Source organism: Coregonus clupeaformis, chromosome 6, assembly GCF_020615455.1.
Source record: "Coregonus clupeaformis isolate EN_2021a chromosome 6, ASM2061545v1, whole genome shotgun sequence".
In the NCBI taxonomy this organism is placed as follows: Eukaryota; Metazoa; Chordata; class Actinopteri; order Salmoniformes; family Salmonidae; genus Coregonus; species Coregonus clupeaformis.
Genome location: NC_059197.1, coordinates 4,010,587 through 4,132,482, shown reverse-complemented (window position 1 = coordinate 4,132,482; position 121,896 = coordinate 4,010,587). Strand labels below are relative to the sequence as shown.

Below are 121,896 nucleotides of genomic sequence, written 5' to 3'. Positions count from 1 at the left end.
TAGATCCATGGTATGACTGTGGCAATGAGTAGGTCCGGAGACATGTTGGACAAAACCCACTGAGTCGATGGTGGCTCCGAAAGCCTTTTGGAGTGGGTCTGTGGACTTTTCCATGTGAATATTAAAGTCACCAAAAATTAGAATATTATCTGCCATGACTACAAGGTCCAATAGGAATTCAGGGAACTCAGTGAGGAACACTGTATATGGCCCAGGAGGCTTGTAAACAGTAGCTATAAAAAGTGACTGAGTAGGCTGCATAGATTTCATGACTAGATTTGCTGTCATAAATGTTAGCAACACCTCCGCCATTTGCGGGATGCGCATGGGATATGGTCACTAGTGTAACCAGGAGGAGAGGCCTCATTTAACATAGTAAATTCCTCAGGCTTGAGCCATGTTTCAGTCAGGCCAATCACATCAAGATTATATGATCAGTGATTATTTCACTGACTATTACTGCCTTGGAAGTGAGGGATCTAACATTAAGTAACCCTATTTTGAGATGTGAGATATCACAATCTCTTTCAATAATGACAGGAATGGAGGAGGTCTTTATTCCAGTGAGATTGCTAAGGCGAAAACCGCCATGTTTTGTTTTGCTTAACCTAGATCGAGGCACAGACACGGTCTCAATGGGGATAGCTGAGCTGACTACACTGACTGTGCTAATGGCAGACCCCAGTAAGCTGTCAGGCTGGCTAAGAGCCTGCTGCCTGGCCTGCACCCTGTCTCATTGTGGAGCTAGAGGAGTTAGAGCCCTGTCTATGTTCATTGATAAGATGAGAGCACCCCTCCAGCTAGGATGGAGTCCGTCACTCCTCAAAAGGCCAGGCTTGGTCCTGTTTGTGGGTGAGTCACAGAAAGAGGGCCAATTATCTACAAATTCTATCTTTTGGGAGGGCCAGAAAACAGTTTTCAACCAGTGATTGAGTTGTGAGACTCTGCTGTAGAGCTCATGACTCCCCCTAACTGGGAGGGGGCCAGAGACAATTACTCGATGCCGACGCATCTAACTAGCTGATTTACACGCTGAAGCTATGTTGCGCTTTGTGACCTCTGAGTTTATGGGCTCAGACCCCATAACGGGTGGAGGAGAGACCTGAGAAGGCTCAGCCTCACACCAAAAAAAAACTCAGTCGGGGTCTCAACTTACTGTTGAGAGTTAGAATAGCAGAATGCACAAGGTGCAATTTCGAAATTTGGTTGCACATCAGCAGTCACTCAATTAGCTCATGTCAGCAAAAAATTTTTAGATTGGTAAATTAGTCTAGTGGCCAGCTATCTAAACTTGTAGTAAGCATGGTCGAATTACTGACCGAGTGGGGCCCATATAAAAAACTGCAAACATTTGCCTCCACCCTATGGCAAAATGTGTAGAATTGCAGGGAAATTATCTGTAAAACTGCAAATGTTTCTTTCTGCCCCATGGCAAAATAAGTAGAATTGCATGAAATGAGTTAGAAAATTACAAAATCTTCTCTCTGCCCCATGGCAGAATGTATAGAATTGCAGCTAACTGCTGCTCATGATGAGTTGCGTTTTTCTGTGTCCCCCACCCCCATCAAAGTTGCCCATCCCTCTTCTAAATCAATCTAGCCTACTTCAATGCAATAGAACGTTAAGATGATGAATAACAAATCAGTGACCAGTCCTCTGAGTTTTGAATGCCTCTTCTGGAGCCTGAATGCCGAAAGTGCGCATGCGCTGAGATGCTTCAAACGAGAATTCTCCTCCAGCTCAGTTGCTGCAGTACTGTAGCCGTGTGGAGAGGGTAACTTGAAGAGACTAGGCTACATTGGCTCGGAAATCACACTCCATTCTTTTTTTTTATATAAAACAGAGGCAATCCATCGTTTATAGACCGTTTGTGCGTTATAACATAATAACCATATACGGTCATCATTTTGAACAACCCAAAGCCAACCATGTCGACCAAGGAGGAGACACCCGCCACCGACGGAGACAAACCGCAGACGTCCTCCTGGAAAGATTCTATCTACAACCCACGAACAGGAGAGTTGTTTGGCCGAACCGCTAAAAGTTGGGGTAAGAAACCGGTTTGGGACACGATCTGATCAGGTTTGCATATTTTTAAAAATGATATTTCCCATTGATGTGACAATTCAGAGCCATACAAAGTCTCATTGATCGGCTTTAATCAGTGATCAATGTGAATGCAGCCTAGGATATTAATTTGCATATATATTTTAATTATTCAATAGCCTATGTTTTTTAGACTGGGCCTACATAACGGAGACGTTTGTTCATCATGATTTGCGCCCCAATAATGGCAACAGCCAATCAAAGCTGATCTAACGGTATCGGGATGTTTTTCCCCCCTCTGTAGGCACCTTCTTCCCCCATTATAACCTTATATTCCTTATGCTACAGTCTATTCCTTACGGTCAATGATCTACTGAATTTATTTTACTCAACTGCGATGGCTATAGCCTAGAATAGATGGTTGCCGTATGTCCCCGCAATTAAAATAGGCTATTGGAATTAAAATTGTACCATAATTTTCTCTCTCTCAATATTTCCACAAATGCCTCGAAATAAGCTTTTTTTTACCCAGGGGATTGCGAGTTATTAGCTATTAGGTCACTAGTGTAGCGAATGTAGTGTAGGGTAATTAAGCTTTTAAACCGATTTGTCATTAAGAAAACCATGACAGAGCCTAACAGGCCGAATCGAGGTTGCCTTAACCAGATCGGTAGGCTAATATGTATCGGAATCAATTGTAATGGGACTAACATACACTGGGATGACTGTATACTATATTTATGCAAAAATAATAATCATCCTGTAGCCTTACCAACACTTTCCCCTAATCAGTGCTAAAACTGTTCTTAGAATAACCTATAAAGCACGTTGTATCGTCTCGAGAAGCAGTCTTGCACGAGGCTGGCGAGGGGTATGGGGCATGCAAACAGTGTTTCCCCCTGTCATATCACCCTTCTTATTTAATTAATGTAATTTTTTAATCCATATTCATTCAAGCACACGAGCGGTTCATTTGAAACTGTGTTGCGAAAATGTCGATAGATTACCGTTACAGTGATACTTTGTTTCTGCAAAACAGTGATAGAGCGACGCTATTTCTCGGACACTACTCGCGTGCTGTCAGTCACTCTATAAGACATGACATTTAAATGTAACACTATCATCTTTCATGGAGCTCTATGTCCTATCCTCCTCAAATTCCAGTGATTTAGAACGGAATTGGGATGTTTGTTGGTCAAATTTGCATAGGGCCTACAATAAATGCATACAATAGGTTTATACTAGGGTACAAAATGTATTGACTTTAATATGCATGTTGAAAAAAACAATTTCTAACCCAATTTTCTATAGGCCTAGAACTCCTCCCATAGTTGTCAAGCTACTGTCTGTTGGATTAGTGTAGGCCTACCAGTACCTATTTGTGTTTATGTTCTGTTATGGCAATACAGGCTCATTAATTGACAGTCTTAGCCCAGATCACAAATTCTGCAGTCATGCTGTCATGTACTAACAGTGTTTGCATGATGTTACTATCAAGCTCTGTCGCTGTCTCTTGCTCTCTCTTGCTCTCTCTCAAGGTCAAATCAATTATCTTTCATATTGCACGGCAGGCACACAATTTGTCAATGAGAAATAATGTGATTTTTTTCTCTCTCCGCCGGTCTTGAGTTGCAGGGAGCATAAATCGGTTTTAGATTTGAGAGAATTGTTGGGCCCTTAAATGCAGGCCTGCTGTAGTTCGGTTTTAGAGCAGAAGATTGTGTGTGCGCATGTGTTGGTGGGCATCTGTGCGCGATTGTAATTGTGCAAGTTAACTGTGGCAGCATTGTGCTCAGTTGATTCCTTCTCAACACATGCCCTTGAGTATGGTTTAGACTCCAGTAGGCTACAGACATGGGAAAATGGTAGGCTTACTGATGTTGTGGGGGAGGTAGAGATAGGCAACTCCCATGGTCTTCTAACAGGTGTCTGGCATTGAGGAACAGGTGCAATGACACTAGGCTTCAGTCAACACCTGCCATCCAGGACCTCTATACCATGCGGTGTCAGAGGAAGGCCCCAAAAATTGTCAATACTCCAGCCACCCCCACACGGCAAGCGGTATCAGTGCATCAAGTCTGGAACCAACAGGACCCTGAACAGCTTCTACCCCCAAGCCATAAGACTGCTACACAAGACTGCTATATAGCTAATCAAATGGCTACCCGGACTGCCTGTATTATCTCTTTTTGCACTAACTCTCTATGCACACACACTGGAGTCTACCCACACACTCACACATACTTACACTGACGCCCCAACACACACACATACACACACACACACTACATACGCCCACACACACATAACATGCACACACATGCACACTGACGCCACACACACACACACACACACACCACATACGCTGTTGCTACAGTCTTATCTATCCTGTTGCCTAGTCACTTTACCTCTACCTATATGTACATACAGTTGAAGTCGGAAGTTTACATACATCTTAGCCAAATACATTTAAACTCAGTTTTTCACAATTCCTGACATTTAATCCTAGTAAAAATTCCCTGTCTTAGGTCAGTTAGGATCACCACTTTATTTTAAGAATGTGAAATGTCAGAATAATAGTTGAGAGAATGATTTATTTCAGCTTTTATTTCTTTCATCACATTCCCAGTGGGTCAGAAGTTTACATATACTCAATTAGTATTTGGTAACATTGCCTTTAAATTGTTTAACTTGGGTCAAACGTTTCAGGTAGCCTTCCACAAGCTTCCCACAATAAGTTGGGTGAATTTTGGGCCATTCCTCCTGACAGAGCTGGTGTAACTGAGTCAGGTTTGTAGGCCTTGCTCGCAAATGATTTTTTCAGTTTTTCCCACAAATGTTCTATAGGATTGAGGTCAGGGCTTTGTGAAGGCCACTCCAATACCTTGACTTTGTTGTCCTTAAGCCATTTTGCCACAACTTTGGAAGTATGCTTGGGGTCATTGTCCATTTGGAAGACCATTTGCGACCAAGCTTTAACTTCCTGACTGATGTCTTGAGATGTTGCTTCAATACAGTGGGGAAAAAATGTATTTAGTCAGCCACCAATTGTGCAAGTTCTCCCACTTAAAAAGATGAGAGAGGCCTGTAATTTTCATCATAGGTACACGTCAACTATGACAGACAAATTGAGAATGTTCTTTCCAGAAGATCACATTGTAGGATTTTTAATGAATTTATTTGCAAATTATGGTGGAAAATAAGTATTTGGTCACCTACAAACAAGCAAGATTTCTGGCTCTCACAGACCTGTAACTTCTTCTTTAAGAGGCTCCTCTGTCCTCCACTCGTTACCTGTATTAATGGCACCTGTTTGAACTTGTTATCAGTATAAAAGACACCTGTCCACAACCTCAAACAGTCACACTCCAAACTCCACTATGGCCAAGACCAAAGAGCTGTCAAAGGACACCAGAAACAAAATTGTAGACCTGCACCAGGCTGGGAAGACTGAATCTGCAATAGGTAAGCAGCTTGGTTTGAAGAAATCAACTGTGGGAGCAATTATTAGGAAATGGAAGACATACAAGACCACTGATAATCTCCCTCGATCTGGGGCTCCACGCAAGTTCTATATCGTGGAGCTCCGCCCCATAGGGGAGCTCTGCTCCTATTGGTTTACCCTCTGCCCTAAGGCAGCATCAGCCTGAGACAAAATTATGCACACACCTGCAGCCAATAGAAGTATAGGTGTCCCTATAAGAGGGGATGCCTCCCCTCAATCTGCCTCCCTTTATCTTCAGCGACTGGACGACTAGACTGAAGAGCCAAGAAGAGACGAAGCACGAAGACTCAGGACGAAAACGCCGTTGATATCCAGTCATCAACGTCGTCTAAATGAGCACACCGGGAGATTTCCCACCCCCAAAAGCTCTTTTCAGAGCTCAGTGCAGATGCACTTCCATGGTGGCCGGTGACCACCACGACCTATGTTTCGTGTGTTTGGGATCCCAGCATGCCAAGGAAGGCGTCTGCAGTCCCCCGAATTGCGCCTCCTGCGCCCTCCTTTCTTTAAAGGAGAGGAAGCAGCGTTGGGCGTTTTTCAGGGAGGACATCCCCCTTGAGGACGTGCTGTCTATACTAGCCTCTGCTTCAGAGGCGTCGTCTGACGGCGCAGACTCGGGGGAAGATAGGGACTTTGAGGAGGAGTCTGGCGTTCCGATGGAACAGTTAGACCCCATCCCTCATACTTTCAAGCCCCCCTTTCCTTTGGAAAGCGAGAGGGCTTGCAGTCCCTATAGCGAAGGGGACACGAGCTCTGAGAGATCAGAAGCTCTGTCTTTCGTTGCAGCCTCTCTGAGAGCGGATTTTCCGGGTCTCATTGAGAGAGCTGCTAGACATCTGGATATAAAGCTGCCCCCTCTTCCCTCCGCACCGGAGGTTGATATGATGGAGGGCGGTCCTTATTCCAGGCCAAGGAGGGCGGCAGAGCCAGTGGCTCCTGCCATGCCTTCTTTGGCTAGATACGTTGAGGGCTCGTGGGAGGCACCTTTAGCGGCGCGTTCGCCAGTAAAAGCGTACCTCCCATTCACGAGAGTGGAAGGAAGGTTCCAGGGTCAGGGAATCCCCAGGTTAGAGAGCGCCATATCTCGTACCGGGTTCGAGTCCTTGGCCCTCTTCCAAGAAGGCCACGTTGCCATCCCAGAAGGACCGTCTCACAGCATCGCTGTTGGAGAAGTCCTTCGGGTTGGGAGCCCAAGCTGTAGCAGCAGCTAATAACATTGCCCTCTTGGCAGCCGCTCTGTCCCGTTTAACCACGGGTAAGACAGAGCTGGCACCGGAGGAGGTGGAGGAGGCATCCAGAATTTCTGGCGCCATACTTCACCTAACACAGGCGTCTGCAGTCTGCGCGGGGAGGTCAATGGCCACTTCGGTGGTCGGGGAACGACACCTCTGGTTGTCTTTGACTTCCATGAAGGAGGCAGACAGGACGTCTCTACTGAACGCCCCCTCTCTGACAACGGCCTCTTTGGGGTCGCAGTCAAAGAGGCGACGGAGCGTTTCTCAAAGCTGGAGGAGGACAAGAAATAGCTGGCCAAGCACCTGCCATTGGCAGGACGACTGGGCCCGGCTCCGTCACAGAGGCCATCTACCTCCGCCCCTCAAAGTAGACCGGGGTCTACAGCGAGGCGGCGTAATCGGCGTCATCCGGCGGCCGCGGGCAGCAAGGGAACGGGCCCCGCCCTTCCAGCAGCCACAGTAGCCCCACTACAGCCGGCGAGGGAGGTGACGAGGACGCTGACCTGGCCCTCCAAGGGAGGCAAGAGGAGGCGTACATGACGGGACGCGGGGGAGAGAATGGAGGATCCTTCGTTTTCGAACGTATCCACTGTTCCCCCCCACCCTTCGGTTGAAGGGATGGGTGATATGATTGCTTTTGTTGATGTATGCAATAAAGAGTTGGCTCCACCTGACCTTGTCAAAAAAGAGCCCTTTTCCATAATACGTCCGAGAGCGTTCAAATCTCACCCTCTCTTCCTTACCACTCTAAGAGCCGTTCAGCCCACCGAGGGTGCGTTGCTGAACAGGCACTCAGAGTAGGTACCCATAACACTTCACGTATAAGAAGTGCTTTACATAGCAGGCAGCAGTCTCTGTCAGATTCTGACATGATGACGCAACCGCTATTTGGGGATGGCGCACTAGCACAGACTAAGGTCTCTGCTAGTACGAGCCAGACCCATGCTGCGTTCACGGAAGGTCCGATTACCACGGTCACGAAGGTGTCCAGAGTATCGGCGCCCCCAGACATTGTGACACAGCAGCTATCTGGGGATGGCGCACTATCGCAGACCAAGGTCTCGGTTAGTGCGATTCAGACCCATGCTACATTCACGGAGGGCCGGATTACTAGGGTTATGGGAATAACCAATGTATCGGCTCCTCTGACAGAACGAGCTAGTACTCACCACACTGAGTGTGAATCAACCCACCAGGGGTGCAGAGTTGAACACACACAGAAGGTGAAGGTTAGGAGGGTATCAAGGCGCCGCCTTGTTTTACCCCATAGAGACCTCATACTACAGACTTCTAGGAGTGCTGTAGTGAAGGGCTCTAATAGCGAATTGCAGTCACCTAAGATGACGCAATCGCTTGCCGGGGATGGTGCCCTATCGCAGGCTGTGGCCTCGGTCAGTGCAATTCAGACCCGCGATGCGTTCAAGGAGGGCAGGAATACGACGGTTACGAGTTTAACCGACGTCTCTGCTCCTCTTTCTCTCTCAGAACGCATTGATGGTTCCTCTCCCTTTCACGGGAGGCCCACCTTGGGCTGTTCCACCACTTCAGTGTTGGGGAACAGTGGCGGTAAGGGCCATAGAGGAATACAGGTCCTTCCTACTGGATGCACCACAGCTTCGTGCTCAGCCGCTTTCTCTGCATTGCTGGCAGTGGCGAAGAAGCTGTACCCTCTCACGCTGGCTAGAACAGACATTGCAGAAGGGTTATGCTCTCCAATTCCACCGGACCCCACCCCCATTCAGGGGAGTGGTGGAGACGGTGATGAAAACGCCAGACAAAGTGGCCGCTCTGATGTCAGAGATTACGGAACTTTTGGCGAAGGAGGCGGTCACAGTAGTTCCCCGGGAGCAAAGGAACAAGGGGCTATATTCGCCTTATTTCCTAGTGCCCAAAAAGACGGGGGGAGTGAGGCCGATTTTGGATTTACGCATTCTCAACGAGAGCATAACCAAACGGCCCTTCCGAATGCTAACGACAAAACGTCTGCTGGAATGTGTCCAGAGAGGGGACTTTTGTACGAGCATAGACCTAAAGGACGCGTACTTTCATGTGCCGGTTCAGCCGCGTCACAGGAAGTTTCTGCGGTTCGCCTTTCAAGGGGTGGCGTACGAATACACGAGGATGCCATTTGGGTACGCCCTGGCACCTCGCACATTTTCCAAGTGTGTGGAGGCGGCATTGGAACCGTTGCATCGTCAGGGAATACGGCTACTAGCCTACCTGGACGACCTACTGGTTCTCGCCCCGTCAGCAGAGCTGGCGATCACTCACACAACACAGACAGTGATGCATCTCACAAGTCTGGGGTTTGCTGTGAATTGGAAAAAGAGCGCGCCCTGGCCCACTCATCAGATTGTCTACCTGGGGATACAGCTAGACACTGTGAGGATGAGCGCTCGAATTTCGGACCCCCGAAGGGTAGCCTTGTTGCTAGCCCTGAGGAAGTGTCGTCCGAATCACACGGTGACGGCGCTGTCGATCATGTCACTCTTGGGTCTCATGTCGTCAGCCCACTCTGTGGTTCCGCTGGGACTCCTGCATATGCGCAGGATGCAGCGATGGTTCGCCCAACTAAGACTAGACCCATTGCGTCAACGTCATCGGTTGGTGGTGGTTCCACTCTCGCTCAGTGCAGATCTGAACTATTGGAGAAACCCGCGCGTTCTTACGCACGGAGTCCCGATAGGCAAGGTGTCCTCCTACATCCCAGTGTTCACGGATGCGTCTCTGACGAGATGGGGAGGGACATGTCAGTCTCAAGCGATAGGAGGTGTGTGGCCTCTCTCGAGTCGTCACATCAACCTCTTGGAGTTGGAAACGGTTCGACTGGTTCTGACCCACTTCGCGTCTACCCTTCAGGGTCGCGATGTGCTGGTCTGGTCAGACAACCGGACCACAGTAGCTCACATAAATCGCCAGGGAGGAGTCAGGTCTCCTGCTCTCCATCGGGCGGCAGAGGAATTGTGGCTGTGGGCTCACGAGCACCTTCGCTCATTGAGAGCAGCACACATTCCGGGCTACTTGAACGTAGGAGCAGACCTCATGTCAAGAGGGGGTCCTCGAGACGACGAGTGGTGTCTGCATCCGGACATTGTTCTCCAAATTTGGGAACAATTCGGGAGAGCCGAGGTGGACCTATTCGCGTCACGCGTGAACGCGCAATGTCCTCTATGGTTCTCTCTGAGGGAACAGGACAAACCGCCACTGGGAAGAGACGCATTCGCGCACCAACCGTGGCCGAGAGTTCTCCTGTATGCATTCCCTCCGCTGTCCTGCATTCTCCCACTGTTAGCCAGGGTGAGGTCAGGAGGGCTGTCAGTGATACTGATAGCCCCCGATCGCCCGGGGGCTCCTTGGTTTGCGGAGATGAGTCAGATGTTGATTGCGCCACCTTGGCCAATTCCACATCGACGGGACGCGTTGTCTCAGGCGGGGGGCACGATAGGGCGATTGCCCATAATTGGCCAACCACTGAAGGCCTGGCTGCTGAGAGGGACAGGCTAGAGCGCCGTGGGTTATCTGATGCAGTGATCAGGACCATACAGGGTTCACGTGCCAGTTCCACTTCTAAGATGTATGCCAGTAGATGGAACGTGTTTTCACGATGGTGTGTCACACAAGGTGTAGACCCCATGAGCTGTCAGGTGGAGCGTATTCTCTCCTTTCTACAGCTCATGTTTGATAAGCAACGATCGCCTGCCACTATTAGGGTGTTTGCAGCAGCGATTTCAGCTTGTCATGAGGGGTTTGGCAGAGACAATGTCTTTAGCCACCCTCTAGTGAAACGCTTCCTATTAGGAACGCGGCGACTTAGGCCAACACCTAGAGTCACGCTTCCTCAGTGGGATTTGGCTTTGGTACTCGAAGCGCTATGTAAGTCGCCGTTCGAGCCATTGAATCAAATACCCCTCAAGATGCTGTCTATGAAGACAGCACTGTTGCTCGCTTTGACTACAGCTAAGCGGGTCAGTGATTTGTGTGCTCTTTCGACGAGACCTGACTGCCTGGCCATCAATGGTGACCTGAGCAGAGCAGTGTTACGTCCCTAACCCGGCATTTGTGCCGAAGGTTATTAAGAGTTCATATAGGTCACAGACCGTGGAGCTGTGGGCATTTTCTCCTCCTCCTCATAGAGAGAGGAGTGAGGAAAAGCTCCATCGCCTGTGCCCAGTACGCGCTTTGGCGTGTTACGTTGAGCGCACAGCAGCGATTAGGTCATCGCCTCAGTTGTTTGTGTGTCACGGTGCGGCTGCACTAGGTAGACCACTTTCAAAACAGCGATTGTCTCACTGGCTTTGTGAGGGCATTGAGACAGCTTACGAGGCAGCGGGGCGACAATTGCCTCAGGGTATCAGAGCTCACTCCACTCGTGGAGTAGCAGCTTCTACTGCCCTTTTCAGAGGAACAGGGGTAGAGGATATATGTAGAGCAGCATCATGGTCGACGCCGTCTCCATTTATCCGTTTCTATCTCTTAGATATGTCTTCTAACTCTCTGGCTCGATCTGTACTCAGCGTGGCTGAAGGGAGATCTTGAGCAAGAAATAGAGGAGAAGCAGGACTGTGGACACAGGTTTCCATCAGGTCCGCTTTGGTTAGGAAGACGTGTTTTTGATGGATATGTTTTCTGACTCTTTGGCTCGGTCTGTACTCAGCATAGCTGAAGGGAGATCTTGAGCTAGGAAGAGAGGAAAAAGCAGGACTATGGACTAGGTTTCCATCAGGTCCGCTTTGGATAGGAAAGCATATTTTGTGGCATGACTCCTGACTGACAGGTTCAGTACAGTAGAGGCATGTGTTGATTTGACAGAATGTGAGGTCATCTATCTGCTTGTTCAGTTTTAGTATGACCCATGTTTTGTTCATGCCCACTAATCTCTGGGATTCCATTGAGTGAGTGAGGCGGTCTACCGTGTACACAATGTAGAGTGACACTTGGTGTCATTCCATTAGTGGTCGGTAGTGTTTTCACAGGATCTGTCTGCTAGTACAGATTAGTATGGCTTATATCCTGGTGATCTGCCCACTAGTCATTGGCATTGCCATTGGACTAGGTCGGGCGGGTCTTTAACCGATGACGCGGTATATTGTGACGCCCGTATGGGTTCTTAGTTGCAGTACTGCGGGACTTGGTTGCAGCCATTGCTAGGCCTGACCTTTTCGTTTCGATGGGAAGTGTTGGGCTCGGCAGGGAGTACATTTTGGAGCGCTACGCTCCAACCTTAAACCAATAGGAGCAGAGCTCCCCTATGGGGCGGAGCTCCACGATATAGAACGATTAGTTACCGGAGTGTAACTCCAGTTCTATGAGTGGAGCGGAGCCCCATAGGACTTAAGGCCCTGCCGACCCTCTCTAGTCTCGCTGAAGATAAATATCTCGGGAGGCAGATTGAGGGGAGGCATCCCCTCTTATAGGGACACCTATACTTCTATTGGCTGCAGGTGTGTGCATAATTTTGTCTCAGGCTGATGCTGCCTTAGGGCAGAGGGTAAACCAATAGGAGCAGAGCTCCCCTATGGGGCTCCGCTCCACTCATAGAACTGGAGTTACACTCCGGTAACTAATCGATCTCACCCTGTGGGGTCAAAATGATCACAAGAACGATGAGCAAAAATCCCAGAACCACACGGGGGGACCTAGTGAATGACCTGCAGAGAGCTGGGACCAAAGTAACAAAGCCTACCATCAGTAACACACTACGCTGCCAGGGACTCAAATCCTGCAGTGCCAGACGTGTCCCCCTGCTTAAGCCAGTACATGTCCAGGCCCGTCTGAAGTTTGCTAGAGTGCATTTGGATGATCCAGAAGAGGATTGGGAGAATGTCATATGGTCAGATGAAACCAAAATAGAACTTTTTGGTAAAACTCAACTCGTCGTGTTTGGAGGACAAAGAATGCTGAGTTGCATCCAAAGAACACCATACCTACTGTGAAGCATGGGGGTGGAAACATCATGCTTTGGGGCTGTTTTTCTGCAAAGGGACCAGGACGACTGATCCGTGTAAAGGAAAGAATGAATGGGGCCATGTATCGTGAGATTTTGAGTGAAAACCTCCTTCCATCAGCAAGGGCATTGAAGATGAAACGTGGCTGGGTCTTTCAGCATGACAATGATCCCAAACACACCGCCCGGGCAACGAAGGAGTGGCTTCGTAATAAACATTTCAAGGTCCTGGAGTGGCCTAGCCAGTCTCCAGATCTCAACCCCATAGAAAATCTTTGGAGGGAGTTGAAAGTCCGTGTTGCCCAGCGACAGCCCCAAAACATCACTGCTCTAGAGGAGATCTGCATGGAGGAATGGGCCAAAATACCAGCAACAGTGTGTGAAAACCTTGTGAAGACTTACAGAAAACGTTTGACCTGTGTCATTGCCAACAAAGGGTATAAAACAAAGTATTGAGAAACTTTTGTTATTGACCAAATACTTATTTTCCACCATAATTTGCTAATCAATTCATTAAAAATCCTACAATGTGATTTTCGGAAGAAAAAAAATCTAATTTTGTCTGTCATAGTTGACGTGTACCTATGATGAAAATTACAGGCCTCTCTCATCTTTTTAAGTGGGAGAACTTGCACAATTGGTGGCTGACTAAATACTTTTTTTCCCCACTGTATAGCCACATAATTTTCCTTCCTCATGATGCCATCTATTTTCTGAAGTGCACCAGTCCCTCCTGCAGCAAAGCACCCCCACAGCATGATGCTGCCACCCCCGTGCTTCACGGTTGGGATGGTGTTCTTTCGCTTGCAAGCCTTCCCCTTTTTCCTCCAAACATAACGATGGTCATTATGGCCAAACAGTTATATTTTTGTTTCATCAGACCAGAGAACATTTCTCTAAAAAGTACGATCTTTGTCCCCATGTGCAGTTGCAAACCGTAGTCTGGCTTTTTTATGGCGGTTTTGGAGCAGTGGCTTCTTCCTTGCTGAGCGGCCTTTCAGGTTATGTCAATATAGGACTCGTTTTGCTGTGGATATAGATACTTTTGTACCTGTTTCCTCCAGCATCTTCACAAGGTCCTTTGCTATTGTTCTGGGATTGATATGCACTTTTCGCACCAAAGTACGTTCATTTCTAGGAGACAGAACGAGTGACCTTCCTGAGCGGTATGACGGCCGCCAATTGACTCAAATGATGTCAATTAGCCTATCAGAAGCTTCTAAAGCCATGACATCATTTTCTGGAATTTTCCAAGCTGTTTAAAGGCACAGTCAACTTAGTGTATGTAAACTTCTGATCCACTGGAATTGTGATACAGTGAATTATAAGTGAAATAATCTGTCTGTAAACAATTGTTGGAAAAATGACTTGTGTCATGCACAAAGTAGATGTCCTAACCGACTTGCCAAAACTATAGTTTGTTAACAAGAAATTTGTGGAGTGGTTGAAAAAACGAGTTTCAATGACTCCAACCTAAGTGTATGTAAACTTCTGACTTCAACTGTAGCTACCTCAATTACCTCGTACCCCTTGCACATCGACTCGACACTGTTACTCCCTGTATATAGCCATCCCACTGGCACAGACGTCAATTCAACGTCTATTCCACATTGGTTCAACGTAATTGCATTGAATTGATGTGGAAACATCGTTGATTCAACCAGTGGAATGTTACTCATTAATGTTATTTGTTATTCACTGTGTATTTATTTTTTGTGTCACTATTTCAAAAACATTTTTTACTCTGCATTGTTGGAAAAGGACTTGTAAGCAAGCATATCACTGTTAGTCTACACCTGTTGTTTACAAAGCATGTGACAAATACACATGTATTTTATTTGAACATGACAAATGGATGGAGAAGAACCACAGACAAGGCTTTGCAACTTTATTCCTGAAGACCTTGATAGTCAATGCTCATTAATCAGGCTTAAAATAGCTCAACAGTTGAATGTGCAATGACACCAACACTCTCTCTCACACACAAACAAACACACACACACATACACACATCACAGCTGAGGCTGAGGCCGGCAGTAATAGAGTTAAAGGCCCAACCAAAGCAAAAGGCCAATGATGTAGACACTCTCTAATGTTACAACATGTGCCTAGTGAATGTGTGCATCATGGTTGGTAAAAACATTGACACTTCTACAGTGGGGTGGGGGGGGTGGGGTATCTAAAAAGACATGTAGTCCTGCTTTGTGGCATTTCGCGAAGGCTCTATGTTATACCGATCACACTATAAATTTTTGTGGGGGTAGATATGGTTGTCCTTGTTCAATAGAGACATTGAAATTATTTCAGCAATGTTCCTATCAGCGGATTCATTGCTAAATATACAAGCAGACCATTCTTTTCCAGTCTATAACTTGTGTTGGGCGGTGCTTCGTGCTCTGGCCCCCGTCACTCCCCCAAGGCGGGCTTCATTTAAAAGGAGGCGGACACTAACAACAATCCTTTGGCGGGCGATTGGGGACTGTGTGGCGGACCAAATATTTTCAGATAGAAGACGAAGGCCAAGATGTCGACACAAGTCCAGAGGATAGAATGGATGCCGGAGGGAGCAATGAAGAGGTCATTGTGGACTGTGAGGTTGAGGATAGAATAGACGCCGGAAGGGAAAGGAAGGGGAAAAATGGAGTCCTTTGAGACGGCAAGAAATAGATATTGGTTAGGAGAAATGCAGTATTATCATGGACGTATACTTGGATACTTGGATGAACGAGGAGGAATGGAGGGAAAAAGAGAGGCAGAGGATGTCTAAGAGAGAGAGGGAGGAAGACTGTGTTTGAGTCTGTAAAAAATGGCGGGAGAAGGTTTGTTAAAGAAGAGTGGTAGGAAATGTAAGCAGTGAGCTGAAGACAGGAGTAGAAATGGAAGAGGGTGAAGTATCGGAGGTGGTAGGTGTGGTGACGTGCTCGGAGCCAGAGGCCTGCGCAGAGGGTCAGGATAAAGATGAGTCTGTGACTGTAGGAGTGAAGTTTGTGGAAAAAGTGGACCCTTGCCTTTTGGCTGATCCATTTGTGGTTTCAAGATGGGTGAAAAAAGCGTTGGGTATAGTGGAATCGGTGAGGGTAACCAGAAGTGGTCTAGTGATAATTGTTTGTGTTTCTGTTGGGCAGAGGGAGAAGGCGCTTAGAGTTAAACAAATGGGGGAAAGAATTGTGAATTGTTTCGCTCTTAAGAAAAGGGTGCCATTGAGAGGAGTGATTACTGGGGTAGCAGTAAATGTAAAAATGGATCAACTGAAGGAGAAGATTCCCGGTGTGTGTGATGCTCGTCGTTTGGTGCGACGTAAACAGGGTGGCGAGAGTGGGGAAACAGAAGAGTCATTGTCTGTTCTTTTGAGTTTTGAAGTTGAGTCTTTGCCAGATAAAGTGAAGTTAGGATATATAAGTTATCCTGTGCAAGCGTATGTGCCAAGTACGTTACGATGTTACAGGTGTCAAATTTATGGGCATGTGGCAGTATGTAGGAGGGAGATTCCAAGGTGTGAGAAGTGTTCAGAACGGCATGAGACTAAGGAGTGTGAAGCAGTGGGGAAAGTAGTGGTATGTACTAATTGTAGGGGTGGCCATGGGGCTGGGGATCAGACATGTCCAGTGCGAGAGAAGCAGGTTGATGTTTCCAGGGTAAGAGTAGAGAAGAAGCTGTCATATGCGGAGGTAGTGAAGAAAGTAGAGGAAGAGGGGTCAAGGGGGGGGAGTGGTGAGAGTAGGATATATACAGTGAGGGAAAAAAGGATTTGATCCCGTGCTGATTTTGTACGTTTGCCCACTGACAAAGACATGGTCAGTCTATAATTTTAATGGTAGGTTTATTTGAACAGTGAGAGACAGAATAACAACAAAAAAATCCAGAAAAACACGTTATAAATTGATTTGCATTTTAATGAGGGAAATAAGTATGTCAGTAGGTCAGACGTTTCTTGTAGTTGGCCACCAGGTTTGCACACATCTCAGGAGGGATTTTGTTCCACTCCTCTTTGCAGATCTTCTCCAAGTCGTTAAGGTTTCGAGGCTGACGTTTGGCAACTCAAACCTTCGGCTCCCTCCACAGATTTTCTATAGGATTAAGGTCTGGAGACTGGCTAGGCCACTCCAGGACCTTAATGTGCTTCTTCTTGAGCCACTCCTTTGTTGCCTTGGCCGTGTGTTTTGGGCATTGTCATGCTGGAATACCCATCCACAACCCATTTTCAATGCCCTGGCTGAGGGAAGGAGGTTCTCACCCAAGATTTGACGGTACAGGGCCCCGTCCATCGTCCCTTTAATGCGGTGAAGTTGTCCTGTCCCCTTAGCAGAAAAACACCCCCAAAGCATAATGTTTCCACCTCCATGTTTGATGGTGTTCTTGGGGTCATAGGTAGCATTCCTCCTCTTCCAAACACGGCGAGTTGAGTTGATGGCAAAGAGCTCGATTTTGGTCTCATCTGACCACAACACTTTCACCCAGTTCTCGTGTGAATCATTCAGATGTTCATTGGCAAACTTCAGACGGGCCTGTATATGTGCTTTCTTGAGCAGGGGGACCTTGCGGGCGCTGCAGGATTTCAGTCCTTCACGGCGTAGTGTGTTACCAATTGTTTTCTTGGTGACTATGGTCCCAGCTGCCTTGAGATCATTGACAAGATCCTCCCGTGTAGTTCTGGGCTGATTCCTCACCATTCTCATGATCATTGCAACTCCACGAGGTGAGATCTTGCATGGAGCCCCAGGCCGAGGGAGATTGACAGTTCTTTTGTGTTTCTTCCATTTGCGAATAATCGCACCAACTGTTGTCACCTTCTCACCAAGCTGCTACAGTCTTGTCCCTGACATCCTTGGAGAGCTCTTTGGTCTTGGCCATGGTGGAGAGTTTGGAATCTGATTGATTGATTGCTTCTGTGGACAGGTGTCTTTTATACAGGTAACAAGCTGAGATTAGGAGCACTCCCTTTAAGAGTGTGCTCCTAATCTCAGCTCGTTACCTGTATAAAAGACACCTGGGAGCCAGAAATCTTTCTGATTGAGAGGGAGTCAAATACTTATTTCCCTCATTAAAATGCAAATCAATGTATAACATTTTTGACATGCGTTTTTCTGGATTGTTTTGCTGTTATTCTGTCTCTCACTGTTCAAATAAACCTACCATTAAAATTATAGACTGATCATTTCTTTGTCAGTGGGCAAACGTACAAAATCAGCAGGGGATCAAATACTTTTTCCCTCACTGTATACCAGTACAGTGGGATAGGCAAGCAAGTGATATATGTTTCAGTAAGATTGTGCTTTTAGCTTTTATAGCAATGGTTATTAATTGTACTGCAGGGATGGAACGCAAATCGAAGAAAATTGAGGTTGTGGTGGCAGCTGCAGAGAGATATTTGGGTGTGCGAGACCTGACAGCAGAAGAGTTACAGGGAGTGTTAAGTGGAGATGTCCCATCATTTCAGGTTGAGGGCATGAGGTAGGAAGGAGACGAGTTCTGTTTCCTAGAGATTAACGTACTTGTGACACTTGGCAGACTCAACCACCCCAGCCTATCACCAATGAAGCCATCTTTGAGGCAATCCAGGGTTTAAACAAGAAATTTGACGAACAAGCTATTCTGATATAGATATTACTGAGTTGGACCAAGCCATTAAACAGATGCCTATAGGTAAATCTCCTGGACAGGACGGTTTGACTCCTGAATTCTATCAACATTTTTGGCCTGATATTAGAGAGTTATTGCTTTCGGTCTACAAATAGGGTATTGCTAATGCTATCTTACCTCCTTCTTTGAGACAGGGACTAATAGTTCTTATACCCAAACCAAAGAAGGACTCTCTTTACTTGGACAATTGAAGACCAATCACGTTGTTGGCAAATTACTATAAGTTACTAGCCCATGTCTATGCCAATAGGCTGAAAAAAGGCCTTGATATAATCAGTGAAACTCAATCAGCCTTCATTAAAGGAAGGATTATTCAAAACCATATACAATTGGTATTAGATATTTTAGATTACAGTGAGTTCATAGAAGATGGCTTTATATTGTTTTTAGAATTGTTTTAATGCTTTTGACACTTTAGAGCACAACCTTTTATTTAGAACTCTCTCGACTTTTGGGTTCGGGGAGAATTTCTGTAAAGTGATAAGGATGATGTAGCAGCTCAGTGGCTATGAGTAATGGAACATCCCCTCGTTTCTCTATTGCTAGAGGAATTAGACAGGGTTGTCCAATCTCCCCTCTTTTATTTATTTTAGCAACAGATTTACTAGCCGTATTTCTTAACAAATCTGAGAATTTAAAAAGGATCCGTATTTTTGGTAAAGATATAAATATCAGTCAATTTGCAGATCATACTGCCCTTTTCCTAAATGATAGGGTGGCTATTCCCTTGACTATTGACTGAATCAAGACATTTTCTATGGCCTCATATGATCTCATGCCAATTCATTGCTGTGACTCTGTCAACATTGCCTCCATACCTGTTAAAAAGGAAGTTAAATATTTAGGAATTGTTATCACTAAAAACGTTTCAGATAGAGAATCTTTAAACATTGATACTATAATTAATTCCACAAGGGTTTTGGGTCGTATTCTTCTGTCCAAGACTGATGGTTTATCTAGAATCATTTACCCAAGTCAGTCCCTTTTTCTTTCTTCTAATAACATCAAAAAGGTCAATTCTGTTATATTTAGATTTATTTGGAAGAATAAAACGCATTATATTCGGAAATCTCAATTAGTGAAAGAATATGATCATGGAGGTTTACAGGTTATTGATTTTGAGTTACAGTGCATTTTCTACATTTTGTTACGTTACAGCCTTATTCTAAAATTGATTAAATTAAATGTTTTCCTCATCAATCTACACACAATACCCCATAATAACAAAGTGAAATCAGATACCTTATTTACATAAGTATTCAGACCCTTTGCTATGAGACTCAAAATTGAGCTCAGGTGCATCCTGTTTCCATTGATCATCCTTGAGATGTTTCTACAACTTGATTGGAGTCCACCTGTGGTAAATTCAATTGATTGGACATGATTTGGAAAGGCACACACCTGTCTATATAAGGTCCCACAGTTGACAGTGCATGTCAGAGCAAAAACCAAGCCATGAGGTCGAAATAATTGTCTGTAGAGCTCAGACAGGATTGTGTCGAGGCACAGATCTGGGGAAGGGTACCAAAAAATGTCTGCAGCATTGAAGGTCCCCAAGAACACGGTGCCCTCCATCATTCTTAAATGGAAGACGTTTGGAACCACCAAGACTCTTCCTAGAGCTGGCAGCCCGGTCAAACTGATCAATCGGGGAGAAGGGCCTTAGTCAGGGAGGTGACCAAAAACCCGATGGTCACTCTGACAGAGCTCCAGAGTTCCTCTGTGGAGATGGGAGAATCCTCCAGAAGGACAACCATCTCTGCAGCACTCAACCAATCAGGCCTTTATGGTAGAGTGGCCAGACGAAAGCCACTCCTCAGTAAAAGGCAAATGACAGCCCGTTTGGAGTTTGCCAAAAGGCACCTAAGAGAAACAAGATTCTCTGGTCTGATGAAACCAATATTGAACTCTTTGGCTGGAGGAAACCTGGCACCGTTTTTTCAGCGGCAGGGACTGGGAGACTAGTCAGGATCGAGGGAAAGATGAATGGAGCAAAGTACAGAGAGATCCTTGATGAAAACCTGCTCCAGAGCGCTCAGGACCTCAGACTGGGGCGAAGGTTCACCTTCCAACAGGACAACGACCCTAAGCACACAGCTAAGACAACGCAGAAGTGGCTTCGGTAAAAGTCTCTGAATGCCCTTGAGTGGCCCAGTCAGAGCCCGGACTTGAACCCGATCGAACATCTCTGGAGACACCAGAGAATAGCTGTGCAGCGACGGTCCCCATCCAACCTGACAGAGCTTGAGAGGATCTGCAGAGAAGAATGGGAGAAACTCCCCAAATGCAGGTCTGCCAAGCTTGTAGCGTCATACCCAAGAAGACTCGAGGCTGTAATCGCTGCCAAAGGTGCTTAAACTAAGTACTTAGTAAAGGGTCTGAATACTTATGTAAATGTGATATTTCAGTTTTTCTAACATTTCCAAAAACCTGTTTTTGCTTTGTCATTACGGGGTATTGTGTGTTGATTTATGAGTGGGGGAAAAAACTATTTAATCAATTTTAGAATAAGGCTGTAACATACCAACATTTGGAAAAAGTCAAGGGGTCTGAATAAAAGAGTTATTAAAATTAATAGGAAATCAATTTTCAAAGGACTTTGTTCTGACAAGGGGATACATTTTGTGTGTGATTTGTTAGATAACACTGGGGAGTTTCTGCCGTTTGAGTTCATTGGTAAATTTCAGGTTAATATTACTCAGAGAGAATATATTATGGTTTGCAAAGCAATTCCACTTCCTTTACTTGGACTTATTAAGAACACTTTGTTATATTATGTTTACAATTTAATGACTTGAACCTTTTGGATGAAAAATTCAACAATAAGTGGATACAATTGGCAGTTAATTAAGTAATTTTTGGTGATTTATAATGAAATATATTGCTAGGGAATTGACCAACCCATGCAATGGTCAAAAGCGACAACCTTTTTTACCTTAAAAGTTAAAGAAACTCATTAAAAAATATTTTCTTCCATCTACCCTGTTAATGATTTCTTGCACAAAAGGTTCCATTTTGACAAAACGCCTTGTGTTTTTTGCTCCTCTGATTCAGAATCTATACAGCATTTTTTTTTTATGCCACCATTCTAGTAAACTATGGATTGAAATTCATGAATGGTTGTGTATAAAATCTAAAAAATTACCTATGTTTACCTTTGATGATGTTAAATGGTGTTATGCTTATCCTTGTAATTCCGATCGTAACTATTTTAATAACATTCTTATTCTCTTGGCCAAATATTATATTCACAAATGTAAATTGGGTGGGAAAATTCCTTCTTTTGTATTTTTTTTATTGAGCTGTTACACAAGTTTGAGGGATTTATAAAATTGTAACGTAAAAAGTTGGAAAGATTATTAGAAGTCATGTCTCTGAATGTATGTTAATGTCTCATTGCCTTGCCACATCTAAAGATGTTCTGAATTATTATTTTATTTTATTATATTTTTTTGTTCATTTGTTTTCACAGGAATGTCCCTGTATTGATGTGTAATATTGGGATTATTATTGCAACAAAAAAATATATATCTGGTAGGTATGAAAGATAACACATTTTCGCGCTTGTTTGTAATTAGCACAGAACACCACACGGGCATGATGACAAACATTAGTGAGAAACTAACATTTTCAAAAATATCTTGCCTAGAGAAGTTTTGAGATTACTGTGTGATGGTCATTCGAAGTAAACAACGGCATTATTTAAGTTTGTACCTTGTATCAGGATTCGATATGAATGTCGGACTTTAAGGTTCACTATGAGCAGACGAATACACCGGGAGTCGACACTTCCCGATTCTACCAGTGATATTAAAATGTGATAGTTCTAGCTTGTGGTTTGGATATTGTGATGTTTATGATCTAAACGTAATGTTGTTAATATATTAATGACTATATGCCGTGGCAGAGCCAGGGGGAAATTCCCCTTTAAAGAGACAGCTGCTGGTAAAGTACGGCTGCTAAGCAATGCCTGAGCTGTCATTCTAAGCAGACAAACAGGGAGGGATGTCATGTTGCAGATCAGGGTCTTGTTATGTTTGCACCAAATGGAAGAAAACAGACTCAAACAGGGAGGGACTAGCCGGACTTGTACAATAAGAAACGCTCAATTTTGTTTTCCGTTGCCAAACGCTTTAAAACCTTTTCTGTTGCATACCCTAATGAACACAACCCAGGTGTTCATAAAATAAACATCTGTCATCACCCTCACATCGTCTTCCCTGGTGGAAGGAAGAGCTGAAGGGGGGCGTAAGGGATTGTTATTGAAAAGATAAAAGGATTGGGATCGAGTTAAAGGGATACTTTGGGATTTTGGCAATATGGCCCTTTATCTACTTCCCCAGAGTCAGATGAACTCATGGATGGCATTTTTATGTCTCTGTGTCCAGTATGAAGGAAGTTGGAGGTAGTTTTGCAAGCCAATGCTAACTAGCATTAGCGCAATGACTTGAAGTCTATCGGTATCTGCTAGCATGCTAGTAGATACCCATGAAGGAAGTTAGAAGTAGTTTCACGAGTCAAAGCTAGCAGATACCCATAGACTTCCAGCCTTTACCGTGAATGTGGTTTCTGCAAACGTGAGAGCATTGCCTTTAAAACGTGCATAGTGGACAAAATGCAAATGGAATGAATCTGGTGCTAGCTGCTTTTCTCCAGCTAGCCATCATGCTTATCACTCTCAGACACACACACACTTTCAGCCACACACATACACAAACATGCATGCAAACACATACACTACACAACAAAAGTATTTATTTAAATTCTTATTTTCTGTGTATTTCAGTATTATAAAATAATGTGGCCAAATCAGCTACTTGTATTTGAAACTATTAAAAGCATTATTTCAAATACCCCTAGGACCCATTGAGTAAATATTAGTTTTTTTTAAATACTGTGATGTCACGAGAGGCTGTGTCCTGGAGGGACGTTACATCCCCCTGAGGTGGCTGCAAACCCAGACAGCTATGGCTCCATCTGCTGGTATGGTCGGGAACTCCAACCCTCTGTGGCCAATCTTCCCACGCAGCTGAAACCAATCAGGGGCTGATGGGCTGGAGTTGTTTGGAAGGGAAGAGACACGGTCTGGAGGGTGGGCTCTGGGAAGAAGAGAATTGTGTTATAATTTCGTTAGTTGCCGAAGACCTTTAATAAAAATCCTTGTTTTGGTTGAACCTGGACTCCTTGCACTACTTGGGCAACCCCGCTGGAAGCGGTAGCCTCTCGTGGCATCACAGATGGTGGAGAATACAGGCACGCTCAAGCGTTAATAGTGCATGTCAGAGGAGGATACCGAAGGTTTGATCACCCAGTTTTCCAAGTTGGCCGTAGGCTCCCCGCCGACTGAAATGGAGGACATATTGAAAGCCCTTGTTGCTGGCCAGCAAGCCCAGATGCAAGCAAACGTGGCTCTCTTGGAGGAGCAAAAGAAAGCCAACCTTCTGAAGGCAGAGGAATTGCAGTTGCAGAGACAGATGGTTGTCCAAAATACCCGCCCAATAAAGGCAAGTGACTTTATATCTAAGATGGGAGCTACCGATGACATTGAGGCATACCTGCATGCATTTGAGGCCACGGCCACTAGGGAAGCCTGGCCCAAGCAACAGTGGGTTGGTCTGTTAGCCCCCCTTTCTAACCGGGGAAGCGCTGAATGCTGTCCGGGACCTGGGCCCTGACCAGGTTACTGACTATGATGCCCTGAAGTCTGAGATCCTCAGCAGATATGGACTCACAAAGTTTGGTATGGCCCAGCGCTTTCACAGCTGGACCTTCCAACCAGACCAACCTCCTCGGGCGCAGATGCATGAACTTGTCCGAATCGCAAGGAAATGGCTGGATCCGCAGAGGAATACAGCAGCGGCGGTGGTGGAGGCCGTTGTGGTGGATCGTTACCTACGCGCCCTGCCTTATGAGGCAAAACGGTTCATCAGTCAACAGGCCTTGACCACGGCTGATCTGACCGTGGAAGCTGTGGAAAAGTACCAGGCCACAGCGGAGATGCTGAATGCTTCCCGAAAAAGACCCCAGGAGTGCGGCCCCACCACAAATGGGAAGGACCCGTCCAAAGGACCCCAATGGCTCGAACCCAGCCACGTCCAGGACTTATCCCGGCTCCAGGGGGGAGCCAGAAACCAGGCGGGTCCAAGAAGAGTACACCAGGAGGGGGAAACTCGACAGTGTTACCGGTGTGGGGGAGATGGGACATATCTCCTGGCAGTGTGGGAAACCAGCCGATGAACCTATGCCCACTGCGGAGTCCTCCAGCTCAGCACCCACACACCGTTTTGCCTCGCTCTTGGGAGTCGTAGATGGCGGCCCAGATCGACCCCCCCACCTGCCCGGTAACTGTGAATCACCATGATGTGGAGGCCTTACTGGATTCTGGTAGCCGGGCCACCCTGGTGCGTAAGGATTTGGTGGGCCCAACGTGTCTGACCCCGGGAAAGTCCTCCCAGTTTCCTGTGTCCATGGGGACACCAGAGAATACCCCATTACTGAACTTACAATGACCAGCTACACGGGGAACCATACACACGACGGCGGGGGTGGTTGATTCCCTCCCCGTCCCTGTCCTAATTGGACGAGACTGCCCAGCCTTTTACCCACTCTGGAGAGAGTCTCAGGAGAGGATAACCCGAGTACCTCGGAAACGGAGAGGCAAGACTCATCCTGGGAAGGCTCCGGTGCAATCCTCCGAATTACTCACTCCCGCCCGGGCTCTGATAGGGATGGCAGGTGCCCAGACCGACACAGAGACGGAGCTACAGAATCTGGACAAAGAACTGTCTGGTCTGAAGGGGACCGCTGAGAGGTATCGTTTGTTAAAGCAACAGTTAGACATGAAGACAGAAGAGTTAGATATCCTCCAGGCTAAACTCCAACAGAGCTCCTTCCATAAGCAACAGGAGGAGCTGGAGAGGCTGCGCAGGACCATCGAGGAGTGTGAGGAGACCCTGCGCAGTAGTAAGGAGGTCCAGAAGAAGGCAGAGGAGAAGTACAAGGTGTTGGAGAACAAGATGAAGAATGCGGAGGCAGAGAGAGAGAAGGAACTGAAAGCTGCTCAACAGAAGCTAAACTCTGCTAAAACCAAGGCTGATGCGTTCAGTAAGAAACTCAAGGAGAGACAACAGGAGGCTGAGTCCCTGGTCCTAGAGGTGGAGGAGTTGAAGAGAGAGCAGGCTGGCAAGCACCACGGCAATGCGGACGCCCTCTCCCGGCGTGATGCCTTCTTCGCTGCCTTTACCCCGACGAGGACGTCGGTCCCGAGGAGGGGGATGTGTGATGTCACGAGAGGCTGTGTCCTGGAGGGACGTTACATCCCCTGAGGTGGCTGCAAACCCAGACAGCTATGGCTCCATCTGCTGGTATGGTCGGGAACTCCAACCCTCTGTGGCCAATCTTCCCACGCAGCTGAAACCAATCAGGGGCTGATGGGCTGGAGTTGTTTGGAAGGGAAGAGACACGGTCTGGAGGGTGGGCTCTGGGAAGAAGAGAATTGTGTTATAATTTCGTTAGTTGCCGAAGACCTTTAATAAAAATCCTTGTTTTGGTTGAACCTGGACTCCTTGCACTACTTGGGCAACCCCGCTGGAAGCGGTAGCCTCTCGTGGCATCACAATACATTCAAACACATGCCAATACTTTTCAAGTGTATTTCCAAATACATTCCAATATTCTACTACTTGCATTTTCAAAGACAAAATATAAAAATACTTACTTCGAAATGTCTTGAAAGTAATTTCAATACCCTAAATATTATTTGAACACAGGTCTGAGACACACACACACCTGCATCGAGGCATTCAGTTACTGTTCGATTGAACGTTAGAATGGGCAAAACAAGTGACCTAAGCGGCTTTGAGTGTGGTATGATCGTTGGTGCCAGGCACGCCGGTTCCAGTATCTCAGAAACGGCCGTCCTCCTGGGCTTTTCACGCACGACAGTGTCTAGGGTCAGCTTTGTTCATCTAGTCAGCGGCAGTCCTGTGGGTGAAAACTGCTCGTTGATGAAAGAGGTTGAAGGAGAATGGCAAGAATCGTGCAAGCTAACAGGCGGGCCACAAAAAGGCAAATAACGTCACAGTACAACAGTGGTCTGCAGAATGCTATCTTGGAAGCACTCGTCGGTCCTTGTCACGGATGGGCTATTGCAGCAGACGACCACACTGAGTTCCACTCCTATCAGCTAAAAACAACAAGAAGCAGAGCCAGTGGGCACGTGATCACCAACACTGGACAATTGAGGAGTGGAAAAACATTGCCTGGTCCAACGAAACCCGGTTCCTGTTGTGTAATTCTGATGGCAGAGTCAGGATTTGGCGTAAGCAGCATGAGCCCATGGCCACATCCTGCCTGGTGTCAACGGTACAGGCTGGTAGCGGTGGTGTAATGATGTGGGGAATGTTTTCCTGGCACACGTTAGGTCCCTTGATACCAATTCAGCAACATTTGAATGCCACACCTTGTAGAATCCATTCCCTGAAGAATTCAGGCTGTTCTGGAGGCAAAGGGGGGTCGGACCCGGTACTAGATGGGTGTACCGAATAAACTTAATTTTGACCACAGCCCATTTGAGACACCACCATCAACATTCTGGAGTTGAGCTGTGTTTTATTCCCCAGAAAATGTTCCTTCTCTTCTGCCCTCATTCACTCCCTCTCATGGATCTGAGACAACTGGGAAGTGTTAGCAATAGCGCCACCAAGTTTCCACCATGTTTTTTTCCACCTTCACATATCCAGACCTCAAAATCAAATAAAATCAAATGTTATTTGTCACATGCACCGAATACAACTGGTGTAGACTTTACTGTGAAATGCTTGCTTACGAGTCCTTCCCAACAATGCAGAGTTTTAACAATAAAATAGTGAAACGAGGAATCAAATAAAATACTCAAGAATGGAGCTATATACAGGGAGTACCAGTACCAGATCAATGTGCAGCGGTACGAGGTATTTGAAGTAGATATGTACATGAAGACAGGGTAAAGTGACTGGGCATCAGGATACACAAAAATAAGAGTAAAATAAAGAACAGAGTAGCAGCAGCAAATGATGAGGGTAAAAGTGTGTTTGTGTTGTGTCGGTCTGCGTGTGTGTGTTATGTGAATGTGTGTAGGTTTTGTGGGGGAGTGTCAATGTAGTGTGTGTGAGTGAGTGAAGTGTGTGTATATGGTTTGTATATATAGTCTAGTGAGTATGCATAGGGTCATTACAAGATAGAGTCAGTGCAGATAGTTCGGGTACCATTAATTTACTATTTAGCAGTCTGGCTATTTAGCAGTCTTATGGCTTGGGGGTAGAAGCTGTCTCTGAGCCTGTTGGTCCGAGAGCCGATGTACCCGTACCGTTTGCCGGACGGTAGCAGAGTGAACAGTCTATGGCTTTGGTGGCTGTAGACTTTGGCAATTTTTCGGGCATTCCTCCTACACCGCCTGATACAAGCATTTCGATACACCCACAATAACATCTGCTAAATATGTGTATGTGACCAATATATTTGATTTGATTTAGTGGTCTTGGATGGCAGGGAGCTCTGCCCCAGTGATGTACTGGGCTGTCCGAACCACCCTCTGTAGAACTGTTTTTTGCGCAGGCTGTACACACTTAATCAGTCTTGCATTCACAATTTGACAAGCACTTGATAATGCCTTGAATTCCATGGCGGCATCCCCTTTGTGTGGCTGTAATGCACCCCAAAAATACCCATGCCTTTTGCAGCCAGTGGCGGTTGTGCCCTTGGCCCGGAGTGCTGCGTTGTGCCCTTCTCCCTGAGTGCTGCGCTCTGAAGCACCTCTCACTCACATGGCTCTCCATCACGTGATCAGGTCTTTCTCACAGGCTACAAGTGAAGACAGACACATCGGGGACGCAACTGCACGTGTCCTTATCCAATTCCGTTGCATATTGAAGATATTGAAAGAACTGTCCACATTTACTTTTCATCAGCCAACAAGATGAGTAGGCCTAACGAACAGCAAAAGCACTAGCCTATGTCAATCTACTATCCCCTATAGTACAAAAGTTGACCTATTCTATTCTGTGCGAAAAATGAATATTCCAAACATAGTCTGGGACAGTTGGGGATACGATAGATCCCATATGAATACAACCACTAGCATCAAAAAAACTTTTTTACGCAATGTGGCTGACTCAACAGATCAGAATGTTTAGCTTAAAATGTTGATAAACTATTAGGGTATTTCTTCACATTATAAGTGCAGCAATGCGCACATGGCAGTAGGCTATAAGCGCAAATGTTCCATTAGTGGGAAAACACCAGTATCAAAAGTGACCGCAAATGCGATTATGCATGTAATGCTTTTATTATTAAGATGCATTTTTATGGTGAAAATGATCTTCCCCGAACTTGAAACTCACACGCTGCTGATATATGCCAGTTAGGCTCTTCACCCCTTGTAAAGCGAATTAATGTGCTTAATTTTAAGAAGTTATTTGGCCACTTTAGTTGTGATACAAACCTTATCAAAACATATAGGCCTATGGGCTAGGCTACAGTCGGTAGTCTATGCCTATGATTCGAAAAAGTCTAGGAAAAAAAGGCATTGTTTTTTGCCTTACGCTGGGCATCATTCACAAGTGATAATATATAATTCACAAGTGATAGGCTAATATTGTGACCCATCAGACTATTCTTGATTGAATCTTGTCTTTACATATACTAAATAATATATGTGTGAAATTTGTTTTGATTTAGAATGGACCATTAACATGCACCTGTCTCGAAACGGGCAGCGGGAAAAAATACATGTAATCTATGCACTTAAATAGCGAATGGAGGACGCTTTTCTGTTCAAATATTTTTTATTGAACACACACAAGAATGGTGTATAGGTATGAAAGACACGAGTACAGTTCTTATCTAAACATAAGAGAACAGACATGAACGACAAGACCCAGAGTTCTGGGCACAAAACAAATATTACAAAACAAGACATACAGAACAGGGACAGGTAGAAAGAAAAAGGGTAGATGTAACCCCCCCCCACTTATACCCCCCTTTATCCCCCCCCCCTCTTAATCCACCCTATTCCCCTCCCGACTGCTCGGTTGGCGGGGCCAGCACACGCTGCCCAAAGGTAGATTACAATATGACAATTGAGAGTGCGTTAAAAAGTACAAATTCACAGCGCCGACTGGTCCAAGTAAGAGAGGAAAGGCTGCCAGATTTGATCACATTTTGATAATTTATTGTTCAGAATATATCTAATTCTTTCTAAGTGTACAGTGTTTGCCAATTCGCTGAGCCATAATTTGGTAGAGGGCGCTTCCCTCCTTTTCCAAAACAACAAGATTAATTTTTTTGCCGAAATGAGACTGTAAGAGATGAGTTGTTTTTGGGAGTTGGTTAATCCGTTTAGGGAATCGGACACTCCCAGGATTATCAGAAGCTCAAAGTGGACTTTAATTTGCTTCCAGATTCGGACTGTGCTATGTATAATAGGATTGTTACGGTAAAATGACATCTCCAGATTGACAGGTGACAAAATCACAGCACCAATAGAGAAGGGGTGACACTCCTCACGCTCCATACTAAGCCAGCTGGATGGCGGGGGTGCGTCATCCAGCAAAAACGTAACAGCGCGGAGGTTAGCAGCCCAATAGTAAAATATAAAATTTGGGAGAGACAATCCTCCTTCCATCTTGGATTTACATAGGTGTTTTTTACCTATCCTGTGTGTTTTATAATCCCAGATGAAAGGATTGATAATAGAGTCCAGTTGTTTATGAAAGGATTTACTGGGATGTTCTGGTATAGGTAGAGCAGTTGTGGGAGGAAGACCATTTTAATGGCATTAATTCTTCCAAGCAGAGAAATTGGGAGAGTTCTCCAAAATTGTATGTTTGCCTTGAGATTTTGCATCAGAGAGGGGAAATTCTCTTTAAATAGTAAGGAGTATTGTTTGGTAACTACAATTCCAATGTAGATACATTTTTCTGAAGATAACTTAACTGGAAGATGTTCTAGCCAGGAGGTGTTTTGCAACCGTATGGGCATTAATTCACTCTTGTTCCAATTTATTCTGTATCCCGAGAAGGTACCAAACAAATGAATCACCTCAAGAATAGCTGGAATACTAGCTTGGGGTTCTGTTACATAGAGGAGAATATCATCTGCGTATAGGGAAATCTTATTTAGAGTATCTTTAGTATTATAGTCGTGTATTGCTGAATGAGATCTGATCGCTTGAGCGAGAGATTCAATAATTAGGGCGAAGAGCATAGGCGACAGCGCACAACCCTGCCTTGTCCCTCTGTAAAGGTTAAATCGGAGCGACAGTGATTGGTTAGTGAGTATTCTCGCACAGGGGTTCCTATATAAAAGCTGGATCCAATTTATGAACCCATCTCCAATATAAAATTTCTGTAGGACCTTGAATAGATAGGGCCACTCAACTTGGTCAAAGGCCTTTTCGGCGTCAAGAGATATAACGGCAAGGTCCACGTTAGGTAACCTCTGAGAATACATAATGTTGAAGAGGTGCCTGAAATTGAAGAATGAGTTTCTGTTAGGGATAAAGCCGGTCCGGTCCGAATGGACCAATTTTCCAATTAAAGTGCTAAGCCTGTTAGCCAGAGTTTTTGCTAAAATCTTTTGGTCTGTATTAAGGAGGGATATTGGTCTGTATGACCCTACCTCTTCCGGATCTTTACCCTTCTTATGTATAACTGTAATAAACGCCTCATCCAAAGTAGATGGGAGAGCTCGATCCTCATTGGCCCAAACCAACAGTTTGTGCAGGTAGGGAGAGAGCATGTTGCTGAATGTTTTATAGAATTCACCAGGGTATCCATCTGGGCCCGGGGTCTTGCCACTCTTTAGAGATTTAATTGTTTCTCTAATTTCTTCAAGAGATATTTCCTTATTCAGGAAGTTAGAGTCTTACTGGTTCAGGGCAGGAAGATTACAGTCCTCCAAAAGGTTTTGCATAATTAAGGGATTAGGATCCGCTTTAGATGTATATAGAGTCTCATAAAACTGACGGAATCTGTCATTGATGTCTTTGGGGGAGGAGAGTAATTCCCCAGATGCAGATTTAACTTTGTGAATCATTCAGTCACTCACATTTTTTCGAAGTTGTCTGGCGAGTAATTTGTGTGGTTTGTCACCAAACTCAAAATATTTTTGCTTGGCATAGAGAAAAGATTTAGCAATTTTAGCCGAGAGGATCTGATTGTATTTACATTTTAAAGACATAATTTTTTTTATGTTTCTCCATAGATGGATGTCTAGCATTCTCCCTATCCAGTAAGTGAATTTGTCCCTCCAGTTCTACCAATTTTCTTCTGTTTTGCCTACTCCTGGCAGTCTGAAAGGAGATGATACAGCCTCTCAAATACGCCTTCAGCGTTTCCCACAATAATGCTGGGGAAGTCTCTGTGTTGTCGTTGGTATCAAAGAAAAATGTAATTTGGTCTTTAAGATGTTCACAGAATGTTGGTTCTGTGAGGAGCTGAGGATTCAACCTCCAGACCCTCTCGTTTGGTACGATGTCACCCAATCTCAGGGAGAAGGTGAGTGGACTGTGGTCAGAGATTATAATATCATGATATCTCACATTACAGGTATAGGGGAGTAGTTTGGCATCAACCAAAAAGTAGTCAATTCGAGTATATACATTGTGAACATGAGAGTAAAAGGAGTATTCCCTACCCGTAGGGTTAGAGATCCTCCATATATCAAATAAGTTCTAATTTTTTATGTAGGTATTCAAGAATTCGCTTGAATAGGAGGTAGGGGTAGAGGATCTATCCAAATATTGGTCTAGTACACAGTTAAGGTCCCCTCCAATGATCAGATTAGTATGTGAGATATCTTGAATCAGGGCAAGGACTCTTTTGAAAAAAGAGGGGTTATCAATGTTTGGCCCATAGATATTTAGTAGAGAAGTAGAGTGGATCTCTCCTATTACGATCACATAACGACCCTCTTTATCCACAATAGTGGTTTCATGTAGAAAGGGAATTCCTTTCCGTACCAGAATCGCTGTGCCTCTCGTTTTGGCAGAGAAGTTAGAGTGATACACTTGCCCCACCCACTTACATTTAAGTCTGTTATGAGAATTGTTTTTCAGATGGGTTTCTTGCAAAAATATAATATCAGACGAAAGTGCTTTCAAGTGGGCTAGGACCTTGCCTCTCTTAATTGGTTCGTTTAAACCCTTGACATTCCAGGAAGTGAATGTAAGCCCCACCCTCCTCTCATTTGTAGTTCCTATGGTGGCCTGCATAACATGTAACTCACTAAAAAGGTAAGAAAGCGCACCAAACCATCATGATCAGCATATGTAGCACCTACACCCGAGCAGTATCCAACCCACCCTCCCCCCGCAAGCACCTTTACCCTGTTCCCCTACTTTCCCCAACCTTTACCCCCCATCAACCCACATTTAACAGGCATACACAAATAGGACAAAAAAAATATGAAAATAAAAATAAACACATTGTCTGGCCGATGCCAAAAAAGCACGGCGCGACCTCGAACAAGAGGTAAAACAAAAAGAAAATCCCAACTATACGTTCACCTCTCACTATCCTAAAACTTCTACTAACATATGAACTGAGGAGGCTCCCGCGCTTAAAGTGTTCAATTAGCATCTAATAAACCTAAACAGAATAAGTTGCAACTTAAACATATTGCGCACTTAAGGTTCATCTTGGGTCAATCCCTGAGATAAGCAAGATGTATCATCACAAGATTCTATTGCTAAGCAATGCCGGTCTAAACATAAACCATCAGTAACCGACATAGACAGCAGTACAGTTACATATTGTGGGTTAGGAGATGGGAACAAGGATTTTGATAAATTGAACGTACCCCCCAATCAAAAATAAATAAAAATAAAATAAAAAATAAAGTAAAAATAAAATAAATAATAATATAATATACGCACACACACACACCTACAGTATACACACACGTGCACCCACACACATACACACATATATACATACACACACACATACACACACACACACACACATACATACACATACAAACACATGTATACATACACATACAAAAAAATATAGATATAAAATAAATATTCTTAAATATATACAGATACATACACACACATACACCCATACACACACATCTACATACACAAACATTCATACCCCAGAATAATAATCTATACTAATTTAAAATATACACATAATACTAAAATGCTAAGAGAAAATAATAATAAAGTACAAATAATTATTATTATATATACGCACACCTACACAGACACAAGCACCAGGGAGGGCTGGTGGGAATCAAATCGTGAGAGCGGGCCAGGCTATGACAAAGGCAGAACAGCACAAAGCATCAACTTGCTATCCAGGTGTCTGCGTCTGCCCCTTCCCAACCATCACCCCCAGACCCCTGCAAGCAATAAATACATGGTATGGTAATAGGAATAATGTAAGAATTGAAAAATAAATAACGAAACAAAACAAAAAATGGGGGAATGTAAGTATATCCATCCGAAAGTGTCAATGCGAGAGCCAAGGAGGAACCATACACAAAAATTTATCACGAAAAGGTCTAAATGGCAATTATTATATCCGACTTGGATGGCCTCCCAAACAGTCATTGCTCAAAACCCAGTCGGAATGAAAGTGAAATTAACGTTAAATGAGAGCTCTGACCGCCCTCCATTGGTCAGCTCGGCGTATTACATGTTCGGTAGCCCTTGCTGAGACCGTTTAATACGGTTTCACCCGTTATGGTATAGTATGGATTCGGGTCCATGAGCAGACCCTAACACACAATGACAAGGCACTCTAACCTGTACGGGGGATTGGCGTCTATTCCCGGATAAACTTCTCTGTGTCCAAAACCGAGGAGAGCCAAATCTTTTCCCCAGAAGGCGGGGTAATTCTTAGTCTTGCAGGGAAGAGCAAGGCTGGGCGAAGATGGAGTTTGTAGAGTTTGGTCATGACATCTCTGTAGCCAGCGCGGTGCTTTGCCACATCGGGCGCATAATCCTCATAGACACGAAAGGGGTGCCCTTTATGTAACAGGTTGCCCCTCATTCGAGCCTCGCGCAGGATAAGATCCTTGGTCTTGAAACTGTGACAACAGATGATCACTGGGCGAGGACGCTGGCCCGGTCCAGGCACTGGGACAAGGGCACCATGTGCACGGTCCAGTAGGGGATCCGAAGCCAAAACATCCGGTCCCATTGCTTCCTTCAGTAGCTTGGCGAAGAAGTCGGTGGGGCGAGAGCCCGCCTCCACCCCTTCTGCCAGACCCACAACGCGAAGGTTATGACGCCTGGATCTGCCCTCCAGGTCGACCACTCTCATAGAAAGCCTCTGTACACTATCCTGCAATGAGGTGCATAGCTTCTCTAACTCGTCGATCCTACCAGCGTTGAATTCAGAAGCTTTCTCAAGGTCCACAATACTCTGGCCCTGCGAAGTGACCGTTCGAACGGTGCTCTCTATTTTAGTGTCCAGTTCAGCAATAGTAGCCTTAAGATCCTCCGCTATAGCAACACGTAGTTCTCCCAAAGCCCGGGTAAGTTCTGTAAGTGTCACGTTGTTACCTGTGCCTTCCGCCATGTCTGTCTCGTTGTTTGGTGGGGAGTAGGCCTCCGATGTGGATTTATTGTCCTTTGGTCGCTTATTACTCGGCATTTTCACATAGAAGTTACAATATTGTATTAGAAAGAAACGTTTGTTGTAACTAGTGCCATAAAGTAATTTAGGTTAGATTTTTTCGCAAAAAAGTTGCAGGAGCCTCTCACACACAGCCGTTCACTCCAACATGCTAGCTCCGCCCCTCGAGATCCTGTATTCTGAGTGACAGGAGGACGCTTTTCCCATGGTTCATTTTCATGCCAGCCAGGTAGGCTATACTCCTGTTGTAAAGATAAGCAATGTGCTTAACATCGTCGAGATACATCGAGTTTCCTTGTAGGCCTATTTGGTGGGGAAACTGTGAAGCTAGCTGGAGCCTATTTACTGTTTTTGTGTGAAAGCAATGTTGTGTATTTGCTGCTTTTCATTAAATCATGTAGATGTTCTTTAGGCTACGGCCTAAAATAAATGTTTTCATATGGGCAGAATATTATATTTTGTAGCATAGGCTACCGAATGTATGAAAATAAACAGTTCATGCGTAAAAAATTTCGTCTCTGGTAAAAGGCCGACATTTGGTCGTTTCAATTTAAAAAAGACTGTCACTTGACAATAGAAATGGAAACATTGTGACATTGTTTTTTTTTCAATCAAGACCTAGACAACCAGGTGAGGGGTGTTCCTTACTAATTAGTGACCTTAATTCATCAATCAAGTACAAGGGTGGGAGCGAAAACCCGCAGACACTCGGCCCTCCGTGGAATGAGTTTGACACATGATATAGACTAGTGATTTTGCTGTTCGCTACTCGTCATGTTGGCTGAGGAAAACTACATGGGGACAGTTATTCTTCAAATGCGCATTGGAATTCAGTAAGAAGGATGCACGCCGTTGTATCCCCGATGTGCATGTTCCGTTGAGATGAATTACCATCATCTAAATGTGATTTCTGTCAATCTGAGCACCGTGGGTGGACGCCCTAATACGGTTATGCACCCAATGCATATGGGTCCTGTACATTTCTCAACTGTCCGGTAAATTAAAATGCTGCTGGTCCGACGCCATATTTTATATATATATAACGGAAACCCTGCAATAATGGTAGTTGGATCGTTTGTCCAGATTTGCAATAAATTAACTAGAAATCATACCACACATAAAATCATTCAACAATGCACCAATTTTCTATATAAATCCACAAGATGGAAGAATACAGTAGCTGAAAGGCAGTGGGGAGGCCAGCTGTGTCATTGCACATGAAAGAACAGTGAAAACACACAGCCCAAAAAGCTCCCCTATTGATCTTGTTTAGGGACAATACAATTATCCTACATACTGTAGACTAGCCTATAACACCACAATCCAATGAATAATTGCATTATTGTTTTCAAGTGAGTACAATTTAGTACAATTCTACTCTAGGCTGTAAACTGCAGTGAAAATGCCATTTGACTAATGGCTTAAAAACCCTGTTATTTGAACGTTTCATTCCATTCATTCCATTTGGATCAGTTGTGGGTCTACTCGACAGATTATAGAAAGGCACAGTAGCATGACAGTCTGGCTGTATTTTTACTTCTGATACTTATGCTCTGTCTGTTGCCCATCGCACATTCTCCCAAGTCGTCCTATGTAGTGTGGCCACATAGGCCTATGTTCCTAAATATTTGTAATTTAACTTTTAAAATGTATTACCTTTTATTGTGTGGCATAAACACAACTAGTCACAATGTTTTATTCTGACTATGCATGTTCATCCACTCCAATATAATTCCAGCATCCAAACTGCGCAACGGCCATTCGATTAATGGAAATAGACATCTGTTACAAAACACTAAAACGTTTCATGACATTAGGAGATTGTTAAACCAAGCCTTCAATGCTGAGTAGGGAGGGATGTATTTTCGGTTTGTCAAGATCGATGTACTTGATTGTTTGTGTTGAAAACGCAAACTATGATGATAAGCTCTCAAAGTTGGAAATCAGTATGCAGTTATGCGTTGCTTATTGGTTGAGTGATGTGCATTTGCACAGGAACCGGTTGGTGGAAAATTTGTTGCATATAATTTATATAATTGTAAATATAGCATAACAATTTTGAAAATCTGATTTCCTTCTAGCTGATCATTGTCTGCAGCTGGCTCTGATCATAGTGTAATGAGACAGGCAGGGAGAGTGAGCTTGTCCGTGGTGGTCGGCGAGTGTGACTGTCCTGGACTGGTATTATATTTAAGGGAAATGGCTGGTTTGAGTCACGGGCCTGGTATGAACATGGAAATAAATTACCTATGATGCATGTACCAGGCTGGTGTGTGAGAGACTTGGTGTGTGTGTAATTGCATATTTGTGTTCCTCCACGTAAGTGTGTATGTTGACATGGGTTCGTGGAAAAAGTAAGGACAGCACCAAGGCCTGTGGAGAGACCATGCACTCATGCGTGTCAGTTTACAGAAGTTAAAACACTTTCCCAAAGAGCTGTCTGATTGCCCACCACGTGTTCTTGGCATTCTTTGGGCTCTGTAATGTACACCTCCACACCCCTGGTCCCCATTACCCCAGGGATACATTCAAACAACGCACCCGTAGTCCTCACACACACACACACACACACACACACACACACACACACACCCCACCCCTAGTCTTCACTTTCCCTGGGACACCCACCACACCCCTAATACCCATCCCCTCTGACTCTCCCTTGGGTATTAATAACCCCCACGGCCCACCACTGAAGGGGGTCACAGCCACACAAAGTATGTGGCTGACAAGATTCAGTTACATGCGACCAAGTAAAGAACGTGAGCAGTGGAAAAGATGAGTGGAAGGGTCTGGACCCATTGGCCCAGACAAAGATTAATTAAACACATAAAAAATGCACTCATTTCAACTTTTGATATGAAATGTCAGACAAATTACAGATAGTCCATCTGGAGTCTCTGTGGTCCATCAATGTATGACCCCCTGATAGAAAAGCAAAAGGTTCAATCCTTTTTTGACAAAATACAAAAAGTCTGTCTGAAGTAATGTGGTTTAAGGATGGCACTAGGGTTGAATATTTTCCCTGTATTTTACAAATGTTCCATCCCGAGAATAAATCACTTTTCTCTCCGGTAACCCGGTATTTCCCTTCAAAACCTGAAGTGTCATTCAAAATCATTATAAAGAATATAAATATGTCTGGATTTGATTAGAGCTTTGATCAGCATGAAAATCAAAACCTGATGCTGCCTGAGCCTGATAAGCCATATATTGAATACATTTTATGAGCCCTACGACATTTATGAGCCCAAGCCCCAAAAAAGCCCAAATGATTGTGCCATTATCCAATACATACAGTTGAAGTCGGAAGTTTACATACACATTAGCCAAATACATTTAAACTCAGTTTTTCACAATTCCTGACATTTAATCCTAGTAAAGATTCCCTGTCTTAGGTCAGTTAGGATCACCACTCTATTTTAAGAATGTGAAATGTCAGAATAATAGTAGAGAAATAGTAGAGCTTTTATTTATTTCATCACATTCCCAGTGGGTCAGAAGTTTACATACACTCAATTAGTATTTGGTAGCTTTGCCTTTAAATTGTTTAACTTGGGTCAAACATTTTGGGTAGCCTTCCACAAACTTCCCACAATAAGTTGGGTGAATTTTGGCCAATTCCTCCTGACAGAGCTGGTGTAACTGAGTCAGGTTTGTAGGCCTCCTTGCTCACACACGCTTTTTCAGTTCTATAAGATTGAGGTCAGGGCTTTGTGATGGCCACTCCAATACCTTGACTTTGTTGTCTTTAAGCCATTTTGCCACAACTTTGGAAGTATGCTTGGGGTCATTGTCCATTTGGAAGAGCCATTTGCGACCAAGCTTTAACTTCCTGACTGATGTCTTGAGATGTTGCTTAAATATATCCACATAATTTTCCTTCCACATGATGCCATCTATTTTGTGAAGTGCACCAATCCCTCCTGCAGCAATGCACCCCCACAGCATGATGCTGCCACCCCCGTGCTTCACGGTTGGGATGGTGTTCTTCGGCTTGCAAGCAGCCCCCTTTTTCCTCCAAACATAACGATGGTCATTATGGCCAAACAGTTCTATTTTTGTTTCATCAGACCAGAGGACATTTCTTCAAAAAGTACGATCTTTGTCCCCATGTCCAGTTGCAAACCGTAGTCTGGCTTTTTTATGCCGGCTTTGGAGCAGTGGCTTCTTCCTTGCTGAGCGGCCTTTCAGGTTATGTCGATATAGGACTCGTTTTACTGTGGATATAGATACTTTTGTACCTGTTTCCTCCAGCATCTTTACAAGGTCCTTTGCTGTTGTTCTGGGATTGATATGCACTTTTTGCACCAAAGTACGTTAATCTCTAGGAGACAGAACACGTCTCCTTCCTGAGCGGTATGACGGCTGCGTGGTCCCATGGTGTTTATACTTGCGTACTATTGGTTGTACAGATGAACGTGGTACCTTTAGGCGTTTGGAAATTGCTCCCAAAGATGAACCAGACTTGTGGAGGTCTACAAGATTTTTTTCTGAGGTCTCGGCTGATTTCTTTTGATTTTCCCATGATGTCAAGCAAAGAGGCACTGAGTTTGAAGGTAGGCCTTGAAATACATCCACAGGTACACCTCCAATTGACTCAAATGATGTCAATTAGCCTACCAGAAGCTTCTAAAGCCAAGACATCATTTTCTGGAATTTTCCAAGCTGTTTAAAGGCACAGTCAACTTAGTGTATGTAAACTTCTGACCCACTGGAATTGTGATACAGTGAATTATAAGTGAAATAATCTGTCTGTAATCAATTGTTGGAAAAATTACTTGTGTCATGCACAAAGTAGATGTCCTAACCGACTTGCCAAAACTATAGTTTGTTAACAAGAAATTTGTAGAGTGGTTGAAAACATGTATGTAAACTTCCGACTTCAACTGTATATATATATATATATAGTACACTACTTTTGACCAGGATTCAGGCTCTGGTAAACAATTGTGCACTAAATAGGGAATTGGGTGCCATTTGGGATGTAGCCCAGGCTTCCTGAAAGGTCACACTTAGCTATTCCGAGGCAATAAAAGCACTTGGCATCTCAGTCCTAATGACCAATGGCTTTCCGATGGAAATGGCTTTCTAATGCTGGCTGTTTTTTGGGGGAGTGGTGTGACTGGATACATCCCGACAGTGCTCCAAGAGGATGTGTTGGAGTGTCAATCCTAATTCCAGTTATAGCATCACAAGTGGTCGAATAAATTTCCAGCGTTTTGTTAAGACTTTAAAAAAAGAGAGGTCTATCTGATTTAATCAGGGTGGATTCTACATTGATTTTACATGAGCCTGCCATCTAAAGATGCGCATGCGTGCATTTGTCAATCTTGCACTAACGCTGTGATAGATGATGGATGTGATAATGCATGCATGTGTGTGTTTGTGCATCCATATGCGTGTGTGTGTGTATATGTCTGTACATATCCATATGTGAGTGTGCATGAGTGTATCCATATGTGTGTGTGCATGAGTGTATCCATATGTGTGTGTGCATGAGTGTATCCATATGGGTGTGTGTGTGTGTGTGTAGCTCTGATCTATCTGACGCTCCCTACCCAGCTCTTCTCTTCCTCAGGCCAGTGCTGTGCCATCACTTATCTGTCCTCCCCTCACTCATTTATAGACGCACAGCTTACCTCAGAGACTACAGGAAATAAGCTGTATTTTTCTCTCACATACCATCTTTCTCCATCCATATCTTGTTTTCCCTGCATCATCCTATCTTCTCTTTATACGATGTCTCTTCATACAGTGCCTTGCAAAAGTATTCATCCCCCTTGGCGTTTTTCCTATTTCGTTGCATTACAACCTGTAATTTAAATGGATTTTTATTTGGATTTCATGTAATGGACATACACAAAATAGACCAAATTGGTGAAGTGGAATGAAAAAAATAACTTGTTTAAAAAAATTATACAAAATAAATAACGGAAAAGTGGTGCGTGCATATGTATTCACCCCCTTTGCTATGAAGCCTCTAAATAAGATCTGGTGCAACCAATTACCTTCAGAAGTCACATAATTAGTTAAATAAAATCCACCTGTGTGCAATCTAAGTGTCACATGATCTCAGTATATATACACCTGTTCTGAAAGGCCCCAGAGTCTGCAACACCACTAAGCAAGGGGCACCACCAAGCAAGCGGCACCATGAAGACCAAGGAGCTCTCCAAACAGGTCAGGGACAAAGTTGTGGAGAAGTACAGATCAGGGTTGAGTTATAAAACAATATCAGAAACTTTGAACATCCCACGGAGCACCATTAAATCCATTATTAAAAAATGGAAAGAATATGGCACCACAACAAACCTGCCAAGAGAGGGCCGCCCACCAAAACTCACGGATCAGGCAAGGAGGGCATTAATCAGAGAGGCAACAAAGAGACCAAAGATAACCCTGAAGGAGCTGCAAAGCTCCACAGCGGAGATTGGAGTATCTGTCCATAGGACCACTTTAAGCCGTACACTCCACAGAGCTGGGCTTTACGGAAGAGTAGCCAGAAAAAAGCCATTGCTTAAAGAAAAAAATAAGCAAACACATTTGGTGTTCACCAAAAGGCATGTGGGAGACGCCCCAAACATATGGAAGAAGATACTCTGGTCAGATTTCTCATGGCAATGGGCTGATGTGATTGCACAGTTCACCTAACAGATATGGGAGTTTATCAATGTTTAATTTGTTTTCAAATTCTTTGTGGGTCTGTGGGAAATATGTGTCTCTAATGTAGTCATACATTTGGCAGGACGTTAGGAAGTGTAGCTCAGTTTCCACCTCATTTTGTGGGCAGTGGGCACATAGCCTGTCTTCTCTTGAGAGCCAGGTCTCTCTGTCTCTCTGTCTCTCTGTCTCTCTGTCTCTCTCTCTGTGTGTGTGTGCTGTGCTGTTCCTGATATTTTCTTTCACATTGTCCTCTCTAGCATGGTTCCGGGAACTATGGTGGATGCGTAACCAGGCTAGCGCAGTACAGTTTGGCTCAGTAGTGTATCTATTTCAGCCTGGAGAGGGTCTGTGGATAGAGTAGTATCAGTAGGGCTTAGGGCTCTATTCAATCTGTATCACTGAAGTGTTAAAGATTGAGCCGACATATACGGTGAATGCAGTCTTTATCAATCACGCTGTAATGCTGAACTTCCGCGATACTAGAGCCCCTAGTTTGATATGGCCAAAATGGAGACATTGATGGAGTCTTTGACAGAGATTCATGGGAGAATTCATTGATTTACAATGAGATTGAAAGGGGTAAGGTGCGTTGTCACAAACAGTAAATCTTCTTTCTTTCTTTCTTTCTTTCTTTCTTTCTTTCTTTCTTTCTTTCTTTCTTTCTTTCTTTCTTTCTTTCTTTCTTTCTTTCTTTCTTTCTTTCTTTCTTTCTTTCTTTCATATATATATATATATATATATATATATATATACACACACACAGCTATGTCTTATTATACTTGTGAGGACTTTTTGGGGTCCAACAATTGATTCCCATTCAAAATCCAATTTTCCCTAACCTTAACCCCTAACCGTAGTTACAACCCTTTCCTGCAGTCAAATGATCAAATCGTCCTCTAGTGGCCTCATGGGTGGTATGTTATTAATATTTTTCATGATTTACAATTAATAAACATTTTTTTAAAACCTGTCTGGTGTTTCTATGTCAAACGCTTTTGTTATATTTCAGTCTTCTGTGATGTATATAAAGTGTAATATTTGGATGCAAACTCAAAATGTAATACATTTCAACTCTATATCTGACATGGTACAGGCGTCTTCTTTTTTAAGCCCATAACCATGTTTGTGATGTTTATTAAAGACTACCAAGAAACACTCTGCGTGACCCTGATTTAGCCCACTGCAGTAAAAGCTTAACCCTAACCCTAACCCTAATTCTAACCATAACCCTAAACCTAATCCCTAAACTGGCAACGTGTCCTCACTTCTCTGAATTGTTGTTGGTTTACTCTTCTTGTGAGGACTTCTGGTAGTCACAAGTATAGTAAAACATGTACACACACACACTGTCAAACTGCCAAAATAATTATGGGGACAAAGAATAAAGTCACATGACTTACACTGATGGGAAGAATGCTTTTGATCTGTTGAGCCAAGATTGTGTGATTAACAGAGAATAATTTCTCTCTCTCTCTCTCTCTCTCTCTCTCTCTCTCTCTCTCTCTCTCTCTCTCTCTCTCTCTCTCTCTCTCTCTCTCTCTCTCTCTCTCTCTCTCTCTCTCTCTCTCTCTCTCTCTCTCTCTCTCTCTCTCTCTCTCTCTCTCTCTCTCTCTCTCTCTCTCTCTCTCTCTCTCTCTCTCTCTCTCCTCAGCCCTGATATTGCTTTTCTACCTGGTCTTCTATGGCTTCCTGGCGGGGATGTTCACGCTCACCATGTGGGTCATGCTGCAGACACTGGACGACAACATTCCTACGTACCGCGACCGAGTGGCCAGTCCAGGTGACTTATTATGCTGCAGCAAAACAGACACTCAACCTAAACAGAACAGTGCTCATATTGAAATTCACCCATTCACTTACTCTTTCTCTCTCTCGCTCTTTCTCTTTCTCTCTCTCGCTCTTTCTCTTTCTCTCTTTCAATCTTCCTTTCTGTCTCTCTCTCTCTCTTTCTCTCTCTCGCTCTTTCTCTCTCTCTCTCAATCTTCCTTTCTGTCTCTCTCTCTTTCTCTTTCTCTCTCTCGCTCTTTCTCTCTCTCTCTCAATCTTCCTTTCTGTCTCTCTCTCTCTCTCTTCACACACACACATAAAATATGAATATGTCCACTCTCTCTCAAACATGGCATTATCTCTCACGGACCGCATCGCATCTGGACTGCTGTTGACACATAGACAAGGCTCTCTCACTAACGCCAGAGTTGTCTCTGCTAGCGCCTGGCCTGGCCTGCACAGTGTCTCGGACTCTGCTGCCATGTCCCACTGAAGCCCTTACTGGCGTGACAGAGGAGCTGGAATAAACAGATCAGTCAAACACATTTTAGAAATGAAAAACTACCGACCGAGTCTCAGAACCCATTAATTAATACTGTGTCAGTGTAAAAAAAAAGAGAGAAGTTAGAAATGTGATCCTGTGAATTATGGAGCAGAGTTGTGTGTGTGTAGGAGTGAGAGAGTCTGTCTCCCAGGCTGTGCAGGCATCCTCCCGCTGGTCCACCAGTACAGCACCCATCTGTTCTGTCCCCACAGCTCCTCTCCATCTCCATGGCCCTGACAGAGAGGCCATCATGAAAACTAACTCCTCTCCTTTAGGCCTACAAGTCCTAATACTGTATATAATAATAATAATATATGCCATTTAGCAGATGCCTTTCTCCAAAGAGACTCACAGTCATTCATTTTTGTAAGGATGGCCCCAGCAGGAATCGAACCCATGATATCGCTGTTGCAAGCACCATGCTCTACCAATTGAGCCATAATGTGGATTTATGCCCTCCGCCATTCGCAGCCAACCTTCTCAAATGAGATTCTATCTTTTGACTCATCCTGCTCTTGTAAAATGTGCTGTGTGCCAAGTTTCTAAGGTGGTGTAGCAGAACCTGCAGAGCTGCAGCTAAAATGCAAATCTTCTGACTAGCCTCTTTTTGGGGTTTGGCAAAACATTTGTAGAATGCAGTTATAGTATAGCAAGCTTCTCTCTCTCTTTCACACACACACACACACACACACACTCCTCTCATGACAATTAATTCCACCCACAGTCTCCTCTCATCCTCTCTTCTCTTCTCTCACTCTATGTCTCCCATTGTCCCCTCTTTTGGAGTCCTTCCATTGTGTCATCTGTCACCCCTGTCTTCTAATGGGGTCCTGGGTGTTGACACCTTGAGGTCACAACTAAGACGTACTCGTCTGAATCAGCCACGAGTCAAATTCCATCACAGCGTCCTGATAATAAAGCCTCCTCGGCCTCGCCGTTTGCAGACGGCCTGGATGAGTCCCAAATGTCACCCTATTCCCTATATAGTGCAATACTTCTGAGCAGGACCCATAGGGCTCTGGTCATAGGTAGTGCACTATATAGGGAATAGGGTGACATTTGGGACGCAGACCCTGTCTTGACGGTTGGTCACAGCTGACCCTCTTTGCCAGCAGGGTTTCATCTGGCGAGTGTTAATAACATTTGCTGTTTTGAAAACTTTTCTTAGCTAATTAAACATTTTTTTTTTTAACAACTCTCTCCGCAACCCATTCGAACAATGTCAGGCAGCATAAGCAATACATGTGGCTGGTTGTAAGTATAAGATTTTTATAACAATAATATTATATCTGTCATATGATATATGAATTGCATTAGTGTGACTGACTGGATTTGAATTGGGGTCATTTGCGTGACACCATAATTGAGTTAGCCTGCTGAGCTAAAGCCCAGGCATTCACTCGGGGAGCTAACACAAATCTTCAGATCTCAGGCAAGGATACTCGTCACGTGAGCGAGGTTCACTGGACCATCTCCATAACATTAGTAGGTGCAGACAGTTGACGTGACATGTTTCCCCCTACCTGTCCTCAGGTTTGGTGATCAGGCCCCGGTCCTTGGACATCGTCTTCAACCACACCGACCCTAAGCAGTACGACCAGTATGTCCAGCATCTGGAGAACTTCCTTCAGCGTGAGTGATAGAACCCCTCTTTCAGTCCCATTCAGTTTTTTCTAAAGAATGTGTACATATCACTCCTATGAACAAATACAGTATTAGTGTTGGGTCACCATGGTAAAGGAAATTTGAGTTTAAGTTGTTGCAGTTGATTACACTTTGTATACATGACTAAGGTGTGTATTCTACCTGACTTCAAAGGACACTGTAATCCTTGGCAGTGGCACTGGAATATGTGTATGCCACAGGAGTTTGGTGGCACCTCAATTGGGGAGGATGGGCTCGTGGTAATGGCTGGAGCGGAATACACATGGCTTGATGCCATTCCATTCGCGCCATTACAACCATTATTATGAGCCGTCCTACCCTCAGCAGCCTCCACTGGCGTATGCATACTAACTACGTTTTACATGCAACACAAAACTGGCTAACTGATTATGTAATATGTATCCCAAAGAAACATACAAGTAATGAATATGTTACTGTGACATAATTATTAGCTACAATTTTGACATGTAATATTTAGGTGAATACTGTCTGTACCAGGTAAATAGCAGGCTGTCAAATACAGTGGAACTTGTGTCTGTGCCCTATGTTGGGTCCCCTCAGAATACAACGACACTGTGCAGGAGAAGAACGAACTGTGTATGGTGGGAGAGTACTATGAGCAGGATGATCAGGAGGAGAAGAAGGTGTGTCAGTTCAAGCGCAGTCTGCTCCGGCAGTGCTCCGGCCTGTCTGACACCACCTTTGGCTACGCCGAGGGGAAACCCTGCGTCCTCGTCAAGATGAACAGGGTGAGTGCCCCGACTGGGGATTGTCAGATCTGCTCTTCTGAAAATGCTAGCCCACTGAGCTAAATCCTATAGACTGGCGCTTAAGCCTTAAAGCCATTAGCTCTGGGAGCTAACACAAGTCTTCAGGTCTCAGGCAAGGTTACTCATCACACAAGCATGGTTCACTGAACTACCTCCCCTACACGAGTACCTCCCTATCTTAGATCCATTGCCTTTGGACAGCTTTTCAGTGTATCCTCTCTCTGTCTTCATGCAGAAGTAGAGTTTGTTCAAATTCATATTGAAAAGTGCATATTCTCTGTCCTTTCCACTGCACTTGTTTCTTAATCACTATTTGGAATATCCTCTGTGTCGACAGGGCATTCTGTGTCAGCATCTCAGGTCAGACTGAATTGATTGGCCTCTGTGTAGCCTGACTGGTATTCAGTTAAATCCAACTTAATGAATCCGATCAGGGGCCATTAAGAAGATTCTTAGGCATCTCTGAGGCAGCTATGTTTATGACAGTCAAAGTCCCTGGCCCTTCAATAAGCAGGCAGCACACATGTGCCCGATCTACTGACTGGTCCCTATACGGCCAGCTCAAATCAAATTACCTCATTGTGTCACTAACTGAGCTACTTCTTAACATCTTTTAACTCAAATCAGTGCTTCCATTTTTGAGACCATTCTGAAATCTGGTGTGTCTTGATCATTTTTCATGTAAACAAGCTTGTGGAATGGGTATGAAACTCACAAAAGGTTGCTATAATAGTCTTTATGATATTCTTCTCACTCCTACAGATCATTGGACTGAAACCGCGCGGGGACCCCTACATTAACTGCACAGCTAAGGTAAAGCAAACAAACTGTTTTTCTTTTGGGTGTCACAATTAATTGTGTGTGTGTATGTGTGTGTGTATGTGTGTGTGTGTGTGTGTGTGTGTGTGTGTGTGTGTGTGTGTGTGTGTGTGTGTGTGTGTGTGTGTGTGTGTGTGTGTGTGTGTGTGTGTGTTCCAGGTTGTGTCTTTGTGTGCTAGGACTTTTAGAGACAGGTTTTGTTCCCTATTGTGTCTATGTTTTTTTGTATTTGTGTGTGTGTGCGTTATGTAGGTATGCACATGTATGTTTCAGTCTGTGTTTTCACAAACGTGTCTGTATTTGATTTCTCTCCACGCTGCCTGTAGGGCCAGCAGTTCACTGGTGGGTAAGAAATTGGGTCCTAGCCCCCCTATGTTTTCCCATGGTCCTAGCCCAAGCCTTTCTCCATTACCTTTCGGCGCTGCTTCTGTCCACCTCTGTGATGTGGCGCTTTGTCCTCTACTGCTTTAAACAGCATTCATGGCGTTCATGTTGTAGAGCTTTCTAATCTAACCCCTATACAGTACCTAATCACCTCAGAGACAATATAGACTGAGGAATAGTCAATATTAAAGTGTTGATCTTTTTAGTAATTATTGTCACTGACTGTATATAACGGCAGTTGGTGTATGTATCTGTATGGTAAGGTATTGGAACCTGAAAAGGTTCCTTCCATTGATTTTAGAACCCTGCTCCGCTGCGCCATGACTCCCACTAACGGTGTTTCCATGGTTTTCCTCTGGCTCTGACATTCTAACAACATCTCTCTCTCTCAGCGCACGTGCTCTGGGTTTCATCCCTCCCTCACCGAGACTGTCAACTCTGACCTTTGTGACCTGTTTGCAAATGTTTGAAGGTGTACAGAGAAACACTGATGCTGTACTCTTCAGCAAAAGATCGAGACTGGCTCTTTTAAATCTTTCACTGGTGTTTTAACTCCCCCCCCCTCTTTCTCTCTAAATTCATTTGAATTTCTCCTCTCCACCGTAGACCATTCTGATACCCATAGAGAACCATCTGGTGGCAGATTGTGTGTGTGCGCGTGTTTGTACGGGTATGTGTGAGTGGATGGGAACTATATTTTGTGTGCGTGCGCATGCGTGGTAACTATGTTGTGTACTGTGAGAGTGTGTGGTGGTTTACACTATGTCGTGTGGTCCGTGCCATGTGCACATGTGTAAAGCTACAGTGTGTGTGTGTCTGTTTGTACACCAGGGTTGTTGTATGTCGTTGTGTACAGAGTTAGTCAGATAGATTGTTGTTCTGAGAGTCGGTGGAGGCAGCTTCGTACATTCCCAGTGCATTCATATGTATAGTTCTGTGATCTCACACCTCCTCCTGTTCCTCCTCCTCCTCATCCCCTCCTTCCTCTACTTCCTCCTCTTCCTCCTCCTCCTCTTCCTCCCACAGAGAGAAAGCCACCTGCAGATGCAGTACTTCCCATCCGAGGGGCGGTTCGATAAGATGTACTTCCCTTATTACGGGAAAAATTTGCATGTAAGTACATTATGCTACATATTTATATTGAGAAGGAAACTGTTCATGAGATTGAATGCAGAATAATTTAATTGCAATTACAAGTAGTAAATGTTACCATTGTCAAGGCAGTCTGGGGAGAAGAGAATGCTGGGAAATGTATGGGGGTGGCCTATTTTCACCAGAGACAAAATGAATGCCAGTGTATTTTAATGACATCCACTGTTATGTGAATTAACAGTGACTCCCTCCATCTCTCCCTGTATGTTTGCCAGTCAACCTACGTTCAGCCCCTGGTCGCGGTCAAGCTTCTGATTGCCAAGGAGGACTACAACAACGAGCTGACAGTGGAGTGTAAGATCGAGGGCTCCGACCTGCGGAACAGTGACGACCGTGACAAGTTCCTGGGGCGCGTCACGTTCCGGGTCAAAGTGGTCGAGTAGTGGTTCAGGAAAACCACCAGAGCTGCACAATGCCGTCTTTGAGTGTAATCAATGCCCTCACCCACCTCCACTGAACCGTCCTCCTTCATCCACTTCCCCCCTCCATCCGGCCAGGACCAGGCCCTGCCCCCTTGGCTACTGGAGGAGTGGATCAGGGGAAGCTACGGTAGCAGGGTTGTGTGCTCCTTATGAGTTTTTTAAATCCCCATCCCATATCATATGTTAGTGATTCCTCCACCTCCCTGCCTGCCCCCCTCTTGGCCCTTCACCACACCATGGAAAGGAAAATACAATAAACTAACAACATGAACCCCCCCCATGAAACACACACACACAAATACACACACACCTCTCACCCCCACCTCCATTAAAGGCAGTGGTGATGTAGCGACATCGTGCCATAGTAGGGACCTGTATATAGCTGTATTTGGAGCATTGAGTTGATGTGGTATTTCTCCCGTAGTGCTGTGCAGTCTGCTGTGTGTGACGTGTTGTTACTGTATGTACATACTTGATGGCTATAAACACTGTTTATGTCTTTAGCTCACTATGTCTGAACGCTGTAAGAAATCAAACTAAGAAATAGATGAATAGCTGTAATTTAAGATGATTGATTAAGAGAATACGTTAAGGATGAAAAATGCCCAAAAATATATCTGCTTATAATTCAACCTACCTGTCCAACATGTAAGGGAAGAGATTTTTACACCCCTATGGGAACTGTGCTTTGTACAGATGCCTTGAGGTCTGTATGAGAACAAATTTTAAATAAAGATGATTTTAAAGAAATATCTCAGTTTGTGTCTGTTTACTTTTAGTTCCATAGCTGGGATTCAACTAAAGGACAAGTGCACTGCACTGTTGACAATGCGCCATTTAATGGCAAATTCCCTGACATTCGCAGAGATCACACACGGTAAACACTGCGGATGTCAGCCCTTGTCAACAATGCAACTTTATGTCCGAGCCCAGGATTTGAATGTGGAGTTGAATGCTCTGTATTATTGTGTTGACATGCTGCCCTCACATGGTGGTCCTGTGGAAACAACCCTGATGAAGGTCTATTGACGGAAATGTTGATCCATTAAAACACCTTGGTGAATGGGCCTGCAAGAATACCAGGGTGCTGGAGGTTTTTCCCCAATGTTTTTTCTCTCTCCATGTACCTGGAATAGTATATTTTATATATATATATATATATAATATATATATATATATATATATATATATATATATATATATATATATATATATATATATATATATATATATATATACTGTGTACAGGTGTTTCTTTATTTGTACAATTTTTTTACATTGTAGAATAATAGTGAAGACATCAAAACTATGAAAACACATATGGAATCATGTTCCTTTCCTGAGGATGGCTCACACCTGACAGTTCTGGATGACTTTAACCTCCCTACGTCTACCTTTGACTCATTTCTCTCTGCCTCCTTCTTTCCACTCCTCTCCTCTTTTGACCTCACCCTCTCACCGTCCCCCCCTACTCACAAGGCAGGCAATACGCTTGACCTCATCTTTACTAGATGCTGTTCTTCTACTAATCTCACTGCAACTCCCCTCCATGTCTCCGACCACTACTTTGTATCCTTTTCTCTCTCGCTCTCCTCCAACACCCAACCTGCCCGTTTGACCCACTCTGCCCCTACTCAGATGGTAATGCGCCGTCGCAACCTTCGCTCTCTCTCTCCCGCTACTCTCTCCTCTTCCATCCTATCATCTCTTCCCTCTGCTCAATCCTTCTCCCTCCAATCTCCTGATTCTGCCTCCTCAACCCTCCTCTCCTCCCTTTCTGCATCCTTTGACTCTCTATGTCCCCTATCCTCCTGGCCGGCTCGGTCCTCCCCTCCTGCTCCGTGGCTTGACGACTCATTGCGAGCTCACAGAACAAGGCTCCGGGCAGCCGAGCGGAAATGGAGGAAAAGACTCCCTGCGGACCTGGCATCTTTTCACTCCCTCCTCTCTACATTTTCTTCCTCTGTTTCTGCTGCTAAAGCCACTTTCTACCACTCTAAATTCCAAGCATCTGCCTCTAACCCTAGGAAGCTCTTTGCCACCTTCTCCTCCCTGCTGAATCCTCCTTCCCCCCTCCCTCTCTGTGGACGACTTCGTCAACCATTTTGAAAAGAAGGTTGACGACATCCGATCCTCGTTTGTTAAGTCAAATGACACTGCTGGTCCTGCTCTACCCTATGCTTTGACTTCTTTCTCCCCTCTCTCTCCAGATGAAATCTTGCGACTTGTGACGGCCGGCTGCCCAACAACCTGCCCGTTTGACCCTATCCCCTCCTCTCTTCTCCAGACCATCTCCGGTGACCTTCTCCCTTACCTCACCTCGCTCATCAACTCATCCTTGACCGCCTGGCTATGTCCCTTCCGTCTTCAAGAGAGCGAGAGTTGCACCCCTTCTCAAAAAACCTACACTCGATCCCTCTGATGTCAACAACTACAGACCAGTATCCCTTCTTCCTTTTCTCTCCAAAACTCTTGAGCGTGCCGTCTTTAGCCAACTCTCTTGCTATCGCTCTCAGAATTACCTTCTTGATCCAAACCAGTCAGGTTTCAAGACTGGTCATTCAACTGAGACTGCTCTTCTCTGTGTCACGGAGGCTCTCCGCACTGCTAAAGCTAACTCTCTCTCCTCTGCTCTTGTCCTTCTAGACCTGTCTGCTGCCTTTGATACTGTGAACCATCAGATCCTCCTCTCCACCCTCTCCGAGTTGGGCATCTCCGGCGCGGCTCACTCTTGGATTGCATCCTACCTGACAGGTCGCTCCTACCAAGTGGCGTGGCGAGAATCTGTCTCCGCACCACGTGCTCTCACCACTGGTGTCCCCCAGGGCTCAGTTCTAGGCACTCTCCTATTCTCGCTATACACCAAGTCACTTGGCTCTGTCATATCCTCACATGGCCTCTCCTAAATTGTTACGCAGACGACACACAACTAATCTTCTCCTTTCCCCCTTCTGATAACCAGGTGGCGAATCGCATCTCTGCATGTCTGGCAGACATATCAGCGTGGATGACGGATCACCACCTTAAGCTGAACCTCGGCAAGACGGAGCTGCTCTTCCTCCCGGGGAAGGACTGCCCGTTCCATGATCTCGCCATCACGGTTGACAACTCCGTTGTGTCCTCCTCCCAGATTGCAAAGAGCCTTGGCGTGACCCTGGACAACACCCTGTCGTTCTCCGCTAACATCAAGGCGGTGACCCGATCCTGTAGGTTCATGCTCTACAACATTCGGAGAGTACGACCCTGCCTTACACAGGAAGCGGCACAGGTCCTAATCCAGGCACTTGTCATCTCCCGTCTGGATTACTGCAACTCGCTGTTGGCTGGGCTCCCTGCCAGTGCCATTAAATCCCTACAACTCATCCAGAATGCCGCAGCCCATCTGGTGTTCAACCTTCCCAAGTTCTCTCACGTCACCCCGCTCCTCCGCACACTCCACTCCAGTTGAAGCTCGCATCTGCTACAAGACCATGGTGCTTGCCTACGGAGCTGTGAGGGGAACGGCTCCTCCGTACCTTCAGGCTCTCATCAGGCTACACCAAAACGAGGGCATTGCATTCATCCACCTCTGGCCTGCTGGCCCCCCTACCTCTGCGGAAGCATAGTTCTCGATCAGCCCAGTCAAAACTGTTCGCTGCTCTGGAACCCCAATGGTGGAACAAGCTCCCTCACGACGCCAGGACAGCGGAGTCACTCACCACCTTCCGGAGACACTTGAAACCCCACCTCTTTAAGGAATACCTGGGATAGGATAAAGTAATCCTTCTACCCCCCCTTACCCCACCCCAAAGAAAAAAAAGAAAAAAAAACATTGTAAAGTGGTTTTCCCACTGGCTATAAGGTGAATGCACCAATTTGTAAGTCGCTCTGGATAAGAGCGTCTGCTAAATGACGTAAATGTAAATGTAATGTAGTAACCAAAGAAGTGTTGAACAAAATCAAAATATATTTTATATTCGAGATTCTTCAAATAGCCACCCTTTGCCTAGATGACAGCTTTGCACACTTGCCATTCTCTCAAAAGGCCACACTAAAATGTGCAGTTTTGTCACACAACACAATACCACAGATGTCTCAAGTTTTGAGGGAGCGCGCAATTGGCATGCTGACTACAGGAATGTCCACCAGAGCTGTTGCCAGATAATTTAAATGTTAATTTCTCTACCATAAGCCGCCTCCAACGTCGTTTTAGAGAATTTGGCAGAACGTCCAACCTGCCTCACAACCGCAGACCACTTGTAACCACGCCAGCCCAGGACCTTCACATCTGGCTTCTTCACTTGTGGGATTGTCTGAGACAGCCACCCGGACAGCTGATGAAACTGTGGGTTTGCACAACCAAATAATTTCTGCACAAACTGTCAGAAACCGTCTCATCTGTGTGAACAGAGTGCCCCATGGTGGCAATGGGGTTATGGTATGGGCAGGCATAAGCTACGGACAACGAACACAATTGCATTTTATCGATTGCAATTTGAATGCACAGAGATACCGTGACGAGATCCTGAGGCCCAATGTCGTGGCATTCATCCGCTGCCATCACCTCATGTTTCAGCATGATAATGCACGGCCCCATGTCGCAAGGACCTGTACACAATTCCTGGAAGCTGCATGGCCTGCATACTCACCAGACATGTCACCCATTGAGCATGTTTGGGATGCTCTGGATCGACGCGTACGACAGCGTGTTCCAGTTATCGCCAATATCCAGAAACTTCGCACAGCCATTCAAGAAGAGTGGGACAACATTCCACAGCCCACAATCAACAGCCTGATCAACTCTATGTGAAGGAGATGTGCCGCGCTGCATGAGGCAAATGATGATCACACCAGATACTGACTGGTTTTCTGATCCATGCCCCTACTTTTTATCAGTGACCAACAGATGCATATCTGTATTCCCAGTCATGCGAAATCCATAGATTAGGTCCTAATGAATTTATTTCAATTGACTGATTTACTTGCTGTATACGAACTGTAACTCAGTAAAATCTTTGAAATTGTTTATATTTTTGTTCAGTGTAAGATTTACAACCCTGTTTCTCAATTGTCTCTCATTTGAATACTTTTGTTTTGTCTCTATTTTGAAGTATAGCTGGGCTTTGATAAGGGTAATTACCTGAGTACTTCCTCGGGTCGGGAGCACCCCGAAGAGCAGAGTCTAAACGCCATGACCAGATTGTCACGATCGTTATATGGAGTAGACCAATGCGCAGCGTTAGTTGCAAACATATTATTTATTTAATGAATGCACGAACAAAACAACAAAACGAAAACGTGACGTCCTCGGTATAACACAACCGACACGGCAACAAACCAAAAACGGAACAAGATCCCCCAAACACAAAGGGAAACAGACAGTTTAAATATGGCTCCCAATCAGAGACAACCCGCAACAGCTGACACTCGTTGCCTCTGATTGGGAGCCACTCTGGCCAACATAGAAATACAACACTAGAACTACCACACAGAAAATAAACACATAGAAACTACACACCCTGGCTCAACATATAGAGTCCCCAGAACCAGGGTGTGACAGTACCCCCCAAAGGCGCGGACTGCGACCGCGCCTGAACAAAACCCAAACAGGGGAGGGCTGGGTGGGCATTCCTCCTCGGAGGCAGTTCCGGCTCCGGGCTTGACCACCACCCTTCAATAATCCCCCCGTAGCGCCCCTGGTCCGGTCTGGCCCCGCTGGCTGGAGCTGGACTGGACATCGAAGGAGCGGATTGCTTAAGCTCCGTTGTGGAGCAGCTGACCGGTACCTGATCAGGCACCGGTGACCCAGGCACGGGTTGTGCCGGACTGACGACGCGCACCCCTGGCTTGGTGCGTGGAGCAGGAACGGACCGGACCGGGCTGATGATACGCACCCCTGGCTTGGTGCGTGGAGCAGGAACGAACCGGACCGGGCTGACGATGCGCACCCCTGGCTTGGTGCGTGGAGCAGCAACGGGCCGGACCGGGCTGACGATACGCACCCCTGGCTTGGTGCGTGGAGCAGGAACGGACCGGACCGGGCTGGCGACGCGCACCGTAGGCTTGGTGCGAGTGGCAGGAACAGGCCGGGCCGGGCTGGCGACGCGCACCGTAGGCTTGGTGCGAGTGGCAGGAACAGGCCGGGCCGGGCTGGCGACGCGCACCGTAGGCTTGGTGCGAGGAGCAGGAACGGACCGGACCGGGCTGATGATACGCACCCCTGGCTTGGTGCGTGGAGCAGGAACGAACCGGACCGGGCTGACGATGCGCACCCCTGGCTTGGTGCGTGGAGCAGCAACGGGCCGGACCGGGCTGACGATACGCACCCCTGGCTTGGTGCGTGGAGAAAGAAACGGACCGGACCGGGCTGACGATGCGCACCCCTGGCTTGGTGCGTGGAGCAGGAACGGGCCTTACCAGGCTGACGACTCGCACCCCTGGCTTGGTGCGAGTGGCAGGAACAGGCCGGGCCGGGCTGGCGACGCGCACCGTAGGCTTGGTGCGAGTGGCAGGAACAGGCCGGGCCGGGCTGGCGACGCGCACCGTAGGCTTGGTGCGAGTGGCAGGAACAGGCCGGGCCGGGCTGGCGACGCGCACCGTAGGCTTGGTGCGAGTGGCAGGAACAGGCCGGGCCGGGCTGGCGACGCGCACCGTAGGCTTGGTGCGAGTGGCATGAACAGGCCGGGCCGGGCTGGCGACGCGCACCGTAGGCTTGGTGCGAGTGGCAGGAACAGGCCGGGCCGGGCTGGCGACGCGCACCGTAGGCTTGGTGCGAGGAGCAGGTACAGGCCGGGCCGGGCTGGCGACGCACACCGTAGGCTTGGTGCGAGGGGCAGGAACAGGCCGGGCCGGGCTGGCGACGCGCACCGTACACTTGGTGCGAGAAGCAGGAACAGGCCGAGCCGGGCTGGCGACGCGCACCGTACACTTGGTGCGAGGTGCAGGAACAGGCCGGACCGTACTGGGAACACACACCACTGGCCTTAAACGGGGATCAGGAACGGCCCGGACCGGACTGGCAATACACCTCAGTACCTCTCGCCGCGCCTCTACATCTTCCTTCCCTCTTCTCACCAATGGCTCCCGTAACCTGGTGGCCTTCTGAATTCGCCCCTTGTCTGCCTCCGTCAGCCCCGTCGTCCATGCCCTGTGCCCCCCCCTAAAAATGTTTTGGGGTTGCCTCTCGTCCGTCCGACGACGACACTGATTACGCCGTTGCTCCTCTCTCCGTCGCGCCTCTACCGTCTCCCTCCATGGCCGGCGATCCATCCCGGCCTGGATTTCCTCCCAGGTCCAGGACCCCTGCCCGTCCAAGATCTGCTCCCACGTCCAGGCTGCCTGCTCCTGGACACGCTGCTTGGTCCTGGTAAGGTGGGATCTTCTGTCACGATCGTCGTAGAGAGTAGACCAATGCGCAGCGTTAGTTGCAAACATATTATTTATTTAATGAATGCACGAACAAAACAACAAAACGAAAACGTGACGTCCTCGGTATAACACAACCGACACGGCAACAAACCAAAAACGGAACAAGATCCCCCAAACACAAAGGGAAAACAGACAGTTTAAATATGGCTCCCAATCAGAGACAACCCGCAACAGCTGACACTCGTTGCCTCTGATTGGCAGCCACTCTGGCCAACATAGAAATACAACACTAGAACTACCACACAGAAAATAAACACATAGAAACTACACACCCTGGCTCAACATATAGAGTCCCCAGAACCAGGGTGTGACACAGATTATCTTTAGTATTAGCTCCTATGACAGAATTTCAGTTACTTCATTTCTTTCTAAAATATCTAAGGGCTCGATTCAATCAGTAACGCCGAAGAGCTGCGTTTCAGTGCAATAGACATTTAAAGGCAATGTTTCTGAGTTGGCAGAGACTGCATTCAAGGGAAACGCTGCATATGTCGGCTAAATTAAGATTCAACCGTGGTATAGCGCTGAACTTCAGCGATACAGATTGAACCAAGCCCTGAATTACTTTAATCCCTCTCCCTCATTCCAGACATGATGTTTAGTGTGTTTGACTTCAGAGTGGCCATGTCTCTGGGCAATCAGCTACTTAAAGTGAAGTGGTCTACACTTAGTAGAAGAGGGGAGCTGTAAGAAACAGGGCCTCAAGGTGACCCATGACTGTGTGTGTGTGTGTGTGTGTGTGTGTGTGTGTGTGTGTGTGTGTGTGTGTGTGTGTGTGTGTGTGTGTGTGTGTGTGTGTGTGTGTGTGTGTGTGTATGCCTGTATGTGTGTGCGAGTGTGTATGCCTGTATGTGTGTGCGAGTGTGGAGGCATCTGTGTGTTCGCATGGTTGCCTTCACTGGCACCAGAGCAGGATAATATCAACTCTTATCTCCCAGTACTGTAGATGCTTGAGAGGCTGAAGCCAGTTTCACTAATCTTAAGGAGAGCCTACTGTGAAGGGTCGGTCCTGGTTCAGCACGTTGAAACTTCATAGACTGAAGATAATTTGAGCTGTAACAGGTGACATTAGAGTTTCTGGCCTTCTATCTGTTCTTCATTGGTGCCGATGGACTTTAGAGAGAGCCTTCTTTCCCTGGAGGACCAGCTGAGGTGTCCAGTGTGTCTGGAAGTCTTCGCTGAGCCTCTGATGTTACAGTGCGGCCACTCCTACTGCCGGTGCTGCGTGTGTTCTATGAGCATGGACCCCCAGGGCCAACTGCAATGTCCTGAGTGCCGCTGTGCCGTGGATGGGGACAGCCCTCCGCCCAATGTTGGCCTGGCCAGGATCGTGGATGCGCTGCGGGAGCTGAGTGGGCCAGAGAGGGCTCAGCCAGAGACATGCCCTGAGCACCACAACCCCCTGAGTCTCTACTGTGAGGAGGACCAGATGGTCATCTGTGGGCTATGTGGAAGCATCGGGGCTCACCGCAGCCACAAGATCACCCCAGTCAGCAGCATCTACAGCCGCATGAAAGTAAGCACTCACACCTTGACTGATCACTTGACCACTCATACCGGACCTAACCACTCACACCTGACTGCTCATATCCATGCCACCCCAACAGGGTTGCTGTCATTTCAGTCTCAAGTCCTCATTGAAAATGGATGGCACTTTCCGAATCTTGAAAATGTATTTCAATTCAATACGAGACCGATTTAAATGTATGTTTTGATTTAAGCACTTCTCAGAATTTGGTATTCAGACTTACCCTGTGCATGTTCGTAATGAGGTTTGTGGGTGTGGCTCCCTTGCGCACACTGAATAAATGTAATTAAATCCCAGAAAACACACCCAATGGGTCGAGCCATACCAATTTCATCAGGGAGTTTTTCTTCAATTAGTTTTTCTGTTCCTTTATCTAAAGCAATCCCTTTAAAGGCCCAGTGCAGACAAAAACGTGATTTTCCTGTGTTTTATATACACTGAGTGTACAACAAATTAAGAACACCTTACTAATATTGAGATGCCCTCAGAACAGCCTCAATTTGTCGGGACATGGACTTTACAAGGCCTCGAAAGTGTTCCACAGGGCCCATGTTGACACCAATGCTTCCCAAAGTTGTGTCAAGTTGGCTGGATGTCCTTTGGGTGGTGGACTATTCTTGATACACACGGGAAACTGTTAAGTGAGAAAAAACCCAGCAGCGTTGCAGTTCTTGACACAAACAGGTGCACCTGGCACCTACTACCATACCCCTTTCAAAGGCACTTAAATCTTTTGTCTTGCCCATTCACCCTCTGAATGTCACACACACACATTCCATTTCTCAATTCTCTCAAGGCTTAAAAATCCTTCTTTAACCTGTCTCTTCCCCATCATCTATACTGATTTGAAGTGAATGTATAAGTGAAATCAATAAGGGATCATAGATTTCACCTGGATTCACATGGTCGGTATATGTCATGGAAAGGGCAGGTGTTCTTAATGTTTTGTCCGCTCAGTGTATATTTCCACACTATGAAGTAGGAATAATACTGTGAAATTGTGAAAATTATGATAATGCCCTTTTAGTGTCGGAGCTGTTTGAAAAGACTGCCTGAATTATTTGATGTGGCGCAGTGGTCTAAGGCACTGCATCGCAGTGCTAACTGTGCCACTAGATCCTGGTTCGAATCCAGGCTCTGTCGCAGCTGGCCGCGACCGGGAGACTCATGGGCGGCGCACAATTGGCCCAGCGTCGTCCAGGGTAGGGGAGGGAATGGCCGGCAGGGATGTATCTTAGTTGATAGAGCATGGCGTTTGCAACGCCAGGGTTGTGGGTTCGATTCCTACGGGGGGCCAGTATAAAAACATATGTATTCACTAACTGTAAGTCGCTCTGGATAAGAGCGTCTGCTAAATGACGTAAATGTAAAAATGTAAATGAATTTGGCCTTACTGCTATTAGCCCATAGAAACACATTGAATAACAGATTCATACATGGAGAAACAGACAGTAAAAAAATCTAAGGGAAGTTTGTTTTAAAGTGTCTGTCCGATATCTGAGAGATATAAGAAAGATCAGGAAATTATTAAAAACAGGTATTTATTCATATTTAACCCCAATTTTTGTACGCTAATATGTGCCTTCATAAAGTATTCATACCCCTTGACTTATTCCCCATTTTGATGTGTTACATCCTGAATTCAAAATGGATTAAATATTTATGTAACATGTAAATCTAGGTGGGGCCCTCAAAAAATAATTGGAATGCATGCCAGCAAAGCCACTACACAACACAACACTAAACAATACATTAATTGCACTATAACGGTGACAAACGGTGCCCACAAACTTTTAGGGCCTACATAAAGCGGTCCCAACAGCAGAGTCCCAACAGCAGTCCCAACACCTTACCACTGCTACACCTGGCTATCATCGGAGCCTTGTCTGGCAGCAAAACAGTTCATTCAACCTCATTTACTGCCTTTTAAAAAAACATTGCTGATATGGCTGACTTGCTTAAACAAATGTGGTTTCTACTGACAATTGAGATGTACAAACTATGGCATAAGGGGACGACAAGCATATAAGAGGCAATCCGTAATTTCGATTAAGACATGAATGAGTGAGCTAGGACCGACGTAGTCAATATAACTATTTGTTCAGCACTTTTGAAATGTACAGCGACAGAATTCAGAACATGGGCCGTTCTTACAGTGTTCTCCCTGTACACCAAGTCAGAACCGTAGGATAAATAAAGAGGGCATATAAGCAGACAATGAAAGCTCTTACAATATTTGATGATAACATTTCTCTAATACAGGTTATAGGCTACATGTGCACCACCAAGTCAGAACAGTAGGCAAAATTAAGAGGGTGAGGCGCATGGGCTACTAACAGCTTACTACACAACATACACTTAGTATTACTTTCTTAGCTACAGAATACATATCTCCCTGGCATATTACATCATTTATGCAGCAGCATACAAGAGATTTCTGGACTCACCTTGTTGTGCTGTGCTCAGTTGAACAGGAAGGTGGCGCGGCGGTCCTTCGTGGGCAAATTTTATCATCAAACTTTGTCATCAAAGTCTGGCATTCTCTGGATTTACAGTGGGGGGAAAAAGTATTTAGTCAGCCACCAATTGTGCAAGTTCTCCCACTTAAAAAGATGAGAGAGGCCTGTAATTTTCATCATAGGTACACGTCAACTATGACAGACAAATTGAGGAAAAAAAATCCAGAAAATCACATTGTAGGATTTTTAATGAATTTATTAGCAAATTATGGTGGAAAATAAGTAAGATTTCTGGCTCTCACAGACCTGTAACTTCTTCTTTAAGAGGCTCCTCTGTCCTCCACTCGTTACCTGTATTAATGGCACCTGTTTGAACTTGTTATCAGTATAAAAGACACCTGTCCACAACCTCAAACAGTCACACTCCAAACTCCACTATGGCCAAGACCAAAGAGCTGTCAAAGGACACCAGAAACAAAATTGTAGACCTGCACCAGGCTGGGAAGACTGAATCTGCAATAGGTAAGCAGCTTGGTTTGAAGAAATCAACTGTGGGAGCAATTATTAGGAAATGGAAGACATACAAGACCACTGATAATCTCCCTCGATCTGGGGCTCCACGCAAGATCTCACCCCGTGGGGTCAAAATGATCACAAGAACGGTGAGCAAAAATCCCAGAACCACACGGGGGGACCTAGTGAATGACCTGCAGAGAGCTGGGTCCAAAGTATCAAAGCCTACCATCAGTAACACACTACGCTGCCAGGGACTCAAATACTGCAGTGCCAGACGTGTCCCCCTGCTTAAGCCAGTACATGTCCAGGCCCGTCTGAAGTTTGCTAGAGTGCATTTGGATGATCCAGAAGAGGATTGGGAGAATGTCATATGGTCAGATGAAACCAAAATAGAACTTTTTGGTAAAAACTCAACTCGTCGTGTTTGGAGGACAAAGAATGCTGAGTTGCATCCAAAGAACACCATACCTACTTTGAAGCATGGGGGTGGAAACATCATGCTTTGGGGCTGTTTTTCTGCAAAGGGACCAGGACGACTGATCCGTGTAAAGGAAAGAATGAATGGGGCCATGTATCGTGATATTTTGAGTGAAAACCTCCTTCCATCAGCAAGGGCATTGAAGATGAAACGTGGCTGGGTCTTTCAGCATGACAATGATCCCAAACACACCGCCCGGGCAATGAAGGAGTGGCTTCGTAAGAAGCATTTCAAGGTCCTGGAGTGGCCTAGCCAGTCTCCAGATCTCAACCCCATAGAAAATATTTGGAGGGACTTGAAAGTCTGTGTTGCCCAGCGACAGCCCCAAAACATCACTGCTCTAGAGGAGATCTGCATGGAGAAATGGGCCAAAATACCAGCAACAGTGTGTGAAAACCTTGTGAAGACTTACAGAAAACGTTTTACCTGTGTCATTGCCAACAAAGGGTATATAAGAAAGTATTGAGAAACTTTTGTTATTGACCAAATACTTATTTTCCACCATAATTTGCAAATAAATTCATAAAAAATCCTACAATGTAATTTTCTGGAGAAAAAAAATCTCATTTTGTCTGTCATAGTTGACGTGTACCTATGATGACAATTACAGGCCTCTCTCATCTTTTTAAGTGGGAGAACTTGCACAATTGGTGGCTGACTAAATACTTTTTTTCCCCACTGTATGGTGCTTTCAAGACAACTGGGAACTCGGAAAAAAACAAGGTTGAATCATGATGATGTCAGTGATCTTAAGGTCGTAGCTCTAGAAAGAGGCCCGAGTTCTGGATTTACAATTCTGAGTTGGATGACCGTTCAAAACGTATTTTCCCAGTCGGAGCTTGTTTTTCCCGAGTTCCCAGTTGTCTTGAACTCACTGAAGTCAGATTTCGCTGTTCCGATTAACAGTTGTTTTGAGCGTGGCACAAATCATGCTTCATTGACAGCATGGCCAATGTTGAATGTTTATCATTTTAAGATTGGAAAAGAGACCCTTAATCTCAGACTTCGGACCACACAGCCACTCCACTGAATAACAGGCTAGTGATTGCTTTGCAATGCTTGCAGTTAGCCACTGATTCCTTCCAAACCACTCATTGTTGAATTTGTGATTTCCAACTTATTGTGCAATGTTTATGTCCAATGGCCAATGAGCACTGATACGTTTTATCTATAATTTCTCTTCAGTATTTCTCTTCATATGGAAAGGATTAAAAATGATTTGCTAGTAGATTGTTGACTTGATTCATGATGATGACTGCTAGCTAAGATATTGAAAGTATGATGTTGACACGATCAGTCCAATCAAAGCTACTGTAGATATAACGTGATTTGACGTCATTTAATCTGTGGCCAATGACCTTGAGCCTTCTTGGATGGGCACTTCTAATGTAACTCTATGGCAGCACCCAAGGGGCTTGAATTTTCGAGCTCTACCCTTAGACTTGGTGGTAAGTAGTGTCCCCATGAGTGACAGAACACTGAGCCAATCACGGCACAACTAGAGAACATTACCAACACATACGCTCCATTTTTTTCCGCTGGCTGCCCCAAGACCACAGAAAGCACTGAGCTAGGCTGAAACACCTGCATTTTGGAGCTGCCTTAATCAATAAAGCAAAAAAGAGACCATGTTTGTATGCGGCTTTATTAACTCAATGATTTTCTTTACATTGTTTGCAAACTACAAAACCAACTTCATAAGAGGTTTTAAAAATGGGTTCTAGTTTACTCAATGTTTCATGACGTACACTAAGGCATTGTTGGCAGAATAGATGGATGCCGTTCAATTAATATAATTCATCAATACATCAAAAACGTCCGTTTTTGTCTAGAATATTGAGTAATTTAAACTGAAACAGTGATTCCCGAATGGAGGCAGCAAACAATGTACAAGGCCAGCTGTGATTTACAACCTGATAGCAATATTTTTTGGACTACCAAGAAATGTATTGATTAATTATATTAATTGAACTGCATCCATCTATTCTGCCAACAATTCTTTAGTGTACGTCATGAAACATTGACTCAACTATAACCCATTTTTAAAAACTCTTATGAAGTTGGCTTTGTAACATAAACTGGGAATTTAATATTTTTGACTGATATTATGGTTGTCTGTTTGTTTCATATCTGCAAAGTAGGTAAAACGCTGTCAGTTCCACTTTAAACTTTAGGTCACCCGGTTACTTTGTGTGCTAAACGTGAAATGTTTTTTGCAATGGGAAGTAATAGTTGTACATTTCGATTGGGAAATGCTTAATGGTTGTGTTTTTGTATACTTATGATTGGGACGTACTGGCTTATTATACTTACTTACTTTATTGTCCCCATGGGGAAATTTTGTTGCAGTGTCATGTACACATTTAAAGTGGCGTTAAATACAAAACAATATTGACAATACAACTTTCAATAACAGTCACGCACCAATAAAAGTAAGAAATAAGAAATAAAACATTTAAAACATTTAAAACAAAGACTAGCCTGCTGGCCTTACGGGGTCAATGGGAACATTTGCCCGAGCTATTTAAGAGGGATATCACACCTGGCACAAATGATTGTCTCGTTCTATTTTTCCTGCTGAGGGGTGCCCTATACCTACGCCCAGAGGGGAGTAATTCAAAGTCCAGGTACAGGGGGTGACTTGGGTCTAAAATGATTTTGTGAGCCTTACGGAGGGCCCTGACCTTAAAGATCTCATCCAGGCCTGTCTGTTTGACTCCAAGTACCTTACTTGCTGTGGTAATAATCCTTCTCAGCATGTTTCTCTGACTGACAGTGGCATTGCCAAACCAACAAACAATACAAAAAGTTAAAATACTCTCAATAAAGGATTTGTAAAACAGAGTCAATATAGTACAGTCTATATTAAAAGAACCCAACTTTTTTAGGAAAGTACAGTCTCTGTTGGCTCTTTTTGTAGATCTGGTCTGTACATTTACTCCACTGAAGCTTACTGTCCAAAAAGACACCCAGATATTTATATTCCTCTACAATTTCTATATTCTGGCCTCTGATAGATGTTGCAGAGGTAGGTGTTGTACGCTTCCTGAAGTCTATGCACATCTCTTTGGTCTTGTTAGTATTGAGGACCAAGTGTGATTCCTCACACCACTCTACAAAGTCATCTAGGACCGGGCCATGATGTTCCTCGTCATCATGCAACAGGCTGATCAAGGCAGTGTCATCAGCGAACTTAACGAGGTGTCTGTCAGTATGGGAACTAGTACAACTATTAGTGTACAAGATGTACAGAAGTGGGGACAAAACACATCCCTGAGGAGAGCCTGTGTTGGTATTGCGTATATCCGACACATGGGGACCTATTTTGACTCGCTGTGAGCGTTGGCTCAGGAAGTCCAACAGCCACAAAACCAGCCCCCATCTAAGGAAAAGTCCCGAATGAGTCTCTGTGCCAGAATGTAAGGCTGGATTGTGTTGAAGGCAGAAGAAAAGTCAACAAACAGAACCCTGACATGAGATTTGGCACCTTCTAGATGTCTATAGACCATGTTAAGGAGGGTAAGAATGGCATCATCAACTCCTCTGCTGGTCTGATAGGCAAACTGAAATGGGTCGAGGAGCTTCTGGGTGACACTGAGAATATGACTTTTCACAATTTTCTCAAGGCATTTCATAACTAAGGATGTCAAAGCGACAGGGCGATAGTCATTCAGCACAGAGGGATTTGATACTTTAGGAATTGGTATAATTATTGATTTTTTCCACAATACTGGAACGTGTTACTGGTTGAGTGAAGATTGGAAAATGTCTGTAAAAACACCAGCCAGTTGTTCAGCACAGTGCTTTAACACATGCCCACTTATTTTGTCTGGGCCTGGGCTTTTGTATGTGTTACATCCCCTGAACAACTTTAGAACATCAGACTGTTGAACAACAACTCTCTCAAACATTTGTAATGATGCTTTCATTTGTTTTACCTCCGACACGAAGTTGTCTGATTCAAATCTTGAGAAGAAAACATTCAGTTCATTAGCCATGTTCTGGCCCTCATATCCCCCAAGGTCAGCACTGGTTTTTCCCCTGCCTATATGGGGGGCACTAGCCATGGATTTAATCCCTTGCCAGGCCACCCTTGCGTTTCCTGAGGAGAGGGTCCTCTCCACCCTCCACCCTATGGTTTATGGACTGCTTATCCTTTAACATCATGCTGTGTGTGACTGCTGTCTGTCCATCGGCCCTATGCAGTGGTGTAGTGGTGCTTGGAGAAGTGGGTATACTCTAATTTTGCCAAAAAGTTCCCAAATGTTTTTAATGAGTTTTCCTATAGATGTTTTCAATTTTCACTCTCAATATCACTTTTTCTTATATAGGAAACAAAAAAAAGTGATGGTCAAAGTCCACAATAATGCTTAAATCAATCTGATTGGGTGGGCTGTCAGGGCCTGGCTCTCTAGTTGGTAGACAGTGGCAACCCGTCATTCAGGGCAGGTGGTTTTGAGCCCCACATTTTTAGCTAAAAAAAAAATATATATATATATTATTATTATTTTATTTTTGGGGGGGGGCTTGCTTGTTTTGCATTTTATTTTGGCATTAATAATAATATAATAATAATATGCCATTTAGCAGACGCTTTTATCCAAAGCGACTTACAGTCATGCGTGCATACATTTTTGTGTATGGGTGGTCCCGGGGATCGAACCCACTACCTTGGCGTTACAAGCGCCGTGCTCTACCAGCTGAGCTACAGAGGACCACGTTAATACATGTCACATATCAGTTTGCAAACAATGTAAAAAATATATACATATTTAAAACCTCTTATGAAGTTGGTTTTGTAGTTTGCAAACAATGTAAAGAAAATCATTGAGTTAATAAAGCCGCATTCAAACATGGTCTCTTTTTTGCTTTATTGATTAAGGCAGCTCCAAAATGCAGGTCTTTCAGCCTAGCTCAGTGCTTTCTGTGGTGGTGGGGCAGCCAGCGGAAAATACGGAGCGTATGTGTTGGTAATGTTCTCTAGCTGCGCCCTGATTGGATCAGTGTTCTGTCACTCATGGGGACACTAGTTACCTCCAAGTCTAAGGGTAGAGATCGAAAATTCAAGCCCCTCGGGTGCTGCCATAGAGTTACATTAGAAGTGCCCATCCAAGAAGGCTCAAGGTCATACACATTCAGGTGTATTTTGTGGCTTTTGACGAATGCGTTCTAATGTTCTAAAGTCGCGCTGTTGCAACTGCCTGTAAACACACGGTCCAGTTCAAAGTGAATGATGGAATGCCCGTGTGGCAAATGGCTTGTTTGTATAAAGGCCTACTGTAGCTCTGATTGATTATAGCGCACCGGTCTGTGTAGACTCCGATCCTGGACAAGACCGATGTTTATATTCAGTTTTATTTCCTGCAGTGTCTATTAATTGTCCAAATGCACGGCCGCTTTCCCACTCTATATTGCTATAGAAATTTCACAAATGCCTTAGTATACGTGATTCCCAAACATTCTAAGAATTTATGAAAACGTGAAAATGACCATATCTAAGTAGTCGCTTGTCAGAAAATGTTTTTAAAAGTGTCATATTCTTCCTGGGGGTGTATATGAACAGATTTTAATAAGATTTAATGTTGCTAAAATGCTGTCAGTTCCACTTTAAACGTGTCACGGATTCAGCCGAGGCTGCCCCTCCTCCTTGCTCGGGCAGGCTTCGGCGTTCGTCGTCACCGGAGTACTAGCTGCTACCGATCTATGTTTCTATGTTCGACTTGTTCTGTCTTGATTGGTTACACCTGTTTCCCATTATGTAGTATTGTCTTCCCTATTTAACCCTCTGTCTTACGTTGTGTGTGATTGTTATTGTTATCGGCAGTCGTTAGTGTGCGGGTTATTTCCTCCCTGTGTGGAGATTGTGTATTCTCAGATTACTTTCTAGTAAAGTAGGTTTTCTGATCAGCTTTGTGTCCTGCGTTTGACTTCACCCTTCCGCATTTCACTGACGCCTTTGACAGAATCACACACCACCATGGAGTCAGCAGGAGCAGCGGTGCCAGCCGGATCGATGGAGGAACGCGTACAACAACAAGCGGCCATGATCCAGGCTCTCAACACCGCCATGGAACGTGTGGTTAACACAATGCAGCGATGGGAGAGAGGAGGTCTTCCTATACCTCCTCCGATGACACCACCACCTACATCGATACCCATCGTTTCACCTCCGGGGTCCAGTGGGATTCGGCTCTCGCTCCCGAGGGCTTATGACGGCACAGCTGCCGAGTGTCAGGGTTTTCTGCTCCAGGTAGAACTCTACCTGGCAACCATCCACCCGGGCCCCTCGGGATACGAGAGCGTGTCCGCCCTCATCTCCTGTCTGTCTGGTAAAGCGCTGGAGTGGGCCAACGCCGAGTGGGGGGGGATAGACGCCGCAACTGTCAGCTATGCGGAGTTCACCCGCCGCTTTAGGGCGGTATTCGATCATCCACCAGAGGGGAAAGCGGCGGGTGAGCGTCTATTCCACCTCAGACAGGGGAAGAGGAGCGCGCAGGAATTCGCACTGGACTTTCGGACTCTGGCTGCCAACGCGGGATGGAATGAGAGGGCCCTCATCGACCACTACCGATGTAGCTTGAGGGAGGATGTTCATCGGGAATTGGCCTGCAGGGACACCAACCTAAGCCTGGACCAACTGGTGGACATGTCTATTCGACTAGATAACCTGTTGGCTACCAGCGGACGTCCGGATCCGGGGCCGTCCATTCCATCCTCCAGCACCTCCGACCCTACCCCTATGGAGCTCGGAGGTGCTGCTATGAGGGAGACCAGTAGAGGGGCCGTCCCCTGCACCAACTGTGGCCGCAGAGGACACACTGCTGGTCGGTGCTGGGGAGGGCCTCCTAGGAGTCGAGGCAGTAGGCAGCGCACTGATGAGCCGTTTCAGGTGAGTAGGCACCCAACTCACCCAGAGCTCCCTGTTGCGCATATGTGTATGAATGTTGTGTTTCCCAAGTTTTCTCCTCAGTCCCAGCATAAGGCGCTAGTAGATTCAGGCACAGCTGGGAACTTTATTGATCGTCAGTTTACCCATAAGTTAGGGATTCCTATTGTGCCAGTCGATGTGCCCTTCCCTAGCCATGCCCTAGATAGCCGCCCTTTAGGGTCAGGGTTGATTAGGGAAGTCACAGCGCCTCTCAGGATGAAGACGCAGGATTGTCATGAGGAAATGATTAGTTTGTATCTGATTGATTCTCCTGCGTTTCCGTGGTGTTGGGGCTTCCCTGGTTAGCTTCTCATGACCCCACCATTTCATGGCAACAGAGGGCTCTCAAGGGATGGTCTGATCAGTGCTTGGGGAGGTGTGTAAGTGTTTCCGTAGGGGCAACTACGGTGGAGAGTCCGAACCAGGTTCCCACCTTGCGCATTCCGCCTGAATATGCCGATTTGGCTCTCGCCTTCTGTAAAAAGAAGGCAACTCAATTACCACCCCATCGACAGGGGGATTGTGCGATAAACCTCCAGGTAGGCGCTGCGCTTCCCCGGAGTCACGTGTATCCTCTGTCACAGGAGGAGACGGCGGCTATGGAAACATATGTCACCGAATCTCTGAGACAGGGATACATACGGCCATCCACTTCCCCTGCGTCATCGAGTTTCTTTTTTGTGAAGAAGAAGGATGGTGGTTTACGCCCGTGCATTGACTACCGTGGTCTAAATCAGAACACAATAAAATATAGCTATCCACTACCGCTGATTGCTAGTATGACGGAGTCATTGCACGGGGCGCGCTTCTTCACTAAATTGGATCTCAGGAGTGCGTACAACCTGGTCCGTATTCGGGAGGGAGATGAGTGGAAGACAGCATTTAGTACCACCTCGGGGCACTATGAGTACCTCGTCATGCCATATGGTCTGATGAATGCTCCTTCAGTCTACCATTCGTTTGTTGATGAGATTTTCCTCGACCTGCATGGACAGGGTGTAGTGGTGTATATCGATGACATTCTAATATACTCTGCTACACGAGCCGAGCATGTGTCCCTGGTTCGTCGGGTGCTTGGTAGACTGTTGGAGCATGACCTGTATGTGAAGGCGGAAACATGTCTGTTCTTCCAAGAGTCCATCTCCTTCCTGGGACACCGCTTGTCCGCGTCAGGTGTGGAGATGGAGATTGACCGCGTTTCGGCCGCGCGTAATTGGCAGACTCCAACCACGGTGAAGGAGGTGTAGCGGTTCTTGGGTTTTGCCAATTACTACCAGAGGTTTATCCGGGGCTTTGCGCAGGTAGCGGCTCCCATTACCTCCTTGCTAAAGGGAGGGACGGTGCGTCTGCAATGGTCGGCTGAGGCGGACAGGGCTTTTAGGCATCTGAAGGACCTGTTTACTTCGGCTCCGGTGCTGGCTCATCCGGATCCTTCCTTGGCATTCCAAGTTGAGGTGGATGTGTCCGAGGCTGGGATCGGTGCTGTACCATCTCAGCTCTCGGGTACGCCACTAAAACTCCGCCCCTGCGCTTTCTTTTTTAAGAAACTCAGTCCGGCGGAGCGCAATTATGATGTGGGGGACCGGGAGCTGTTAGCTGTGGTTCAAGCCCTGAAGGTGTGGAGGCATTGGCTTGAGGGGGATAAACACCCTTTTCTCATTTTGACTGACCATCGTAACCTGGAGTACATCCGGGCGGCGAGGAGGTTGAACCCTCGTCAGGCAAGATGGGCTATGTTTTTCACTCGATTTGTGTTTACGCTCACTTACAGACCAGGTTCCCAGAACGCTAAGGTAGACGCCCTGTCCCGACTGTATGACACAGAGGAGAGGTCCATTGAGCCCACTCCCATACTCCCGGCGTCGTGTCTGGTGGCACCGGTGGTGTGGCAGGTTGATGCGGACATCGAGCGTGCGTTACGTACCGAGCCTACTCCCACCCAGTGTCCGGAGGGTCGGATGTACGTGCCGCTCGAGGTTCGTGATCGATTGATCTATTGGGCTCACACGTCACCCTCCTCTGGTCATCCTGGTATCGGTCGGACAGTACACTGTCTTAGTGGGAAGTACTGGTGGCCCACTTTAGCCAAGGACGTGAGGGTTTATGTTTCCTCTTGCTCGGTGTGCGCCCAGTGTAAGGCACCTAGACACCTGCCCTGAGGGAAATTACAACCCCTACCCATTCCACAACGGCCGTGGTCTCATCTATCGGTGGACTTTGTCACGGACCTTCCCCCCTCACAGGGGAACACCACGATCTTGGTCGTTGTGGATCGGTTTTCGAAGGCCTGCCGTCTCATTCCTATGCCAGGTCTCCCTACAGCCCTACAAACTGCTGACGCCCTGTTTATAAACGTCTTCCGGCACTACGGGGTACCTGAGGATATAGTGTCAGATCAGGGTCCCCAGTTCACCTCTAGAGTCTGGAGGGCGTTCATGGAATGTCTGGGGGTCTCGATTAGCCTTACTTCAGGTTTTCACCCTGAGAGTAATGGGCAGGTGGAGAGAGTTAACCAGGATGTGGGTAGGTTTCTGAGGTCCTATTGCCAGGACCAGCAGGGGGAGTGGTCGGGTTATATCCCCTGGGCAGAGATAGCCCAAAACTCACTTCGCCACTCCTCTACTAACCTTACGCCTTTTCATTGTGTGTTAGGTTATCAGCCGGTCCTGGCACCTTGGCATCAGAGCCAGATCGAAGCTCCTGCGGTGGACGAGTGGTTTCGGCACTCGGAAGAGACCTGGAACGCTGCGCATGTACACCTGCAGCGGGCTATCAGGCGACAAAAGGCGAGCGCCGATCGCCACCGCAGTGAGGCTCCAGTGTATGCACCGGGGGATCGGGTCTGGCTCTCGACCCGAAACCTGCCCCTTCGCCTGCCCTGCCGGAAGCTGGTTCGGCGGTTTGTGGGGCCATTTAAAGTCCTGAGGAGATTGAACAAGGTTCGTTATAGGTTACAACTTCCTATTAATTACCATATTAACCCCTCATTCCATGTGTCTCTCCTCAGGCCGGTAGTAGCTGGTCCACTCCAGGAGTCTGAGGTACGAGAGGTTCCTCCGCCCCCACTGGACATCGAGGGGGCTCCGGCGTACTCGGTCTGTTCCATCTTGGATTCGAGGCATTGGGTGGGGGGCCTGCAGTATCTCGTGGAGTGGGAGGGGTACGGTCCGGAGGAATGGTGCTGGGTCCCTAGGAGGGACATCCTAGATCCCTCCATGTTGAGGGATTTCCACCAGAGTCATCCGACCCGCCCTGCTCATCGTCCTCCTGGCCATCCCCGAGGCTTGGGTCGGCGCACAGCTGGTGCCGCGCGTCAAGGGGGGGGGGGGGTGGGGTACTGTCGCGGATTCAGCCGAGGCTGCCCCTCCTCCTTGCTCGGGCAGGCTTCGGCGTTCGTCGTCACCGGAGTACTAGCTGCTACCGAACTATGTTTCTATGTTCGACTTGTTCTGTCTTGATTGGTTACACCTGTTTCCCATTATGTAGTATTGTCTTCCCTGTTTAACCCTCTGTCTTACACTGTGTGTTGTGTGTGATTGTATTCGTTATCGGCTGTCGTTAGTGTGCGGGTTATTTCCTCCCTGTGTGGAGATTGTGTATTCTCAGATTACTTTCTAGTAAAGTACGTTTTCTGATCAGCTTTGTGTCCTGCGTTTGACTTCGCCCACCGCATTTCACTGACGCCTTTGACAAAACGCAACAATGTTTCACACACAAGTTATTTTCAAAGAGATGGCTAACAACAGCAAGCGCGCTGCAATAAAAAATACAGTTCCACTCACCAGATGATGATCATTTGAAACGTAACTTCTTCTTGAAAGTTATTTTTGAAAAGGGAGAATCTAACAAATTTGCAACAACATCCTCTAACACCTGCTGCAGCTGCTGCAAACTAGCCGACAACAAAAGCTAGCTAGACCGTGGGGAAACCACTGCTCGCTATTGCACAGTGACCTGTTGGCCTTCAAGAAGGCAGAAGTTTCCATAAGATTTTGTGAAACAGTTCCACCCATTTAGTCAAAATGTGATTGGTTGATTCCACTGTCACTCAAAGAATTTGCCCTTAACACAGTTGATGGCAATAGCTTCTGATGGCCTAGCCAATGGCTGACTTAGCTTGCTAGATTTATCTCCCCAGAGACCAGCAAAGAAAAATCCTGATTGGATATATTTTTATCTTCAGTGTTAACCCTTCCAACAAAAGCTGAAGAGATTAAATCAGAACATCATTGAAAATAATAATATAATTATCATTATTATTATATTATTGTAATCCTTATTTTATAAATCCTTAGCCCTTCTCTGAAGGCGTAGAAGGCCCATTGTTCCCCACTGTGTTTGGGTTAGTAATAATTTGTAGAGTGGCTCTATTTTCCCTCAGCATGCATTGTTTCACTATTTTGAATGTTTAAAGAATCCATATGTTGTTCTGAAATATGAACACAGAAATACTGGACTCTTATTATGGTGGTGATTTGACAAAATTGCAATCTTGGTCTTGAATTGGACTCGCATTTTTCGGGTCTCGGTCTTGACTCGGTCTTGGACCCCTTGTCCCCCTCCTGGACTCGGTCCTGAGTTGGTCTCGCACCCCTTCCGGTCTTGGTCTTGACTCAGACTCGATTTGCTCCGGTCTTGGCCTTGAATCGGTCTCGCTTTAGGTCGTCTCGAACACAACACTGGAGGGATGTAATATAATGAAATGACGTGAACTAACAGTAAAATGAGAGCTGATGACCTGACAGCATGGTAGGCGCAGCTTGTCCCATGAATTAATCATACAATTGAGGATTAGCTGATAACTGTGAAACAACCATTCTGGATAAAATAGAGAACCTTGAACTATTTATTGATCAGCATTTTGATATGCTCGAAAAAGAATCAGATACATCGAGGCGAACAAGAGAAGACCTCGAGCTCTGCGAGTGAAACTGAAGGGAAGCCGCCATCTAAAATTCAAAATGTAACATTGGAGGGGGACGTTTTTATAACTATGTCTCCAGAAGACAGCGCATTACTTACAAGCATGAGCGAGTAGTTAAAAAAGCTGGATCTATTGCCTGGGCTACTGGGGGAGGTTGAGGCCTTAAAAACAGGAATGGATTACAGTAATAAAATGATGGAAGGAATACGTGCAGAAAATAAGATATTGAAAACTACAGTGGACTCCCTAAAAGACACTATGGAGAGGCTACGGTATGATAATAAAATGAAAGCAGAATTTATTGATCTGAAGTGCAGAAGTATGAATAATAATATTGTAATAATGAGAATAAAGGAGGATGAAAACTATCAGGCAATGGAGGAAAAAGTTAAGGTTTTCATTAAACGTAATCTAAAGATGATGGACGAACAGGTGGATACAATTGATTTTCAAAGGGCTCACCATTTCAGTGGCGGAGGGGAGGGAATGCCCCATTCGATAGTAGCTAGGCTAACTCATTACAAAATGAAGATTGCCTCGTTACAACAGGGTAGGGAGCGGAAGAACACCCAGTTCTCTATTAATGAACAATTCCCCCATGAAATAGTGGAGACGACGTGTCCTGTACCCCACTTTCAAAAGGCTCCGATCAGAGAAGCAGAATGTTCCTCTAGTGCAGTCCTTCTCAAATAGTGGGGCGCGCCCCCCTGGGAGGGCTCGGAGCGATGCGTGACCCCGGGGAACATGCATTTTTTTGCCGCAGGGAGTAGGTTTTTTTTGCACCGAACAAGAGCACACAGCACAGAGCAGGACATATATGAAGTGCAGATAACAAACCCTTAAGAGACACCATGGAAAAATATTTAACAGGGATGAAAAGAAAGGCGGAGAGAGACGGAGATAATGAGACAAACGTAAGTCTCCCGAAAGCTAAGACGAGGAAATATGACGAAGTGAATGTAACGCTTGGCTTCACTGTGACTACGGTGGAAGACGAGGAAAGACCGGTATGTTTACTGTGTCTAAAAATGTTGGCAGCGGACAGCATGAAGCCAAATAAATTAAGGCGTCACTTAAAGACATTACACCCCAATTACGCTGATAAGCCGCTTGAGTTTTTTCAGCGAAAACGTGCCGAATATTGCCAACAATCGTCCCACTTTGTGAATGCTACTTCAGTAAACCAGCGAGCACTGTTAGCATCATATAAGGTGGCGTACCAAATTGCTCAGTGCAAAAAAAAACACTCCATAGCAGAGGAGCTGATACTGCCTGCAGCATTAGACATGGTCTCTGTCATGCTGGATGACGCAAGTGCTGCAAAAATAAAAACTATCCCTCTGTCCAATGACACTGTCGCCAGACGTATAAATGACATCGCTAACGATCTTAAAGAACAGCTGGTAGATAAACTCAAAGACAAACGTTTTGCCTTACAGTTCGATGAAGCAACTGACAGCAAAAAGACTGTTTGTTTATCGCTTATGTACATTTTGACATGACAAACTCCCTGTGTGAGGATCTACTTTTTTGTAAATATGTCAGAGACAGAGCCACAGCTGAAGAGCTATTCAAAATGCTGGACTGCTTCCTGACTGAGAATGGGCTAAAGTGGGAGAACTGCATTGGTGTTTGCAGTGATGGTGCACAGACCATGGCAGGGATGAGAAAAGGACTTCGGGCACTCATCAAGAAGGCCTCACCTAATGCTGAGTGGACACACTGTGTTATACACAGAGAAGCACTGGCATCAAGGCACCTTTCCTCTGAATTAAGTGAGGTTATGACTGACATTGAAGGTGTAGTCAATTTTATAAAGACCAGACCACTAAAAACAAGAGTATTCTCTGCTATCTGTGAGGAGATGGGAGCTGAACATCAAGCTGTGCTGTTTCACAGTGAAGCAAGGTGGCTGTCACGAGGAAAAGTCTTGTCCCGAGTTTTTGAGCTCAGAGAGCAGATAAGAATGTTTTCGGAGCAGGAGCACAAGTATGACCTCGCAGAAAAATTTAGTGATGAGAACTTCCTGGCAAAACTGGCCTACCTGAGTGACACATTTGGAAAGCTAAATGAACTAAATCTACAGCTTCAGGGGAAAGATAAACACCTCCCTCAGGTCACAGACAAGATCAGCTCTTTCACTCGAAAGCTTGCAATGTGGGGCAGGCGACTTGATGAAGGAAATACTGATTCATTCGAGAACCTGCATGAATTTGTTGACACTACTGACTATGATGCCACCTCAGTGATTTCATATATTAAGGAGCATATTTCATCACTGATGGGATTCTTTAAAAGTACTTCCCTGAAAACAGTTCCCAATATGACTGGGTGAGAGATCCTTTCAATGCACCAGCTCCAACTGGTTTCAGCTCTGCAGAGGAGGACCAGTTCATTGATATGACGTCTGACTCCACATTGAGACTGAGGTTCACATCACAGACACTGAGTGAATTCTGGCTGAGTGTAGAGAGGCAGTATCCACTCTTAGGGCAGAGGGCCATGGGCATTCTTCTTCCTTTTGCAACATCTTATCTTTGTGAGACTGGCTTCTCTGCTGTTGCTGCACTGAAGACCAAGTACAGGTCCCAGCTAAACATTGAGCAGGAGCTGAGAGTTGCAGTATCATGCAAGTTTACATACACCTTACCAAAATACATTTACGACATCAGAGATAACATTGTAGACCTGCACAAGGCTGGGATGGCCTACAGGACAATAGGCAAGCAGCTTGGTGAGAAGGCAACAACTGTTGGCGCAATTATTAGAAAATGGAAGAAGTTCAAGATGACGGTCAATCACCCTCGGTCTGGGGCTCCATGCAAGATCTCACCTCGTGGGCATCAATGATCATGAGGAAGGTGAGGGATCAGCCCAGAACTACACGGCAGGACCTGGTCAATGACCAGAGGTCTTTTCACAGTCGCCATGTCCAGAACAAAATCAAGGAAACGCACAGTATTATACAGTCATGATTGCAGGCAACTCCCTTCCATCTCATATAGCGCAACTGAACAGCAAACCTAGTTTCAAAATCCAATTAAAGCAACACCTCACGGCACAACGCCTCTCCCCCATGTGACCTACTTTTTGTGTGTATGTACTGACATGTAGGTGTAACTGAGACGCACACACACACACAACTGTTTTTAAATGTATGTGAATTGTAGTCTTTTGTCTGTAATGTATTATTCGTTGTGTCGGACCCCAGTAAGACTACCTGTCGCCATTGGCATCAGCTAATGGTGATCCTAATCAAATAAAAAATCGAAATCTAACAGCACCTCCCCTCCCAAAAAAAACACTTACACCCTTGCCTTTCCTGCACTAACACTTGTCTTATCTTACTAGCACTGACTTTGCTGATAGTAGCTTTATTGAGGAAAAGTTGTATTTACTATGATTGTGATAAATGGTTGTCTCACCTAGCTACCTTAAGATGAATGCACTAACTGTTAGTCACTGGATAAGACCGTCTGCCAAATGACTAAAATGCAAATGTAAATCATTGTTACCATAATGTGGCACTATTGTCTATAGTCTAAAATGCCCTCCATGTACCAGGATGTGGTTCGCTCACTGTAACCTTGTATTCATTACAGATTGAAAGTTGAGTATATGTCTGTCTACAAAATGATTAGTCTTTAGACCAAATTGATACTTACATTTTGTGTTGAAAATGCAGATACTGTTTGAATGAGTGAAATAGAAACCATTCGCTGTCTGTCAAATCAGACAAAATACAAGTATATCAAATGATGTATGGTTACTCTGGCATGTCGGTATAATAATGTGCATGACATACTTGAGATCTGTAATAATCTATTGCATATTCAGAAAAAAAGCATAGTTCAAACTTTGAAACACTGGGACTAAATAATTTATCGAAGGCAAGACATGAGTCCATTTTAAATACCTGATGGTTGCTTAGTCTAATTACTGATTGACAAACCTTTCACTATGGAGTATCCAGCAACCATCTGTAACAAAATACAGCTGCTCCACCCTCTCAAAGAGCACTACATTATAGTCGAGGTCTTTATAGGAATTTGAGAAGTTCCCTTTAAGTGAGGTGAATTCATGGGATTCCATCTTACCGTACATGCACACACACCCAACTCCTAGCCATCAGACTGGATAAACCAGTTACCACCATTCATAATTTAATCTACTGTGATAAATAATAGGCCTCAGACGAAGACAATGTGGAAATGTTTTATTAGAAAAGATTTCAGAAGAATGCACACAAAATGATTTGGTAGTTTTTATACTAAAGAGTCTTTGAGATGTATCAAAGCAGTTCAGAAAATAGACTGTTTGAAATGCAGTCAAGAGATCTGGTGGAAAATAAAGACAACAGCCACATCTGTAAATTCAAGGCACAGAATTTCAATGGTATTTATCAATTCTTTATTTCGCAGTCACTAAAAATCTAATCGCAACCTAAAAATCAAACAATGGTCAAGTAAATATATATTAAAACGCCTCATTTATCAGTAAGAAAAATATGTAAAGTAAACTTCCTTTCATCATACAATGTCGGTGTCCCAAATCCCCTATATAGTGCACTACTTTTGACCAGAGCCCTATATAGATAGGGTGCGATTTGGGACACAAAGGAGCCATCTTAATTCCAGACTCCTTACTTACGCAATACAAAGCTTCATTTCTTTAATGTAGCTTAGTGCAATGTACACAGCTCTGTCATCTTGACAATACGCATTTTCCATCTAACCGAGCAAGCACACGATTTCACGACGTTGCATTATTTTCAAAAGTAGTGTGTGCTCACCTTCATGAGTAAAGGTGCTGGTTTTTGAAGGCCACTTAAGAGTCAATTTTTTTCGATGGGGAGGGACTGGAGGTTTAGTACTGGAGCATGCAAAAACACTCAACTACCTGTCATTAACCTGAGAGTTATAATACCTATAGCTGATAATGGACAATGGATTGTTCAAGATATTTTCACCATTGTTGAGCCTTTAGACTCATGCCAAACGGTAGCCAAGTTCCTCAACTCCACAATGATTTCATCCATAGTTGAGTGCAGACTAGTTTAAATGAACCTCCTACTATGCAGTCGATACTTCAAAAATGTTAATTCTTAAACCCTTACCATGTACCTATGTGTTGTCTGTTGTTGCATGCCTTTGTTTGTGTAAATCCCTACTTTTTAATAAAATGTTAATCAAATACATCCTATGGATGTGTTCTCAGCTCAACCACTAATGTAAATGCTTTCCCTTTTACTGTGGTTCAACTCTAACAGTTACATAACTCCAATCCATTATTAAATGAGCACTTGAGGCTTATATATACACTGAACAAAAATATAAACGCAACATGTAAAGTGTTGGTCTCATGTTTCATGAGTTTAAATAAAAGATCCCAGAAATGTTCCATACGCACAAAAAGCTTATTTCTCTCAAATTTTGTGCACAAATTAGTTTACATCCCTGTTAGTGTGCATTTCTCCTTTGCCAAGATAATCCATCCACCTGACAGATGTGGCATATCAAGAAGCTGATTAAACAGCATGATCATTACACAGGTGCACCTTGTGCTGGGGACAATAAAAGTCCACTAAAATGTGCAGTTGTCACACAACACAATGCCTCAGATGACTAAAGTTGAGGAAGTGTGCAACTGAGGAGTATTTCTATCTGTAATAAAGCCCTTTTGTGGGGAAAAACTCATTCTGATTGGCTGGGCCTTGCTCCCAAGTGGGTCGGCCTATGCCCTCCCATGGCTGCGTCCCTGCCCAGTCATGTGAAATCTATAGTTTAGGGCCCAATTCATTTATTTCAATTGACTGATTTCCTTATATGAACTGTAACTCAGCAAAATCTTTGAAATTGTTGCATTTATATTTTTGTTCAGTAATATATATATATATAAAAATAAGATCCCTTACCATATTTACTAGAAAAATAAATACATATGGTATTGCCTGTTTAAATACAGGCACGCTCTTATTCTAAGACAACATAATATCGTTATCAGCTTGGAAATATGAGTCCAGTCAATGGGTTTGTGTGGTTTATCGAAGGGATAAATGGGGTTCACCGCCCCTGTTCATCCCTCCAGCAGGGGGAACCAGTACTCAGGGTCTCAAGGACCATCAGAGCAGTGGAGATCTGGAGGGAGAAGTGGTTAGTCTAGTCCCCTTAAACTCAACTCTGGACCTCGAAGCCAGTTCCACTGCTTTTTTTTTTCCATTGTTCCCCTCTAATAACAGATGGCTTTAGACCTTGGACACCAGGTAGGTGCAATTAAGTATCAGGTAGAACAGAAAACCAGCAGGCTCCGGACCTCGTAGGGTAAGAGTTTAATACCCCCCGTCTAGTCTATGGGTGGTAAGGCCACATGTAGCAAGCCCCTTGTTTATTTATGGGAGGTGAGGGGGGGGATTCCCAAGGCTTGGGTCTCAGGATCTAAAGACGTGAACAGCCCGTACCACATACTGCCTGCAGATTGGGCACTCCTTCATCTGCTTGCCACACTTGGTGCAGGTGACCATGTGGCCGCACTCCAGCAGGACACAGTCAATGGGAGAGTTCATGCAGATCTTACACAGGTTCTCCTCCTGGCCAGGGGTACCACTTGGGTCTGGGAGAAAGAAACAAGGGACAAAACACCATTACACACACATATCTCATTAAATATTAGCTTGTACTCAGTTGACCAAAGACAACTTGTTAACACTCAACCACCTGTCATTAATCTGAGAGCTATAATACTTATAGCTGATCATTGATTGTTCAAGACACTTTCACCATGGTTGAGCTATCACCACTGTCATGCCAAATGGATGAGATCAGTCTTTAAGAGTTCCAACGTTCATCATGGGGAGCTTTGTATTGCAGGAAGCACGGGGGGAGAAGAAACTCACCTGTGCCGTCATTTGTACTTGAAACTGGAGGAAACGGGAAAAAGAAAAGGAAAAAAGCATGTTAAAAACTTCCTTGAATTATGCAAAAAAAAAAAATTTATGCAATAATAAAACAAGAAATTCAAATTAAGAAATTCCCAGTTGTTTAACTAGATGTAAACCTTAGTAACAGTAAAACGGTTAATTTGAGAGATTTAATTTGTTGCATCAAGCCTTGAAATCAGACAAACAAATGCACGTGCCATATCATTAGACGCCTTTCCATATATTTTTTTTGAATTTGTGCAAATGACAAAGATATTGCGGTGCGGGTTGGGATAGCACTTTGCCATGGAGCCTGCAGTGTTGCTGCCTCGGTTGAAGTGGGTATCGGAGGGTCTAATAATTATGTATGTAATCTAATTAGCGCCTACCCCCTCAACGCGCAAATCGAGGGCTAAGGGTATGGGACTGGTTTGGGATTCAGCAATTGTTATTGACATTCATTCACTGTGGCGGTGACTGCATGTACTGAATGTCCCATGTGACATCCCTAAATCTAGCCTCATACGAGACCTCCGTTACTGAATTGTAATAGGGTCTCACCGTATTCACTTGTTTGAGTACATTGTTTAAATTAAAGGAGAATTTAGCATTTTTACAACCAAATCTCTATTTTTTAAGTAAATGCATGTTATAGAAGGGCCCAGACACAAAAAAAAAAAAAAAAAAACAGCAATTCACTTATTCATCCTTGTTGTGCAGTACAGGGGGCTCTGAATAAACACGAACAAAACAAAACAAAAACACCCAAATACATCCTTTTAGAAACTGAAAAGTTCTCAGTATAGTGATGCAGGTCTTTAGATGTTGTACACATGAAATTGCGTCATTCCGAACTTTATCTGCAACGTTATATTATATTTTGTTGCGACTCGAGTGTTGTTTGTTGCGACTCGAGCGATACCTCTCCGTCTATTCTAGCAGCAGGCTACACATAGAATGGAACAGCTGGATAGGGGAAACAGCTTGAGTCACACAAAACTGACATCTAAAGACCGGCATCACTATACTGAGCGCATTGCCGTTTCTAAAAGGACGTATTTTGGTGTTTTTGGATCATTTGTTCATGTTTTTTCAGAGCCCCCTGTACTGCACAACAAGGATGAGGAAGTTAATCGCTGGTTAGGGTAAGTTTCTCAGAAACAAGTGAAATCGCAAAAAGTGTCTGGATAACATTTATATAAAAAATTTAGATTTGGTTGTAAAAAAGCAAACTTCTCCTTTAATTATCAGGTTTACCTGAGTGGCCAAGACGTTCCCTGACTTGGAAGGTATACCTCTACCATACACACCAATTCACAACCAGCTCAGAGGCCTTAAAATGCCCACCCTGAGATTGGAAGGTTGGGGGTTCAATCCCCACCCAAGCCAGACCCGATGTCTCTGCTTGGTATTTAGGATAAGTATTTGGGTTAAGGCCTTGCGATAGACTAGCCTCCAGTCCAGGGGGTGTACTTGTACATCAAGCTGTCTCACACTAGACACAGGATCCTGCCCCATGGGCCATCCAGGCTCAGACATACAGTAGGTATTATTCACTAATTGATTGGGCAAGTGTTGGTGGTCATCCAGGTGTAAAATATCTCACAGGATTCAATTGGCTGCAACCTGGCTAAGTGAGTAAGCGAAAACAGTGAGCTTCTGTAATAGAAGTCCAAATAGATGTCTCATATTACAGTCCTCCTTTACATTTGAGTAATTTAGCACACACTCTTATCCAGAACAACTTACTATCTGGGGTGTATTTATTAGTGCACACCGTAGCAAACTGTTTTGCAACATAATTTTTTTTTCAACAAAAACAAGAGTTACTTATTGGACAAATTCAGTTATGTCCCTCCCCGTTTCGTCCTGTTTGATTCCTAGTAAACACACCCCAATTCAACTATGATGCCGGTAGGGAAAACAACCATATATCACAATAATTTTTACCCAGATTCTGGAGCAACTTCTGGTCGTGGTAGAGACGGGTGACCCTCTCCATTAGCTCCCACTTCTCGCAGCAGCCCTTGTAGTTGACAAAGTTACGGGCCAGGATCTCCTTGAGCTGCCGGACGCTGAGGGCCTCGATGTCCTCCGCCGTGGCTAGGTCGGACAGCGACGCCCTACGGCCTGGCACCAGCACCTCCTCTGTGTCTGAGGACTGAGCAACAGCACAGCAAATCAGGGTTGCGTTCAATAGGGCACAATGTTGTGGAACGTTCGGATACATTGTGTTAAGGGCCTGCAAAACAGACATGCATTGATCTATAACTAACAAGTGCATCTAAGAGTAAGGTATCAAGTCAGCTCGATGACATTTTTAACAGCTATGTTCAGTACGTTGCACCCTTCTGAACGCGCCCCAGTACTTGATGATTGGCATAACATAGATAATCTGGTGAAAAAGGTTACAGGTTCATTAGAATGGAATGACACACATTTTCGAAGGTCAGATGTAAATCGTGAACAATCACATCACATTGACAGCCATCATGTTTGAATGTCAGAATGATTGATTAAAGGGATCCATACACTAACTGTGAACAGGGCCCATATTCATAAAGTGCTGATCTAGAGTCAGTTCTGCCTTCTTTTGAGACTTTTTACCCCTTTTACTCCCAATTTCGTGATATCCAATTGGTAATTACAGTCTTGTCCCATCACTGCAACTCCTGTAAGGACTCGGGAGAGGCGAAGGTCAAGCCATGAGTCCTCTGAAACACGACCCTGCCAAGCCGCACTGCTTCTTGACACACTGCTCGCTTGACCCGGAAGCCAATGTGTCGGAGGAAACGCCGTACAACTGGCGACCGTGTCAGCATGCATGTGCCTGGCTCGCCACAGGAGTCGCTAGAGCGCGATGGGACAAGGAAATCCCGGACAGCCAAACCCTCCCCTAACCCGGACGACGCTGGGCCAATTGTGCGTCGCCTCATGGGTCTCCCGGTCGCGGATCGAACGCGGGTCTGTATCGACGCCTCAAGCACAGCGATGCAGTGCCTTAGACCGCTGCGCCACTCTGGAGGCCCCAGTATTGCCCTTACAGAACATCATTAATAAGATTACATTGACGGGTGGAACTGATCCTAGACCTGAGACGCTTTATGAATACGGGCCTAGAACCTACGCCACAAGACAGATCTCAAAGAACCATAATCTCTAGGTCGACAACTTGTGTGTCATCGTGTGACAACACTAACTATCTTGTTTAGCTATCCCAACCCAAACTGTATTAAGAGGAACAGTGTCAGTCACATGGGTCTTTCACAGCCAGTGCGGGGAATGACAACAAGCCACATTACATGCCAAAGCTGCTATCCATCAGTGGGGATAAGAATAGATTACTGCTCGGCTACAAGGGGAACATTCTGACAGACAGGTGAATAATGGGACACACCATGCAGACATGGGCAGCGAGCCATCGAACAACAAAACACTGCTTTACAATGGGACTCTGTCTGAGCACAATGGCACTGGAGGGTCTAAAACAGTCCCTAGCCTGATCTCCTACGGTATGATTAAACTAAATATATTGATTAGGCTCCTACGGCAAAAAGTAAGCCAGACTCTAAAATAAACGCAAATCTACGTAGATACTGAGTACTCCTTTTTGTTTATTATCCTGGATAAGGAAAACCTTTTTTTCAAATTGATAATTTTATTTTTCAACCAATGATTGAAAAATAGATGCAGTGCATTCGGAAAGTATTCAGACCCCTTGACTTTTTCCACATTGTTACGTCACAGCCTTACTCAAAAATTGATAAAAATTGTTTTTGCCAGTCTTAGGTTAAAACACTCCTGCAAGGCATGGTTAATGTTGAGATAGCCTCCTAGCCAAGTGTAAACCCCTCTGCGCTAGTGGATGCTTATTAGTGTATATTTGCTCTTTTGTATACATTTAAATATTTGGACACTATGATTGAGTGAATCTATGACAGTGCCCATGTCACTTGTTTTGCTCTGCAGCCCTTGCCTACCAATAGAGGACCACAATGGAAACAAGTCTTTAGACTATGTGTTTATAATCCTCAGCAATTTTGGTATATGTATCTGTTGCCTGGTGTAACATTTTAATGTATTTTAAAATAAAATCAAGTGCTGATCTACAATCCGCTATTGTTTTGTCATTTAGAGTAATGAATCTGGGGGGACTTTTTTTTTTCTCACATATACATATACACCCACATACCCACATACATACATATCCTTTAAAAATATATATATATTCCCCTTTATTACTTTCCAACCCCGCCACCCTTTCCCCACTTGGAGTAAACTAGTGAACAACAACGCCTAGGCCTCTACTTCCAGCACATACCCACTATCTACATTTTATGGACACAGTCAATTTTACAATAATTACATTTTGTTTGTTCTTTCTCCTGAACTTCTTCTACTCTCAACCTCTCCGATCATTTTCATGATGTCCATCCGGTTTGCTTCTATATGCCATATCTTTCTAACTGTGCTCCTTCACAAAAGCTCCCAACCTACAACCCATACACTTATTATGGACACAGCGTGCCTACATTATTAGTTATCTTGTTATTGTTTGTTGTTAGTTGTTATTAGTCCCATCCTTCAATTCCATTCAACACCACCCATCTATCTTTTAACACCATCCATATAGGATTTCTATTTGCCATATATATTTCAACTGTACTGTGATGTCTTACAAAAGTTCTGAACCTTTCTATTCTCATTGTTTCTACAGATTGTGAATTGAAAATAAACATTTTTGCTAATAGTATTATGTTATTGATCAATTGACTATGACTTTTCAGATCACCCAGTAGCACTCTTGCTCTGAGAGGCTTTATGAATACAGGCCCAGAGCCAAGGAGAGGAAGCCCATCGCTGCTATAGTGGTACCATGGCTAGGGCCAAGAGTTTTTCTTCACCAAGTGACCCGACCAGGAACAACTCCAGGCCCTAACAATTGCAACGCTTTCAAGATCAGGGTCAGGCTGTAGTACCTGCGGCTCTGTGTCTCCCTCAGTGTCCAGTGGCTCCTCAGGACCCAACACAGACAGGGTCTAGGAGCAAAAACCCACCATACACCACATTAGCGAGCTATAGTTAGCCATGCTCTAACTGGAGGGGCCATACAGAAGGTTAGTTATCCATTCACAAGCTATTGCTACATAACACAAAAGGTGAGGTGATGGACAAAATGGTAAATGAATGTATGACAGAAACAGGGGTAAGTCATGTGTGGTATGGTGGGTTCGGGCCTCACCTGACTGTCCTCCTGAGTGGGTGGCGGCTGTGAAGGGACATGGTCTGTGGAGGTGGAGTCGGGGTGTGTGGAGGGTGTGGTGGTGGGGTCTGGAGGAGGAGTTGTCTCATGCTGGGTGGCGGTCTGTGTTTGGGTCAGAGGGTTTATGATTGGGTCAGAGGGTGACGGTGTCTGCTGTCCCAGGACCAGCTCCACCAGTTCCTCTTTCTCACGGCACATCTGCGTTGAGACCTCGTGCAGGTGGAGGTAGTCGCGCAGGTCCTTCACCTTGAGCTTCATCAGCTCGGTGCGCTCGAAAAGCGTGCCGTGGAACCGCTGGCAGGTGTGGCAGAGGCGCGGCCGGGGCTCAAGCTGGGCCGAACACCTGCCGCAGTAGTTCTTCTTGCAGTCCACGCAGACATGCTGCGGGGAGATAGGAGACCGACACACAATGATTATCAATCGTGTCTGCTAGCTTATTTTCCCTCCCTGGCCATAACAATTCCCAACTTTCACAAAAAGTTATATATATGGACCAAAATAGTTCCTTTTAAAACTTGTCCCAGATTATGCTCCAACTCTAGCTTTAACCCGACACTGACAGCGTAACGCATAGATATAGAAAACCAAGAAGCAGAAATGCTCTTGTTCAAATCTTGCCCTGAGGCTGGTTCAGGTACAGAAAAGTACATCACCATTGCATTAGGTTCACCCTTTTCATGCCTCTAGTAGATAATGGAGGAATTGAAGGGTGTAGGAAAAGCTAAGCGCTGGATACTCAGTCAGCCTTGAGGTCTGGCGTATTGCTGGTTCTCTTTTCTCTGCAAGCTATCCATTCCTGTAGACTTCCAGTCATTGCGCTAACGCTAGTTAGCATTGGCTCACGAAACAACCTCTTAACTTCATTCATACTGGACAGAGACATAAAAATGGTATCCATGAGTTCACCTGACTCTGGGTAGGTAGAAATTGCCAGAATCTTGCAATATCCCTTTAATCAATGTTGATACATTTCTAATTGGCCAGGTCTGAATCAACCACTGATTAGAGAGGAAGGATAAAAAACCTGCAGTGCTACATATCTCAATGCCTGGATTTGGGAAAAGGTGGGCTAAGAGGGTTTTAGGTACCTTTCTGGCTAGGGTGACGAAGCGGCTTCCGCAGGCTTTGCACGTGTGGTCCGGGAGTGGGGGCGACGGGTAGCTGCTGTAGCCTGAGTTAGTATAGGCCTGGTGACGCGTGCTGCTGTTGCTCTCCTCCACCGTGGCAGTGTCCAGACATAACCAGTTACAGCAGGACGCCCACATGCTCCACACCTGGAAACACGACCACTCTTAGACGGGCACCCCACCTGGGGACACACGTGTTAAGATGGATAGAGTGGGTTAGTGAAGACAGACCACAAACTAAAGAGTTTGGGGGAGAAAAATAAAGAGTGTAGTACATTTACATTTTAGTCATTTAGCAGACGCTCTTATCCAGAGCAGGTGTTGAATGGGTAAGATCAGGAACAGAGTGAGTAGTGAGTGACTAAAGAGGCAGGGTATGAGTGGGACAAACTTGAGAGCAATTTGAAGGGCATGAGCAAGGGCTGTGGTGATGCAGTGGAGAAATAGCTGTAGGAGAGGTTGAAGAGGTAGGCTAGGCTATAAGAAAAACAACTGAAGTGCTGATGTTACAGTGCAGTGGCGGTATTATGTTCGGACGTCCAACGTCGTATAGGGCTCAATCAATGACACTGGAATTGCAATTGAAATGAGAGATCAGCAGTGAACGGCGGTGGCCTCAAACTTTTGTCAGTAAGGAGAGCAGGTAGCTGGCTTTTAGCTACCAGAAGTAGGGCTCCCATCATTAATTCAGAGCTTGTTTGCAGTCAGAGCTGCAGGAGCACAGGCTGGCGACACGGTTCTTGATGGAGTGACATCCTATCTCCCAAACATGAACAGAGGAAGCCGAACTGCAGTCTCCACTCCAGGACCCAAAGCATTCGAGAGTCAAATAAAATAAAATTGTTTACGAAGTGTGATGAATACAACATGTGTAGACTAACAGTGAAATGCTTACTTACGGGCCCCTACTAACAACGCAGAGATATCTTTTTTGAAATAATAGAAATGTAAAACACGTAATAATAAAATACACAACGAGTAACGATAACTTGGCTATTTACACGGGGTACCAGTACCGAGTCAATGTGCAGGGGTACGAGGTAATTGAGGTAGATATGTACATACCTAGGAATTAAGTGACAGTTAATAAACAGTAGCAGCAGCATATGTGATGAGTCAAAAGTGCAAAAAGGGTCAATGCAGATAATCCGGGTAGCTATTTGGTTAACTATTTAACTAACTGTTTAGCAGTCTTATTGCTTGGGGGTAGAAGCTGTTCGGGGGGACACGTCGTAGTAAACAATCTGTCACGCAGCCTCTCATGCACAAACCATGCGATTAGAGTCTTATCATTAAACGACAATGTGAAATCATCTTACCAATGCAAATAAATAAATCAAAAAGCATTACAAATGCCATGATGATCTGGACGAGACTGCCGAATCAAGGCAAAGTTAAGAATCTCTGAATTAAGTTAGTTAAATGTAGTAATGAATAAATGGACTACATTTCTTTAAAATTGACAATTCTGTGAACCGTCTTGTGTACGTTTTAAATTGACACAATAACTGTTAGCCAAGGTGTCAGCTAGAGATGACATGCAGGAGCTTGCAGGGATTTGAAGTCTTGCATGATGTCTACGTTGATGCTAATTAGCATTTTAGAATCAGGGTAAATAGAGGAGCCGAATATATTGATAAAAGTAACCTTGTCCGAGAGAGATTTACATGGTAATCAAAACGTCACGCCAGAGTAAGCCTACACAAAACACAGCCCTTATTTTAAGTGTTTCTAAAATCTCCTATGGGAAAAATGATTGGAACCATTTCCCTGTTTGACCGCTAGGTTTATGGGTATTATGACACCTCCACTGTGGGGATCTATAGGAAAAGGTAGGTAATTTGGCTTGTTACCCGGCTGTGCGCTGCCCTGTTGTGCACTGCCTGACTCCGGCGGTGCCAGTCATGTTCAAATAGGCTTAACTATCGTCTGTAAAAAAATATATATATATATATATATATATTGGCCATATACCACAAAACCCAGAGGTGCCTTATTACTTTTAATCAACTGGTTAGCAACGTAATTAGAACAGTTAAAAGTAATTTGTTGTCATACCCGTGTCTTTCAGCCAATCAACATTCAGGGCGCGAACCACCGGTTTATAATATTAATTATGGTCCAAAAGGTCAAACAGATCCTAGATCAGCACTCCTACACTAAGACACTTTATAAATACATACAGGCCCAGTTCTTACAGCATGTAAGGGGAGGTCTACTAACTAGGCTTAGGCTACATCCTCAATCTCTCATGAATTGACGATAAGATTGATCAGTTTTCAATCCAGTCAGTTCAGTAAGCAGCCACAATTGAAATTCAGGAGTTGCACAACCTCATAGAAATAGTAAACATGTCTTCGACCACTGCAGGGCCAATTCTCAGTCACGTGTTTATGCTCTGGGTCCCCTGTGGTAGGTAACCTGTGCAACTCAATAATAGCTAGGCTACACACAAACACACTGCCATAGAGACCAAAACAAGACAGACCTAACAGCACCTACCAAACTGCGAGGCAGATCCACATCAACAGCTGCTGCTAAGGAAATGCCTGCCACCAGATTGCATCAAGTGGAGCACAGCTGAGGGAAAAGTGACTGGGTGCCTCAGGCATCCAGAGGCCAACTGCAAAGGTTTCACACCTGAATGTAGTGAAGAGTTAAGGAAGTCTAGTTGTACAAACAATAAATCACTTGTAAAACTAACTTTAGTCTGACCATGTCCATGCAATGTTTAGTTTTTTTATTGATAATAACACAAATAGTGAAAGGCAGCTGTCCCCCCCCCCTTATTCTAAAGTAGTAGCCTACAGGCTAACATGCTGAATACAGCGTTGTGTGCGCTGCAAAATAAATGTACACATACATGTTATTCAATCATTTCATCCAAACTGCTCGCGTCTGCAGGCGCTAAAATATAACTTGGTTCTATTTTTAATGCTTGACGCGATGCAAGTCCCACCTCTCCCATCTCCTGATTGGTTTTTAGGAGGATATATCCACGTGGGTGATTGAAAGATGAACTGAGGTCCACACTCCAGTCGGTGGTGGTAACGCACCTTAAAGTTGGTTGCCAACCGCCATATAAAGTCCACAAAAGAAGATGACAAAGGGGGAGAGATTACTAGAACCTAACTAGGTTTCCCCTTTTATCTGTGGATTAATTGTCAGAGCAGAGAACACGATTTTGTGTTACTCAAAACGGGTCCAAATTCTACAAAGATCCAGAATAAAAGGACCTTGTGCATTTCAGGTAAAATAACAACCCAATGTTTATATCCCAGGATAAATTAGCTAGCAACAGCAAGCTAGCTAAATGGCCTTTAAAGTTTCATGTGTTTCGACCTGTCCCCAAATTAATATAGTTGGTTCAGAGTTCGTTTTGATATTTCAACCTGTGTGTCCTGATCGTGTCTGTTAATGGACAAACATGCTGACCACATCACCCGCGTCGCGTGTACACATACATGTTATTCAATCATTGCACCCACACTGCTCACGCGAGCCTGTGTAGCCAGGCACTAAAATAGCACTTGGTTCTATTTGTGACGCTTGACATGCTGCAAGTCCTGCCTCTCCCATCTCCTCATTGTTTTTAGGAGCATATACCCACATGGGTGATTGAAAGATGAATTTACATGCTGACCAGACCTCTCCGTGCTTGCCATTGCGCACATGTGGATTTTGTCCACCCACACCAGACACGATCAGGACACGCAGGTTGAAATATCAAAATGAACTCTGAACCAACTATATTAATTTGGGTACAGGTCGAAAAGCATTAAACATGTATGGCAATTTAACTAGCTTCCTGTTGCGAGCTAATTTGTCCTGGGATATAAACATTGGGTTGTTATTTTACCTGAAATGGACAAGGTCCTCTACTCCAACAATTAATCCACAGGGTAAACAGAGTTCGTTTCTAGTAATCTCTCCTTCAGGCTTCTTCGGACTTTATATGGCGGTTGGCAACCAACTTTAAGGTGCATTACCACCACCAAAACAGCTAAATACTCCATCTAAACGTGAATCGTTTCTCAGTTGCGATACGGTTCTAAAAACATAAAGCCCATTACTTTCATATCACATCAAAATAATTTCACAAATGCAAAATAGACACTCACTGTACTTTGTTTTAATCGGCTTTATCACAGTTGCTGCCGACAGTATTTTTCAGTGACTACACATTTCTGGCATTGTAGATACCTAACTAGCACAGGTAACGTTAGTCCCTCTTTCTTCCAAACACGCGCTGTAACACGGATATTTGGCCGTGTGGGAATACTAACCATATAAAAAGGTGTGTATCAATTTAACGTTTTTTGAAACATTTTCTCGCAGAAAGATAAGGTAGTTATGCTTCCAAAACCGTACCGCAAGCGATGCGCGTTAATGTTCAGACCGAGCGTCGGGGCTCTTAAAACTTCATAGTAGAAGACGCCTTCGTCTAATGACAATTACTTGTGTAATGTAATGGAACTAAGAGGCCAGGGTAGACTTCTCAAAATCCGCACAGCAAGTTTGTCTCAATAGTCAGTTTACGTGTCCCGTTTTTTATATACCTAGTTAGGTTTAGTGGACACTTTAATAAAAAAATGTTTAACTTACATTACTGTGTCAGAAATAACTACAGGGTCGCAAAGTCCAAAACAACAAAGGCATACAGTAATAAGCTCCACAACCAATATAGCCACCCATTTGTAGTTAACGTTAGCCACGACACAGTTAAAGTTAGACTCGAAATCAATGTACCTATTTTCATAATACGTTTTGCATTCATCTGCTGTTGTCAGTCATTTGGTTCACTACCTTGCGTTAGCAATACATTTGAGTTGTTCAGATACTAGCGAACGCATAACATTTGCCCATAATAGCTGGCTAGCAAACTAACGTTAGTAACTAACCAGCTGCTGCTAACTTTAAAAGTCTTTATCGAGTTGAAATGATCGACATAGCTACCTCGACACGAAGCCCGTGGTCGTGAGACGCGTGCTAGAAGCAGCTGGCATGAAGCTCGCTTGCTGTTGGATGACTTTTGTGGGGCTAATGTTCTCCGACATTCACAAAATGACAAGGAATAAATCGAAGTTAGTTTTTGAAGTGAAACAGGAAGAAAGTGCTTCTAGCCAGTGACACTCCCCCGGCCAGTTTCAATCGGCCCAGAGAGTTGCTGATGCGGGTGCACGTACATTTAGAATCATTGCTAGTTGAAGAGGTTGAATGCAGACACACGCACGAAAGTTTTCTTCTTCTTCAATGAGGTTTAACGGCGGTTGGCATCCAATTTGTTGCATTACCGCCACCTATTAGACTGGAGTACAACTCCCTTATCTTTTCTTGAAAAATAAAATAAAACAAATAAATATCCTACCATCTAACACTACACTCACAACTTCAGACCTACTACTAATAATTAACCCCACCCTTCTCCACTATTTAAATATACTCACTCCTACCTCATGCCCTCAACCTGAAATGATGGGACATCACCACTTAACACTCACTGTAACTCTTCTGCTGTCAGGTCTCGCACACCCAAATATCTCTCTGCAGCTGCCACCACAACCTCAATTTTCTTCGATTTGCGTTCCATCCCTGCAGTACAATTAATAACCATTGCTATAAACGCTAAAAACCCAATCTTACTGAAACATATATCACTTGCTTGCCTATCTCACTGTACTGGTATATATCTCCTACTCTCACCACTCCCCCCTTGACCCCTCTTCCTCTACTTTCTTCACTGCCTCCGCATATGACAACTTCTTCTCTACTCTGACCCTGGAAACCTTAACCTGCTTCTCTCGCACTGGACATGTCTGATCCCCAGCCCCATGGCCACCCCTACAATTAGCACACACCACCACTTTCCCCACTGCTTCACACTCCTTAGTCTCATGCCCTTCTGCACACTTCTCACACCTTGGAATCTCCCTCCTACATACTGCTGCCACATGCCCATAAGTTTGACACCTGTAACATCGTAACGTACTCGGCACATACGCTCACACAGGATAACTTATACACTGCTCAAAAAAATAAAGGGAACACTAAAATAACACATCCTTGATCTGAATGAATGAAATAATCTTATTAAATACTTTTTTCTTTACATAGTTGAATGTGCTGACAACAAAACACACAAACATTATCAATGGAAATCAAATGTATCAACCCATGGAGGTCTGGATTTGGAGTCACCCTCAAAATTAAAGTGGAAAACCACACTACAGGCTGATCCAACTTTGATGTAATGTCCTTAAAACAAGTCAAAATGAGGCTCAGTAGTGTGTGTGGCCTCCACGTGCCTGTATGACCTCCCTACAATGCCTGGGCATGCTCCTGATGAGGTGGCGGATGGTCTCCTGAGGGATCTCCTCCCAGACCTGGACTAAAGCATCCGCCAACTCCTGGACAGTCTGCGGTGCAACGTGGCGTTGGTGGATGGAGCGAGACATGATGTCCCAGATGTGCTCAATTGGATTCAGGTCTGGGGAACGGGCGGGCCAGTCCATAGCATCAATGCCTTCCTCTTGCAGGAACTGCTGACACACTCCAGCCACATGAGGTCTAGCATTGTCTTGCATTAGGAGGAACCCAGGGCCAACCGCACCAGCATATGGTCTCACAAGGGGTCTGAGGATCTCATCTCGGTACCTAATGGCAGTCAGGCTACCTCTGGCGAGCACATGGAGGGCTGTGCGGCCCCCCAAAGAAATGCCACCCCACACCATGACTGACCCACCGCCAAACCGGTCATGCTGGAGAATGCAGCAGGCAGCAGAACGTTCTCCACGGCGTCTCCAGACTCTGTCATATCTGTCACATGTGCTCAGTGTGAACCTGCTTCATCTGTGAAGAGCACAGGGCGCCAGTGGCGAATTTGCCAATCTTGGTGTTCTCTGGCAAATGCCAAACGTCCTGCACGGTGTTGGGCTGTAAGCACAACCCCCACCTGTGGACGTCAGGCCCTCATTACCACCCTCATGGAGTCTGTTTCTGACCATTTGAGCAGACACATGCACATTTGTGGCCTGCTGGAGGTCATTTTGCAGGGCTCTGGCAGTGCTCCTCCTGCTCCTCCTTGCACAAAGGCGGAGGTAGCAGTCTTGCTGCTGGGTTGTTGCCCTCCTACGGCCTCCTCCACGTCTCCTGATGTACTGGCCTGTCTCCTGGTAGCGCCTCCATGCTCTGGACACTACGCTGACAGACACAGCAAACCTTCTTGCCACAGCTCGCATTGATGTGCCATCCTGGATGAGCTGCACTACCTGAGCCACTTGTGTGGGTTGTAGACTCCGTCTCATGCTACCACTAGAGTGAAAGCACCGCCAGCATTCAAAAGTGACCAAAACATCAGCCAGGAAGCATAGGAACTGAGAAGTGGTCTGTGGTCACCACCTGCAAAACCAGTCCTTTATTGGGAGGTGTCTTGCTAATTGCCTATAATTTCCACCTGTTGTCTATTCCATTTGCACAACAGCATGTGACATTTATTGTCAATCAGTGTTGCTTCCTAAGTGGACAGTTTGATTTCACAGAAGTGTGATTGACTTGGAGTTACAGTGAGGGAAAAAAGTATTTGATCCCCTGCTGATTTTGTATGTTTGCCCACTGACAAAGAAATGATCTGTCTATCATTTTAATGGTAGGTTTATTTGAACAGTGAGAGACAGAATAACAACAACAAAATCCAGAAAAACGCATGTCAAAAATTTTATAAATTGAGTTGCATTTTAATGAGGGAAATAAGTATTTGACCCCCTCTCAATCAGAAAGATTTCTGGCTCCCAGGTGTCATTTATACAGGTAACGAGCTGAGATTAGGAGCACACTCTTAAAGCGAGTGCTCCTAATCTCAGCTTGTTACCTGTATAAAAGACACCTGTCCACAGAAGCAATCAATCAATCAGATTCCAAACTCTCCACCATGGCCAAGACCAAAGAGCTCTCCAAGGATGTCAGGGACAAGATTGTAGACCTACACAAGGCTGGAATGGGCTACAAGACCATCGCCAAGCAGCATGGTGAGAAGGTGACAACAGTTGGCGCGATTATTCGCAAATGGAAGAAACACAAAATAACTGTCAATCTCCCTTGGCCTGGAGCTCCATGCAAGATCTCACCTCGTGGATTTGCAATGATCATGAGAACGGTGAGGAATCAGCCCAGAACTACACGGGAGCATCTTGTCAATGATCTCAAGGCAGCTGGGACCATAGTCACCAAGAAAACAATTGGTAACACACTACGCCGTGAAGGACTGAAATCCTGCAGCGCCCGCAAGGTCCCCCTGCTCAAGAAAGCACATATACAGGCCCGTCTGAAGTTTGCCAATGAACATCTGAATGATTCAGAGGAGAACTGGGTGAATGTGTTGTGGTCAGATGAGACCAAAATCGAGCTCTTTGGCATCAACTCAACTCGCCGTGTTTAGAGGAGGAGGAATGCTGCCTATGACCCCAAGAATACCATCCCCACTGTCAAACATGGAGGTGGAAACATTATGCTTTGGGGGGTTCTGCTAAGGGGACAGGACAACTTCACCACATCAAAGGGACGATGGACGGGGACATGTACCGTCAAATCTTGGGTGAGAACCTCCTTCCCTCAGCCAGGGCATTGAAAATGGGTTGTGGATGGGTATTCCAGCATGACAATGACCCAAAACACACGGCCAAGGCAACAAAGGAGTGGCTCAAGAAGAAGCACATTAAGGTCCTGGAGTGGCTTAGCCAGTCTCCAGACCTTAATCCCATAGAAAATCTGTGGAGGGAGCTGAAGGTTCGAGTTGCCAAACGTCAGCCTCGAAACCTTAATGACTTGGAGAAGATCTGCAAAGAGTGGGATAAAATCCCTCCTGAGATGTGTGCAAACCTGGTGGCCAACTACAAGAAACGTCTGACCTCTGTGATTGCCAACAAGGGTTTTGCCACCAAGTACTAAGTCATGTTTTGCAGAGGGGTCAAATACTTATTTCCCTCATTAAAATGCAAATCAATTTATAACATTGTGTAGGTCTACAATCTTGTCCCTGACATCCTTGGAGAGCTCTTTGGTCTTGGCCATGGTGGAGAGTTTGGAATCTGATTGATTGATTGCTTCTGTGGACAGGTGTCTTTTATACAGGTAACAAACTGAGATTAGGAGCACTCCCTTTAAGAGTGTGCTCCTAATCTCAGCTCGTTACCTGTATAAAAGGCACCTGGGAGCCAGAAATCTTTCTGATTGAGAGGGGGTCAAATACTTATTTCCCTCATTAAAATGCAAATCAATTTATAACATTTTTGACATGCGTTTTTCTGGATTATTTTGTTGTTATTCTGTCTCTCACTGTTCATATAAACCTACCATTAAAATGATAAACTGATCATGTCTTTGTCAGTGGGTAAACTTACAAAATCAGCAGGGGATCAAATACTTTTTTCCCTCACTGTACATTGTGTTGTTTAAGTGTTCCCTTTATTTTTTTGAGCAGTGTATATCCTAACTTCACTTTATCCGGCAAAGACTCAACTTCAAAACTCAAAAGAACAGACAATGACTCTTCTGTTTCCCCACTCTTGCCACCCTGTTTACGTCGCACCAAACGACGAGCATCACACACACCGGGAATCTTCTCCTTCAGTTGATCCATTTTTACATTTACTGCTACCCCAGTAATCACTCCTCTCAATGGCGCCCTTTCCTTAAGAGCGAAACGATTCACAATTCTTTACCACATTTGTTTAACTCTAAGTGCCTTCTCCCTCTGCCCAACAGAAACAAACAATTATCACTAGACCACTTCTGGTTACCCTCACCGATTCCACTATACCCAACGCTTTTTTCACCCATCTTGAAACCACAAATGGATCAGCCAAAAGGCAAGGATCCACTTTTTCCACAAACTTCACTCCTACTGTCACAGACTCATCTTTATCCTGACCCTCTGTGCAGGCCTCTGGCTCCGAGCACTTCACCACACCTACCACCTCCGATACTTCACCCTCTTCCATTTCTACTCCTGTCTTCAGCTCACTGCTTACATTTCCTACCACTCTTCTTTAACAAACCTTCTCCCTTTTTCCCGCCATTATTTACCGACTCAAACTCAGTCTTCCTCCCTCTCTCTCTTAGACCTCCTCTGCCTCTCTTTTCCCCTCCATTCCTCCTCATTCATCCAAGTATACATCTCCTTATAATACTGCATTTCTCCTAACCAATATCTATTTCTTGCCTTCTCAAAGGACTCCGTTTTCCCCCCTCCTTTCCCTTCCGGCATCTATTCTATCCTCTGGACTTGTGTCGACATCTTGGCCTTCGTCTTTTATCAGAAAATATTTGGTCTGCCACATAGTCCCCAATCGCCCGACCGAAATCCTGGCCGACCTCCCTCAAACTAGCCCATCCGTCACCGGCGGAGCGGAAGTGCACTCAACCCTCGAGCACCCAACCACGTACACGTCACCTCCCTCAGTGGTCGCTGCCACAAAAGTTTTCATCCGTTTCGCATTTTATTTCTAGGGAAGTAGCATCCTCGGGTGGACACAAATAAGACGGGAAATAATTAATAAAGCGCCCCCAACAACTTCAATTTTTTGCATTTACAAAAATATCAAATTTACGTATGTATTCACACCTCTGAGTCAATACTTTGTAGAAGCATCTTTGGCAGCGATTACAGCTGTGAGTCTTTCTGGGTATGTCTCTAAGAGCGTTCCACACCTGCATTGTGCAACATTTGCCCATTATTCTTTTCAAAATTCTTCAAGCTCTGTCAAATTGGTTGTTGATCATTTTGAGGTCTTGCCATAGATTTTCAAGTAGATTTAAGACAAAACTATAATTTGGCCACTCAGGAACATTTACTGTCTTCTTGGTAAGCAACTCCAGCGTAGATTTGTCCTTGTGTTTTAGGTTATTGTCCTGCTGAAAGGTGAATTAATCTCCCAGTGTTTGGTGGAAAGCTGACTGAACCAGGATTTCCTCTAGGATTTTGTCTGTGCTTAGCTCCATTCCGCTTATTTTTTATCCAAAACAACTCCCCAGTCCTTAACGATTACAAGCATACCCATAACATGATGCAACCACCATGCTTGAAAATATGGAGAGTGGTATTTGCCAGGGCCAAAAAAAACAAATTTTTTGCAGTATTGCTTTAGTGCCTTGTTGCAAACAGGATGCATGTTTTGGATGTCACAAAGTGATTCTACATCTGCATTGCTTGCTGTTTGGGGTTTTAAGCTGGGTTTCTGTATAAGCACTTTGTGACATCTGCTCATGTAAAAAGGGCTTTTGAATACATTTGATTGGGAATATTTTGTATTCTGTACAGACTTCCTTCTTTTCACTGTCACTTAGGTTAGTATTGTGGAGTAACTACAATGTTGTTGAGCCATCCTCAATTTTTCACAGCCGTTAAACTAGGTAACTGTTTTAAAGTCACCATTGGCGTCATGGTGAAATCCCTGAGTGGTTTCCTTCCTCTCCGGCAACTGAGTTAGGAAGGCCTGTATCTTTGTAGTGACTGGGTGTATTGATATACCAGCAAGTGTAATTAATAACTTCACCATGCTCAAAGGGATATTCAATGTCTGCTATTTAAATGTTTTACCCATCTACCAATACTGTAGGTGCCCTTCTTTGCGAAGCATTGGTCTTTGTGGTTGAATCTGTGTTTCAAATTCACTGCTCGACTGAGGGACGTTACAGATAATTGTATGTGGGGTAGAGATGAGGTAGTGTCACGAGAATTATGTTATCTCAATGGTTGAAGTCAACTACTTCTTAAATCTCTGAATAATTCCCAAAAGGTTGTAAATCTCTTAGTTTAAAGAAATTAAACAAAGACTCAAATCCTGCAATGGTCAGCATATTTATTCATGAGAGCGCTCTGAAACATAATGGTCGTACAATATTTTTATACGCACACGTCAGAGGAAAAATCCCACCCCTCTTTAGGCGGGCTGTAGTTTTCCACTGGAAAACTGCTCTCCTGACCATCAGGTCACACACACACACACACACATGCACTCTTCCAAGCCTAACGGTTTCTCTCCTCCCTAAATTGGGAGGCCTCTTTATCTTGGTTTCTCAGTTGTCTGTAGACAGTTCTCCTTGTCCTTGGTTGTCTGGTCTAACTCCTACTCAAATTGCTAAATAGTAACACAATGTCATAATCTTTACTGGTCCTACACACACACACATTATTAGATTATAGTCTCAGGATTCTAACACATTTCATATAGTGGAGTGTAATAATTAGTCATTACCAAATTATTCTATCAATCCACCATTTGACTAAATATTACACACATACTCCCAAATGATATCTTGTTATAAAAATGAATCACACACATTGAAGCATATAAGTTGATTTGCATATAAAATGAATCACTAGTACAAAACACACTATAATAACACAATTTGCCTGGAATGCTACCAAATTTTACTTCCAACCATAACACTTCTTGTTTAGATTTTCACTATAACTTTCATTGAAAAGATAGTATACTTAAACATCAAAAATTGTCTCATTTAATACAGATTCATCAGGATTGAAATGTTCTGCATCTTCCACTAGAGTGGGAGGATATACAGTGAGGGAAAAAAGTATTTGATCCCCTGCTGATTTTGTACGTTTGCCCACTGACAAAGACATTATTATTATTATTATTATTATTATTATTATTATTATTATTATTATTATTATTATTACATGATCAGTCTATAATTTTAATGGTATGTTTATTTGAACAGTGAGAGACAGAATAACAACAAAATAATCCAGAAAAACGCATGTCAAAAATTTTATAAATTGATTTGCATTTTAATGAGGGAAATAAGTATTTGACCCCTCTGCAAAACATGACTTAGTACTTGGTGGCAAAACCCTTGTTGGCAATCACAGAGGTCAGACGTTTCTTGTAGTTGGCCACCAGGTTTGCACACATCTCAGGAGGGATTTTGTCCCACTCCTCTTTGCAGATCTTCTCCAAGTCATTATGGTTTCGAGGCTGACGTTTGGCAACTCGAACCTTCAGCTCCCTCCACAGATTTTCTATGAGATTAAGGTCTGGAGACTGGCTAGGCCACTCCAGGACCTTAATGTGCTTCTTCTTGAGCCACTCCTTTGTTGCCTTGGCCGTGTGTTTTGGGTCATTGTCATGCTGGAATACCCATCCACGACCCATTTTCAATGCCCTGGCTGAGGGAAGGAGGTTCTCACCCAAGATTTGACGGTACATGGGCCCGTCCATCGTCCCTTTGATGCGGTGAAGTTGTCCTGTCCCCTTAGCAGAAAAACACCCCCAAAGCATAATGTTTCCACCTCCATGTTTGACGGTGGGGATGGTGTTCCTGGGGTCATAGGCAGCATTCCTCCTCCTCCAAACACGGTGAGTTGAGTTGATGCCAAAGAGCTCGATTTTGGTCTCATCTGAACACAACACTTTCACCCAGTTCTCGTCTGAATCATTCAGATGTTCATTGGCAAACTTCAGACAGCCCTGTATATGTGCTTTCTTGAGCAGGGGGACATTGCGGGCGCTGCAGGATTTCAGTCCTTCACGGCGTAGTGTGTTACCAATTGTTTTCTTGGTGACTATGGTCCCAGCTGCCTTGCGATCATTGACAAGATCCTCCCGTGTAGTTCTGGGCTGATTCCTCACCGTTCTCATGATTATTGCAACTCCACGAGGTGAGATCTTGCATGGAGCCCCAGGCCGAGGGAGATTGACAGTTATTTTGTGTTTCTTCCATTTGCGAATAATCGCACCAACTGTTGTCACCTTCTCACCAAGCTGCTTGGCGATGGTCTTGTAGCCCATTCCAGTCTTGTGTAGGTCTACAATCTTGTCCCTGACATCCTTGGAGAGCTCTTTGGTCTTGGCCATGGTGGAGAGTTTGGAATCTGATTGATTGATTGCTTCTGTGGACAGGTGTCTTTTATACAGGTAACAAGATGAGATTAGGAGCACTCCCTTTAAGAGTGTGCTCCTAATCTCAGCTCGTTACCTGTATAAAAGGCACCTGGGAGCCAGAAATCTTTCTGATTGAGAGGGGGTCAAATACTTATTTCCCTCATTAAAATGCAAATCAATTGATAACATTTTTGACATGCGTTTTTCTGGATTTTTTTGTTGTTATTCTGTCTCTCACTGTTCAAATAAACCTACCATTAAAATTATAGACTGATCATTTCTTTGTCAGTGGATAAACTTACAAAATCAGCAGGGGATCAAATACTTTTTTCCCTCACTGTAGGTCATCATTCCATCGGTCTGAGTTTGGGACGGGTCCACACCTCACCATCTGCAGGGATACTGCCTTTTCCAAAGACCTTAACACAAGACCTCGCACACATGGGATTAAACAGCATCCACATAACACCAAACTGAACATTCCCACCAGAACTGCCCCCACCACTGTTGCCACAATCTGTTTCCATTTTCCAAACATATTATCAAACCAACCAGTTAATGAGTTGTCAATGCCAGAGTTCTCAGCCAGTTCCTTTGCCAGCGTGGTGAGTCCCTGGAGGGCCTTAGTCACTGACCCATCAGGTGCTGTATTATTGGGGATGAAAGTATAGCACATAGATCCAAACAAAACACAAACCCCACCCCGTTCAGCCAAAAGCATATCCAAAGCTATCCTATTCTGCCATGCCATTAAACTAGTTGCCGCTGTCTGCTCAGCCAATCCCTTTATTGCATCACGAGTGTGATTAGTAAACCTCTGTTGGTTATAGTAGATGTAGTTTATCCAATCCACATTCTTATTAATTGTTGACCACCAGAAAATACTTGATTCAAAACCAGCTGCAATCTGATTCCTAGCTTTGAATACTTCTGGAACCCCTCGAGGTACTCCTATCCCATCGATATATACCCTCTCATCAAAGGATCCTGGGAGGAGGTCTCGCCTTCTACGTGACAACCCACCAATTTGTGACATGTTGGATCGTTTGATGAGAGTGAAAGGCATTACCAGCTGGGCCAACGCACAGGTTCCAAAAACATTTTCAAAGGGGGATAGTCCCTCTTTATCTGAGGTTATCCTAATCGTGATCAACACTATTGGTAGGCACTGTACCCAATTTCTTCCCTTCACTCCGTGATAACTCTATAAAATCAATTTCCAATTGCTGGACTGGATATTTTGCCAGGGGATATTCCCCCTGGGGTGCTCTCTCTACCTTGGTGATTATTCTGTGCACAGATGACACATCTGGAACAAAACAATGTTATACCCTAGGCCACAAAGTGTTTCCTAAGTGTCTCCTAACCTGTCCCTGCTCTACCAAAGTAACCTGTTCTTGCTCTACCAAAATGTTTCCTAACCTGCTCTACCATCCCCCCTATTGACACATTGCTTTACCCATGTGTCAATATTTCCGCATATCAAAACAGTGACTTTAATACATTTAATAATTTGTCCTTATGCCAGACATTATCTCGTAGGATTGCCTCTTTCTTTAGAGTATGAAAATGTATGCACTCACCAACTGCAAGTCGCTCCGGATAAGAGCACCTACCAAATGGCCAAAATGCAAAATGTAATCAAGAACATAGGAAATATCTGTTTCCCCGTATATTGTTCCTGTCACCCTTCTTAATGTCTTATTTCACTGATTTGCCAATATAATCCCTTACTTCGTATAAGTAAGCAGTGATATTTTATTCCAGGCATCTATTTAAAAAAACGTTTTGATACGTTGTCTCCTACTGACCCTTAACATATACTGTAGATTTCCCTCCATCCTGGGAAAAAAACAAAAAACTCCCCCGTCAGAACACATCGGATAACTACATTTTTCATTAAATTCACTAAACCTATAAATAACCATCAGCCTAATAGTAAAAACGATCTCCCATTGTTCAACTTGAACTGTCTACATAACTCACTGTTGTATAAACAAACTATTCAGACTTCCGCTTCACATTATCCTCTGCTTCATTTACTAAATCCTGGCATTAGTAAATTCTATCCACACACCACCAAAAAAACGAATAGCCAATTTGCATACACATAACTAGAAAGCATGAATTTAATACCATTCTTGCTTAAACAATGCAATTCAGCATTTCTCATCGCCCAATTTCTATTACTTTTTTCACACAGGAAATCCTCTACAATCTCTACCCTCATCTAAATGGCTCTCCAATTCAATTTCCGACGATACCTATCCGTGGATGTGCTGTGCTGATCTCCATTTACAATGTTGACCCAATCAGTGATCCTCTTACCCTTGGATACCCACTGTCCCATTTCTTTCCAGTCCTCTGCTGGCTCCTTTGCTAGGGACACATGTGGGCTCCATCTCTCCCTGAACAGTCTCTGACTTTAGGGCCCTAGTTCCACTTCCACTGCTGCGTGGGTGTTGTCATAGTGAAACCATTTCAAGGCTACAGTCCTTTCTGTGGTTTTTAATAGTGCTTCCTCATAGATTGAATCTGGACCTGGGTGTTGGTTATACCAGAGAGTACAGTGTAGGTCATCAGGGGACATTTTAGTGGGGCCTGGTACCACATCATCAGCAAGTTCCATTAAGGTTCGGGGAATATCAGTTATTCCCCCCCTTAACAAGTCTTGACTATACCAATAACATGGTTCCCCTTCCCCACAGACCACCATATTGTCTCTGACTATGTGTGCTTTCATTCCCCTCTCAGTGGGAGTGATGGCCACATTCAATTTAGTCATTACATCACATCCTAGTAAATTTACCGGACACAGCTTAGATATCAGGACGGGTATGGTTGCCTCTCCTCCTGATTGGTCATGTTTTAGGGTTATTGGGGCTGATAACCTTTCAATAAATTGATGACCAGAGGCGAATCGAACTATGATTTTCTCCCCATCAATGTCAAATAAGGTTTTTGTTCCTGTTGAAGTGCTAAGTCAATAGTAGCCAATTCAAACACCTCACAACTTGGATCAATGGGCTCCTCAGTCTCTTCCTCACTAGAATCTACTCCCAGCAGAACTGACAAAAAAACAAAACAGACTGTGATTTCCAGGACACTGCCCCTTTGTTTCTGGCCTCACTATCTCCCCGAGAGTTGGCATGACTGAACTCCCTTTAGGTCTCTCTTAATGAGTGTTGCTGTGCCCCAGCCAATCAGTGTCTTTTTAATGGTTCTGCTTATCTCTGGTCTCATTCCACTGAGGAACGCTATCTTTAGTTGCTGATGGTAGTGCGTATCACTCCCCTGTCTCTGGTCTGGCTCGGGTATGCCACTGTTTTTCGTTAAACACATATGTAAGCCTCTCTAAGTACTGGCTGACAGTCTCACTATCCTCTTGTTTATACTCATGTACTTTAGAGAAGTCTGCATGACGATGGTACTGTTCTCTGAGGCTATTACACAATTCAGTTATTTTCCCAACATACTCTCCGTGATCGGCCCATGGCAAAAGTGCCCTCTGGGCATCCCCTGAAACCCACTGCCCTCTAACGGCAGCCCAAACCTTACTATTCCTGTTTTGGGGTGGGTCATTCCTTCTACCGCTCGGGCCACGTTCCTCTGTGTTCATGGCCTGTATACATCTAAGGTTGCTGGGGCCCTTTCATTCCCTGCCAATAGATTAAGTAAGGCTATCATTGGGTACTGGCCCCCTCCTACTCTCATCTCCTGACTCATACTGACTCCCTCCTGAGCTCAAGTCTCCTCAGGGACCTGGGTCTTCCACCCTTCGGTCCCTTGACCCCCCTATTGTACCCTAGTACTCTAGTTACTTTCTTAGCCTTTTCTTTCCGTCTCTCTCTCTCTCTCTAATTTCTGCAATGACCAATTGGCTTGCTGCTGTTGTTCCAAAAATGTCCTTAGAACCTCAACTGTACTATCTTCCTTTGCCTTATCCTCAACCACCAAAATCCAATGAATAAAAATTACTGACCTTATTTTTGCAGCTCAATTTTGGTTGGATATCGTCACCGTTTGTCGTTTCCAGGTTGTCACCGGCCTGTATTTGAACCCCCAATTTCGGAGGGCAGGTCTTTGTCTATACGGATGTATCATCCGCCCGTGCATGGTTTTCAGTTTCACCCGGAACGACAGAGGACGGGTATTGATATCCGGCTCGAAGGACCAAGCTGTCACGAGAATTTTGTTCTCAATGGTTGAAGTCAACTACTTCTTAAATCTCTGAATAATTCCCAAAAGGTTGTAAATCTCTTAGTTTAAATAAATTAAACAAAGACTTAATCCTGCAATGGTCAGCATATTTATTCATAGAGCGCTCTGAAACAAAATGGTCGTACAATATTTTTATGCGCACACGTCAGAGGAAGAATCCCACCCCTCTTTAGGCGGGCTGTAGTTTTCCACTGGAAAACTGCTCTCCTGACCATCAGGTCACACACACACACACACACACACGCACTCTTTAACAAGCCTAACGGTTTCTCTCCTCCCTAAATTGGGAGGCCTATTTCTTTATCTTGGTTTCTCAGTTGTCTGTAGACAGTTCTCCTTGTCCTTTGTTGTCTGGTCTAACTCCTACTCAAATTGCTAAATAGTAACACAATGTCATAATCTTTACTGGTCCTACGCACACATTATTATATTATAGTCTCAGGATTCTAACACATTTCATAAAGTGGAGTGTAATAATTAGTCATTACCAAATTATTCTATCAGGTAGTCATTCAAAAATCATGTTAAATAGTATTATTGCACACAGAGTGAGTCCATGCAATTTATTGTGACTTGTTAAGCACATTTTTAATCCTGAATTTATTTAGGCTTGCTATAAAAAAAAGAGGTTGAATACTTATTGACTCAAGACATTTCAGTTTTTCATTTTTAATTCATTTGTAAAACTTTTTTTTGAAAAACATCATTACACTTTGACATTGTGGTATTGTGTGTAGCCAGTGACAAAACATATCCGTTTTAAATTCAGACTGTAAACACAACAAAATGTGGAAAAAGTCAAGGGGTGTGAATACTGTTTCTAAATGAGCCTGAAAGTATATGTGGACTGGACAGTTTTCCCCTTCTCCTATGTCACCACAGTTGGAGAGTTGGTGGTAACTTTTCTCCATCTGCAAAGGGGGATAAACCGATTTTGGGTATAAGTCAACATAGCCAACTATAACATGGGATGTCAATGTACTGAACATTATTTGGCTGCAAGCACTCACCCTATTTCACATCCTCTATTTGGCTCGCTTTTGTGTCAGGAATTCTGAGTTAGTGTAAACTATGAAGTAAAAGAGAAAATTGTTTCTAAGATGTTTGTTGTCTAGTTACTGTTTAGATAACCCTTGTTTCCAATATTTATTAAGGTGCCACTTAAATTGCTTCATTACTGCCATGAATATTGCAGAAACACTAAAAAAGATTCTGATCTGTGGTCTAGTATTCTCAGTAGATCAGGTGATGCAACCGTGAGTAATGTGGTGAATGCCGCCATACAATGTAAGCGTAATGCAAGGAGGGTTACTAGTTACCCCAGCCTTCACTACCCACAGCAACTATGTGAGATAATTAAAAAGCAAACCTTTTGATGGAGTAAAATAAAATGGGTAGAGCGTAAAGAAAAACTCAAAAACCATGGCACAGTTTAGTCATGTTTCTTATAGCATGAATACAAAAAAGGTATTTTGTGCCAAGTTTGAGTACACTGAATTCAAAGTAATGCAAACTCTTGTCCATTTGTATATTGGTTAAGTGTTCATTTAAGACATCTCATTCATTGAAGACATCCTGAACCAACTGGTCAAATCCTCCACTGACACGGTCAGTAACCACAGTCAAAGCGAAAAAGCTGATAAGTGCTGACATTTCCATCATTTACCTGGATCCTGACAGATTGGGGTTGGGTGATCACGGGGTAAATTCGCATATATGCCTCCATCCATGTCTGTCGATAAGAAATAGGAAAACATTCCATGCATTGTGTTTGAAATTGAATAAAACCAATCCATGTAACAGCCCTGAATATAGGCATGGCATTTTCAAAAGTAGAGGAAAATCTTTGAAGGGAGGTCAAGCTTACCTTCTTCATCATCCATCATTGACGGAAACCCCCTGGAATAGACAACAATACATGCATTTTATAGGCCTATGAAAGCCACTGTTATTCAACAGAGAACAGATCAGTTCCTAAAATATTTGACATGTCGTTGTATCTTTCTTGGGTGAATATTAGTTTGGGTGAGCTGATGCCTGTATAATGTTCACCCTGTAGTTGAGGGCAGTGCACTGATGATTCCACGAAGTCCAGACACTGTGGGAAGAAGAGTGTGGGTTAGAACCCTTGCTCACCAGTTACGGAGATTAGTATCTAACAGTATTAGCAGCCTACTGGTACCTGTATTATGACACCATCAGAAGTAGTAGAAAAACATTAAACATTTTACTTACCCACACTGGATGGCACTACAGAACCTGTTCTTTCATTGGTGCTGAAAAAGCAAAAGCAAATCTGGTTTTGTTTGTAATTACAGTAATGCCATTCATCTAATCCCAACACTGATGAGAGCACAACACCAAATACATTAGGATGAGTATTCAAAGAAACAGACTCAACTGCCAGTGGCACCTCTCAATGACAATAATACATATTTAGGGATACATATTTTAAACAAATTTATCAGGCTCTCCTTTTAGTGCAGAATAGAATACCTAGCCTGGTCCATAGTGCATGTGCTCTGTAACCAACTTTTCTATTGTATCTATGTTTGTCATGCCAGACATTTGGCATGCGAACACAGAGGAGTTGGCTAAAGCACACACAGAGTGGACCACAAGGCTACAGAATACCTGCTACCGTTAATACACTTACCACATTTGTGGATCAAAGATTTTATTCTCTTCATGTATTGTGTCTATAACAAATACAAGAGGTGACAATGATTTTCACTGATGTTTACTGCGTCATCAATGTATTCTAATTTTGCACCAAATGACCTGCAACCAAAGAGAAAAAGGGCCCCTAAATGTTCACTGAACGGACCCAGTAAGAGCAAAACTTTTAGTCATGGTACTTACCATTTTTTCTTTTGCAGCAAAGACACAAGGCAATTGCAATCGTAAGAGACATCAGTGATGTAACGGTGAGAATGACCACTGGCTGGTTGGGGAGTTCAGGCAGGAAGGGAACTGGGACAGGTAACACAAACATGTTCAATCAAAAGGTAAATTATAGTGATTGCATCCTGGTATGAAACATTAAGCACATTTTCTGAAGGAATGGACTGGACTTCCTCAACATGTACTTTGAAACACCAACAGATTGTAAACTAGATTGTAATGAAGAACTGGAAATGTGTGGTTTTCAGAAGTCTGGCAGAAACATCTAGCCGCAGCTGATATGTCTTTGGTTCAGAATCAAGTATTTTGAATTATAAAAAAAAATTTGGGGGAGAAATGTAATTAATTAATACCGATTCCATAATTGTGTTGCACCAGATGTGCAACCTCTTCAATTAGTTACTAAAATGAATGTCAACTGTATGCAATTTGCAGATCATTGGAAAACAACCAGTACAGTTCCTACATGGTCCATGTTAATCCCTCATAAATCATAAGGTGTATATTGTCTAAACATGAGTCGGCTTCCCTGGCCCAGATCAACCCTAGTCCTGGGCTAAAAAAGACTGCTAAATAGAGAATTTCTATTGAAAGTGCTATATCCAGGATTATTTACTCTAGGTATGGGAAACCATGCATCAAAACCGTCGGGTTAAAATAAAGTGTTATGGGGTCAGATGGTCTTTCTTACCTCTGTTTGCGCTGGCTGGGTCTGGGTCCACCTCGGTATCCATGCCTGCCTGATCAAAGTGACAACCAAAGGAGCCGAACACACATCCTCTTTAAACACGGAACTCCACACTACATCCGCCGTCCACTACACAGCAGTCTCTCTCAGGTACTTCATCAACTGTGTGTGTACCTGCCTACTTTGATTACCAAAGGACCTGCAAGTTCATCACTGCACCAGTAGGCTATATAACTCTCCCTGCACTTTTATTCGAACACACTATTGTGGGGTTTACCTAGAGCAGGGTTGCCCAACCCTGTTCCTGGAGAGCTACCCTCCTGTAGGTTTTCGCTCCAACCCCAGGTGTTACTAACCTGATTTATCTTATCAACCTGCTAATTATTAGAATCAGGTGTGCTAGATTAGGGTTGGAGCAAAAACCTACAGGACGGTAGCTCTCCAGGAACAGGGTTGGGCAGTCCTGACCTAGAGGTTGCAGTGCATCTCCGCACATCTCATTAGAAGTGTAGTGTGGGATCTGCCTTTTATGACATTTTCAATTCCAGTCTGTCCACCATACCCTTTTTGTAGTTGTCCAGATGATTACCGGGTTGTGTTCAGCAGGACACGTTGTGCGACGTTCAGATGGAAATACAGCATGTAGAACAAACATTGCGTCGGTATTGCGCATACAAGTGTGTAGTTGGTAAGCGCTTCACATGGGGTAGGCCTATATTCACCATAGGTTTATTCAAAGGGTTGAAACTAGCAGAACATGATTGACTTCTCATGCAGAATATAAATGTCAAACATGTCCATCTAACCTGGTCCCAGATTTGTTTGTGCTCATGCCAATGCCAACTGTCATTGGCATGACAATGAGTTAACATAACAGCACATACTGGCACTCAGGCTAATTTCTGAAATATTTACACTAAGTAAGCATTAGGGATGCATCTTACAGAACATTGTAGACAGGGAAAAATATATATACACTGCTCAAAAAAATTAAGGGAACACTTAAACAACACAATGTAACTCCAAGTCAATCACACTTCTGTGAAATCAAACTGTCCACTTAGGAAGCAACACTGATTGACAATACATTTCACATGCTGTTGTGCAAATGGAATAGACAACAGGTGGAAATTATAGGCAATTAGCAAGACACCCCCAATAAAGGACTGGTTTTGCAGGTGGTGACCACAGACCACTTCTCAGTTCCTATGCTTCCTGGCTGATGTTTTGGTCACTTTTGAATGCTGGCGGTGCTTTCACTCTAGTGGTAGCATGAGACGGAGTCTACAACCCACACAAGTGGCTCAGGTAGTGCAGCTCATCCAGGATGGCACATCAATGCGAGCTGTGGCAAGAAGGTTTGCTGTGTCTGTCAGCGTAGTGTCCAGAGCATGGAGGCACTACCAGGAGACAGGCCAGTACATCAGGAGACGTGGAGGAGGCCGTAGGAGGGCAACAACCCAGCAGCAGGACTGCTACCTCCACCTTTGTGCAAGGAGGAGCAGGAGGAGCACTGCCAGAGCCCTGCAAAATGACCTCCAGCAGGCCACAAATGTGCATGTGTCTGCTCAAACGGTCAGAAACAGACTCCATGAGGGTGGTATGAGGGCCCGACGTCCACAGGTGGGGGACATTTGGCATTTGCCAAACCGTGCAGAACGTTTGGCATTTGCCAGAGAACACCAAGATTGGCAAATTCTCCACTGGCGCCCTGTGCTCTTCACAGATGAAAGCAGGTTCACACTGAGCACATGTGACAGACGTGACAGAGTCTGGAGACGTTCTGCTGCCTGCAACATCCTCCAGCATGACCGGTTTGGCGGTGGGTCAGTCATGGTGTGGGGTGGCATTTATTAGGGGGCCGCACAGCCCTCCATGTGCTCGCCAGAGGTAGCCTGACTGCCATTAGGTACCGAGATGAGATCCTCAGACCCCTTGTGAGACCATATGCTGGTGCGGTTGGCCCTGGGTTCCTCCTAATGCAAGACAATGCTAGACCTCATGTGGCTGGAGTGTGTCAGCAGTTCCTGCAAGAGGAAGGCATTGATGCTATGGACTGGCCCGCCCGTTCCCCAGACCTGAATCCAATTGAGCACATCTGGGACATCATGTCTCGCTCCATCCACCAACGCCACGTTGCACCGCAGACTGTCCAGGAGTTGGTGGATGCTTTAGTCCAGGTCTGGGAGGAGATCCCTCAGGAGACCATCCGCCACCTCATCAGGAGCATGCCCAGGCGTTGTAGGGAGGTCATACAGGCACGTGGAGGCCACACACACTACTGAGCCTCATTTTGACTTGTTTTAAGGACATTACATCAAAGTTGGATCAGCCTGTAGTGTGGTTTTCCACTTTAATTTTGAGGGTGACTCCAAATCCAGACCTCCATGGGTTGATCAATTTGATTTCCATTGATAATTTTTGTGTGATTTTGTTGTCAGCACATTCAACTATGTAAAGAAAATATTTAATAAGATTTCATTCATTCAGATCTAGGATGTGTTATTTTAGTGTTTCCTTTATTTTTTTGAGCAGTATATATATATATATATATATATATATATATATATATAGTAAGACAAGTTAATTTTTTGACACTACCTTCTGGACATCCATGGGATCCTCTTTAGGCCAGCCATTCGGTCAGAGGTTTGACAGAATATATTAATTCTTAACATGAGAATCTCAGGATGGTCCTCATTCAGACATTACCACGAACACAATTACATTATACATGACAAGCCATGTGGGTTATTGGACAGTCAGTTGACAATGATGAAATATGCTGTACTTGACACACAAATGTGTTTAGTGAATATTTATTGACAAATGTGGTCAACACAGTGGCCTAATACCTTGAACTTTCTTTCTTCTTTCACAAGATTGTTCCCCAAAGGACTAAATGTGAAATTAATGTTCTTCATGCTAGAACATTTGATACGGGTACTTCCTTCAGAAAAAGAAATATATACACTTTTCATGTAAGCAGTGACAGACAATTCAATTGTTTTATTTAAGATAGTTCAAAATACCAAAACCTGTTATATTTTCAGCCCTATCTACACTCTGCCAAACAAATAGCCAATTTAAAACTAATATTGGGTGCTTCAATCAAAACAAAATAAAGCAAAAAGTCTTGCTCAGGGGCATATTCATTACACCGATTCTGTTGCAAAACATTTCTTAAACGGAAGCAAACAAAATGGGACCTACCTGAAATTTGTCCAATAGAAACAATCGTTTTGCGCCGTTTGGTTTTTAAACAGTTGTCATAATGAATACGCCCCTGTTCTCAAAGTCCAACTAACCATATATTCAGAACAAGGATTCTGTCTGGCATTCAGACACTCACACTGAAAAGGATCCAGTCCCTGCACCTCGAGCTACTGTATGGTGATAACAGGCCTCAGAATTGTATTCTACATATCCTCTACATTATATTGTAATCCTGTGGGGAAAGTGTTGAGGATGAGGAACCTAGTTATTTCTAATGTGTGCAGAAAGACACTTGCGAACATAGAAAACTTTAAGGAATAATCAACAATAACTTAAATGGACTGAAACTGGATATGCATGCATGTTCTTTACAGTGTTCACTTTTTCAAAACAATGTCTGCCCCGTTCCATTAAATTAAAATATGTTTTTATTCCATGTTCACATTGCTTCATATGTGTTCTCGGAGAACTACTTCACTGCCTTGACTCATTCACCCATCCCATTTAAAACACATTCTTAATAAAAAATTAATGTAAGATTATACATTTTATTGCCATAAACAGTGTAGGAAAATGAACAAAAAATTGAATTAAAACAGCAGATCTTTCTATAGTACAGTAAGAACAAGGTATCACTTACTACATTTCATAACCAGTAAAATGTAAATAAAAATGGTTGCGCAACACAAATTCTCAAAAGCATCCTACACACCATCTACTGGTAGGCAGACTAGATTTAGCCAGTCTCCATAGGACAAATGAGAGCAGTTGATTTTTTTTTTCAGTTCAGTTTGTACATTTTGCAGTGTTTAGGTGATAAAATGCATATAACTATCAAGCTGTGGAAGTAGAAAGTTGCCAGACAAAGACCGTTGCAATAACCCATGTTTTTGATTTAATCTAGTGCGCGCTTCAGCCGCTCCTCTAAACAAACACTTTCGGCATTGCTCCATTATTGCAGGAAGCCATTTTGCCTGGATTGAACAGACTAAGATCAAAAATCTTTCAAAAATCAGGTTCCAGAATTACACATTGAGAGACAACAATAAGGATTCAGTTCTCTTGGCAATGTTATCATTTAATATTTAAGACAGTGGAAATTTGAAGCTGAAATGATAATCATTTCACAAATAAGAGCAGAAATTTAGGAGGAAAATATATAAAAGACACCAAAGGAACAGCCTTTTGACTGCTGTATGTCTAAAACTGCAAATCATTTGGTGAACACAAAGGATGCCTTGGGAAAGGTAAGAGAAAACTACACAGCAAAGTCCTTACCCAAAGGCAACAGAACCAAACTGAAGCCACTGTCCCGAGTTCCTTTTGATGTGTGTGGGGTACGGGTCAGGTTGACAGGCCTGGCCCCTGCCCCTCACAGCAGCCTTGGGTCCAACTGCTCTTTTACCAATTAGATGAAGGCCTGCTTTGTGTTAGCGAGCAGAAAGAGGAACCCAGCTCCTGACTCCCCAGCGAGCTTTCTTTGGGAGAAGTCTTTGAAAGATTTTTGGTAAACAAAGTCAGTAGATCCAGAGTAGACTTCCAGAATAATGCAGCCTCGTGGATATATCTATTCCTTTTCTGCCTCTTTTTCAAGCTTTGAGAATGGGAAACAAAAACAAAAACATTATGGTTAGACAGGTTCAATTCCGCAGGAAATGTTAAATCATGTAATAATAGGAGAAATTATAAAATAGTCTAAGAACTCCCACACTACAACTGGATAGTTAAGCAGATACAATGACCTTAAAATCTCCACTAATAAAAATAGTTTACTTTTTGCACTGTTCCCAAACTGAACAGACCATACGGCTGAACAATGGCAATTTACATTTGGAAGTCATATGGGCTAAACGGAAACAAAAGCAGCACATTTCTGACCAAGCTTTCTTGTTGGTGTGTGTGTGTGTATATATATATATATATATGTGTGTGGGGGAGGGGAGCAGATTATCTTAAGACAATGAAGGTGTCGTGTTGACCAACTGTGATAACAAAACCTTCATGACCCCCTACAGAAGCTCAGCCACAACTGCCATGAACCAAACCATCAGAGCAAACCGTTCTATTCTAACAATTCATGTTATATTGGTTTTATAAACGGGGGCAGAATTCTTGTAGGGATCAATGCCTACCCACTTGGAAGCATAGCGACCACTTCAGAGTTGGGGTCGAGAGACACTTAAATTCCAACACACAGAGGGTCGAATATAGTTGTTAATTATACTACTATATCAACATTGAAAAGTTGGGTTACTTTTCAGCTCAATTGTATTAATATTTTACTGCAATCAACATGTGAATGGACCTTCTGCCAACAGAACTACAGACAAAGCAGGCACTAATCACAGGGAAGCAGAGGTGAAAGTAAAAACCATGTTAACAGTTTGACATGCATTCACAAGCTGCTCTTTGGGTGTTGGTGTGCAGGTGTGTTGTATTCTTTTTCCAAGAGTGTGTGTGTGTGTTCTCGTCTTGTATTTAATCTGTCTCGATTAAATATTTCACTCAAACTGAACTCAGAGAATGAGGGTTTTGTTCAGTTCGTCATCTCCAAAAGAGAGGGATGCTAACAGGAGGCGTTAACGTATCCCATTGGCATGGTTTCATTTTTCGACACCGTCCCTGCCCTCCCAGACTGAGGCCTGGTCAACCTCTTAAGGTTTATCTTTGGGAATTACCTCCTCCCTGGGCTTGGCTCCACCAAATATGGCGGAGTTGGGGTTGGCGACTTGGTTTAGTGGGGCAGCCACCGTGCGTGGCTTCAGCTGAAGCCGTGGTCTCTGCGCCCTCTCCTCTGCGTAAAGCGAAGAGAAAAAAAGGACAAACATGATTAACTGGTCAAGTCAAATGTTATCAGGTCACTGGGTTCAGGGTTTTTCGTTATATATTAAATGATGGGTCAATATTGACACCTTCACATTATCTTTACAAAAGCTATACTGTAACAATACACAAAGCCATCAGAAATCCATCTAAACTGATCTGTTCTTCCATGACTAAACATTGCCTAGAGTGCTTTTTCCTCAAACACGGACCTCGATGCAAGAAGTACTGCTGATTTTCGTATTCTCCTCTAATCAGGGACTAATTCAGGCGTGGGACACCAGCTGAGTGGAGTCTCTGACCAATCAGTGAAATCTATCAAATCAATTAACCAACTATGGTGGAGAAAACAAAACCAGCATTCCTTCAGACCTCCACACTTTAATGGGAGTACCTCTGGTCTAGTGTTTTATATGAGATAAGAGAGATTGTGACACCGTCAGAGGGTTCTCTGAAGTCTTCCGCTCCGGAGCGCGGTGGTGGTGGGCCGTCCCTGTAGCGTCCACCCATGCCTGCTCCTCCACCACCTCCCCTTCTGTCACCGCCGCGGCCGCCTCCTCGACCCCGTCCGAAGTCGTCGTCTCCTCTGTAGCCTACACGAGGAGATGCAGAGGGAAGAGACAGGTTAGACAGTCTTGGGTTCATTCAGGAGTGCAATGTTATAGAACGTTCAGATAAAGTATTGTGTAGAACAGACATGATTCTCTCATGTGGAATAAAGATAAGAAATCTTGTCAGCTCTAAACACCACATTCCTATCAGTAACATTCTAAACATTGCAGATCTGACTAAATCTCTGTTCTTTCCCAGCACCTGGAGCAGCCCTGTAAGGTGACGAATGAATGAGGTGAACCTCCTGTATGAGTGATGACGGAGGGATAACAAACAAAATGCACCAAGGGACAGAAAAACCTGTGCAAATCGAAAAATAAAAATCTCTAGGAGAACCTATGAGAATTCCTATGGGGGGAGGAAATCACATACTGCTTGTATCACACTATTCTGCAGATTCACGCCTCAAAAAAATGTGAGCAATTGCTTTGCTTCCTTAGCTTGGTGCTCACGCTACCAACTCCACTGTACTGCAATGCTTGGATCTTAAACTGCAGCGGTCAAACTGGGTATGCTCTAATGACCGGTTGGGAACCGGCTAAACCAGCGAAATGCTCATCCCACCTCCTTCGTAGTCGTCTCTGGAACCTCCTCTGGCACCACCACCTCGAGAGCCCCCTCGGCCTGCGGGGGACAGGGCTCAGTTTTAACAACAGGGGTGATTGGTGCTTAGGGCTGAGGCAGGGGTGAGGAACCCACTTGCTGGTTAGCCAAGGGCCTAGTGCTGGTTAGCCAAGGGCCTAGGTTAGTAGTCCTACTTCTAGAGACAGCTAGTTGAAGTATTTGGTTGGGAAAGTAGAGACAAAGTAGAAAATATTTGGTTTAGCTGCTCAAAGTTTGTAGTAACAGATCAAGCACCATATACTACAGAAAAGGAACCAGGAGAGAAAGGAGTAAGATGTTGAATGGATACATTATGAAAAGTGGCAGGTATTCTGAAATCCCAGTATGTAGTGAAATACACTGCTCAAAAAAATAAAGGGAACACTAAAATAACACATCCTAGATCTGAATGAATGAAATAATCTTATTAAATACTTTTTCTTTACATAGTTGAATGTGCTGACAACAAAATCACACAAAAATGATCAATGGAAATCAAATTGATCAACCCATGGAGGTCTGGATTTGGAGTCACCCTCAAAATTAAAAGTGGAAAACCACACTACAGGCTGATCCAACTTTGATGTAATGTCCTTAAAACAAGTCAAAATGAGGCTCAGTAGTGTGTGTGGCCTCCACGTGCCTGTATGACCTCCCTACAACGCCTGGGCATGCTCCTGATGAGGTGGCGGATGGTCTCCTGAGGGATCTCCTCCCAGACCTGGACTAAAGCATCCGCCAACTCCTGGACAGTCTGTGGTGCAACGTGGCGTTGGTGGATGGAGCGAGACATGATGTCCCAGATGTGCTCAATTGGATTCAGGTATGGGGGAACGGGCGGGCCAGTCCATAGCATCAATGCCTTCCTCTTGCAGGAACTGCTGACACACTCCAGCCACATGAGGTCTAGCATTGTCTTGCATTAGGAGGAACCCAGGGCCAACCGCACCAGCATATGGTCTCACAAGGGGTCTGAGGATCTCATCTCGGTACCTAATGGCAGTCAGGCTACCTCTGGCGAGCACATGGAGGGCTGTGCGGCCCCCCAAAGAAATGCCACCCCACACCATGACTGACCCACCGCCAAACCGGTCATGCTGGAGGATGTTGCAGGCAGCAGAACGTTCTCCATGGCGTCTCCAGACTCTGTCACGTCTGTCACATGTGCTCAGTGTGAACCTGCTTTCATCTGTGAAGAGCACAGGGCGCCAGTGGCGAATTTGCCAATCTTGGTGTTCTCTGGCAAATGCCAAACGTCCCCCACCTGTGGACGTCGGGCCCTCATACCACCCTCATGGAGTCTGTTTCTGACCATTTGAGCAGACACATGCACATTTGTGGCCTGCTGGAGGTCATTTTGCAGGGCTCTGGCAGTGCTCCTCCTGCTCCTCCTTGCACAAAGGCGGAGGTAGCAGTCCTGCTGCTGGGTTGTTGCCCTCCTACGGCCTCCTCCACGTCTCCTGATGTACTGGCCTGTCTCCTGGTAGCGCCTCCATGTTCTGGACACTACGCTGACAGACACAGCAAACCTTCTTGCCACAGCTCGCATTGATGTGCCATCCTGGATGAGCTGCACTACCTGAGCCACTTGCGTGGGTTGTAGACTCCGTCTCATGCTACCACTAGAGTGAAAGCACCGCCAGCATTCAAAAGTGACCAAAACATCAGCCAGGAAGCATAGGAACTGAGAAGTGGTCTGTGGTCACCACCTGCAAAACCAGTCCTTTATTGGGGGTGTCTTGCTAATTGCCTATAATTTCCACCTGTTGTCTATTCCATTTGCACAACAGCATGTGAAATGTATTGTCAATCAGTGTTGCTTCCTAAGTGGACAGTTTGATTTCACAGAAGTGTGATTGACTTGGAGTTACATTGTGTTGTTTAAGTGTTCCCTTTATTTTTTTGAGCAGTGTACATCAAGAATAAGGCCACAGAGGCAACAATGGTAGTGGTACTTGTGCAATGCACTCCTCTTATAAGGACTGATACTTTTGATTATAGCGGATTACATAATCCGTTGATCTATAAAAGGGAAGTACAAGCATCGTCACATTTTTATGACCACACAATAAATGATTGATTATTCCATTATTCTTATAAGTGGAATGTACTGTATGCTTAGATGGTAGCAAACTCAAACAGAACAGCAAAGCTTTTGACAATTGATAGATTTTAAGACAGCCTTGATTTGAGTATGAAGGTGAAAGATGATAGTCTCAGGTCAATGTTAAAGATGCGTAATTATTCAAATCTAGGCCAAGAGGTATTGCTACTTCATATTAATATTTACAATTAAGACAATCCACAAATCAATTTCTCGACTCATTAGAGAATGTAAAAGACCAACACTGAATCAGTTGATGTAAGTCATTGACATTTCTTTGTAGTTTTAATAATAAGTAAGAAATATACTAAGCAGTAGTCGTAAGAGGAACAAACAAGTTAGCACAAGGTACCTCCTCTGTCGTTCCCCCGGAAGCCGAATCCTCCGGCGCCCCTCTCTTGTTTTCGGCCCTCTGCTATGTCAACCCTGAGTGACCGGTCTCCAAGGAGCTGGAGAAGGGGGTGAGGGGCAAAAGTCAGCACTAGGAAAAAATGAAACAATGTGGTCCCCTTGTCTGATAATGCTTCCAACAGTGTTTGTCCTACAAATATATCACTGTTGGACGTGTCACTGTATTCAATTGTCCCTTTTATAAAATGACAGTCGGTTGTCACCACAAATTTTTTAAGCACTTTGGACTGCAATCGATTTTATGAAAGGTGATAAACAAACTACATTTATCATATCAGTGTTGGGGACAGTTTTATTTGTTTTATGCAAAAACAGCATAGATTTATTTGTTTGTCACGATACCCATATCACAATACTCCGATTTTCCATACGAAGCAGACTGAACTCTATGGTCCTTTAAAAGGTATACTCAGTGATGCAAGAATAAACAGGATCGGGCCGACTTCCAAAACAACAAGAACAACACCAGCGGCTGTTCTCCTCCGCAGTTGTCACGCAGCCATCACGTTGTATGAGAGTGAAGTGAACTCTTATGCACATGCGCAGATGCTCTGTGTGAATGCTCACAAGAGCAGCCCCTTGCATCAGCGTCACTCTACAATATATTTGGTTCACATTGCTGCTCGTGGCTACGTCATATCGCTGAGTCTCAGTTTAAGAACCTGTTTTATGTTAAATAGTGTGTGCTATAGCTTTAAAAAATAAAATAAAAATGTGACTGAGTAACATACAGCTGTTTGTTTCCATAATTTTGACACTAAACCACAGTATCCCTTTGTTTTACATTTATGAACCAGATACAAATGAGGACCTGAGAACTAATTGCAGGTACTCACAGCACCATCATACGTCAAAGCTTCTTTAAGGGATTCCAAGTCATCAAACTCCACATAACAAAAACCTGAAAGGAGAAAATGAATTTGGTTAAGAAAAATAACAAAACTGTGTCGCTGTGGCTTGTGATGTTTGAGGTTATGCTATACTAAGACAATGGATGCTCGCTCACCTTTAAACTTGTCCGTTTCTTTGTCTCTGACTAGTCGAACACTCCTGACGTTGAGGTCTTTGAAAATGGTGTCTATGTCTCCTTGTACTGTGTTGAAGGGCAGGTTGCCCACGTAGGCTGTGTATGGGGGCTCTGTGGGTAGATCCTTCTGCTTGCGGGGTCCACCAGGTCCACTGCCACCTCTGGGTCTACCAGAAACGAACACCTCCATGAGAGAACAGACTACAACAGATAGCCACTCCCCGTACAGGACCCTGAGTTTTCCTGGTCAAGAATGACTCAGGACTACTGGTAGCAATGGCTGAGAGTCTGAGCAGGAGATTATGGTTGATAATTGGGACATTAACTGAGTCACAAGCAAAACCTGATGTCCCAGGAAAAACCGTGGGACAGAGATAGTGCAGTCATACTTTCAGCTGACTTTTGCTGAACCTTCAATAAATGATGTACACTTGGACAGATCCATTACCAATCAATAGACCAAAGATCTACAGCTCAGATCCCATAGGAAAATACATAATGTTGCACATACAATACAGGAAATCGGACTAGGCTGTCTGGAAACTGGAGAAAGAAAAATAATATGTTCCATTTCAATGCCAACAGTGTTAGCAGCACACAGCAAAAGATGGCAGCCCTGTTGAGCTAAATACTGTTAAACAATAACAGAGATGCCATTTGTTTCATTTTTCTCAATGAACAGCAGAAGTTCCTGTACACTGAACTGCCATTTCGAAGGGTTAACTTGCAATGACTGTGCTATGTATTTGATTTTCCCCTAATGAACTTAGATGAATGCACTGGATATAAGAGCGTCTGCTAAAATGATTTAAATGCAAAAAATGTATGCTCCTCATGAGGGGTTATGGGTCTTTGCCAAAACTGCAAGGAACCTATTCCCTTGCTGGCAACAGCACTCCAATCTGACGGGCGGAGAGAAATGGAGATGGGGTCCTGCATGCCTGCAGCATTCCTCGGGTGTCAAAGCAAACTGGGCGACCAGGCAGAACCAAGAGGTACAGCAACCTAGCTTTAGGCCCCAACAAGGGAAAGGGGATATCTATTCAGTTGCACAACTGAATGCATTCAACTGAAATTTGTCTTCCAAGGAAGGGAGGTTGGGCATATGGATCTTTCCCACAATTAGCAAGGAGAGCAATTGTACTATAACCAAGTTGGCTGTTGTGATCTTACATAGCATTTGATAAGACAAGGTGATCATCTGTAGTTATTTGGCCATGGTGTCAAATTAATTTATGACAGATAGCCCAATAGAATAGACTAGTTTAGGTATTTCATGATGAGGGGCTCCAACTCCTTTCCTGTGTGAATAAAGCGAAGCAAAATATGATTACAACAATTAATGTTATGACAGTCACTGACAAGGGGTGGCTCCCAGATCTTGGATATGATCATAGTTACGTTAATCCTATCCAAGGGAGCACATTTTAACTGTAGTTATGCCGTTAGATCGCTAGTTAAATGTATAGTGTTTTCGTTGATTAGGCTATTTTGATGTTCTGGCTAGTTAGCTACCTAACTAGGACTGAGTTTCAGAATACATTTCAGAATCGCCGCAACATCTTTAGCACGTAACGTTTACAATTTCCTGGTATTGATTGTCTGGCCTCAGTGGCAATGCACGGGTTAGCCCACGTTATGTTAGTTAAATGCATTGCAAACCTAGCTAACTACCTGAGCAAAGCGCAAATCAGCAATTATAGCTACTATAGTTAACGTTAGCTAACATTCTACAAATCATAAAAACATAGCTAGTTAGCTGACATGTGTGCATGCATCAAACTAGCTAGTAACGGATGCAGGGTGCACTGGGCCCAAACTAGACTAGCTAGCAGAGTTAGCATACTAGTTAGCTAGTCCTCCGCATAACTCTTCATGCAATTAGCACAAGCTAGTCTAGCTAGCTGTCTATCGTTACCACGAACAAGGCATCAAATGGCTTGTGCATTGAATAATGATTACTAGTTAACTAAACATGCCATGTATTGATAATGATTTTGGGGAGTGGTGCGTGTTGACATCTCGAGCTGTTATTACCCGATTTGGCCAATCGACGCAGTACCCGACTTGCTAGCACAACATGCAGCCCATGTGGGCTGTTTTTTAACAAGATGCTGGCGCCAAGTGCCATGCTGGCAGTCTGTGAGAAAGATAAAATGACTTGCAATCATAACCATGTCATAATATGTATTGTCAAACCGACATGAATAAGTCGCTAACATTCTGTAATGGAAAATCTAACACGCACATCTGGAAGTAGTTAGCTATGGTCAATCCACGACTTTTCCCCGCCCTCAATACCGGCTTCCCATTCATCAAAAGCGGCCGTGAGAGGCTAACCACTGGCACTGTCTGGCCCGAGTTCTGAACCCAGGCCTGTCTTTCAGACGAATTTCGAACAAGTCCCTGCATAACCTGAGGCATTAGTGCGTTTTCTCGCATCACCATACAGTAATACTGATACATTCTATTCGTCCAGGTATTTTCTTACCCTCTGCCTCCACCAAAACTACCGTAAGCCCGATCCCGGTCATCGTAGTTATCGTAATCCGCCATTGCCGAGATTGCTGTCGGAGAAAGCAGTTTGGTGTCGAAGGACCTTCAATATAGGGGTAGCTCAATTTTAGTTGTCCTCTCAGTGCCTGAACCA

The 121,896-nt window shown here is 44.5% G+C and overlaps 4 protein-coding genes across 11 annotated transcripts in view; 2 read left to right on the top strand and 2 right to left on the bottom strand.

Annotated features, from left to right (window-relative positions):
- The first annotated feature begins 1,722 nt into the window (after positions 1–1,722).
- On the top strand, positions 1,723–49,940 carry LOC121567314 (sodium/potassium-transporting ATPase subunit beta-3). Of its 2 annotated transcripts, XM_041877261.2 has the most exons (8): positions 1,723–2,049; positions 43,319–43,447; positions 45,512–45,610; positions 46,205–46,392; positions 47,176–47,226; positions 47,559–47,578; positions 48,643–48,729; positions 48,984–49,112. In XM_041877261.2, exons 1-8 carry the CDS (start codon positions 1,929–1,931, stop codon positions 49,021–49,023), a joined length of 735 nt encoding a protein of 244 aa, XP_041733195.1. In that variant the 5' UTR covers positions 1,723–1,928; the 3' UTR covers positions 49,024–49,112. The 2 variants fall into 2 exon arrangements, with proteins under 2 accessions (XP_041733195.1, XP_041733194.1); XM_041877260.2 differs by lacking the exon at positions 47,559–47,578 and having other exon boundaries at positions 1,725–2,049; positions 48,984–49,940.
- A 7,765-nt stretch (positions 49,941–57,705) lies between these two features.
- On the top strand, positions 57,706–74,163 carry LOC121568434 (E3 ubiquitin-protein ligase TRIM50-like). The gene is made up of 2 exons (XM_045220924.1): positions 57,706–58,113; positions 74,038–74,163. Exons 1-2 carry the CDS (start codon positions 57,706–57,708, stop codon positions 74,161–74,163), a joined length of 534 nt encoding a protein of 177 aa, XP_045076859.1.
- A 5,102-nt stretch (positions 74,164–79,265) lies between these two features.
- Positions 79,266–91,948, bottom strand: rffl (ring finger and FYVE-like domain containing E3 ubiquitin protein ligase). 5 transcript variants are annotated; one of them, XM_045217432.1, is made up of 8 exons: positions 91,693–91,948; positions 89,239–89,376; positions 86,698–86,918; positions 85,589–85,990; positions 85,326–85,385; positions 82,297–82,507; positions 80,323–80,346; positions 79,266–80,039 (listed from the first exon to the last, which is right to left on the bottom strand). In XM_045217432.1, exons 3-8 carry the CDS (start codon positions 86,872–86,874, stop codon positions 79,858–79,860), a joined length of 1,056 nt encoding a protein of 351 aa, XP_045073367.1. In that variant the 5' UTR covers positions 86,875–86,918; positions 89,239–89,376; positions 91,693–91,948; the 3' UTR covers positions 79,266–79,857. The 5 variants fall into 5 exon arrangements, with proteins under 5 accessions (XP_045073367.1, XP_045073376.1, XP_041733196.2 ...); XM_045217441.1 differs by having other exon boundaries at positions 86,698–86,883; XM_041877262.2 differs by lacking the exon at positions 89,239–89,376.
- A 19,496-nt stretch (positions 91,949–111,444) lies between these two features.
- Positions 111,445–121,896, bottom strand: part of eif4h (eukaryotic translation initiation factor 4h) — a 10,477-nt gene continuing 25 nt past the window's right edge. The window contains exons 1-8 of one of the 3 annotated variants that reach the window (XM_041877263.2): positions 121,738–121,896; positions 119,226–119,413; positions 119,056–119,120; positions 118,161–118,257; positions 115,666–115,725; positions 114,927–115,082; positions 114,345–114,460; positions 111,445–113,260 (exon numbers count right to left, since the gene is read on the bottom strand). The exon at positions 121,738–121,896 is cut by the window's right edge and continues 3 nt beyond it. In XM_041877263.2, the coding sequence (XP_041733197.1) occupies positions 113,234–113,260; positions 114,345–114,460; positions 114,927–115,082; positions 115,666–115,725; positions 118,161–118,257; positions 119,056–119,120; positions 119,226–119,413; positions 121,738–121,802 (774 nt within the window). In that variant the 5' untranslated portion in view covers positions 121,803–121,896 and the 3' untranslated portion in view covers positions 111,445–113,233. The remainder of the gene's footprint in view (positions 113,261–114,344; positions 114,461–114,926; positions 115,083–115,665; positions 115,726–118,160; positions 118,258–119,055; positions 119,121–119,225; positions 119,414–121,737) is intronic. The other 2 variants (XM_041877264.2, XM_041877266.2) reach the window with 2 other exon arrangements.

Excerpts from the sequence above, each read along its gene's own strand:
- LOC121568434 (XM_045220924.1), top strand. The coding sequence starts at position 57,706 with ATGGACTTTAGAGAGAGCCTTCTTTCCCTGGAGGACCAGCTGAGGTGT. Across the intron at positions 58,114-74,037 it reads GCATCTACAGCCGCATGAAA|TGGAGACGACGTGTCCTGTA; the intron begins GTAAGCACTCAC and ends CCCATGAAATAG.
- LOC121567314 (XM_041877260.2), top strand. The coding sequence starts at position 1,929 with ATGTCGACCAAGGAGGAGACACCCGCCACCGACGGAGACAAACCGCAG. Across the intron at positions 2,050-43,318 it reads CCGAACCGCTAAAAGTTGGG|CCCTGATATTGCTTTTCTAC; the intron begins GTAAGAAACCGG and ends CTCTCTCCTCAG. Across the intron at positions 48,730-48,983 it reads ATTACGGGAAAAATTTGCAT|TCAACCTACGTTCAGCCCCT; the intron begins GTAAGTACATTA and ends TATGTTTGCCAG.
- rffl (XM_045217432.1), bottom strand. The coding sequence starts at position 86,874 with ATGTGGGCGTCCTGCTGTAACTGGTTATGTCTGGACACTGCCACGGTG. Across the intron at positions 85,386-85,588 it reads CCACTCAGGAGGACAGTCAG|ACCCTGTCTGTGTTGGGTCC; the intron begins GTGAGGCCCGAA and ends TTTTGCTCCTAG. Across the intron at positions 82,508-85,325 it reads AGGGAGACACAGAGCCGCAG|TCCTCAGACACAGAGGAGGT; the intron begins GTACTACAGCCT and ends GCTGTTGCTCAG.